Source organism: Arachis hypogaea, chromosome 1, assembly GCF_003086295.3.
Source record: "Arachis hypogaea cultivar Tifrunner chromosome 1, arahy.Tifrunner.gnm2.J5K5, whole genome shotgun sequence".
Lineage (NCBI taxonomy): Eukaryota > Viridiplantae > Streptophyta > Magnoliopsida > Fabales > Fabaceae > Arachis > Arachis hypogaea.
In genome coordinates this window covers 1172201-1294096 of record NC_092036.1, presented here as the reverse complement: position 1 = coordinate 1294096, position 121896 = coordinate 1172201, and the positions used below count along the sequence as shown (strand labels likewise).

At 29.9% G+C, this 121896-nt stretch overlaps 14 protein-coding genes and 1 pseudogene across 54 annotated transcripts in view; 11 read left to right on the top strand and 4 right to left on the bottom strand.

Moving 5' to 3' along the window:
• The first annotated feature begins 316 nt into the window (after nucleotides 1-316).
• On the top strand, nucleotides 317-8039 carry LOC112789394 (folate transporter 1, chloroplastic). Of its 17 annotated transcripts, none has more exons than XM_072234782.1 (12): nucleotides 317-562; nucleotides 1510-1770; nucleotides 1882-1958; nucleotides 2677-2753; nucleotides 3084-3177; nucleotides 3547-3640; nucleotides 4520-4593; nucleotides 5872-5982; nucleotides 7299-7370; nucleotides 7488-7508; nucleotides 7605-7672; nucleotides 7885-8039. In XM_072234782.1, exons 2-12 carry the CDS (start codon nucleotides 1647-1649, stop codon nucleotides 8015-8017), a joined length of 945 nt encoding a protein of 314 aa, XP_072090883.1. In that variant the 5' UTR covers nucleotides 317-562; nucleotides 1510-1646; the 3' UTR covers nucleotides 8018-8039. The 17 variants fall into 17 exon arrangements, with proteins under 17 accessions (XP_072090883.1, XP_025687058.1, XP_072090903.1 ...); XM_025831273.3 differs by having other exon boundaries at nucleotides 5869-5982; XM_025831282.3 differs by having other exon boundaries at nucleotides 322-562; nucleotides 1491-1770.
• A 3009-nt stretch (nucleotides 8040-11048) lies between these two features.
• On the top strand, nucleotides 11049-13680 carry LOC112789382 (biogenesis of lysosome-related organelles complex 1 subunit 2). 2 transcript variants are annotated; one of them, XM_025831248.2, is made up of 3 exons: nucleotides 11049-11318; nucleotides 12904-13121; nucleotides 13231-13680. In XM_025831248.2, the coding sequence occupies exons 2-3, from the start codon at nucleotides 13011-13013 to the stop codon at nucleotides 13510-13512; spliced, it is 393 nt and encodes a 130-aa protein (XP_025687033.1). In that variant the 5' UTR covers nucleotides 11049-11318; nucleotides 12904-13010; the 3' UTR covers nucleotides 13513-13680. The 2 variants fall into 2 exon arrangements, with proteins under 2 accessions (XP_025687033.1, XP_025687040.1); XM_025831255.3 differs by having other exon boundaries at nucleotides 11053-11318; nucleotides 12988-13121.
• Nucleotides 13681-14027: 347 nt separating this feature from the next.
• LOC112789373 (pentatricopeptide repeat-containing protein At1g73400, mitochondrial) lies at nucleotides 14028-18822 on the top strand. 17 transcript variants are annotated; one of them, XM_072234717.1, is made up of 5 exons: nucleotides 14065-14561; nucleotides 15251-15340; nucleotides 15488-15627; nucleotides 16188-16359; nucleotides 16608-18822. In XM_072234717.1, the coding sequence occupies exons 4-5, from the start codon at nucleotides 16282-16284 to the stop codon at nucleotides 17937-17939; spliced, it is 1410 nt and encodes a 469-aa protein (XP_072090818.1). In that variant the 5' UTR covers nucleotides 14065-14561; nucleotides 15251-15340; nucleotides 15488-15627; nucleotides 16188-16281; the 3' UTR covers nucleotides 17940-18822. The 17 variants fall into 17 exon arrangements, 16 of the variants coding, with proteins under 16 accessions (XP_072090822.1, XP_072090802.1, XP_072090803.1 ...); XM_072234708.1 differs by having other exon boundaries at nucleotides 15245-15340; XM_072234735.1 differs by having other exon boundaries at nucleotides 14066-14561; nucleotides 15245-15340; nucleotides 16305-16359.
• A 4964-nt stretch (nucleotides 18823-23786) lies between these two features.
• On the top strand, nucleotides 23787-27246 carry LOC112710882 (ATP sulfurylase 2-like). Its single transcript, XM_025763330.3, has 5 exons — nucleotides 23787-23971; nucleotides 24132-24537; nucleotides 24781-25041; nucleotides 25824-25910; nucleotides 27130-27246. The coding sequence occupies exons 1-5, from the start codon at nucleotides 23787-23789 to the stop codon at nucleotides 27244-27246; spliced, it is 1056 nt and encodes a 351-aa protein (XP_025619115.3).
• Nucleotides 27247-29438: 2192 nt separating this feature from the next.
• Nucleotides 29439-32488, top strand: LOC112789364 (AAA-ATPase At3g50940). The gene is made up of 2 exons (XM_025831224.2): nucleotides 29439-30648; nucleotides 31792-32488. Exons 1-2 carry the CDS (start codon nucleotides 29620-29622, stop codon nucleotides 32260-32262), a joined length of 1500 nt encoding a protein of 499 aa, XP_025687009.1. The 5' UTR covers nucleotides 29439-29619; the 3' UTR covers nucleotides 32263-32488.
• Nucleotides 32489-36679: 4191 nt separating this feature from the next.
• Nucleotides 36680-43585, bottom strand: LOC112789353 (phosphatidylinositol/phosphatidylcholine transfer protein SFH12-like). Of its 2 annotated transcripts, XM_025831214.2 has the most exons (15): nucleotides 43492-43585; nucleotides 43311-43411; nucleotides 43013-43226; nucleotides 42190-42289; nucleotides 41833-42099; nucleotides 41012-41089; nucleotides 40780-40881; nucleotides 40642-40691; nucleotides 40456-40555; nucleotides 40091-40159; nucleotides 39742-39804; nucleotides 39319-39448; nucleotides 37688-38091; nucleotides 37351-37428; nucleotides 36680-36909 (listed from the first exon to the last, which is right to left on the bottom strand). In XM_025831214.2, the coding sequence occupies exons 2-15, from the start codon at nucleotides 43336-43338 to the stop codon at nucleotides 36898-36900; spliced, it is 1695 nt and encodes a 564-aa protein (XP_025686999.1). In that variant the 5' UTR covers nucleotides 43339-43411; nucleotides 43492-43585; the 3' UTR covers nucleotides 36680-36897. The 2 variants fall into 2 exon arrangements, with proteins under 2 accessions (XP_025686999.1, XP_025686990.1); XM_025831205.3 differs by lacking the exon at nucleotides 36680-36909 and having other exon boundaries at nucleotides 36999-37428.
• Nucleotides 43586-50086: 6501 nt separating this feature from the next.
• Nucleotides 50087-50458, top strand: LOC112789344 (uncharacterized). Its single transcript, XM_072203516.1, has one exon. The coding sequence runs from the start codon at nucleotides 50087-50089 to the stop codon at nucleotides 50456-50458; it is 372 nt and encodes a 123-aa protein (XP_072059617.1).
• A 1005-nt stretch (nucleotides 50459-51463) lies between these two features.
• Nucleotides 51464-56289, bottom strand: LOC112712634 (lipid phosphate phosphatase epsilon 1, chloroplastic-like; annotated as a pseudogene).
• Nucleotides 56290-59476: 3187 nt separating this feature from the next.
• On the bottom strand, nucleotides 59477-62023 carry LOC112789330 (uncharacterized). 2 transcript variants are annotated; one of them, XM_072234840.1, is made up of 4 exons: nucleotides 61150-62023; nucleotides 60057-60986; nucleotides 59938-59967; nucleotides 59477-59697 (listed from the first exon to the last, which is right to left on the bottom strand). In XM_072234840.1, the coding sequence occupies exons 1-2, from the start codon at nucleotides 61849-61851 to the stop codon at nucleotides 60237-60239; spliced, it is 1452 nt and encodes a 483-aa protein (XP_072090941.1). In that variant the 5' UTR covers nucleotides 61852-62023; the 3' UTR covers nucleotides 59477-59697; nucleotides 59938-59967; nucleotides 60057-60236. The 2 variants fall into 2 exon arrangements, with proteins under 2 accessions (XP_072090941.1, XP_072090934.1); XM_072234833.1 differs by lacking the exon at nucleotides 59477-59697 and having other exon boundaries at nucleotides 59777-59967.
• Nucleotides 62024-65068: 3045 nt separating this feature from the next.
• On the top strand, nucleotides 65069-76601 carry LOC112789307 (suppressor of mec-8 and unc-52 protein homolog 1). 5 transcript variants are annotated; one of them, XM_025831168.3, is made up of 18 exons: nucleotides 65102-65543; nucleotides 66673-66720; nucleotides 67432-67500; nucleotides 67637-67847; nucleotides 68037-68189; nucleotides 69203-69251; nucleotides 70316-70399; nucleotides 70557-70660; nucleotides 71542-71628; nucleotides 71743-71796; nucleotides 72643-72738; nucleotides 73082-73209; nucleotides 73515-73641; nucleotides 73723-73782; nucleotides 73891-73998; nucleotides 75405-75505; nucleotides 75793-75844; nucleotides 76277-76601. In XM_025831168.3, the coding sequence occupies exons 3-18, from the start codon at nucleotides 67472-67474 to the stop codon at nucleotides 76373-76375; spliced, it is 1542 nt and encodes a 513-aa protein (XP_025686953.1). In that variant the 5' UTR covers nucleotides 65102-65543; nucleotides 66673-66720; nucleotides 67432-67471; the 3' UTR covers nucleotides 76376-76601. The 5 variants fall into 5 exon arrangements, with proteins under 5 accessions (XP_025686939.1, XP_072090798.1, XP_025686953.1 ...); XM_072234695.1 differs by having other exon boundaries at nucleotides 66673-66740; XM_072234696.1 differs by lacking the exon at nucleotides 66673-66720 and adding an exon at nucleotides 67199-67305 and having other exon boundaries at nucleotides 65135-65543.
• Nucleotides 76602-80983: 4382 nt separating this feature from the next.
• LOC112789298 (uncharacterized) lies at nucleotides 80984-86411 on the top strand. Its single transcript, XM_025831146.3, has 7 exons — nucleotides 80984-81338; nucleotides 81437-81544; nucleotides 81984-82122; nucleotides 83660-83830; nucleotides 84255-84495; nucleotides 84724-84815; nucleotides 85785-86411. The coding sequence occupies exons 1-7, from the start codon at nucleotides 81251-81253 to the stop codon at nucleotides 86059-86061; spliced, it is 1116 nt and encodes a 371-aa protein (XP_025686931.1). The 5' UTR covers nucleotides 80984-81250; the 3' UTR covers nucleotides 86062-86411.
• A 1664-nt stretch (nucleotides 86412-88075) lies between these two features.
• On the top strand, nucleotides 88076-89767 carry LOC112704573 (uncharacterized). Its single transcript, XM_072203512.1, has 3 exons — nucleotides 88076-88341; nucleotides 89448-89614; nucleotides 89739-89767. The coding sequence occupies exons 1-3, from the start codon at nucleotides 88139-88141 to the stop codon at nucleotides 89765-89767; spliced, it is 399 nt and encodes a 132-aa protein (XP_072059613.1). The 5' UTR covers nucleotides 88076-88138.
• A 2936-nt stretch (nucleotides 89768-92703) lies between these two features.
• Nucleotides 92704-98802, top strand: LOC112789277 (sugar transporter ERD6-like 6). 2 transcript variants are annotated; one of them, XM_025831120.3, is made up of 18 exons: nucleotides 92704-93403; nucleotides 93506-93568; nucleotides 93658-93747; nucleotides 94214-94273; nucleotides 94396-94461; nucleotides 94543-94608; nucleotides 94826-94901; nucleotides 95409-95473; nucleotides 95641-95733; nucleotides 95870-95950; nucleotides 96065-96149; nucleotides 97323-97369; nucleotides 97458-97520; nucleotides 97617-97676; nucleotides 97757-97822; nucleotides 97925-97984; nucleotides 98350-98464; nucleotides 98550-98802. In XM_025831120.3, exons 1-18 carry the CDS (start codon nucleotides 93209-93211, stop codon nucleotides 98660-98662), a joined length of 1464 nt encoding a protein of 487 aa, XP_025686905.1. In that variant the 5' UTR covers nucleotides 92704-93208; the 3' UTR covers nucleotides 98663-98802. The 2 variants fall into 2 exon arrangements, with proteins under 2 accessions (XP_025686905.1, XP_025686912.1); XM_025831127.3 differs by lacking the exon at nucleotides 94396-94461.
• Nucleotides 98803-105998: 7196 nt separating this feature from the next.
• On the top strand, nucleotides 105999-117375 carry LOC112710874 (sugar transporter ERD6-like 6). Its single transcript, XM_025763320.2, has 18 exons — nucleotides 105999-106133; nucleotides 107104-107166; nucleotides 107280-107369; nucleotides 108280-108339; nucleotides 108594-108659; nucleotides 110101-110166; nucleotides 110275-110350; nucleotides 111380-111444; nucleotides 111534-111626; nucleotides 112003-112083; nucleotides 112219-112303; nucleotides 113099-113145; nucleotides 113498-113560; nucleotides 113666-113725; nucleotides 114312-114377; nucleotides 114483-114542; nucleotides 116686-116800; nucleotides 117192-117375. Exons 1-18 carry the CDS (start codon nucleotides 105999-106001, stop codon nucleotides 117305-117307), a joined length of 1407 nt encoding a protein of 468 aa, XP_025619105.1. The 3' UTR covers nucleotides 117308-117375.
• A 1388-nt stretch (nucleotides 117376-118763) lies between these two features.
• LOC112789286 (uncharacterized) overlaps nucleotides 118764-121896 on the bottom strand; it is a 5250-nt gene continuing 2117 nt past the window's right edge. Inside the window, exons 2-4 of the mRNA XM_025831135.3 lie at nucleotides 120382-120471; nucleotides 120231-120298; nucleotides 118764-118998 (exon numbers count right to left, since the gene is read on the bottom strand). Coding sequence (XP_025686920.1) covers nucleotides 118878-118998; nucleotides 120231-120298; nucleotides 120382-120471 — 279 coding nt within the window. The 3' untranslated portion in view covers nucleotides 118764-118877. The remainder of the gene's footprint in view (nucleotides 118999-120230; nucleotides 120299-120381; nucleotides 120472-121896) is intronic.

Here is a 121896-nt window from a genome sequence, read left to right as displayed (position 1 = left end):
AATTTATTTTAGAATATATTATTTAAAGTTTAATTATCTTATAATAAAATTTTTTAAATTTTTTTTCTTTACAGTCATTAAATATTACTTAAAATCAATAAAAAACTCTATTAAATAAAAATAATTTTCATAAAAAACTGAAAATAAAAATTTATATATAATTATTTTCGTATAAAATTAATAATTTAAATTTATTAAATAATAATTTAATTAAATTTATCAAATTAACTAATAATATTTAAAAAAAAGTATTTTGTCTAAAATTCTTTGGACTAACACGTGATATTTAGTATTTACTCCAAGTCTAAAATAAAATTAAACAATCCGTGAATATTACTACTTACTACTTACTGGTGGAATGAACACGAAGAACGCATCCTTCCCCATCACTGCTGTGCCGCAGCCGCCGGAACACACTGCGATGCCAGGGATTCGCCGCCTCCTTGCCTGGTATCCTTGCTGCTTCGCCACCTCTTAGCCGAGCTGTCTGCCTCGCAGACAGATCCCTCAGCGGCCGTGCAAGGTCGTCGCAAGAGCCCTCAGCCTCACAGCCACCATCCAGGTACGCCCTGCCTCGTTGCTTATCTCTCTCTTTCTCTCTCTCTCATGTCTTAGTTCCGTTATCTGATCTAGGTATGAGTTTGATTGAGGATTTGAGTTTTGTTGACTGCGGATACTTGCCATTCTTGTAGATTTTTGTATGCGATGAAGTTGAATGCTTTGAGCTCTTAGCATATGTAGTCATGAACTGAGCACAATATAATTTTCGTGATAAATTAAACACTATACTTTTCTGTGGTGGCCTTAATGAACTTTCTCTTTCACTGTAGTCCTGGTATATTGACATAATGGCAGAGAAGAATTTTGTACATTGAACAATTGTTGCCAATTGTAGAATTGTTAGTACTTGCTCTGTTTCTTAATAGATGTGATCATATATAAAGCTCTAACTTTTTTTTCGCTGTGGCATTTTGCTAACAGTTTTGGCTTTATAGGCTACTATATTATCTTCGATCACACTTATTTTATCTGCTATGTTTGTGCTGTTTGTTGAATAAAAACCTGTGTCATGGAAGCTTCAGATCATATAGTTTGCTTTTGTGCTAACTCTCCCCTTTATTCAATAATGTGATATTAAATAATTGCAAAATACATCAGTTACTTTAATAGTGTAGTTCTAAGAATATCCAACTTCAGGTCTGTTTTCTTCACATGTATAATTATTAATAATTTATCCATATTTGTTGACTGCCATTTTGTAAACTGTTTAGATCTGGATTTTATCATTGAAACAGGGCGTGTTTCATGAATTGTGGTTTGATGGGTCTGAAGAATAGATTTTATTCTTTAAACTTTCTTTTTGTCCTTTGTCTTCAAAATCGGAACTTAGTCAACTTACAGATATTAATTTGGAGATGAAGTTGAATGTGTGGATTTGATTTGATTGGAAGAGTTGTTTTCAAAAGATAATGATTCAAAATTTCAAATAGATTCTCTTCTCCTTTGAAGGCCAAACCATTCGACGAAAGAGAAAACAAAATCTGTGCCTTAATACACTGTCACTGAGGAAGCCCCTCAGATAAACCCATTGCGTCTCCTTTTAGTTCAATGACATTCAACCCAGAGTGAGACATAACTTACCAAACATGTCAGCCACAGCACCTGAGGCCCGTCAATGGCACTGGGAGAATGCTGCTGCCGGTGGCACAGCTGGGTTTGCCACTGTCGCTGTCATGCATCCCCTCGATGTTGTCCGCACTAGGTTCCAAGGTCTTTGTTTTTCTTTTTTTGCATTTTTTAATTTTCTTTTTGCTCAAATAAATGGATATTTAATATTTGTCTTGTGTTCAGTGTTTTATGGGATTATTATTTGATTTGCAGTTAATGATGGCAGAGTCTCTCATGTTCCCAATTATAAGAATACTGTTCATGCAATTTTCACCATTGCTCGATCTGAGGTTTGTTTGTTTACTCATTCCACCCAATGCTAGCCATTTTTATCAATCAAGGATACAATTTTCGACAGTTACTTTACTTCATAATATTTCATTATTTTCTGCAATGCAATATTTAGAGTGTCCCTAATAATTAGTTTTTCTAGGACCACGGCTATAAATTGTTACAATATAGCATTTAAGACATATTGGCATTTGAAGAATTCTGCTTGTTAGGAGTTTCATGTTTTTAAGAAAGGAATTCACTGTAGATTGTGCAACTGGGCTTGTGTAAATTATTGACAGCTTTACCTATATATGGTTAAGACATATAGCTGGTGGTTAGGATAAGTCTTGCAAATTTGAAGAAAATAGATAAAATCATTATAGGCTTGGTCTACGCTAGCACCTAGGAAACTTGGTGGTTTATCATGTCATGTGCTAGTCGCACCCAGATTTTATTTTATTTTATTGTATTGTTTTGTTTTGCTTTCTATTTTGATTTTTTTTTCCCTGATTGGGTTATTTGTCCCTGTTGTTTGTTGATTAATGGTTGCTGATCCAAACACTCCTCATTTTTTCACCTTGTTCATAGTCTTACTTTTATTTTTATTAAGATGTATGCAGCTAAGATAACTGACGTATGGTTCAATACCCTTGGCTTTTACTTATCGTTCAGGAGTTGTCATTGAATATGTAAATAGCAGTTTGTTGTATTTATATTCCCTGCTTTATCTTGCAGGGATTAAGAGGATTATATGCAGGTTTTCTTCCTGGGGTTATTGGGTCGACTATTTCATGGGGCCTATATTTCTTTTTGTGAGTTTCAATTCTGAACGTTAAATAATTAATCGTATTAAGTTAACTAGAATGATATTATATGTTATGATACACTGTGGAGTTTGTATCCTTAATTTTATTCTTGTAGTAGGCATCCATAGATTCCAAATATGTATAATGTGATCTTGATTTATTCAGTCTGAACTCTTAAAAGTCTCCCTCACGCACACATGCGCGAGTCCGCGTGCACACATACACACATGCACACACCTACAGAGGAATGGATTCTTTTGTGAATTTTCCATCCCCTAACTTCTTGATCAGCTATTAATATTTACATGTGACTAAGTTAAAATTTCTTAATTACAGTTATGATAAAGCCAAACAAAGATATGCTAGGAATAGGGAGGATACACTGAGCCCAGGTCTTCATCTTGCCTCAGCTGCTGAAGCAGGAGGTTTGGTGAGTGTTCACAATTCCATTATCATGAATGGATTGCCACATGCGTGTGCTCTATGTGTATGCACATGTTTTTGTATATTCTTGGTTAGGGCTTTGCATAATTTCCATGTTCAATTCAAAATTTTTTCTTACATCGATCCCAAGGAGTGGCGAAGGGTGGTAAGTAAAGTGTATTAGAGATTTGCCAATGAACTTTATTATGATAAGAGTGTGAGAATGGATTAATGGAACTATATTTAAGTTTACAGCTTTGTTATCTTTGTGAAAATTTTTAATATATTGTTAAGCTTTTATAGTTGAATGATTACTGATTAGGATTCCAAAGCCTGCTAAATTTACTATCATTTGATTTCCATTGTCTTCTGTCAGGTGTGCTTGTGCACAAATCCTGTTTGGCTGGTAAAAACAAGATTGCAGCTTCAGACTCCTCTTCATCAAACACGACCATACTATGGGATTTTTGGTCTCATCTCCATCTTAATTTAACTTCATTCTCAACTGTTCACTTTAAAGATTTTTTTTCTTCTCAAAATATTCATGTCATTAGAATACATTTCTTGAAGTTATAAATTTAGCTGAATTATTATTTTAACACGCAGGACTTTCTTAATTGTAGTAATCTTCTGCCCACTTCTGTTTACAGTTACTACCTGTGTCAACTTTTAAGTGGCTTTTACAGCTTTGGTCTTTTAGACAAGAATCGAGAAATTGTTACATTCTCTTGAGTATAGAGCAAAAATGGTTTGCTTTGGTTAAATTATCCTGTCTCTTCTCATTAATTTATTATTACTTTATTAAGTTGATGTAATACTTTATACTTATGAAGTTAAACATTGCAAAAGATAATTAATGCTTTGTATGTATTTATAAATTATAAATAATTTTTGAAAAAAATAATTTCGCAAAATCAAACTTAAAAGCAGATAGATGGAGTACTATCAAAAGTTGCATAATGGCTCTCTTTCACCACCTGTTTAGACGATAATATTTGATTCAGTATTTATCTTTATCATCCAAAAATGTTGTAGCAATTCGTTAGTCACTACTATTAATCATCAATGTTTGGTCCTTAATTTGCTAAGTAATGTATGGCATAACTATTCATTGTATTTGTTTCACAGCGTTTTGTTCTATGATGTTTATTTTTAGTTTTTAAAATTAGGACGAAAAAGGAAACTTGTTTTCAACTTTACTTGTATATATTTTAAGGGAATCACTTTGTTTCAGCATGGGAATGATCAATTAGAATGTAATAGTCAGGGTTTGGGTATTTTACTTATTGTGGTTGTATTAATTTTGCTAACCTGTCATACAATTTTTGTTTCTTGTCTGAAAATATCAGATGCATTTAGGACCATAATGAGGGAAGAAGGTTTTAGAGCACTCTACAGAGGAATTGTTCCTGGTCTATTTCTGGTATGTTGATGTTTGTTATTTTCCAACTCTGTCTTGGCTCTTGTAAATTTAATTATTGATTGTTGATTGATTTTCTCCATCTAGTGGGATAAGGCTTTGTTATTATTGTTGTTGATACTTGTGAAATCGTGTCTGAAAAAAGATAACGTTGTTATTCACCCAATGTAACATATGATAAAGATCTCTCTTTTCGATTGATCCAGTCTGTGACGAGCATTGCCTCTGTAGCAGGTAGCCACTATGAACTTACAGAATTTGCCAATTAAAGCCATAGACTATCCAAAACTTTACAAATAGATCCTGTCCTCCCTTTTCTGTTTACTGCTATATTGCTAACGTAATGCGTTTGACATCTTATTGTCATCCGAGCAATGGCAGGTGACATAAGATTTGGTCATATGACTGAGGTTCACGTTTATTCCAGGTTAGGGAAAAGTTTTTCTAACATTTTTCCCTATATATTTATTATTTTTTCTTTATATCGTGTAAAATACTAAAGTCATATCATCATGAACCATGATATTTGTCATTCTCAAACTTCTTGTTAGAGATAGAAACCCATTCATAAACTTCCACCTAGAAATTTAAACATTTAGGAGAGTTGAATTGTGACGTAGCATGAGAACCATTGAACAAGAGCTTAAGAATTTGATCCTTGTCTTGCTCATTCTTATAAGAAAACAAAGAAGTTGAACTTCAAGAGGACCTTTCATCAGAGCTTACTTGCTCTTCCATTGAGGCTCAGATACATTACACTATTGTCATCCTTGTTCCATGTTCCTAACAATGGTGGCATTGAACCTGCAAGGACTTCAGTGCTCGTATTAGGCATGTGTCTCAGGAGGTACTAGGTTAGAAAGTGTAGCTGATAAGTGTTATGTGTTATCTCTTCCTAACCTGAGTATTTAGTTATTTTAGAGTTATATTGGATCCATGAGTCAGATGAGTGGGGAATGGTTAGTGCTCCACTATCTAGGAGTTATGCTAATCAGAGCTTGTGCATAACTACCTGTATAAGATAGGATCAAATAGTGGGCCAAGTCTTTCAGAGATGATTTACTATCGGGCCGGTAGTCCATAACACCAGTTATGATAAATTTTCTGAAATGTTTAAGCCGAGTTGCTTTTCAATATACTATTGTTATTATGAGGGTTCTGTTTTCTCTTGTGTGTGGAAGGAGCAACCTAGAACTCATGGCTATACTAATTATTAATACATGCAACTTTTTGTCTTTGTAAGATTTATAGAAGGCTCAATTGTTTCTTGTTCTTCAGCAGGTCTCTCATGGGGCTGTTCAGTTCACAGCATATGAGGAGCTTCGTAAAGTTATTGTAGACATAAAGCACAGGGGAAGTAAAAGGCATCTTCAAAACCCGGATGATCTGTTGGTAAGTAAATAATGGTTGGATTAGAATTACAGAGCATTGGACCATTTACATTTATTAACCCATTGTTTGATCATTGAAATTGAATTGAATGTCACTTATATAGGTCTGAGTTCTTGTTCCTATGTCATTGCTCAACTCGAGATCAAGTGACATTCCAAGAGTGATGAGTGATGACTCTTAAGGTTGTATCGTGTGCACAGATAATATTGACCTGAGTGTTTAATATGTGGTATTAGATATGATAGGATAAGTAAACACTACGCTAGATGTTAAGATATTATTCATTGTCTGTTGTATTCAGTATGTTGTTTCAACATATCTACAATGACTGTTATACATCATATTGTTGCAGTCTGGTGTATTAAATAAATATTTTTAAAATGTTTAATGCAAAAGAACTTTTTACAGTCCTCAGTTTATCGTGTTCCAGTGCTTTGAAATGGGTTTTAGACATTTTAATGTTCAATATCAACTATGGACACAGCTTGGGTTAAGTTTATTAATTTTTCTTTTCTTTGGTATTCTGCTTATGGTGTATGTGTGAGATATATGTATTTAGCATATAAGATTGGCATATTTTGTGTGCTTTATCTTCTGGGATTTAGCCTCTTGTATGTTTTTTTCTTTTGCTTTTTGTGAGGATATTTCTGCTATTTACCTGGGAAGCATGACACGGGGAGAACCTTCAGAAGGAAAAGAATTAGGAAGTCCCTACTGTTGTAACAGAATTGTCACCTGGCAAGCCTAGTGGGGAGGGTTTGAGATCCAATGGTTATTCTTTTATGGGTGTGAGAGGACAGAAGGGATATAAGGGAGTGAGTGGGAATGAGGGAAATCATGGACGGCCTTTTGAATAAAATCAAGCTTTAAGGAGAGACGGCAAGACTCTTGAAATTCTCTGGCGATGTCATCTTTCTCTATGAATTCTATCAAAACCCTGAGCTTACTTTATTTCCCCCTTTTTCTCACTGTTACATTCTTGTCTCTCTGGGTTTATCTTGGCGCCAGTTGTTATTATGGTTTCTTGCCCTTTTGTACTTTTTCTTGCTTTTCTAATTAACATATTTCCTTTTTTCTATTGCTCTGCCTACATTACCCCCTTTGGATTCGGCCCTTCTCTTGTCCCTTTGTTAATGCAGAATGCTTGTGCATCGAGTTGTCATTTTTTCCAAAATTTATTTAAGCCTGGTATTTAATACGTTGTTTAGCTTCTGGCTATATGATGCTTATAAATGATTGATTGAAGTTGTTTGATGTTCAACTTTGCAAGCTTTCTTCGATACTCGAGACTTTAGTGTTTTTATAACTTTTCACAGAATTCTGCTGATTATGCTGTTCTTGGGGCAACATCAAAAATTGCTGCAATACTTCTAACCTATCCATTTCAGGTACAGTTTCTTGTATCCTCCTCTTTGAAAGAGGGTTCTATATTTTTGTGTCCTTGTCTCGTCGAACATGATGGATCAATCTTTGACAGCATGCTTGCTTGCTCCTTTTTTTTCCAGGTTATGAGATCTCGATTGCAGGTACAAGAGTTGATTAAAAGATATGGATAATAGATAGCACTTTTGGTTTAATAGTACAAATTTCTCATAGGCAAATCGAAATTTCTTTCTCTGCAGCAACGGCCTAGTGCGGATGGGGTTCCAAGATATGTGGATAGTTGGCATGTTGTGAAGGAAACTGCAAGGTACATACCACATTATAAGTTATAACCCATTTCTTTGGTTTTGCATGTTTCATTGAAAACCAAAATGTATGCATTTAGTCTTTTTTCAGGGATTAAAATGTTGAAACAAAATTCTCTTAAGGACCTCTCTCTCTCTCTCTCTCTCTCTCTCTCTCTCTCTCTCTCTCTCTCTCTCTCATTTTTACATTATAGATCCTGTTCTGTTCTTGCAGATATGAAGGTGTCCGAGGATTTTACAGGGGAATAACCCCAAGCCTTTTGAAAAATGTTCCTGCTTCTTCAGTAACATTTATTGTTTATGAAAATGTTCTTAAATTGCTTAAACTAGCAAGGAGGAATGACTAAATATTTTCCTTTTTCATCTTAATTCAATCTCTCTCTCTCTCTCTCTCTCTCTCTCTCTCTCTCTCTCTCTCTCTCTCTGGGTGCCAATCTCCTCTCTTATTTGACATTTATATTTTGAGTACATTCCTGATTCCTCTCTCTCTCTCTCTCTCCCCCCTCCCGCTCTCTGTCTCTGATATTTGTAACATTGGAAAATTGGTTATTCCATCGCATTTTAATGATGAAATTCTACAGAGGTTTAATAATGTGTACACAGTATCCGGAGATTAGGAAGACATTAAGCATGGTTCCCTTCTGTTCATGTTTCTTTGACCTAGCGTGGATGTACAAGTTGATGTTGATCTATGGATAATCTATTTTACATTTTAATTTTAATTTTAATTATATATATTTTATTTTATTTTATTTTTGCCTACTAACATGCACCTCCACGCCTCCACCCCCGTCGCGTCAACTATGTCTATAGTTGACTTGTCTGGAGTCTTCTTCCAGCGCTTCATAGTCTTTGCCGTACACCAGTAGAGCTGCTCATAAAAAAGGTTTCCAAGTGATATGTGTACAAGAGTACTTATCAGGAAATGGATTCTCTCCATTTTTTTAACATTTGAGAGAATAAAATGTGATATCTCACATTTAATTTTATAAGTGGGACCAAAATTAAATAGGAGAGAGAGAGCAATGAAAGATAAGATCCTACACTGGACACTATCTAATTTATTTTTTACTAGAGATGATCCATTTCCGAACTTACCACCTATGGCTTAAAGCTCGTAGGTTATCTCTATGCAGCTACATTATACTTTAGGAATATTTCAAATGTTTCATGGTGATCAGTCATCTTAGTCATTGATTTTTATTATAAAACATAAATTTAATTTTTATGCACTATAATTATAAAATAATTTTACATGTATTTTTAATTATATAATATTATATTCATAAAAATATATTTTTTTATTTTGACAACATAAATAGTTATTTAAAAAAATTAATGTGATTAGTTACAAAAAAAAAATTTAACGTGATTTAACGAATGCATTGTACACTTTAGGCTGTCGGTCCAATTAAATTAAACTCTTTAAGATATATATAATTGATCAATGACTAAAATGATTGGAACACTAGTATTTTTAAAGTATTTAAGAATTTTTATGTACTTTATTTTTTTATTAATTACTTACATTAGTCATTGAGATTTTTAATATTGGACATTTTCTTACAAATTTTAAAATGATGAACCATACAAAACAATTCCAAATGTTTGCTTCTATTAGACAATAGAATCTGTTTTAATTTAATATGTTTTAATCAAAATTTCAATGATTCTTGAGATTTTTTAAATTCTAGACACTAGTTATTACTTTATTTTTGGGATCAAATTGGAGGAGGATAAAATTATTTAATAGAAAAATATTAAAATGATTTAATTTTGATGTGCTAATAGTGTAAAATGTTTTACATAATTGTGCAATCATAACCGTGTTTTTGGATGATTATTTATGTGGTTAATGTAAAAGTAATTATATTTGTTAATATGGTATTATGTGATTAAATACACATGTAAAATTTGAGTTATGTTAGATAGACTCTGGAATGCGAATAATATGAACAATGGGATGCACTCTGGCCAACTAAAACAAAAAATATTCTATCTTATTTATCCATCACAACCCTAGCTTCTCACCTTCCATCATTTTCTCCTTTTACTGGAGCCGCTTTACTCTCCCTTTTCTGTTGTGCTGTCACCAACGCACCTCACCACGGCCGCACCTTTTTCTTTCCTGCGTTGCGCCCCTTGCACCTGTGTCCTTGCTTCCATGCTACTATGTCATGTCTTCGCCACTTCCATCGCGTGCCGCTTTGTTTTGTTCACCCAAATGGTATGACCCAAATAAACATCCACATCTTAATAAAAAGAACCATCTGCATACATAATAAAATGAACATCATGTGGAGCATGTGTATGCAAAATCAAGCAAATCAAGTAAAATACTAATGGTATACTCAAATAAACATCCACTTTAAATTGAAAAGAACCATCCGCATACGTAGTAAAATGAACATCTGACTTAATTGATAAGAGTCGTGAATAGCAACGGTGGCGAGAACATGGAATCTTGAAACAGCAGTGGCTGCGGCTGCACAGCTATCGCGGGATAGCGGCACTCTCGGATGGACAAATACCTCGCGTCAAAGCTCTCACCGGTGGCGCCGTCAAACTATGGATGCGGACCGGCAGGGCATTGTGGAGGCAGCGGCCCTGGAGTCGTGAATAGCAGCATAAGCGGGAGTACGGGATCATGAAACAGTAATGGCTGCGGCTGCACAGGTATCACCGGTCAGCAGCTGCACAGGTATCACCGGTCAGCGGCACTCTTGGACAGATAAGCACTTAGCGTCAAAGCTGCCTTCGGCAGTGACGGCAAAATGTGAATGTGGACCGGCGGAGCACTGTGGAGGCCGGAAATGCTATTATGGTGGGATGGTAGGAACTCTAGGTAGTGTGAATGTATTTAGGGGTGCTAATCTTAAATTTTCAAATTTTAAAATCTGATAATATTTAATTAATTAAAGGTTTAATTACTCTATTGGTTCCTATAGTTTCACAAAATTTTTAATTAGGTCCCTATACATTTTTTTAATTAAATCCTTGCACCAAATTCTTTTTTAATTGAGTTTTTACACTTTTTTTTCTTTTATTTAAGTTTTTGTACCAATTTTTTTTTAGTTAGGTCCCTATTAAGCCAATTACTAACAAGAGGGACATAATTGAAAAAAATTTGTTGCGGAGACTCAATTAAAAGAAAAAAAGTATAGAGAACTAATTGAAAATTTTACAAAACTATAAGAACTAACAGAATAATTAAACTTTAATTAAAAGTCTGAATTTTAAAATTAATTTTACATTTCTTTTTTAATTTGTTGTTCGCGTTATTGAGTATATGTATTATTTTTTTATACTTTCTCAAACAATTTTACATTACCGTCAAAATTAAATTCTTATAAGAATCAATTTTAAAAACCTCAACTTATTTGGATTACTTCTATCTTGTGTTTTTTTTAACCTTTTGATGTTCCTAAAAATGGACAGGACGGGTATTTTCTCAGGAAAAAAAAAATCTAACCCCACCAGCCCAATTCATGCTCCTCTTCAGCTCTTCTTCTCCCTTGTCCCTCATACCAGCGCCTCTCTCCTCTGTCTTTCTGAGCCGGCGACTCCTTCCCTCCACCGACGCCTTGCTATCTCCTGTCGCCACCTCCCGTCGCGCCGTCTTGACCGTTGCTTCGCTGTGTCGTTCCGGTAGGTCCTCTACCCTCTGATCCCTTGCTGTCTTGTTGAGTTGTTATTTTTTTGTAATTTGCTGTGTCTTTGTTGCTGTTTTGTTGAATTTGTTGCTATGTTGTTGAGTTTTTGTTGTTATTGATGATAAACTTTGATGTTGGGCAAAGTATTACATTGCATTGGATGCCTCTCCCAAAAGCAATATAATTCAAACCTGAAACCTGCCTGCAAGATGTGTATATTCAACAATGACACCTGAAAAAAGTGCAATTTATTATTTTTACCACCACATCCAAGATGCAACTCTTGCTTCCTTAAGTAGCAAAATGCATAGAACTCTCTGCAACTCCATGGCATCAATCAACCCTTCTTTGTTCTCATCATAGACATCAAAATCTTGTTTCGCCTCATCATTGCTTTGTTATCTTTATCCTGTCAAATTAAAATTGTTATCTTACTAGTATATGTGCCTGCGCATAGCGCTATGCGCGGGGAAGTGCTAAATCAAACAATTTTATATGAAATTCTTTTATATACCATTTAGAAAAACATTGGACCATGGACTATGCAGACTATATATTGGTAGACTAGATTGACCATATAGCAGTAGAAACTTTGGACTATGCAGGCTATATGTTAGTAGAATTGACATTCTATAGCTGTTTAATAGTACTCTAACTATATATCTACCAAGGTCATTGGTTATCTTTTTTAAATACGAGGCACAGATTAGTTTAACAATTTATTAGGTGTTAACTTGTAAAGATTGAATCTATTAGATTGCTATTTTTTATAACAAGGGTACAAATATTTTCATGTAAAACTCTCCATGCTTCAAAGATGTTTGTGTAATATTTGCTAATTTACCACAAAAAGATTAGAATAAAACCACTAAATCAATATACATTCAAATGATTAAATTGGGGGAAGGATAGATATCACATAAACAGCCACAATGTCAATCTGTTATCCAGGATAGCATATAAAGGTCCCATACAAATGCTCTTATATTTATTGCACATCCACAAGTCTAGGAATTAAAAATTCTTTAACTGACTTACAGAGAAATTCTTTAATGGTAGATTGATGGTGATCTGTGCCTCTATGTCTGCATCACCTCTGTGCAGGTTAAAATTAAGTTGTGTTCATTCTGTTAAGGTGAAACTAAATTATACTTCCTCAAATATATTAGATTCTCCAAGTCCAGCAGTATATTTGGTATTTACCCATTAAGAATCACTGTTTCATTCACCTCAAAATAATAGAACACAAATAAGTTCCTCATTTAGTTAAAGGATAAAACCGAATCAGCCTTGTAGCTTTTCAGCTCCTGCAGATTCCAGTAGCACCTAACCTTGCATTGACAAATTCTAAGAGTAAGTGATCAAAGGACTAAATTAGAATATAGCTCAAAAGATAAGATTTATATTTTTTTTAGAAGTTAAAGGGAAAAATTTTAAATAATAAAAAAAGAGTAAAGAAAAATGAAAGACAAGAAACCAAAATAATCCATTTACAACTAATTAGAAGGTTTTATTCTTCTTTTTTCTTTTCTTGTTAAATTTTATTTTGATTATATATATACATATATATGAAACAACAGCGGTCTGGACCTCAAAAACAACAAGTGGTTAGATCACCATCTCCGGTTTCTCCATTACTACAACCCTTCCCTTGCAAATTGCAGAGTCTTAACTACCTGGTGTGGCCATGGATGGCGCAAACAATGGTGAACCACAAAATCAGAAGCGTGATGAACTTACAGAGTCACTCAATGATCTCTTTAGCAGCATTAGCACAATGATCAAATCGGAGCTTCAGGTAAAAACCCTTGTTCCAAACAATTCCAATGAATTACAAATCGTGTAAACTATCTGAGGATACAACATTATTTGGAATATCAATTTGACAATGGTTTTATGTGAGTTAGGGGACTAATAATCAACTTGAGTTATTAGAGAAGATGAATGTGAGGGTTGCGGAAGAGTACAAAGGTTACGGCGACTTAGCTTCAGGGTTGAGGGTTTTTGTGGAGCAGTTGAAATGCAAGAGTGGTAGCTTCAACGAATATGTTGAGCAGATTGATGCCATAGAGAAGCAAGTAACTGAATTTGAAGTTGTGGTCTCTATGCTTGACAAATATGTGTGTCTGTTGGAATCAAGAGTGCAGTCTGTGTACCAAACTAGGCTTCATCCTCCTCCTAATAATTAGATAATATACATATGTATAGATTTGATTTGGTAACTTGCTTACACAGTGATTTTGAGTCTTTTATCATGTGTTAACCAGTTAAAGACTGAGAGGTTGTATTGTATTAGTAATATACCGGTGCTAGTATATTTTCCATGAAGTAATTTTATTACAAATTAATTACTTTCATCTTGGCTTTCTTCCTGAGAGACATGTTTTATGCAGGTTATAATCATTGCTTTGTCCTCAAAATTGAATTTAGTAAGTGTCATTGATAAACAGCAAGAAGATAAAACGACCAGAGTTTAAATTTAACTCAAAGGAATAATTACACAACCAAACAAATAAGTTATCAAAACATATGAATTTGATTAGTTGTAAAAATATTTATAGTATTAGTGTATTAAAATTAAACTCATTGAAATGCTTAAATATTTATGTGTAAAATTCAAATTATATTTCTGTTATTTATGTTTTGGTTTCTTACAAAATATACTTTATTATTTATTATAATTAAATTGAAGTGAATAAATTTTAATAAATAAATTAGAATAATGTTAGCATGATGAACTATGATAGAGATCTATACTTAGAAGATTGCACGCGTTATCCACTTGTCCCCCACTTCTCCAACTCCTTCCTGCACAGCAAATGCCCTAGCCTCCACCAAAGAAAGCAAACCCTAGCAGCCTCCACCAATCGTCGTCGCCGTCTGTCGGAGTGGGAGATTGCTGCCGCCGTCCGTCGCACTCAAGAACTACCGTCTTCGTGCTCTCGGGCCTCTTGCCGGATCCTCCGCGTCGTGTGCTCGCATCTCGCCTCTCTCCTCTGTGCTCGGCTGCTCACGCCTCCCTCCGCCAGTGAGTGCTCGAGCTGTGCGCGTTGGTTGCTGCTCGTCGTCCGTGGTTGTCTCTGCTCGAATCTGCCTCCCAGTGTCACTCGAGTCTCGTCTCAGTCACTGGCATCTCGTGGTTCGCCTGTCTCGTCGCCGGCGGCAGAAGCAACTCGTGGGGTTGTCTCTTGCTTCGTCGCCTTCCGTGGGGTGGTCGCTGACTCGCCGTCGACCGTTGGTGAGTCCCTGCACCATCGCTTCCCTGTTCTCTCTTCTCCAGATTTTCCTTCTCCCTGTATTTTTGCATGTTGCTGAAAAAATTGCTAATCAATAAATTTGCCTTGTTGCTGATCTAACTGTTGCTGTAAATCGGGACTTTACTGAGATTTGTTAAATTTGTTGCTGTAACTTGAATTTGTTGCTGAATTTGTTGCTTCCCAGTCACAGAATCATAACAGAATGCTCAGTCAGTGCTTGGTTGATTGGCTTTGCTCACTGATTGCATTTGATGATAGATTTTAAATTGATAACTTTTAAATTTTAAATTTGCACTGCCCATGTTACTGATTCACTGTTCCTTCAGTGCTTTTTTGTTGTTGTTAATCATTGTGATGAGCTTTGTTAAAATTGGGTTGAAAAATGTTAATCTTTCTTCATTTTTCATTGTTCTTAACTTCTGTTCTTATTAAAAAAATTGCAATTGGTGATCTCTTGATTTATTATATGCTTCATGTTTTTAATTTCACTCTGCTTCTAGGCTTTGAAATCAGTTTATGATAACTGTGATCCAATTATTTAGTTGGATAGCTGATGTAATTATTGAGTTTAAGAGATTGAGTTTTTCTGTTCTCATTATTAGTAAGACATAGATAGTTTAGAATTTCCTATTTCTTTCCCTTCTGAAGTTCGTTATTTCAAAAGGTTCAGTGTTGGCTTCAACTTTCAAATGGGAATTAGGAGCTGGTGAAGATAACATCTTCTGGAATTGAGTCTGTTGTTTCACTGCCTGATGAGAAAGTAAGATATGATCTAGAATTGCGATAGTACACAGTGATGTTTTTTCCATTTGGCTGGACTCAGTGAGACAACTGGGAAATATTCTTGTTTGGTCTGATTAACTAACTTCAATATTTAACCTTGTTAATCATATCTTGTACAATTCAGATAAAAGCAGGGCCTATTTTGGTTGCCATAAATTCCTTCAAGAAAGTTCCTCTGTATGATAATGATTATATTAAAGCCTACAAGTATAAAAGAATTAAAAGAGCCTGTTTTGTTTTCCTTTTTGACTCAATTACGTTAAGGTAATATTATCTATCTTTAACTTGTGCACTGCAATTATTTTGCATATTTTGATGATTAATTACATTTAGTTGGTGATAGTTTGTGTAGGGTTTTAAATTTGAAAGATATTTTATGATGTTTATTTATAATTTACTTATTATTTTATCATGGAACGGTTTTTCCGGTTGAACCACGGTTAAACCGGTTAGACCAGTAAACCAGTGAACCAGTGATTAGAGCAGTTTGATGACTGGTCCGGTTTTCAAAACCTTGGTGTGATTATAATTAGATAATAGGCTATGTTAGAATTGACTGTTAATTGCCTAATTGATTAATTGTTAATAGGCTCTGTTGCTGCAGTGTGATTGTTAATTTCTTAATTGGAATTGATTGCTAATTGCTTAATTGATTCTCACTATTATTGTGTCAAATTAAGATATTATTGTAGTATTGACTAATATGTCTATTTTCGTATTAGTTATTTTAGAAATTGAGACTTGATTGTTGTTAAAGTGTAGGTGAAGATATATATTTCAAAATTTAATTTTAAGTTTTTGACTATTTCATATTTTTATTTAAGTTGGATCGGGTCAGTCGGTTCAACCTGTAATCCACTGGTTGAATTAGTGACCTGATAGTCTCGATCACCGGTTTGGTTCTGACAACTATGCCTTATGCTACTCTTTGGCCCCTCCAGTCTTCGCTATCAAAAACGACACCGAATTTGGAACGAAGCTGCATCATCAGTCACTGTAAGCTCTTCCCTCCCATTCCTCTGTTTCTAAGTACTTTGCATAAAACCTACACATACCCACAATCCAAATTTGTATTGCTATAATCTATTTCATCAATGCCTTCGATTTCAAGAAGCAAAACGATGGTGGGTATGTTTCATAGGTACCTAAACTATCTGAAAAGTCCTTCCTTTTCGACATTAACCCTTCAAGCTCCACCTCAAACTGAAGCCACGCTTCAATTGCCAGTTTTTTCTTCTTTTCAGCACTCCCCTTGCCATATTTCAAGATCACATGCTTCTTGTGTTTACTTAATTCAGTCTTCATCACTGCATATTCACTCTTTTGGTAAACATGTTGTTCCAATGCGGAATTATTGTTCAGAAACTGTCTCAGTGATCCAAAATTCTAGCTTTAGTGTGAATGTTGAAGAAGTTAATGGTTTAGAGAGCTATGTTGATAAAGTTTACAACTCTCTGATGGATAGTTCACTAGGTTTTAACAATTTGGAAAATGCCCTTGATCAATTGGGTGTTCCATTGTCTACCCCATTGGTCACCGGGGTGTTGTATAGGCTTCGTTATGATGAAAAGATTGCATTTCGGTTCTTCACTTGGGCTGGCTGTCAACAGAATTATTCACATGAGCCTTGTGCTTATAATGATATGATGGACATCTTATCTTGTACTAAGTACAAGACTAAGCAGTTCCGGATAGTTTGCGACATGCTGGAGTATATGAAGAGGCATAACAAGAACACGGTGCCAGTTGAAGTCCTCTTGACGATTTTGAGGAGGTATACAGAGAAGTATCTGACTCGTGTGCAGAAGCTTGCGAAGAAGAAGAGGATAAGAGTGAAGACGCAGCCAGAAATAAATGCATTTAACTTGCTCTTGGATGCCCTGTGCAAGTGTTGCTTAGTTGAGGATGCTGAAGGTCTGTATAAGAAAGTTAGGAAAAGGATCAAGCCGAATGCAGATACACACAATATATTGGTTTTCGGCTGGTGTAGGGTTAGAAACCCGACTAGGGCAATGAAATTCCTGGAAGAGATGATTGAATTGGGTCATAAGCCTGACAATTTCACTTACAACGCCGCCCTTGATACCTTTTTCAAGGCAGGCATGATAACCGAGGCACTAAATCTTTTCGAATTCATGAGAACGAAAGGTTCAACCATATCTTCTCCCACTGCAAAGACTTATGCAATTGTAATTGTGGCGCTTGTGCAAAATGATAGAATGGAGGAGTGTTTTGAACTTACGGGGCATATGATTAGCAATGGTTGCCTTCCTGATGTTTCAACATACAAGGATATAATTGAAGGGATGTGTTTGAATGGAAAGATAGATGAAGCTTACAAGTTCTTGGATGAGATGGGAAATAAAGGTTACCCTCCAGATATTGTTACTTATAATTGTTTCCTCAAGGTCCTTTGTGACAATAAGAAGTCTGAGGAAGCCCTTAAACTATATGGAAGAATGATTGAATTCGGTTGCCTTCCTAGTGTTCAGACTTATAATATGCTGATTTCAATGTTTTTTGATATGGATGATCCTGATGGAGCATTTGAGACTTGGCACGAAATGGAGGAGTGAGTTTGCAGACCGGACACACACACTTACTGTGTGATGGTTGAGGGGCTATTTCGCTGCAATAGAATTGACGACGCTTTTATTCTTTTGGAAGAAGTGATAAACAAGGGAATAAAGTTGCCATATAGGAAGTTCGATTCCTTTTTGATGCAACTCTCGACAATTGGTGATCTCCATGCCATTCACAGGCTTTCAGATCACATGAGGAAGTTCTATAATCATGCTATGGCAAGACGTTATGCACTAAGCCAGAAGCGTAAGAGCATGAGTTTGAGAGGAAAGTAATAAGTTCTTGATTGGTTTTGTGCTACTAATTGTCAAGTTAGGACAGCTCTTTTCATGATAGGTTCAATGAATATTACCTGCAACCATGGCAGGTTTTTCATGATTTCATACGCCTTAAAGTTCATCACTGCACCATTTATTGGACTATTTCATGACAACAACTAGTTGCGGTTTTTGTAGTTCAAATTCTGGTTCAAAGCTACACTGCAAGTCTTACCTCTCTTAACAGTTGAACGACTACGCCCAGCATTTACATATGTTCATCAACTCTTAAAGAATTGGTTGAATGTTGGTTATTTGGAAGGTTCTTTTGTTCATGAAATCTTGAAGGATTTGGGGTTCCATGAAAACCAGCTTAAGATATATAAATCTGCAGAAGAATGCAATGATCTCTTCACAAAAGGAAGTGCTAATGATGGTATCGATGCGGCTTTTGACGAAGTCCCTTTCGTGATGCACCTTCTTGGAACTTATTGCTCCAAGTATGTCATGGTTGAGCCAAGATTTAAAACTGGTGGTTTTGGCTTTGTAAGTTCCATCTATCCATTGCACCACTTTTTATATATATAAAATGATAGTTAAAGATTTTCAGACGATTTAATATTTTTTTTTGGTGACAGACGATTTAATATGATTTACCAAATTAATATCTAATAATTTCTAATTATCATCTTCACATAAAAACAACTGAATCTGAATCTGAGATTTTTACTAATTTTTTTATTTTTCACATGTAATTGTCTTCACATGAAAATGAAAATGACTAATGAGAATCAAGAATTTTTAGATGAGAGAATATCATGTCTTGAATTTTTACTAATTTAATGGCTACTCATGTGCAATTATATCTTCATATAAAGATAATAGTTTCGAACCTTCACATAATTTATGTGTTCTCATATATAATCAATAATTTGATAAACTTGTTTCAATAAAAAAAATTTATCGTAAAAAAATTACAATTTAAAAATGTAAAATTTTAAAATACATATGATAAAATAATTTTATAATAATTTAATTATTTTTATTATTTTATGTAAAGAGAATTTTATTTATTAAAGTTTAAAAAATAATATTAAAATTAATAAATATTTCAAATTTAATATTATAAAAAAATAAAAAATTCATATAAAGACTAATTTGATTCATTTTTTAAATTTTAGGAATAAAAATGTCTTAGGTCTAGATTTTTAGAAATTATTTTTTATTATAAATAACTTTTTTACATGTCAAGTGACACGTGATGTGTTAGGTGTTACTGATCTGACACGTCAACCAATCATCTTGTGACACGTGACATTAACTTACCATATCATCATGCCACATGACACATTATCATCTAACTAATGGAAGGATCAATTTGATTTACATTTTATCTTTTAAGAACCAATATGACTAAAAAAATTTTTTGAAGACTAATTTGAAGAATGAATAATCTTTCAGAGACGAATTTGACTATTAACTCAATTAACTATTAAAAATAACAAATACACAAATTGACCTCAAAATCCAGTACTCCAGCTATATGTTAGGCCGCATTTTGGTTGTTAATGTTTTCTGATCAAATGTAATCCTTTCGTTCAGCCATGTATACTTTTAAAACCATTCAAAACTCAAAAATTTAGAATGAAGGCAAGGATCTCGGCTACACGCTTTATATAGCATTTCAACACATCTTATGTACTTTGTCCGTTTTTTTTATTATGCATATATCTCGAATATATAGTATCCAATTACCGCATTTTAGATATATTTGGGTAGTAAAAATTTAGAATGAAGGCAAGGATCTCGGCTACACGCTTTATATAGCATTCCAACACATCTTATGTACTTTGTCCGTTTTTTTTATTATGCATATATCTCGAATATATAGTATCCAATTACCGCATTTTAGATATATTTGGGTAGTACATTTAACTTAATTTAGGACATTGTATTCAGGATATGTAAATACACTTCATATTACACATTTTTGTTAATATTATATTTAAATAATTTAAATAAAAAAATCCGGCCAACAAAATCGATAAATATATAGAAAAAAACTAATATTTTAATATAATTTTTTTAAATAAATGGGACAAAAATTACAGAATAACATTCTAAAATAATATATCTACTATATTTAACCGTAGTTATGACATAGTATATTATAGTAATAAGATTTTCTTTTACCACAATTTATAAAATTTAGTGAGTATTAAAAGGTATAACAATTCTAGTTTATATTAAGATTATAACACTCAAAATTTCACTATACACTACAAGAGAATTCAATTAGAAAACACACGAAACTTTGAACTTGCTTCGTTGTTTCTTGCCATATGTATAGTAGTTTTCTTGGTGTATTGAGACTTCAGACCATCTCATATATATATAGATTATAGGCAATGAGTTCTCACATCTAAAGTAGGGCATTAAAATTTCAAGAAGACATTGATGGTGGAGTGGTTGTTGGAGATATTATTAATTAAAAATATAAGTTATGACATCATAATTTTCTAATAAATGGTATCGAAGTTTTTTGTTGCCTATAAATAAGAGATGATCTAAAGTTTTAATACACCAAAAAAAAAAAAATACTAAACACATAGCAAGAAACAACGAAGCAAGTTCGAAGTTTCGAATATTTTTTAAGTAATAAGTTCTCTTCTAATGTAGTGATGTAATATTGTAGTGAATGTGCCAATGAATTATAATTTAAATAATAGTCTTTTCATACTCAATTAAAAGGTTACAGGTTCGAGTCTCTTATCTCTGGTAAAATATATATATATATATATATATATATATATATATATATATATATATATATTGTAGTGAATGTATAGTAAAATTCTGAGTGTTGTAACATATATATACTAGAATTTTTTTGGTTTCCCACGGTATCCCCCAACCCGACAGGTCGGGGACTAATCCGCCGCGGTACTGAGCTCCATTTAAGGGTTTGTCGCTGGCCAATGGGTTGCTGCATGCACAAGGCGAGATTCGAACCCCCGACACTTGCTTATACCCTCCACTGAATATTTAAATGTATACAATCTTTTTTTTTTGGTATATCTTGTTAGACAAAGCCTTGATAAACATTTTTTTTATTCAAGTTTTTCACAATAAATCAGCAGTTTTTTTATCAATTACTTCTCTTAATATGTTGTTTGCCAAACATAATTGAATTGTACTTTTTGCTTTTGCCACATTGTCTCTATTATTCCATTCATAGTCCAAGTTATGTCTTGCTGATCTAACAACGTTTGTACCTTTAATTTTTATAATTGAAAGTCATTAAATCTTTAAATTTTATCATTTTAAATTTAAATTTTTTGATCGACATCTTATATTAAGGTAAATTTTTTTCTAATATAGAAAATTAGACAAACCTACAACTACGCAAAGTATACGAAGAATTGAACTTTTACTCTAAAATAAAGTGACTTTGCTACCATTTATTAGGGATAAGATAGAGTTGGAACAAAAGCAAACTAAATAATTTACGTAGAGAGTGATAAAATTAATATATCAGCAAAATAGGTAAAAAGAAAAAGAACTGAGTAACACCAATTTTTAATATGAAAAATTACCAAAATAAACGGAACAAAAAATAATCACCGGCTAATATTTTCAAAAATATCTACTATATTTAATAGTAGGTAAATTTTATTTAATCTCCTCTAAAATAATATATAAGTTATCCTTTATGATGTGTCATATTTTAATTGGTTATTATCTTAGTCATAGTTGGATTAGTAAGAGAACAGGAGCGAGATAGCGATGACGTCGTTAAGAGATGATAAAAAGAGAAATTACCTGAGAGGACAGTATGGCGATACTTGGAAAGACCACGTGAAGAAAGAATAGAGAAGTGGAAAGGTACTTCAACTAACGAGACTAGAGTTTTGATATTTTAAGAAATTATATCATTACCCATCTCAAATAATAAATTACAAAATAATCTATCTATGATTAAGATAATGACCAGTTAAAATGTGGCACATACATCATAAAAAATAACTTATATGTTATTTTAAAAAGAATTGAGTAGAATTCATCTTAATAGTAATTATAATATTATAGTTTATTATAACTTTTTTTATAATCTCTTTCTTCATTGCATGTGGATAAAATTAATTATAAAATAATCAAACTATTTTTATAATCATAAAAAATAAGTTATATTTGACAAAATACTCAATTATTGAATGTTGTTGATTTCGCTAACAAAAAACGTTAAATTCTTAAATTAATCATCCATCATCATCTTCATTCTCTTAAAGCCCTCAACCAAATACATTAACAATAATCAAAATCATCGTCACCATATTTTCCAACCCTAAAGTTTTATAACCCTTTTTATAATTATTTAAAAAAATTATTATTCATATCTTAACTCAAATAATAAAGTCAAGCCCAAATTAAGTTAAAAGATCCAATCCTAAATTTCTGTAAATCTCTCTCTCACTTTTAGAAGAGATATCTGAACAATCCTAAGATAAAGAGACAGTTAGTCACATCAGAAGTAGAACTATTTCAACAGTAATTATTGGCTCACTTTCTATAAATACTTTGACACACTCAAATACAAAAAAATTCCAATATTCTAAACTTATTTTAATCTCTTACTGATTTAAATATCGAAGTGTCTTACAGGTCTTGCAGATACTACTCCCATTTTTTCAAATACACAACTCAGAGACAACGACTTTCAGAATGTAGTACAAGTCAAAGACCACTTCCATTTAAATTTAGAGTCCAATTCACCACGGTTTCAAATAAAACTCCAAAATTATTATTAATATAAAAAATTAGACAACAAATTATTTATTTTTATAGAATATATATTAAAAATAAATTAAATAATATATATTTATATAAAAATACATAATAATTCATTCACGGCTGATTTTTTTTGTAGTATCCACATGACATTTTTATAAAAATGAAAAAAATATATGTTGGTGGCTGCATGCATGTTTGGTGCATCGATGGCCTACATTTTCTTTTCTCTACAAGCGCTAATAAAAAGTCAAAATAAAAGCACTAGAGAGCCACTTGTGTTTCATGGTCCTCTACTGTTACAACATTTTCGCCATGATCATAGACACCATTTTAGTTTCTCGTTAAACTCTCTACACATAGTATTTTCTTGTGTTGTACTATAACATTAGTTACTAGTTAATTTCTTTCTCAAGAAAACATAATATAATTTCCCCCTATAGAATAGTAATGTCTCTAACAATCAAACTACATCTAACATCCCAACTCAACAACCTCAGACACAAGAGCAAACACAATCTTACCAAATCTATTTACAACATTAACCCATTGATCACTATCAAGAAGTGCAAGGTGAAAAAAAGAATAAAGTGTAATAATAGTAATAAGAATATGATAAAGAGCTCATTGATAGAGCCTGATGGAGGTACATTGGTGGATCTGATAGTGCCGGAAAGCCAAAGATATTCGAAGATGACGGAGATAGAGTCGATGGCGAAGGTGAATCTCACGAGAATTGATATGGAGTGGGTGCATGTGATAAGTGAAGGGTGGGCTAGCCCATTGAGAGGGTTCATGAGGGAGAGTGAATACCTTCAGAGTTTGCATTTTAATTGTTTGAGGATGGAAGATGGTTCTGTTGTGAACATGTCCCTTCCGATTGTGTTGGCAATTGACGATGAAACAAAAGGGAGAATTGGCTCATCTTTGCATGTTGCTTTGGTTGGGCCTCTTGGAGATTGTGTTGCTATTCTTCGAAGGTTAGTCTTTCTTTTTCACCACATTAAATTAAACCCTTCTTGTTTTTAGGTTAGTTTATTGTTCAATACTTGAATTGTTATGAACATTTATTTTAACGATGAAAACTCTGCGTATCTTGTATCGTATCTCGTGTCTGTATCAATGGAACATTTTTTGCAGTATTGAAATATACAAGCATAACAAAGAAGAAAGAATTGCCAGAACATGGGGAACAACTGCTCCAGGATTGCCTTATGTTGATGAAGTGATTACTCCATCAGGGGATTGGTTAATTGGAGGAGATTTGGAAGTTCTAAAACCAATCAAATATAGTGATGGACTTGATAACTATAGACTCTCCCCTAAACAACTTCGGAAAGAATTTGAATCGCGTAAAGCTGATGCAGTTTTTGCATTCCAGTTAAGAAACCCAGTGCATAATGGTCATGCCTTGTTGATGAATGATACTCGGAAGCGACTGTTGGAAATGGGATACAAGAATCCAATTTTGTTGCTTCATCCTCTTGGAGGTTTCACAAAGGCTGATGATGTACCCTTGGATGTTAGGATGGAACAACATAGCAAGGTGATTATACTCCAAAAATAATATAACTGTTGTTGTTGGCCTAGTGAAAATGGTAGAAATTCAGATTCAGATGCAGTTAACTTTCTATAAAGTTGATAATTAAAATCTGTTAAATGACAATTTAGTTAAACATGTTAAATTATTTAACGATTTTTAATTATTAACTTCACGTGAAGTTAACGACACTTCAATTTTTACCAGTAGAAATTGCTCGATCTAAGTATTCATTAATTGTCAAATTAGGTCCTAGAAGATGGTGTTCTTGATCCAGAGACTACCATAGTGGCCATATTTCCATCACCGATGCATTATGCAGGACCAACGGAAGTGCAGTGGCATGCCAAGGCACGAATAAATGCCGGTGCCAACTTCTATATTGTTGGTCGGGATCCTGCCGGCATGGCTCATCCAACTGAGAAAAGGGATCTCTATGATCCTGATCATGGCAAAAAGGTTCTCACCATGGCTCCTGGCCTTCACAAGCTTAACATTTTGCCTTTCAAGGTAACAAGTCTTCGATGATAATATAACTTCTTCAACAACTTGTCCTCTATTTTAAGTTAAAAATATTAGAGGCAATCAAAATTTATTATTATTTATCATCACTTAATTATTAATTTATTTCTTGTAGTTTATTAGTTTTTTTAGTCTAATTAATAACATATTTTATTTTATATTATTAAATATTAATGACTAATTAATTATAAAAAATAATAAATTTTAATAATTTTTTAATTTTTCTCTTTTTAAGTTTTCTTTGTTACTTTCTATAACCTCTGGTATATTTTTTAGGTGAAAACTCAGGTGCAGTCAATTTCACGTGAAGTTAATAGTTAAGAGTCGTTAGATGAAAATTTAATCAAATCAGTCAAATTTTTATCTATTAACTCTCAGCTATCAACTTCATGTAAAATCGATTGTACTTGAGTTTCTATTTTTTTAATTACCGAGAAATTTTAGCTGGACAATACTTTTTCTTTGTTTTTGTCTTATTTTTTAGGAAAATTCCACTCCCCTCCCCTGTGAGATGTTAAAATGACACTCCCCTCCCCTCTATTTTTTAGGGAAAATTCCACTCCCCTCCCCTCTATTTTAAAAGTTAGAAGGGAGGGGAATGTACATTTATAAAATAGATGGGAGAAGAGTGTCATTTTAACATCTCACAGAGGAGAGTGGAATTTTCCCTATTTTTTATCTAACACTAGTCAATTCTTATATTTACACTATAATTATTGGCCTTTTCTATGATGACGATTGTTGCTTTTCTTTCCATATTTGAATTATAGGTGGCAGCTTATGATAATAGGGAAAACAAGATGGCATTTTTTGATCCCAGCCGTGCTAAAGATTTCCTTTTTATATCTGGAACCAAGGTATGTATCTGATTCTCATTATTCCAAGATCTATTTACTATCACGAGTAGCTAGCTAATTCTTCATTTCTTATTGAATTATGATATAGACAATGTATCACATATAGGGGGTGAAAATGGGATGAATCCAGCTAAATTTTGGTTTAAACCAACTTCACTCATATTGTATATATATATGGCTTAAATTTAGACTTGTTATTTTCTATAAGTTTTTTTTTCCAGGTTTGAGTTTGGCCGATAAACCCATAAAATTATTTAAAAAGATTGTTCGTAAATTATAACTCAAAATAAAAAAATTTAAAATATCGAATAAACATTAAATATATTCTATCATTTATAATTCATATTGTAAATCACAATTTATTTATATATCAATCGTAAATTACATATTATAACTATATTTATTTAAAATTTACAAATATAAATTTTTTTTAACAAAAAAATTACCATCTTAATTAATTAGTCTTGACTATTGATTTTTTTTTAGTTTTGTTTGTTGAATTTATTATAAATCTATAGTTGAAACTTAAAAATTCTAATTAAAAATAATTTATTTTTACAAAAAAATATTTTAATAAGTCGATCCAACAAATTTTATAACTGTTTTAAAAGTCTATAACCTAATCTTTTTAACTAATAAACTTAAAAAAAAGCTTAAATTTAACCTCTTTAATGAAACAAATCAAGCCTAAAACGAGTCGAGCATAAGCCTCTATTAGTAGCTTAGCACACTGTCATCCCTAATCACATAAGGTTAAGGTTAGTGTCAAATCATTGCTCTTGCTCTTGCTTGTGTTTCTTGGTTAGAGTTAGCTTCCAAAAAATGTGTGTTCAAAGTAAGTAGTTATAAAATTTTAGTAATAAATATAGGATCTTGGTAACACGCCTTAAATTCTTAAAAAGATAAAAAAAAATTATATTTTAATGCATTAAATGCGTCAAAATTGAAAAAATATACATTATTAATTTCTTAAAATGTGCTCTGATTAGAGTACATAAAATAGCTAAATCCGTAAATATATGATCCATAATATGATTATCTATATTTAAGAGAGGGAAGTGAACACTGAATTGTGAGCTACCCCCTTAAAATGATGTTAATTCTTTAAACTTATTCATTTACATGCATGTATGACTGTGTTTGTTCAAAATAAGAACTCTCTGTCAACGAGAACTGATCACAAGATTTTATTAATATATTTGGATGATTTATTTTGTAGATGAGGGCTTATGCAAAAAATGGTGAAAATCCACCAAATGGTTTTATGTGCCCATCTGGATGGAAGGTTCTTGTCGAGTATTATCAAAGTTCGCAAGCCCAAGAGGCATCACAATAGCCAAAGGTGTTATCTACCTAGATATTAATTAATACATGTTCAATTTTTCGAGTAAATATTTAAATTTCTTGAAGTTTAAAATGAATTAATTTAATTATTGAAATTTAAGATGTGAGTCACTTTGATTCTTTAACATTATTTGCATATGACAAATGTCAAGTGATTCCAAAGGAGGAGTGCCAAAGTTGCGGATCTGGATCTGGGAGTGCCAATTTTTATGCATGGTCTTCCAAAACACAAGCATACATATTCTATTCTTTTTTTAATGTTGTAATATATTGATATTTTCTTATAAAATCATCCTCAAAACTCAAAAGTTAATTGTAGACTTGTAGCTTCACGCAAAATTATTTCATATGAAATCACATCTAGTCCGAAAATCTTTACAAATTACAAAGGCCATTTGAATCTTATAGGTTACCAATGAATCAATTACTTAGGAATTATTAAATTTTATTAAGTTAAAATTCAAAAATTACATAAAACAAAATATAGTGGACTTTAAAATTAAACCTGTAGGACATAATATTACAATAAATAAACTTCTTTAGAAGTGTTGTCTAATCAATTTTTTTAGTAATTAAGTTAAACTGAATTTTGCTATACATGATTTTTAACAGTTTATGTACCTTTTTTTTTCTTCTTCTTTTGAATCTTCTATCTTTTTTTCTTTTATTTTTTGTGTTATTTTAAAAATTTTATAAAAAAAGGAATTAAAAAAAATGTTCAAAACGAAATGGCTAAAAATACACAAAAATGATATTTGAATCGTGTTTAGCAAACTTTTTTCTAAACACAAATATAAGTTCAGAAAGTTTTTCAGGTTTTTTAGGTTTTTGAGTAACAGAAGATGTTTGTTAGTGATTTTATGAAAATTTTAAGAGAGATCAGATCTTTAAAACTACTTTTAATGAAATGAATAAAAAAATTAGTGATGTTACGTGACTAAATTATATATTTTAGTAATTAAATTCAATTAAGGTAGTCCAATAATTTATTAGTAAAATAAAAATGAATTGAAAAAAAAAGAAAAGCATAAAAAAAAGAAAAAAATTGATTAATTTAGTTAAAAATATAATTTATTCACCTAACATTTCTTAAAATAAATTATGAGTTTTGTTAGATAAACAATAATTTTTGTAAACAATGTGAATAATGGATTTTAGAATCCATTCAATAAAGTAAAAAAAACACTCTACTCCAAATTACCTCTTAAACTTTAATATTAGGATAATCATCTGCACACCAAGTGAATTGAACATTTAGCTATTGTTAACTATGCAAGAGTAAATCGAATCAAAAAAAATAATCATCCAATTAAAAATAATGAACATAATCATCTGCGTACCTATTAAATTGAACATTCGACATATCTATTGTTCATATTATTTAGTATTCTTATTGTCTATTTATACTTTTCCATAAATTACATACTATATATAATTAACAAAGAGAGAAGAGTTAGAAACAAATATACAACAATATAAGAACATTTTAAAACGAATTTAGTCGCCAAAAAAAAGATTAAAAAATTACTTAACATAAAATTATTAAATTTTAAAAATTAAAATATTTAATTTTTTACATAATTTTTATAAAAAATCACATCAAAACCTTATTTTTAAAGGTACTTATGAAATCTAATTAATCTATGTCTAATAAGAAATAATTACGTGCAATTATTTTTACGTAAATTTAATCATCGAGAGCAATTAAATAATATTTTAGTTAAACATATCAAATTATTTAACAATTTTTAATTAATAATTTTACATAAAAATAACTATATATAAGTTTTCACTATATTTAATATCCAATCATTTTTTTACATTGCTTATTTATCATTTATATTTTCTAAAATTTTATTTTTTTTGTTACCATATTATTAATTATACTTAATTAAATGAATTAAAATTAGAGGAGTGTTCAAAAACTAACAAATTTGTGATTTATAATTCATCAATTAATTATTATTAGAATTTTTAATAGTATAAAATTAAATCTAAGAGTATAAAATTATTTATGGTTTTTTAATAATTAAATATTAACTAAATTTTAATAAAAATGTTGTTTCCTAATTAAAATTATTCTAAGAAGAAAAGACACTTGTCTAGCAGGGGTGAATGTTTAGCAAGTCAACGGGGTCAACATTCAAACTAAGAAGAAGGACCTTGGTTGCTTCCCTTCATCTTCCCCGTTTGACATTTTCATTCCCAACATACACTCATTTACATTCAAAAACCAAAGTTTTCCAACCACACTACCAACCCAATTACCCAAGAATTATAAATAATCATATTACAATACAATAGAAAGGGAATACAGGGTGCAGACCAACACTCAAGAAAGAAAAGAAAGAAAAGAAAAAATACAATGGCAATGCCATTTTTTTCTTCCTCCTCCGCCGAGTCCAACCTCACCACAGCAAAGACCTTCCTCTCGGCGGCCGCCTCCTTCGCCGCCACAGTAATGATCATCCGGTCAGTAGCCAACGACCTCGTCCCCGGCGAGCTTCGCGACTACGCCTTATCCGGAATCCACCGCGTCCTCTCCCGGTTCTCCTCCACCGTCACCATGGTCATCGACGAATTCGACGGCCTCTCCAACAACGAAATCTACGAGGCAGCGGAAACCTACCTCGGCGCCAAAATCTCCCCCTCAGCGCAGCGCTTAAAGGTCGCCAAGCATGACACAGAGAACGACTTCACACTCACCATGGAACGCGGCGGCTCCGTAACCGACACCTTCAACGGCGTGAGCTTCGAGTGGATCCTAATCTGCCGCCAAGTCGAGTCTTCTAGAAGCTTCCACAGCGCTAGGGACATCAACTCCACCCTCCGCTCGGAGCTCCGTTCCATGGAACTCACGTTCCACAAGAAGCACAGGGCAATGGTGCTGAACACCTACCTTCCACATGTGTTGAAAGAAGCGAAATCGATGAAGCAAGAAGCAAAATCTCTTCGGATCTTCACGGTGGATTACCAGAACATGTACGGAAACGCGAGCGATGCGTGGGTGGGGACCAACCTGGACCATCCGGCGACGTTCGAGACGGTGTCGTTGGACGAAGGCATGAAAGAATTAGTGATGAAGGATTTGGAGAGGTTTGTGAGGAGGAAAGAGTTTTATAGAAAGGTTGGGAAGGCGTGGAAGAGAGGGTACTTGCTTTATGGTCCTCCTGGGACTGGGAAATCGAGCTTAATTGCAGCCATGGCTAATTACTTGCATTTCGATGTTTATGATTTGGAGTTGACGGAGCTGCAGTATAACTCTGAGCTCAGGAGGTTGCTCATTGGGATGGCCAATAGATCCATTCTTGTTGTGGAGGATATTGATTGCACCATTGAATTCAAGGATCGCATGGCAGAATCTACTGCTGCCACAGGAAGAAATGACAAGCAGGTTAGTAACGCTTTTCTATTTCAGGGAATTAATTTCCTTGTGCAAATTCTAATTCAATATCATTCCTCGTGTCCTAATCAAGGTTAGTTAACATGGCGAATCAATATGATCCCATTGAAATTTAAAAACCAACTTGTCTCAGGTAGATTTTGACCATTTACTCTTTCGAATTTCAACTCTTTTTTTTTTCTGTCCACTTCTAACTAAACTGAGTATATTAATTAAAGGAGTACTAAGACTAGTAATTTTTATGATTTGTAGTCATTAATTAGTCATTATTAATGTTTTTAATGGTATAAAATTAGTCACTTTTTTTTAGTAGTTAAGTGTTGGTTAAATTTTAATAAAAATGATGGTCTTTTAGACTTTTTCTATTAAGTATTAACCGAGTTTTTTTGTAGTAAAAAATTTCTTTAGATAATTTGTGAATAAATTTAAGATAAGGGAAAATATGAAGGGCCAATGGAATATTTATACAATGTGTAAAATGGAGGTTTATGAAATATTAGAGATATAACCATTAGTGTTACATTTTTCCATCAACTGAAGTTTTTGGGATGAGTGATATCATGACATAGTATTAAAACTTTAGATCCGAAAGGTGAGTTCGATTCTTGGCTCCTTGGTGAATCCGAAAATCAGTTTAAGCTTTTGGGAAGATGTTTACTATCCCATTGTACCGTACAAATCGTCCATTTTGGTTCAGTTTTTCTTTTCTTTGTTTGCTACTTTAAGTCTTCAAAAGAAAGTAGGAAAGAAAAACAGAGGTTGAGACAAGCGAAATAAAAAGTCTAGAAGACCAAGATGTATGGCCAAGGGTGTTTGTTTTCTCTTGCCATTGGTTTTGCATACCTTTTTGTTTGTTGTCAAACATTTGGCCCATTTCTGTGTGCAATATAGACTTGGGGATGAGTTAAGGAGAATGTATATTACTTGTAAAATTAAACCAATCTAAAATACGTATAGGTCTTTATTTGATAATATTATTCAGTAGGTCAAAACACTACAAATATTTACCTTGTTTGAAATATCATCAGAAAATTCATCACGATCACTACAAATACTTATTTTATATTATTAGAACATTCAATGGATACATTGTTCTGACACTAATAATTTCTGTAACACACATCACATTCACAGGTGACTCTGTCTGGACTACTGAATTTCATTGACGGATTATGGTCAAGTTGCGGCGATGAGAGGATCATAATTTTCACAACAAACCACAAAGACAAGCTTGACCCAGCCTTGCTGCGACCCGGTCGCATGGACGTTCACATCCACATGTCTTATTGCACTCCATATGGGTTTAGGCAGCTAGCCTCCACGTACCTCGGAATTACAGAACACACCCTTTTTGGAGAGATTGAGGATGCAATTCACACAACCAAGGTAACTCCAGCTGAAGTGGCAGAGCAACTCCTCAAGAGCAGCGACATTGAAACCACTCTTAAAGAGCTCATAGACTTTCTTAGAAAGAAGAAAGAAGATCAGGCACTGGAGGATGAGAAGAAGGAACGAGATGCCAAAGACGAGGAAGAACAGCAGAAGCAACGGCAACATGATGGTGGTAATGGAAAAGAAGTAACCGACAAGGAAGATGATAGTTAATTGAGTTACACATACACAAGCCCTAAGCTAAAATGTTAGATTCTGCATTCATATATGTTTTACTGATTTTTCTGTGTTAGTTCTTGTTGAAATCATTTTCGACTGCTAATCTTTATTATATTTAGGGTCTAATATGGGAGTAGCACAACTACTCCTCCTATAGGTACCAAAAGAAGTACATAAAGGAAAAATGAGAAGAAGGAAACAATCCAAGATTTATGATTAAGTTTGTGTGAAGTTAAACTTGCCGAAATTATACATACTTATATAGCAATGATCAATTTGTTTGGATTGGAAACAATATGTATAACAATAATATTATTATTATATGAAAAGAAATTATGTACAATTTATAGAATTGCAAGGTAAAAACTACTATAATACATGCCATAAAGAATAAAGGGACACGATTGGATGAATGAATTATAATGTATTTAAAAGGGCAGAAACTCACCTGCAGTCGACTGCAGGTAAAGTTGCTTCTGAATGACTGACACGTGTTACTATATGGTTTAAAAAAAATCGGTTTATCTTATATAAATAATTTATTTAAAAAAACCGGTTTGAATTGGACCAAGCAGTTACTTTTATTCTCTTCTTCTTCGTTTCGCACGTAAAATTCGTTCTCTTTCAATCTCTTTTTCAGAACTAATATGAAACTTTCAATTAGGTATGTTCCTTTTATTTATATTTCTTAATCAAATTTATTATTTCAAATGTATTTCTTAATTTATGTTTTTATTCATTCCTCTGTGAATGATGAAAATTATTTAATAAATACGTACATATTTATGTCATCACACCATTTTGATGTTCAGGATCATAAATACCAAGATAATTCATGGCAATTTCATGTGATGGAAGATAAAAATGTAATTATGGTATAACGTAGACTAGTTGATAGCATGAGCAATGTTGAAATTTTGGCATGATCTCTTTCATATTTGTTATATGTCTCTTTAGTTAGTGATGTTATAGTTTATTGTGATGATATGATGGTAGTTTAATGGTATGAGTTAGGTCCTTTTTATTTGGTTGAATTTTTCTATGGCTATCCTATTCTTGATGGCAATGTCAAAATAAATATTTTCCTTAGTTGTTCTTTTTTTTCTCTATTTTTGAATCAATTTTACTTTTGAAAAAATTTATTAAAAATTTTTGTTGTAAACAAAATTAATAATATTATGTTCAATTATTTAAGGAGACCAAATTAATATTTTGATTAGATACTTTTGTTTTATTGAAAATAAATTATAATTTCATTAAAAAATAAATTCTAGTTGATAAGTAAAAACACAAAAACGTGCATGACAGTGAAATCATAATTTCTAGACAAAGTAAATTATAGTCTTATTATCTTAAAAAATAATTTATTTATAGAATAATATTGAAAAATCAACAATAATTTACATGAAAATAGTTTATTAGTAAAATAAAAGTTAATTCATTGATTACCATAAAATTTAATTTAACGATAAATTTGCAATTGAACATATTTTTACAGTTTAATTTAAAATATGTTTACAGTTTAATTTAAAAGCAACTGAAAATATATAAGTTATGGGAAATAAAACAAAACTCATCAAGAAAATAGAAACAGAGACACAAAAAAAAGGACAGATGATATCATTTATGCCATACCTATAAAAAAACCGTGAATTTTGTTTCTTTTTCAGAATACTAAATTTTACTTTTTCAAACAATTTGTATACATATATTTGACAAAAATTAAATAAAAAAAAGTTTCAGATAAATTTAAAGAAAAATTGGTCAATATGAATGAAGAAAAAGAACATATCAAATTCATCTATTAGGAATTTAGGAGTAACAAGTAGAAATAATTTAAATTATTTTAAAAGTAATTATTTGATCTATTCAAACCGATTTTTTTAAATAAACCATTTGTATAAAATAAATCGATTTTTTTTAAACCATACAATAACACGTCGATCCAGAAGCAACTTCACCTGCAGTCGACTGCAGGTGAGTTTCCACCATTTAAAAGATAAAAGAAAGTAAGTTTGACAATAGTAAAAATGTAATCAAAGTAAATTTCAGTGGCGGATCTACGGGGCTAAGGTGGCCATGGTCCTCCTAAAATAAAAAAAAATAGTAAATAGTAATAATTAATAATATTAAATTTATTTTTATATATAATATTGAAAAAAATATAAGTTACAACAAATATATATTCTTTAATTGATAGATTAATTCATCTTGTTTTGACTCTTCCTGTGACAACAGCAACAACTAAACATTCCTTTTCAGCTATGAAAATTATTAAAACAAGGCTTTGAAACAAGATGGAAGATGAATTTTTAGCAGATTGTATGATTGTATATATTGAAAAGAAAATTGCTTCAAAATTTACTTCAGAGATGATAATTGATGATTTTAGTTCCATGAAGCATCGTCGAGCAAGTTTAAAAATATCAAAATCTTAAAGTATGTAGTTGAACATTGACTTTTATATAATATAATTACTTTTTTGATATATATGCTACAAATCATATTTTGTTAATTTTTTGTTATATTTTATATTTAATTGCCCCCCTCTTATGAAATTTCTGGTTCCGCCACTCGTAAATTTGTAAATGAGTTACATTTTAAAGTGATTCCTAAATTTGCAATCAAGTCTCAAACTCGCCTCTAAATTTAAAATTGTCCTAAATTTGTCCTTAAACTTAACAACGATTTTTCTTGAAGTATTTTTCAGTGACAGATTGACGATGTGGTTGGACAGAGATCAGGCTAGACTTGTAAACATCATTGTTTTCTTTCTGAAGTTGCAACTGAAGGTGAATTTGGAGAAATCCTTCGGCTTTTGCCCTCTTTTCTTCGGCTTGACAATAAATTTGTCAGGTAAAAAAGTTATCGTCGAATTGGATTTTCTCACAGTAAATCATTCAATGATATTTGGAGAAAAAAATTGGCACAAGTATTACCGTCGAAATTATCTGCTGATAAAACTCAAGTAATAGAACGTTGCGTTTTGGTCATACGCAATGTATTACCATCAGATTTATTCGCCGATAAATCCAACAGTAGACTTGATCTAAATTTAAAATGCGTGGCCCTCTTCCTTCACTTTCGAAAACACTCTTTTCTCTCCCATTTTCCTCTCTCTTCTTTCTTCCCTGCAACTACCTCTCCGACAGACCCTCCGGCCACTCTCCGCCAGTGTTGCCTAACTTTATTCTCCTCCAAAATCTGCATCAAATCGCCTGTATCGTGTTTTGTTGCCTCAAGTAGAATTGCTCCCTCAGTCTCTATCACCGTTAAAAAAAATTGAAGTACTATTTAAATAACTATATTTATATATAAATACATATATTAAAATTTTGGATAAATTATTTAAATCTAAATTTAAAATATTTTAAAATTTAAAATTAAATTAAATTAAAAAAATAAAAAGCAAACTAATATAATTCAAATATTAACAAGTTATATTGATTTTTATCTTTTAGATTGATTCAAATTCTATTATAAAATATGATTTATCTCATGTCAACGAGATAATTATAACGTATTTTGTTTGCATTATTATGAGATATGTGTAAAAAATTTTAGATTCTTATCTTTTGAGCAACTTAGATTAACATGTTGTTACTTATATGCAGGGACGGATATAAGGGGCCGAGTGGCGGCTTCGGCCCCCCAACTTTTTTTAAGAGTAATAAGTTATTATGTATAATTTATTTTTTTTTTTAAATATTTAGTATTTAGTCTAGTATAAATAAAAATTCAGTCTAATTTAAATATTAATAATTTTTAATATCTAAAAAGTAAGTAACAATATTAAAGAAATTTGAAAAAGATATTATTATTAATATTTTTAATTAAATAAAAAATTTCAAATATTATAAAGTGAATTCTTTTTCTTCTTATAGCCGTCTTTTTTTATTCATTTGGTATTAATTTTCTCTATTTCAACTGTTACAAGTAAGAGATCTTTTTCAACTATGAATATTGTGAAAAATAACTTAGAAATAAAATAAAAGATGAATTTCTTGATAATTTTCTTTTAATTATATTGAAAAGAAAATTACTGAAAAATTTTACACAAATTCTATTATCAGTGAATTTTATGATATGAAGAATCGACCATTTCGTTAGTAAAAAGTATACACATATTTCTTTTTACTTTAAAATATATTCTTTGTCAATATATTTTTGTAATACATCTTATATTATATAATTTTTTATATAATTTTTAATATTATATGTGTTATTGGCCCCCCATAATATCATTTCTGGATCCGTCCCTGCTTATATGGTTGGCATAACTATCCGTTACCAATATTGAATTATTTCTTTGAAATAAAAATCCCAGTATATGATATGATTTACGAGCGTGTTAATGTTTACGCGCGACGGGCCACTTACTCGTGCTTTGTATAAGATATTCATAGCGGTATATCCAGAATAGGAGATGCTTTTACTTGCAATGTCCATGGCTGTCTATATACACATAAATAGAACAAGCAAGTCCTTTTCTAGAATATAGTATTGGACCATATTATGCATGATTGGTACATCTAGTATAAGTATTCATATGTTTAATATTTAACATATATATAGCAAGTGGGCATTTAACAAGTCTTCGAAAAGCCAGAAATTGAATCCTTAGAGAGTTCACCACCCGAACTGCATTGCAAAAGAAAAAAAAAATAAGTAAAGACCACTTCCATGTACGTATACGTATACGTATACATACATTATTGTACGCGGGAAAGTCATTTCAAAGAATTAATTTAATTATTACTTGTCAAAAATACAAAATTCTTTTTTGATAATTAATTAATAACCATCAAATAATACTTTATCCGCAGCTGCCAAATTTACTCGTTTTTCTTGTATTGTATAAAGGAAAAGTTTAGGGATCAGCAACTTTTGTGTTTTTTGGCCAGCACTTAACCATCAAAACAAAAGTGAGTGATCTTCCACCATTAGATGTAATCTCACATCATTAAAAATACTATTGATGGCCAATTAATAATTATAAAACATCAAAATTGCTGACTCCTTAACATTCCTTTTATATAAATGTATAGACTATAAGGCAGTAGTGCACAGTAGTGCACGTACCATCTTCTTCTTCTTTTTCTTCTTTTTCTCGATATAAGCAGTCATTTCTTGTTGACGAGCAAGTGAATCCTCCAAAGCCTGGTATAGCAGAACCATAGAACCAGAAATTCATAAGGATAGTTAGAGAAGCAAGCCAAGGTTCATAAATTATTTGAACATAATTCTAGTACTGGATTCAATAGATTTGACTAAATTGTTATCAATCTCGTTATGTTATCAACATTTCTGTCGACTTCTGTCAACTCTTATTTATCTTATTTATGACTGTGTTTAATAAAAGTGTCTTTATGGATGTGTGTAATAAAAATATCTTTTTTATAAGTGTCTTTACGCATACCTTCCTGGTTGCCATGAGTTCCCTCTCCAAAGCATCGGCACGGCTGACAGCAATGTTGAGCATCTCCTCCTTGTCAGGAGGCATAACGAAGGGGGTATTGTTGAGATTTCCCATCTTCTCTTCGAGCTCAGCCATGCGCTTCATGACAGTCATGAACTCCTGAACAGAAATGGTAGGACACGTCATCTCATCGGAAGAGCTGGATTGGCCTTTGCTGTAGGCGGAGTAGCTGGCGGTGTTGGAGTAGAAGTTGGCATCGGTGAGCTTCTTGGGCATGTTCCTTGTCATCCTAACCATAGTCACAATGCCCATCAGGAACGTCATCAAACCAGTGAAAATCTGTGAATTCACCCTTTCGTGAATCTTGCAGGAGTCAATCATACTACTGAATGTGTCTACTTGTGCTGTCATCAATTCACCCTTCATAAGTTATTAATAACAAAATGGAATCAACCCTAACTCTTTCTCATTTTCTACAACCATATTATTGCCTTTTCTTTTAAACGCACCCTCCAGTCACTTCTAAAATTACACTAACGAAACCCAAAACTTTTTTCTTCAAAACACCTCTGAAACATTATATAGTAAACGATTTTTTTCTTTTTTTTGGTTTGGTTGGGGGTGGGGAGAAGCAGGAATCAAAATCATATATTTTGTATGGTAATATCAGTTATATATTAAAATTAGCTATTAGTATAAAATATATATTAAAATATAAATATATATTAAAAATAAATTAAATTATATATTTTATATATAATAATTAATTTTAATAATTAATTTTAATATATAAATAATATTTTTTATTTTAGATTCCAACAATAGAATACAAAAAATTAGCTTTCAAATAAGTTATTTTTATAAAATATATAATGGATAATTTAATAGTTTTATATATATATATTTGTGTATGTGTACATATCGTATTTTCTTTAACTATATATTAGATATACATAAAAACTTAATCATTAAATTAGCCATTCATATAAAATAAAAATCAAAATATAAAATATATATAAAAAATAAGTTAAATAAAATATGTATTTATACACAAATAAATAATAACTAATTTAATAATTAATTTTTAATATAATATTTTTATTTTTGTTTTTATCACGGGCCACTAATCCTAAGTCATCTAATTTCTTTTTTATAATATTCTTTACTCATTCATATCCCTTATCTCCTTACATCTTTTCTTCTAATCATTTTCGTGCACAATTCTCATATGTACTACTATTATGTTTTCTTGGAGTAATTATTCAAATAGATTATCAAAAATTTTCAAGACAGATATTTTAGTCTCTAATTAAACTTTTAACTATAACACGTGTACATCAAATTCTTAATATTATGTTAGATATACAAATATTTAATAAATTTTATTATAAAGTAATTAAATTCTAAAAAATACCATGTGTACGAGAGAGGTAATAACTTTTGACTACTCACAGAAAATAAAAATTTATGCAGCAAAGCGATATAGAGTTTCTTAAGGAGGTGTTTAACTGATTATTCATTTCTTGTAAATAAAACTTACAAATCCAGAAATAATCAAATGGTTATTTGTAGATGGTAAAATTTTAAGAAGCATTCCACCATGATGATGACTTGGTATCACTCATCATTACCTTTTGTGATTGCAAACTTGTTATTCTCTTCTACTTTTTTCCAGGGAGCAGATTTGTTAGTTGCAGGGACAAAGGCACCGTAGTTATTGTAAGCTTTCTTAGGAGTAGAGACCTTTTTAGGAGTACACACCTGTCATATTTATTTTCTCAGAAAACAAAAACTTTAGTAAAAACAATGCTTTTTGTATAAACAAGACAAGAAATAATTGTCAAAATATACGTATAAACTTAGGTGCAGTCGACTTCACGTGGAGTTGATAGCTAAGAGTCGTTAGATGATTTGATTGAGTTGACTAAATTTTCATTTAATGACTTTCAACTATCAACTTTATATGAAGTCGACTACATCTAAGTTTTCACCAAAAATATATTAATCAAACAAAAATGATACGAATGGAAATTACAAATTAGTACGTAGCATACCTCAGCTGAAATGGTAGACACTTGTGAGGTGGCAGCCCCCCCAAGCTTTGGAGTCTCAGGTTCCTAAACAAGCTAATCGGTTACGGTTACTTTCGTAATTCAGTAATAACAAAATGAAAATAAAGATAACAAAGAAATGATTTTAAAAAGGTGAAAATTCAGGTAAAGTCGACTTCGTGTGAAGTTGATATCTGAGAGTCGTTAGCTAAAAATTTAATCAAATCAGTTAAATCATCTAACGGCCCTCAGATATTAACTTTACGTGAAGTCGACTACACTTGAGTTTTCACCTTTTTTAAAATATAACAGATGCAGAAAGATACTTGAAAAACAGAAAAAGCTATCATACCTCATTTTTGCTCTCTGGAATTGTCTCAATTTTATGGTTTGATCTTTTATGGAACCCATTCTGAACCATCTGTAAATCCATATATAAATTAGATATTTAATATTATATATAAAAACTAATAATATGCCGTAAATTTATAGATTAATTTTTTTTAAAATAATTTTATAATAATAAATATATGGATTCAAAAATGAACAGAAACTTAAATTTTTACTAAATGTATTTGGTTTGAGTTTTTAATAACTTTTAGTTTTTATTTTACATCATATTTTTTGTTTTTCTATTCACAAAATTTTATAAACAGAAAATACTAAAAATGAAAATCAAACCAAAGAAACAATTAACAATGGTTTGGACGAAGCTACCATCATTATATCTGGATCCTTCCATGGACCCTTATCAGAATGCATGCAGCCTCCATGATCAGCACAGGTACAAGTACCTCCTAAAAACTCTGGTAACTCACTATGAATGCAAAAGTAATGGATAAGAACAATGTAGAGTGTAAAAATTAAAAAGGGATTAAAAGTAATTAGAGTTATATGGCTCACCTAGCATCAATCACTTCTAGCAATTTGCTTTGATACTTGTTGCCAAGTACCTGTAAATGTAGAATTAATTTTAGTTTAAATCCTACTTTCCTTGAGAAAACTAAAGAGAATTAATTAGCATACAATCTTTGTTCTTACATGGATCTTAGATGTGGTTTTTGGGTCAAGGAAGGATTTGACAGTGCTCCATAACATTCTGAATCCAGAACCAGCATTGATGATGTACATTTGGCTCAAGGTCTACAATAAAAGACCCAATTTAATGATATTAAAATTAAATTCTCTACTTCGACATAATTAAACATTTAATCGAGACATAAACTCTTTTATAATCCATATTTACTATAACAAAAGCAGGGGAAGGACTTACTTCAGGATAGTTGTCGCCATCAATCTTCTGAAGGGCAGTGATGAGCTCTCTGGCATGTTTGCTGAAGTTCTTAAGCCCCTGCGACATGCGTCAAAACAAAAATTAATAAGTATTATGTAGATTAAATGTCATACTTGATCACTTAATCCTTTTCTTTCTCATATAGTTATCAAGGTTCATTTTCTTTTAACAATAACACACTATCCAAGCCATGCTGCCTAAATTGTAGGTTTTGAAAGTTTGACCATCCATATTTGGAACTTTAAAACTTTCATTGAAATTCAATTAGAGTTCAAATAATATTGCAAAATAACATATTGATACACAATATATAATTTTATTTAAAGAAACTTTTTATTTTTATTTTTATCAAGTTTTTTGAACATATTAACTCTGTAAATTTTCACTAATTCAAATATTTTGATAGTTAAGTTTAACTAAAAAGTCAATTTTTTCCAATAGTTTTTTTAAAATGATATTTTTATTTTAAAACTTAAATATTTTAAAAAAATGAGAATTAAAAAAATTTAATATTGATTAATTAAAAATTAATTATTTATACACATTCTTATTAGTATTTTAACTAATGCTTGAACAATCAATTTTTAATCAATACACATACAAAATAAATAAATCACCAAAATTATTAGATGATTTGATATATTTAATTAAATTATTATCTAAAAATTCTCGACTATTATTTTTGCATAAAACAACTTCATGTAATGAATGATTATTTTCTAATTAATCAGTCTTGATTGACTAGTGCAGTCCAATTCTGACACACCAATTTAGAATTATAAGTATTTGTAAGAGCATACCACTCCCTGCACATCAAGGATGGTTGTACTTTGATCAATGTGTTTCTTTGCAGCAATGGAACAAGCTGCAAACTTGATATCAAAGGTTTTCTCAAACTCCTTGACATGGTATTTGATGTAACGATCCATGGTTGTGACTTGCAAAAGCTTGGTGACATCTACTTGCCCTATTCTCTCGATATACACTGGTCGTCCTTCTTTGTCTACACCATGGTGTCCATGAGGATAATATTTCAACACTTCATCGATTTCCTTGAATTCAAAGTCCTAGTACCAAAAATATATAATTATATTAAATAAAAGAAAAAGGAATAATGTTAAACAAGGAGAGTGCATGCAAGCTTTCAAACTAAATACCTCAACGATTGTGTCAGCACCGAATTCCTTCCTCCACTTAAGCATGTCTGCCCACATTTGCTTTGATTTCTCTAAGTCAAATTTCCTAGCCTTCAGGAACCTATTACACAAATACAACAACATGAAATCAATTTTTAATTTGGGGTAAGTTCTATTTGTGTTCCTAACGTTTAAATCGTCCTATTTATATCCCTAAGGTTTATAAAAGTGATTCAATGTTATCCTACTATCAATTATACTAACAAATCAGATTATATTTTTCAATTATTCTCACTTGGATGTATTCATTCTCAATTAGGTTTCACTTGAATGTGTTCGATTTTAATATTATACCCACTATTTGTGTTTGGATTCAATTATGTCCTTAGAAAAGTAAATTATGTAAATGTTGTAGGAATTAGTTTCAACTTTTGATGAGCTATTTTTCAGAGTGGATTATTGATTTTATCCGAAACATTTGTATTCTAATTTCGAGAAGAAATTTTTAAAGTTCAAACTAAAACGTTCGTGATGTGTAATTAACGGCAGGATAATATTGAGTCACTTTTACAAACGTTAGGGATACAAATAGGACGATTTAAATGTTAAGGACATAAATAGAATTTGAGAACAAAAATGATACTTTACTCTTTTAGAAAATACTTATTGATCTTAACTAATATTGACAAGAAGTTCTTAAAAAGTGTGTATTGACGAGTTACCAATTGATTTTTAATTGATGGCTAAAAATAATAAATTCTCATAGTCCTGTAATATATTTTTTGTTAACAATTATCTTTTCAATTATGATGAAGCTTTGTAGCATGCATTACTAAGAATGAACCTGAGCAACATGTGATAGTCATCGTGCTTGGAAGGGAGAAGCTCATCCAAAATGAGAGCTTGGCGAAACTCATCAACAATTTTAGCCTCACCAGCATCACGAAAATCCTCTATTTCAAGGGACATAACCTTGCTACTACTTCGCCTCCCCTTCCTCTTGAAAGAATTTCTCAGTTTCTTTTTCAACGAACCCACCCGGTCAGTCTTTTCTAAGACTGCAACATAAACAATCATAATAATAAGTGAATATTTCATAAATCATCTTCGTTCATAAGGTAATGGCTGGTTTAAATTCAAACCTGCCGGGGGAGAAAGAGGTGCAGACATATTGTTGCTTTTGTTGAATGCTTGTGCTTGGTATTCAGGATAATCAAGCACTCATCATACAAATGTCTCCAACCTGCAAAACCCAGCAACAAATTATTATTCATCATGAAGATGCAATAAAAGATGTGCAGAAATTTGGGGAAAGAAAATGACCTCTTGAGATTGAAGGGGGAAGGGGAAAGGAAAGAGAGAGAGAGAGGTTATAAGAAGAGAGGGTAATCCTGAAAATAGGTTTGTAGTTTCTGATGAGACAGTGAGGCTCCGCGATGTCCACAACATTGACCAAGTCAGATATAAGATATAGAATGAAGGACCGTTAATATTGTTTCTATAATATATGTTTTCTATTTGGAGATACAAACACATTAACAAGGGTTTTACTTGGCCGAAACTTTAGCCTAATAACTCTCTTCCTTAGCTTGCTTCCTAGCTAGTACTAATAATCTTACATCATGCATGGTTCAATTAAATAAATCACGCTTTTTCTATTTTGTGGAATTCAAAACCATGGGATTATTGCATCATTGTCCTCTGCGTCTTGTGTATGCAGGTATTTGCGATTCTTATAACTAAACATGTTGATGATGCTTGGTTTAATTTGTGGCATCCCATTTCTGTTTATAATGGGGTAAGACCAAAATTTTAGGAATCAAAACATTTTAAAGTAATACTAGGGAATGAAGTTTGCGACGATGTGATGTATCCCTGGAGAAGAAGCTTTGCTTAGGTAATTAGTAATAGGCTTTTTGTGTCAATATTCTGTCTTGTTTATGCCTTTTAGTTAATAACAAAAATTTAATTTTTTTCATGGCAATGTCTTAGAAATAGTTAAATTTTTGTCTTGTTATGGTTGGTTAGGGCGGTGTCTTTGTTTTTGTTTTATGTACCAGACGGTTTGTTTTTAGGATTATGCTAGGTAACCAATAACTTTTTTTGAATAATATGAACAACCACCAATCAAATCAAAATACACTACACCTCTAAATTATCCACCTAAAATCTTAATATTAGAATAACCATCTGCACACATAATCATCTTTGTAGTACTAAGGGTTCCTGAACATGTTAGATGAGATAGAGAGAGAGAGCAGGAAGAATTTATGGGTTAATTCTGTTATTGATGCAGAATTGAATTATTTACTTATATAAGTTCACTTATTTATAGGTGTATTGTATGTAAGGAATAAAGCCTATTACTATATCAAATATAAGTAAATGAAACTAACTTAATTATACAATTGAGTAAGCTAACAACGCATCCTCTCTCAAGTTGAAATAAACAAAACTGAGGTGCTGAGAGCGCCTTGGTGAAAATATTTATGACTTATTGGTGCTTCCTGGGAATATACACTAGCTTCACAATGCGAGCTTCTACTTTCTTCCTGATAATAAAGTGATAGTAGATCTCTCATAAAGTGCTGGATTAGTTGCCATGTGAATGTTAGAAATGTTGTGGTAGAAAAGGTGTATTTTCTTTGGGTTAAAGAGATGCACTACTTAAATTCATGCTGCATTAGTGTGGCACAAAACTTTCTAAACCATTGACGTGAAGCTTGTCGAAGGCCATATAGAGACTTTTATATAACCTTATCCACTAAGAGGTCATCTGGCAACTTTTCCTTTTGTTCTGTGCGTGCTTCTAAAGAAAGTTTGTCAAAATTTTAGAAAGGAGCATCAGCTTTCCGAGAAAGAAAAGAATATCTTTAGGGTGGGAATCTCACTAGTGTTCAAGTTAAGACTGCAAGTCGCATGCTCATTATCGATCACTGTGAGGGGAGCAATAAAAACCAAAATCAATCAGAAGCATCCTGCCCAGTGACATGTAGTTGGTTCTGTAAGAGAGATGGAGTCTGCTAATTGAAACGAAATTGTGGGAGTGAAGTTTGAAAATGACAAGAGTGCAACAGGTGGAAGGTCTCCTTTCACGTTCATACAAGCCATGCCAATTTTAACAACAATCTTACTTACTAGCAAATATTATTATTTTGAATTAATATTTGACTAATAATAGTTTATATCTATATTTATAGATATTTATACATAAAAATATATAATTTATATTTATATTTAGTAGCAAAATTTTAATTTGACAATAAAGTCATAATCTTCCAAATTTTTTACAAAAAAATTTGTAGTTTTTGTATATTAAAAAAATTTAGTTCAAGTGACATACTTCTTTTTTTTTCTCTCATTAGAGCTAGTATGTTCAATACTCACTACTTGCATTTACTTACTTATTTTTAGTTCCATTACTGAAAGAAAAAAACTCCTATGATTCTATAACCAAATAAAAATAGAATCAAATTGCCTCTCAATTGAAAAATAAAAAACGCTAATAGTAATATCTAATAAGAATAACACCGTAGCAAGTTAAACAATTGACACGATATTTTTAGAATTGAATAGTAAAGTCAGTGATGAAAATAATAAAAATAAGATTAAGAAATAAAATGAAGGATAATTTTTTTATAGATAGTTTGGTTAGTTATCTTGAGAAATTTTTTTAAAAAAATTTAGTTCTAATTTAATAATTATTGAAGATTTTAAGTCACTCAATATTAAAAAAGTACCATTATAAATTATTTTATATTTTTATCTATTTATTATCATATTAATAACAAACTTAAAGAATAGTTATATTTATGAATTTTATTTTAATATAAATACTATTACGTAATTTTTATGTTAAATTTTTTCCTATATTCAATTTTTCTTCAAACTTTGCCAATATTTATATTTATCAAAATTTACATCCATGAGTCAATACAATTTATATCCACATTTTTCAAAATTTATACATATAAATTAATAAAATTTATTTATTAAAAATAATTTAATATTTATACTAATCAAATAATAACCAAAATTATTAAAAACTACTGATCTCCTAAAATTTTTGTAGTTTTAAATTATCTCAATACCATGAAACATGATACTTGACATCTTCACTAGTATCAAGACACGAGTTGGACAAATATTACTAAAGAAAGTATGAGAAAATAATTATATGTATGAACAATGTGAATAATGGTTTAAAATTAGAAGGTGAATTATAATTAAAATTTAGATTTTTTTATTAATTATCTAATTAAAAAATTTTGAATTTTAAAAAATTAGGATTTGCAGTTAAAAAAGAATGGATCCTTTCAATTCTTTTAACAATTAAGAGAGTAAAGTGTGATCTCTCACCATTAGTTTTATAAATGAGACAAAAAATAAATATGAGAAAGAGCAATGAAGGGTTAAAGATCACACTTTACACTCTCAATTTTTTTTTTAACAATTGAGAGAATTCATTATTCTCACAGTTAAACCCATTCCCACTACAGACAGTTACTCCTAATATCATCGTTTTCTCCCCGTCTCTTATATACCCTCTCGCAGCGCGGCCTCACTTGAGCCGTTCAAACCAAGGGCTCTCGGCTAAAAGTTCCAACGCGGTCATTATCTTCGACCGACGCCGCCGCTACCACCACTCACACCACTGCCACCTCAAGTTGTCCCCCTTGGTCCTCCGTCTCTCGGTGATCTCCGGTCCCCTTCTTCTCGACGCGTTCCCTTTGGCGCTGTTGCAACCCCCCGGCAGACCTTGCAAACGCCACCCTAGGTTCCAACCGACGCTATTGCGTTCTCCTGCAAACACCACCGCAACATCAAATAAGTGTCGCTCGTCATCCGTAACCACGCGACACTCTTCGGCAGCCCAACCGCAACTTCTCCGCGACACTCTTCGGCAACCCAACCGTGACTTCTCCTTGGCGCTGCACCTCCCACCAGTCGTGCCACTAGGGACACAGCCAAGAGCCGTCACCATCGTAGCCTCACCATAAATAGCAAGCCCCTCGTTCTCCTCATGGCGCGCCGCACCAGTCCCGAACAGCCTCCTTTGCGCGCTGCCAACCCGCCGCGTCCAGCCTCTCCGCGAATATTCGATCACGCCGCACCAGCTCCAAACAGTCTCTTTCGCGCTGCCCACCCGCCGGCGGCTGTGCAACCTCCCCTGCAGCCCACTGCGTTCACCATCCCAGTGTCACCATCCGCGACAAATCTGATCAACATACAGGGACGTTCTTCTTCTATTTCGATTGTCAGTTTAAGATGGTCATTTTAATAAGTATGCGGATCGTTATTTTAATTCTTACGTGAATAATTATTTTGATTGGATTATGTTTGGTTATATATAATTAAAATATATGGATGTTCAATTCATTAGGTATTCGGATGATTATTTTTATCTTTAAGTGGATGGTTATTTTTACTAGGAGTGAGTGGTGCCAGTAGCGTCGTGTGGCAAGCCAAACAGTAACGGTAAAGTGGAATGATTATTAATGAAGGTGAGAGTGACAGTCGATTGAAAAGAAAAAGAATATTAAAGTGAAATGTTTTTATAAATTAGAATTTGAAATGATATTTTTTTTAATAACTAAGTAAATTTTTTTTATTTAGATAATTTATAAAGTATTTTTTATTTTTTACATGTATTAAACTAAATTTGCAGTTTATTATTTACGTTGTTTAGATTTTTCTTGGTCTTCCTAACAGAATTGTACTTACTATCCAATATTCAAACTAGGCCATAAGTACCTTTCAGCCGGAACACTTGTTTTTGGAGAGAGAGATATTGGACGGTGAGATGAAGGACGACGGATAGAAAAAAACAACATAGACGGCGGACAAAGAGAGAGACGACGCAGATAGCGGCGCGAAGAGATGAGAGTGGTGTGATCAGGTTGTGTTGCAATCGGATCCCCGCCCTAAATATGATTTTGTATTGTAATAAATTTTATCTTTTGTTATAAAAATTTTTGTAACAGAATCTATCCCAATAATACTGTAACGATTTTATAGATTCATTTATTAATAAAATTAATAACTTTTATAATAATTTTTTTATTATAATTTTTTTTAATAATTCGACCGATCTAAATTAATTTATACTAATTTATACTAATTCTTAATAAGAATTAAATTGATCTTTTTAATAATTTTTGCTCACGTGTCTTATCAGATAATAATGTGACACACGTTAATATTTACATGACACGTACATCAACAAAAAATTAACAAAATGATCAATTTAATTCATATTAGATATCTTTCAAACACTAAATTGAGTTATTAAAATTTTAAAGGAGTAAATAAATGTATACATAATATTTTAAAGAACATTTTCTTTTCTTTTCCTTTCTTTCTTCTGCTATTTCTTTTTCAAATTCAACTTGAGGCCAGGTGTGACCAGGTCATTAATTATTTTAATTTGAGGTCCAAACAGACTTTGTCTAACCTTATCGGCAAGTAATCTGAATTTTTCACGGTATACCATAGAATAATTTATATATTCTATCATTTTTTTTCGTTTTTGACATTTGTATTTTAGTTTCTTTTCTTTCCTTTTTCATCACTTCTTTTGCTTCTATATTTCACAATATTTTCCTCATTTTTATTTTTATTTTTAATGTGCTCTATCTTTAATTATTTTTCCTTTCTTTTCATATAGTTATCAATTATTTTAGAATTCTACATTTTTTTAACTCATTATTTTTTTTCCTTCTGAATTATTATATATATATATACTTCCCATACAATATATGTATGCAACGGAAATTATTTTAAAGTCACATTCTCTAATGTGTACCGTCAGGCGTAGTTTTCCCCTGCAAAAAAGGAAATAAAACAAGAGTTTAATGTAGAAATATTTTTTAATTAAAAAATTTAAATTTTCTTAATAGTTTTGGAATATACTTATTGATTTTTTTTTCAAAAAAGTCTACCATAAATAAAATAAGCTTAACAGGTGCCTGTTAACGAAGTCGTAAAACAAAATTAAAAACGTAACCTAACGTCTTAAGAAGTTTTGACTGGAAAAATCAATGTTGGTGTACTATAATTAAAACTAATTAAAATGTCAATTGTTTCACAAATACTATTAGTTTTAGATGGATATATATGTAGGGACGGCACAAAAGCAAGGTCAACAATTGCATATCTAATAATAGTGTTCAAATGACACTCTTGACGAACATTTAAAACATGTAAAAGACAAAAGAATAAAAACTTAAATGGATTCCTATTAATTTTTGTTTCTCGCCAGTCACCATTTATTTCTTTTTTTTTCAAGAATAATTTAGTCTATAATTAATTTTTTACATTATTAGATAAAATAATTTTAAATAAGTAAAAACTCAAGGTAAAGTCGACTTCATGTAAAGTTGATACCTGAAAATCGTTGGATGAAAATTTAGTCAAATCAATCAAATCAGTCAAATCATCTAACGACTCTCAGATATTAACTTCACGTGAAGTCGACTTCACTTGAGTTTTTACTTTTTTAATAAGTTAAAATTTAGGACTTTAATTTGATGAATACATTGATTATGTAAAAAATTTTATACGATTATTTAATCATATTTATTTTTTTAATGACTATTCATACGATTAATATAAAAAATAATTATTTTTATTGATATAATATATATAATTAAATACACATATAAAACTATTTTGTATTACTAATTGCACATCAAAATTAAATTCCAATATAATATATCTACCCACTATTTATATTTTAAAGAAAATTAGAAGTATAGCAATCCAAGTTTGACCCGACTGAAAGATCCCTATATAAACCTCTCCTTTATGTTTGTGCTGCCAAACACACACATCCATTTCCATTCTCTTCATTTTACACTGAAAGATATAAGAGAAATCCAAAAAGTGCTAGTAGAATTCAGCAACGATGTTGAGATCAATGACGACGAGGAGAGGCCCTGGGAGATATGAGAAATTAGGTAAAGAATCTTCTACCACTGCGCTGCTTCATGAGGAATTCAAGAGGAGCACAAGTTTGCCTGCTCATAGAACATTATCATCTTCTTCGAGAAAAATGGGTAGTTCAGCATTATTTGGGAACATAAATTTGCAAAGAAACCCGACAAAGAGGGGTAATGGTAACAACAACAATAATGGTAGCAAGAAGAGCCACCCACTGCTGAGTTTCTTGGATCTTCGTAAGAAGAGTAAAACAACGGCTAGGCCTGAATTCGCCAGGTATGTTGAGTATCTGAAGGAAGGAGGCATGTGGGATTTCAAAACCAACAAGCCTGTCATTCATTACACTTGATTCTGTGTGTAACAACAAGATTGTATTGGATTTTATTCATTTAATTCCCTTCAAGAAGATGTAGAGTAATATTAATACTTATCTGTTTGTTTGATTAGTTTTGTAGTTAGGGTGGGTTTATCCTTTTGGAAAAGTACGAGGAGCCAATGAAATATTTATACAATGTGTACAATGAAGATTTATGGAGTATTAGAGATAAATTATTAGTGTTACATTTTTCCATCAGCTAAATCTTTTGGGATGAGTGGTATCATGACATGGTATTAAAGCGCTAGATCTGAAAGGTCAAGAGTTCACATTGTACAAATAGTCTATTGTCTCTCTAGCTGGATCCTTATCCTTTTGAAAACGGAAATGTTTGGTAACAAAAAAAACAACCAAAATTTACATTATTTAACATTCATTAATTGTGTGATAATTAATAAATGTTAAATAAAACAAATTTTTGCTAATTTTTTTTGTCTTTAAAAATTGATTTGGATGGTTCAATTGTACACATATACAAAAAGTTAATCAGCTTCCTTCAAATAATTAGTTCTTTTTTTCTTTCTCTACGCAGAAAAAAAAAATAGTTAGCGACATCAATTATCCTGTACAAATGTGGTGTCTCGTGTATTATCAGGGTGAATTTTATGATGATTATCATTAGCTTAGTTATATGGTATTGGTACGTATTATAATTAAAATTAATAAGATGATTTTTTTAATTATTTAGTAATATTTTAAATTTGATTACGGATTTTATAATAATTTCTCTTTTTTATTTTTAAATTACAAACTTTTTGCTAAATAATTAAAAATATAATTCTAATTTTAATTATATTTTTAAATATTATCAAAATTTCATAGTCACTATATCTACTATAATAATAACTAGCGTAAAATTCACCATTATTGTGTTTATATATGTATTTATATATCGTACACCAAACAAACACGAATAATATATAAAAAATAATTGACAAAATTCTCTTTAAAGTAAGTATTAAAAAAAATAATTATTTATACTTATAAATTTTATGAATGCGGATAAAAATATCTGTAAAAAGAACTAATTAAAATTGTACTTATTAAAGATGGTGTGATACAATAATTTTTTAATAAAATTCTTAAATTATTCCATTTTCTATTTTCAATCTCAACTCCCTGCTATCATCCTATTAGAACCCAGTTTCTGAGTCGCAATTGCCGTCTATTTTATGTTCTTCATCTTCTTTTTCTAAGTGGCAGTTTGTAAAAAGGTGTGACAAACAAAAAGCGTGACAATAGGCTGTAAAAAGCGTGGTGATAGAGTAACTGCCACCCTTTAATAGGCCATCCTTTCGAAAGCGTAGCGATAGCTCAAAAAGCGTTATAAAAAGCTATTCTCATGCTTTTTTTTACTTTTTACCACACTTTAAAAGTGTGGCAAAAGACGTATTTTCTTGTAGTGAAAACTATAGAAAAGTTGAGAATAGATTAGAAAAGGTGATTAAGATGGTGGTAATCAAAGAATGTGAAAATTTAATATTTGAAAAAAAAAAGATAGTGATAAAGTTGAAGTTGAAGATAAATGGAATAATTTAAAAATTATTTTATTAAAAAATTAATAAAATTTTAAATTAAAGTTTAAACTACTAATATAGTACTATTTTTTCTTGGTTTTACTATATCTACAAATAAGAGAAAAAAAAATAATAGTTACTTTAAATTTAATAAAAATAAAATAAAAAATAAATATTTTATTAAAAATTTTAAAAAATTAAAATAATTAATTACTATAAATACAATAAAAATTAACTCTTATTATGAAATAATTATCGTTCATCGTTGTTTACGGTAGATACAACATACAACAAAAAAAATAATTAAAAAAATATTATTCTTTAAGCCATTATTGGCGAATAACATGGAAAAGAAAATTGAGACAAATTCCAGTAGACAACAAAGCAATGGTGATCCTGACCCACAAAGAGGATCTAAATGCTTCTAAGACGAAAGAATTCCATAGCCAATACCACGAGATAGATAAAATGGATCCGAGTATAGCTCCAACAATCACCTGCTTCACTGTGTGAAGCTTTTGCGACACCCGTAGATATGACTGCTTACATAGCATACAAAATAGCCATAAGCAATGTATTTACTTTTAAATCAGCATACTGTAAACTTCAAATAGTAGTGATAATGTTTTTTTAAAGGTTTAATTATGTTCCCTATAGTTTCACAAAATTTTTAATTAGATCTCTATACTTTTTTCTTTTTAATTGAGTCCTTGCACTAATTTTTTTTTTATTGGGTCCCTACATTTTTTTTTCCTTTTATTTAGGTACGTATACCAATTCTTTTTTTTAGTTGGTCCCTATAAAATTAAACCAATTACTACTATGAAGGACTTAATTGAAAAAAAAATTAGTATAGGGACTCAATTAAAAAGAAAAAAAGTATAGGGACCTAATTAAAAATTTCACGAAACTATAGGGACCAACAGAGTAATTAAATCTTTTTTAAACTCAGGTGTAATTAATTTTATGTGAAATTGATAGTTAAAAGTCGTTAAATAATTTAACAGATTTTACTAAATTGTCATTTAACGATTTTTAATTATTAAGTTCACGTAAAGTTAACTGCAACTAAATTTTCACTTTTAATAATATATATTGAGAGATATCAGAGATAAAATTAATTATATTTAATGATGACAAAAATTGGTTGGATTATGAATTAATCCAAATTAAATTGTTAGTTTAGTTCGATGTGAGTGTTACTTTTAGTATTGGGCATATCCAAAATCAACAAGTGAACATCCCAAAATAAAGTCGAGCTAGAATAATCTCACACGGCCAAAGCATAAGACATAGTGCTGAAATTAGAAAGAAAAAAAGCTGCAAATTTGGGGGCCAAACTTCAAAATAAGGGAAAATGACAACATTAATTTGTACTAATGATTGGATAATAATGAAGGATAAAGGGCAGCATCATGATATGCAGTAAGCACAGCCTACAAATATTTAGATTTGGAGGTGCAGAAATTATCATTTATATTGTTTGCATTTTTTAAAAAAAATTGAAGACAAGAAAAGAGAGCATTCCTTATATAAATTTTTTTGGTTATGTTTATTAGATAAAATACAAAAAAATATCTAGAATAATATAATAGATTTTTGGACTAAAAATCAAAAGAGATGAAAAGAACAGAGTGTACTTGATTCAACTCCATTCTCAAAGTATAGAAAAATCATCAATATATATATATATATATATATATATATATATATATATATATAATGCAATGAGTTGATACTACTATTAGATGGAATGAGATATATAAAGCAATTTGTTTTTCGACTATATCTATAAGTAAAATAAAATAATTTAAAACATAGTATTTTATCTATTTTATCATATCTGTGTTAAAATAATAAAAAAATATACAAAGAAAATAAAAATATATCTTGATAATAATAAAAAACGTTGTGTCAAATAAAAAGATAAAATTCAAGTAATATTGCTTGTATTTTTCTTTTTAAAATGGCATCATTCTTTAGGATAAATTTAATTAAAGAAAAAAAATAAAAAATATTTAAATATTATATATGAGACAAATAGTTTAAACAAGTGCAAATAAGATAGGATATATATCTCATGAAATTGTGGGACTATCATGTTGAGTTAGCCGGACTATTTGAATAAAAATTCAGCAAATATTATTATTTTTTTTGTCAATACTTAGTGAATAATAATTTATAATTATATTTATATATATTTTATATACAAAAAATATATAATTTATATTTATATTTATCAGAATTTTATATACATAAATTAATACCTTTTTATTTATATTTTTTAAAATTTACACACAAATTAATAAAATTGATTTGTTAAAAATAATTTAATATTTATACTGATTAAATAACAGTAAAAAATACTAAAAATTAATGACTTTCAAAAGTTTCTTTTTGAATAATTAAAATAAGTATAAGAAATTAAGTTTTGATTGATTAATGTTAATTAATTTTTTTATCATAAAATTATTTTATTAATCCTATTTTTTTGGAGATTTTAGAATTAAGAGTTTAAAATTTAGAACTAAAACTTAATGTTTTATTATTTAAGATTTAAAATTTATTAAAATTTAAGTTTTATTTTAATGCATTGACAGTGTAAAACATTTTACACAGTCATTTAACTGTATATATTTTTTTAGATGATCATTTATACGGTTAATGTAAAAAAAAGTACTAATGTAGTATTATGTAATTGAATGCACATATAGAATTATTTTAAATTTATAGTATGTCAAAATTAAATTTTTAGAATTTAAGATAAAAAGATCATTTAAAAAATTAGTTGATATTAATTAAAAAATGAAAACTTGAATAATTATGAGGTTATCTAACACGATGTATCTAATGACAAAGAAGTGAAATTATATTTTCCTTGCAAATGAAGCGATTTGAAGATGTACCAATTAATTAACAGGAAATACATACAAAATAAGAACCAAACCCCAAGGCCATCCCACTGCAGGTAATGGTGTATGCATTTACCCCTAGGCATCCGAAACCTGCAGCAACATGGAAAATTGATCAGCAGTCAACGGCTTGTTTGGTAAACTTTAAAAAAAAAAATTAATTTTAAAAAAATAAAAATAACTTTATGTTTAAATATTTCATACAAATTTTTTTATTTATTAATTATATTTGAGTATAATAATATAAAAATAATTTTTTATTTATTTATAATGTAAAACTTATTTTTTTTAAAGAAAAAAAAAGATTTTAAAATATATATATATTTTTTTTTAATATTTTTTATTATTATTAAAAATTTACCAAACATGTAAAAGAAAAAGGGAGAAATTACTTGACAAAATTACGAAGAGGACGGTAAAGGAGATGGATTGTGCATGTGAAGAGGGCATGCCAGGGTCAGATTTGAGTGTTGAAGGTCGTTTCTGGTTCAATATTTTCTTAAGAGAAACAGAAAACATTGCATTTGAAATAGATCCTCCTGCAAACCATATGGCTTCTCCGTCGTGTCTCCACAGAATGAAAGCCACAAATAAGGTCGTTACTATCCACTTGCTCTGTAAATCAACACACACCATCCATCAACATTATTTTATTATTTCGCAACAACAATAATGTCGTTGATCTTTCGGAGAATATAATAATTTGTGAGGAAGTATAGAGAGCCAATGGAGTATCTATACAATGTGTACAATGGAGGTATAGGGATGTTTGAATGTTTGATTCAATAGGATATCAGATGTTTATTATCCTTAATACTTGGATGGTTATTCTGGATAGCATGGGTGTATTGTGTTTAAGAAATTAGTAGTATTTTATCTTGAATGTTCATTTCTTAACTCATATTAGGCCAAATAAATAGTCTATTATACACATTGTACAAATACTCTATTGGCTCCCTAGCGGATTCATGATCATTAGGTACATCTCTCTATAGCAATGTTACAGCAGTATGGTTATGGATTGTAATTTGGGAAGTTAAGAGATTACTGAGTTACTAACCAGCTGATTGAGAGTTGACTCCACATCATGAAACCAATCATGAATGAAGGCTTCTTGTTCAAGCACTTGAACTTGAACTTGGTCATTATTATGATTATTTCCTTCTACGAATCCACGCTCTCTTATTGTCTGAATTGCTTCAGAATTTTTGTTTCTTCGCAAACAAGGAATGAAGCCTCCACCAGGCAAGACAGATCTTGAGGCAGAGGAACCAGCACGAAACGACATAGTTTTCAAGTATCTCAGTTTTGCCAATTTCATCCCCAGAAATTCAGAAGATGGGCTGAAGCAAATGGAGGTTGTTGCTACTGTCATTGTAATGTTATATATACTACTATATTTATATACCAAAAGTTGTTATCAAATTTTGATAGTTTAGAAGTTTTTAACTAAGTCTTTCACTATATTATACCATTTTATCTTTTTCTTTATTTATTAAAAACAACGTGAAAACTCACGTGCAGTCGACTTTACGTGAAGTTGATATCTGAGAGCCGTTAGATGATTTAACTGATTTGACTAAATTTTCATCTAACGACTCTCAGATGTCAACTTCACGTGAAGTCGACTTCACCTGAATTTTCACCTAAAAACAATAATCAAACACTTATTTTAGAAGATAAATTATTCCTTTTTTCTCAAGATGGTTTAGTATAGGGATTTCATCACAATTTTTAAACTATTAAAACTTTCTTTGTAGAGATTTAACTAGAAATACTTGAGTAAAATAATTTTGTATTATATAAAAACATAATTATATATTTTTAAAATGCAAGAATCTAATTAAATATTGAGTACATTTATAAAAGCTCTAAAATTGTTAAACAAACCAAGGTTATTAAAGTACAGAACATGCTATTTGTAGCATAAGACAAAGTAACTTCTTCCACATTTCCAAGTCTTTGCATCCAAAAGTCCAAAACTAGTGGAAAGGGAATATTTCCTCTGGAAACTGATAGAGATCCTTCTGCAGGTGGTTGGCTAACAAGTATCCAAACAAGGTTATTAATTGAATATATACTTTTGATATAACAAGTTTATTGTATATTTCATTACTCCATATTTATATAATAAACATTAACCAATAATCGGTCCAGACTAATTCAGTTCAAGATAAAAATTATTTAATGGTGAATCGAATAAAATAAAAAATATTAAATAATCGATTAATCAATCGATACGAATTTTAATGATTAATTAATTTAAAATAATAAATTATAAAAAGTCAATTTTTTTAAAAAAATTATATATTTTTATACCTAAATATATTGTTGTTATATCTGGTTTAATTTCAATGAAATTTCGATTAAATTTTTAAATTATTAAATTTTTAATTCTACTGTTGGCCGGAATCGTGTAAGGTACTTAGGTTTAATTATTTTCATTAAAAAATATCAAAAACATAGCTGGTTATTAAGGGTTTGTTTGAGTGAGTTTTTAAAAAATATTTTTTTAGTTATTTTTTTAAAAGATCTTATAAAAAAATAAAAGAAATTTTATGTTTGAGTATCTCATGTAAAAAAAATTTTATTTATCAATTATATTTAAGTATAACAATATAAAAGTATTTTTTTATTTATTTAATATATGAAAAATATATTTTTTTAAGAAAAAAATCTTTTAAAAAAAGATATAAATTACAATTTTTCAAAAAAGTATTTTTTTTATTTTTTTAGTACTTTTACTTTTATTATTAAAAATTTGCCAAATATACTAAAAAATAAAAAAATATTTTTTCATTAAAAAAAATATTTTTTATTAAAATAATAACACTCAAACAAGACTATGTCTTCCTTTTGTCTCATTCCCTGTTGATGATAAGTAGTTATTTCTTTTAAGATTAAGACAAGACAATCTTTGAATTATTCGACTATAACCAGCATAGTGGCAATCATGTGATAATTGGATATTTATATATCTCTGTGTGTGGTCGTCGGTGCGATCCATTAGAAAGAGTGGCATGCTCGTTTATGAATATTCTTTAATTATAATATACAATACACAAGAAATTTCAATAAACCCTTACTTCCATTTACCAATGAAAAGACATTACAAGATAAAATATTCCATGGATGATTTCTACTAGAAGAATCAAGGGATTGATCTATGAATTCCGTTCACTATTGCCAAGTTGGAGTTGCCTTTAGAAAAGAGATTGAGGTTGAGAGACAAAAATAAGAAGGTATAAATTTTGTTAAATTAAATTAAATTTTTATATTATATTTAATATAAAATATATAATATTAAATTATATCTCAATATTATATTTGGTTTAAGATAAATATAAATATAAAATAATAATATTTATTAAAATATTTTTAATTATTAAAAAGTATTGTTAAGTTTTATGTCTTTATTTTTTGATAGTTTATTTAAAAATTTTTAATAGTATAAAATTGAATTGAATTTTAGGATTTGAAATGAATTAGTAAAACTATAAAATTGAATTGAATTTTAGTATTTAACATGTTTATTAAATGAATTAAAATTTTATAATAGACAACTTGATCATTTATTAATATAATATTATATTTAAATAATTCATATACTTATTTATTAAATTATATGAAATAATTAAAAAATATATTTTTTAATTGCAATTTTTTTAACTGAAATTTATTCACCTCCTTAAAAAATAAATAAAAATTAGATTAATTTAAAATATTAAATTTAAAAAATATTGTTATTAATTAAAAAAGTTAAATGGTTCTCTATAGTTTATTTCAACGACAAACCAACAATAAAAAATAAATATGACGTATCAAAAACTAACTTGTTGAGTGATCTAAATCTAATGACATAGTAAGTAAAAAAAAATCAGTTATTAACATTAAATTATAGCAATTAGTTAATGTCATTAAAATTGGACAAACTCATTATTTAAATTTGTATCATTCCAGGAGACTTTTCTAAAATCGATAAAGAAAATTTGTAACATTAAGAAAATACTATCGCCCAAGAGTCCAAAATTTGCTATATTATTTTATTGAAAACTTTTCTATTTCGTTTATTTTAGTCTGTATATTAAAAGATTTAATTGAATAACATTGAATTGGATTTGTCAAAGTTGAATGTGTTCGAATTAAGTTTGATTTGATATAATTTAGTTATATTGTATAAAATTTTATCATAATTGTGATTTTTTTATTTTTTAAAATTTAATATCTACAAAAATGGGACGAGGACAAGAGGCATTTTCCTAATCAGTAACGGATGACGGGAAAGGATCTCCACCCCTATAAATATCAATTGCCATCCCTAGTAGCAAACAGGAGTGGCAGTGGACCGAGTAGTGGCAGATTTTTCTTTAACACGTATAAAACCCCCATACCGATAGCTATTCGAATCTAGCAAACAAGATTAATTTTTAAAATTTGTAAAACTATGATCACGTCTGAACATAAACTAAAAACACAAGAAACATACAATGTCAAACAACATAAAAAAGAGAAGAAAAAAAAACCCAATGTCTAGTCACTAAAGAAATTTAACACAATTAATCTTGGTCGCTTTCCAACTCCCCATCATCATTAATATTTTGGAGGTCAAGATTGAAATCCGAAAATCAAGAGTACAATAGCAATTAACAAATTAATTTGCATTCCTTCCTTCTACAGGAGCATGAGTGCCACCAACAAGAAGAACCCTCAAACATAATGGAATATTGGAACCAAGTGCAAAAATATACGGATCAGTAAAACCATTAAGCGAAGATGAGCAGACCTATCATTAAATTTAAGCACATTTTCAATAAAATTGGATAGCATTAATTTTGTTGAATATACATTTATTTGTTGCTAGATTCTGACAATTTTATGGTGAGTATATTCATTAGTTAAAATATTAAAAAATAATGGCCATACAAGGTGTAATTTTTCTTTCAGGATTTGGGAGTTTACAATTTTAGGATACTGTGCAAATATTCTTCTTTAATTTCAACGTCTTAAACAAAGAATTTCTTACAATTATTGGTCTTCATCTCCAACAGCAAACCTGTCCAGTGTCCATAGATAAAGAAGTAAATATCAACGCTCAATGAACACGGTCAAGAAGTTTAAAGAGAGAAAGATGGGCATACTCACATATAAAGATTTACATAATCACCAAGGTTAAGATTACCCTTGGATTCAATCTTGGCAGAAAAAGTTTTGAGTTGGAGCTTGACTCTGGCATAAGAAACAACCCCAGAACCAGTGTAAGTAGATGGCTCTCCCTCGAAAACATTTCCAGGTTCCATGAACATATAAATCAAACTTTCATCGCTAGTGTTGTGGCAACAAAAAATATACGTTATTTCTGCGGTCTTGTCCAAACCATCCACCCTCACCGTTTCCACAATTGTTAGCCTTGACGTCATATGACATGAGCCCTTGATGTTTATCACCACAAGAATACAATACAATGTGGGTCTTCTTGTGAGGCTTGGTGCTGTCCTCCCACAGAAAGTAAGAGTCAGGGTATGACAAGAGAGCACTTTCGGGCACTTCCCTTGTTTCCCATAGACCTGATTTTAGGCTGTAAATATCAACCCAGCAATTTGCAGTTCCAGTACCCCCAAAGATGTACAATTTGCCATCATAGGGGACTACTAAGGGTCCATATCTGCGGCAGAACATGCTTCCACAGAACTTCCAACTCCAATTAGAACCCTCATACTTGAGGCACCACATCCTTGAGGGGTAATGATCATCCCAATCCAAACACAATTCTGGGTCAAAAATATTCAGGTCACCACCACCAGCAAAGAAGAAGCTGTGACCGACAGAACAAACTCCTTGCATAAATGGTAATGGAAAATCGACCAATAGACCATCTCTAAGAGGCCATTTGGCAGTTACATGACCTCCATCTTCAAGATCAACAGTGCCATTCTTAATAAAGTTGGCCTCAGTTATAGTTAACATCCTTCGCGTGATGGCTGGCCCAACATGATCTCTTTCAAGATTTATATTTTCCACAAACAGGTATAAGCGCTGCGTCATGGATAGCTTTGGATCAGAAGAACCAACATCCTGGAATTAGGGAAACAATCATATTATCTACGACAGAATCAAATCACCATAAGTTTACAGCAATTAACTATTAAATAGAAAGCTTTGCAGTGTGTTGATGATAAATTGAAACGTCATACTTATCCAGTTAAGTTTATAAGGATAAGAGGATGCAGAAACCGACCTCAGGATCATATTCCCCGCACATGGCATCAGCAGCACCTCCCGAAACAGCACCTTGCAAAACCCCAACAACACTTCCCCACCAGCTGTCAAAATCCGCGTTCAATTCAGCAGTGTCCCCCAAATCCCTAATATGATTGGCAGCCTTAGCCATCAAATTCGTGTCATCTCCAGAAGCCCCTTTGCCGGCGACAAACGCACTGAAACCGTAAGCATTCACAACTAACGATCCAAACTTATAGCCCTCCGCGTAATTGACGATCCCACCGACGAACATATGTGCTCCGAGAGAACGGTTGTCAGTGGAGATGAAATCTTGTCCGAGAAATTGGTTCCAAACTTCCGAAGTTGAAGCAACGAGGACGACAAGGTTCTCCTTGGGTAGGGCTTCGGGCACGTAATCCCTGGCATCTACGAGCTCCGTAACGACGCCCAACGGCTCGAGCAAATCGCAGAGGCACGAAGCTAGGGCTTTTGAGGTTCCGATTTGGGAAACAAATAGAATCTTGCCAGTTGGATTGCTTTTAGGTTTTTCATGATGGAGTCTAATGAGGTTCTTTTCGTGGGAGTAGAGGCGCATGCGGCGAGACTTGCAGATTAAGAACAAGGTTGTGGCAGTGGCCGAGACGACGGTCACGGTGGACAAGAGCACGGGTACAGAAATATCTGCTTCTAACGACGACGACAACGAACGTATTGCCATATTTCTTTTCTGTTTCAGAGGGTTTCCACCACCCCTCTTCTTTTTTTCCAGCTGCTGAAGAGAGGTGGTGTGTGAAGCATGCACCAGTAATACGCCTTATATCTATATCCAAGGCGGTGTTCGTTAATATGCCTTTATATATATATCCGAAGCCGATTATCTAAATCTAAACATTATAAAAAAATATTTATTTTGTAATATATAAATGGTTGAGAATTGATCTTAATATTTTTGAGAATAAATTAAAAATATGTTTTATCATTATGCATATTTTTTGGAATAAGTTCTTAATTTTTAAAATAATATTTGCTCATTGTTATAGTGTTTAAAAGTTATTATTTAATTATTAAAAAAATTACTTTTAAATTTAAAGATTACTATAAAAAATAAATTAAACACCAAATGAAAGATATTATAAAATTGACTTTTCAAAATATTCTTAATATTAATAAAGAAAAGAATTTTTTTATAATCAATATAATAATTAAATAATAATTTAAAAATTTTGGATAATTTTGTGAACGAAAATCTATTATTTATAACTATAAAGTTAATTTTCCTTAATAAATTTATCAATATTTTAAATATTTTTAATAAAAATGGTAATTTAATCTAAAAATATTGTAATGAAGATTTAAATTTGTATCTTTTATGATATTTAAATATTTTTTGACTAAACTACTTTTTTTAATTACATATATCTTTTTTATTTTTTAACATCTTTAATTTTATTTGTTTATTTTTTTAAAATATCAGACCATTTAACAATTTATGTTTGATCAAATGAGTTAATAGTTAAGTTCGTCTTTGAAAAATTACCCATTCTTCGAGTTAGTCCTCAAAACGCAAGTTAAATTGGTCCTTCCATTAGTTAGATGATAACGGCTGATAACATGTTACATTAAGTGTCACGTGGCATGATGACGTGGTAGGCCACGTGTCACAATATCATTGGTTGATGTGTGAGGTCAGTGACACCTAACATTCCACGTGTCATTTGACGTGTAAAAAAATTATTTATAATCAAAATAGTCTTTAAAAATTTAGACGTAAGTCATTTTCATTTTTAAAATTTTAAAAGTTAATCAAATTAGTCCTCATATATTTTTTTATTTTTTCATAATATTAAATTTAAAGTATTTTTAATAGTACTAACTTTAATATTATTCCTTAATAAATAAACTTTTATTTACATAAAATAATAAAAATAATTTAAATTATTATAAAGTTATTTTGTCATTTTTATTTTAAATTTTATATTTTTAAATTATAATTTTTATAGCAAATTTTTTTATTTAAACAAATTTATCAAATTATTGTTGATTCTATATTTAAAAATTTAATATTTTAAATCTTATTATATAATATAATATTTATTTTAAAATTATAATTTTTATTATTATTTAATATATATGGTAGAACTTAATAATTGAAAAATCGAATTGTGGGATCATTTGTTGAATCTTAATATTTTAATATATTTTTTTAAAATAACTACTATATTTATAGAGTGAGATATAAAAGATTAAAATATTTAAAATAACTACTATATTTATTTAGTGAAATCCAAAATATAGTTTTAATATTTTGAATTTCACTAAATAAATATAGTTGTTATTTTAAATGTTCTAATCTTTTATATTTCACTAAATAAATATAGTAATTATTTTAAAATATTAAAAAACTAGAATTTTTATATTTTAAATTTCAGTAAATAAATATAGTAGTTATTTTAAATGTTTTAATCTTTTATATGGCACTAAATAAATATAGTAGTTATTTTAAAAAATTGTAAACTTAAAATATTAAATTTTTAAATATATAATCAATAATAATTTGATAAACTCGTTTAAATGAAAAAAAGCCACTATAAAAAATTACAATTTAAAAATATAAAATTTAAAATACAAATAACAAAATAACTTTATAATAATTTAATTATTTTTATTATTTTATGTAAAATAATTTATTTATTAAGGTCTAAAAAATAATATTAAAATTATTACTATAAAAAAATACTTCAAATTTAATATTATGAAGAAAAAATAAAAAAAATTATATAAGGACTAATTTGATTAATTTTTAAAATTATAAGGATAAAAATAATTTACATCTAAACTTTCAGTGATTATTTTGATTATAAATAAATTTTTTATACGTCAAGTGACACATGACATGTTAGATGTATTGACTTCCCAATTACCACAATTTGGTCCTCCAAATTTAAGAAAGTGCACCTTTAGGTAGCGTTTGTTTTTAGAGACAGGACACGGAGACATGGACAGTACATGTTTAAAATATGTTTGGAAGCAGAGACATGGACACGGAACACATTGTTTCCGAGACAGTTTTTTATATTTTTGTGTCCATTCTTTTACGAAGGACAATGATGGACACGGGATTTGGAAGAGTGGACACGGACTCCTTTATAAATTTTGTTTTCCTTTTTATCTATAGATATTTTTTATTATTCCAGTATTATCCCTTCTTATTTTTTCTATAATTAGTCTTAAAACTTTTGAAAAATAAATATTATTAAAGGTAAAATTGATCTTTTAAAATGTTAAAAAATAATTTATAAGTTGTAATTGATTTTATATAATTAAAAAAATCAGTTTTTAGATATAAAAAATTGATTTTTTAAATAAAAATAGATTTTTATGTACAAAAACTAATTTTTTTCATGTAAAAACGGATTTTTTTTAAAATTGATTATTTATTTATAATTAATTTGGCTTATTAATCTAAACAAAATTTTTTATTAATTAAATTCAAATTTATTTTTTATTAATTTTAACCATATGTATGCGTACATATTAATAATAAATTTAAAAATAGAATAAATATATTTATAATTTTAATTTTAATATAAATATTATTATATATTTTTTATTAAAATTTTTGGCCTCTTCAAATATTTTTTCAAGTTTCGTCTGTACTCTTACGTACTCTCATTCTCTATTAAATTAGTTTGTAATTGATGTAGAAAATTTGAAATTATATGGTTATTTTAGTCTTTTTATATAATATTTTAGTCTTGTCCATGTGTATCCAAACATAATACTGAACATTACATTAGTGTCCTGTACATCGTATCCAAACACAATATGCAGCCTTAAAACCGGAGGAGAACCATCGAACCGGCCGGTTTCCAGTCAGTTGAATCGGACAGAGAACCGACCGGTTTAAAAGAAACGGCGTCGTTTTTGCTAAATTTGCTTACTTTCGCTGTTGGTTCTAAAGCTCCTCCGTTTCTTTCTCCCTTTCTCCCTCCGTTTCTTTCATTCACATTTCACAGAAACTCAGCCAAAAAACCCTAGCACTATAAGCCTACACCACCGCCGCCGCAAGGAGTGGCATACTGCCGCCGTCCGTCCGTCTATCTAGCTTCCCTCGTGCTCCGAGTCTTCAACCCCCGTTCGTTGTCACCGATCGCAGCTGCTTCCTCGAGCTCGGCGTCCGTCGTCTTTGTATGCTCAGCGCGCTCAAGTTTGCGCTCAAGTTTGAGCTCGGCATACTTCCTTCGTTCGCGTTCTTCGCCGTTCAAGTTTGCTCGGCGTTCACCGTTCGCGTTCACTCGCGTTCACCGTTCGGGTTCGCGTTCGTCTGGAAGCCACGTTGCCCTGCTTCAAACTCTGCGACCAACCCGCGCGCTCCACCTAGCCGTCGAACTGCTCTCTTTTGTCGCCGCAGTGAGTTCCCTAAACCCACCACCAGACAATACACTCACACAACACCAATACTCTGCTTGAAACTCTGCAACTTCTTATTTCTATTACAATAAGTAACTACTTGATTTGGCAGTGGTTTGGATTTTTTTCATAGACTGAATTAAAGTATACAATAGTTATGTTCTCTTCTCTATCAGATTGATACTAAGCTTTGAATTCTCTTATTTCGTTTCAAGTTTACCGCACTCAACATGTTTGATGAAATGCCTTAACCATGTTTCGGGTTGGTTTTATCATTTCTAGCTTTTAGAAACTTAGTTGATTGCATGTGAAATTAGAATAATTGGATCTTAGTAATTAGGAAATTTTAGCTGCACAAATAGCATCTTTGTATAAAACATATTAGCATGATGATTCCACTTGTATTAGTGTTCTTCTGGTAAATTTTAACGGTTAGTGTGAACTTGTTAATTTGCTAATTGTTCTTGTGTTGTTGTTCTGTTGTTCTTCTGTTATTTTTATTTTATTTTTTGTTGTTGTGATTTTCTGTTCTTGAACCTGTTAAGTTGATAATTTGCTAAATTGTTAGGTTTCTGTGATTTAATTTGTTGGATTTTCTATTTAGGTCTTGTTCTTGTTTATTTGCTAAATTGTTGTTGTGTATTTATTCTTGTCTTTGAGATTCTTGCTGGATATTGGTGATTATTGATTTATTATATTCTTCATGTTTTCATTGTTTTCTTCTTCTGAAGGAAAAAAAATTCTGTTTTCATTGTTTTGTTGATTGTTTTTTTTGTTTCAGAAATTAATTTTTTGTGATCAATGCTCAAACTCTAAATGCTGTTCTGTTGGTTTTGCAGTGTTTGTTTTGTTTCAGAAATCAATTTTTTGTTATCAATGCTCAAACTCTGAATGTTGTTCTTCTGTTTTTGTTTTGTTTCATAAATCAATATTTTGTGATCAATGCTCAAACTCTGAATGTTGTTCTGCTGTTTTTGTTGTTTCAGAAATCAATTTTTTGTGATTAATGCTCATACTCTGAATGTTGTTCTGTTTTGTTTTAAGGCTGAGTTTAGAAGAGGTGATTGATTTCTTAGTGTTGTTTTGTTTTTGTTTTAAAGTTGTGTTGTGTTCAATTTTCATTTTGTAGGAAATTCTTTGAGGTATATAAGAATTAAGAAGGAAGACTATTTTAACGGTATTATTCTGTTGATTCTGGTATGCTACAAGCTTGAACATAGAATTGAAGAGAGAAACCCTTTATTATTTTATCATTGGCCTATTTTTGGCATTGAATATCATTGTAGTTTGTTTATTCATAGAACTAGTTGTTTATGATCCCCTTTTGAAGTAAAAAAATGCAGTAGAAGAGTGTTTAGAACCAGTTGCTTTATTCATTGAATTTTTATAGAATCAGGTGTTTATTATAAAACGGTTTTTCTGGTTGAATCACGGTTGAACCAATGAATTAATGAATCACTAACTAGAGCGGTTCGATGACCGGTCCGGTTTTCTGAACCTTGACTATAACACTCTTTCACTATGGCGGTTGACACAAACCCTATTTAATTGTTTCAAATTTTAATTGATGATGGTTACTTGGTTAGGGATAGAAGCGTATTTTACCGTTTAATCTTTAGTTCTTTACAATGGCCCTTTGTGAACCCTAAACTCAGTAAACTCGGTGAACTCAACTACACTACGTACCTCTCCTTCAGTCAGTCTCGCTCGCTTCGCCGCACTCTCGCCGGACGGAGCAGGCGAGTACCCCCTCGCCGGAAAGGTCCAAACCTTTTGAGTTCAATGCGGCACCAAACTTACTTCTTCGTTTATTATTCTCCCGTTTAACCGTTTTTCGCATGTATATCAATTAAGAACACTAAAACCCTAAGCTCCTTCTATCTTTCAGTGCAAACTCTAATTATCCAAGTCCAATAGAATAAGAAGCGATGTCTACGCTAGAAATTGAAGCTCGAGAGTAAGTTCCCTTATTTCTCGTTTATTCCTTAAATTTAAAAAAAAATTAAAGTTTAAATTTTTTAATCTGTACATATGTACTGTCTAGTTGTAATATACTTTATCCTTTGATGATTGATTTTTGTTGTCATTTTCAGTGTCATCAAAATTGTGCTTCAGTTTTGCAAAGAAAATTCCTTGCATCAGACATTTCAGACACTTCAGAACGAGTGCCAGGTTTCGTTGAACACTGTGGATAGCATTGAAACCTTTGTTGCTGATATTAATAGTGGAAGATGGGATGCAATATTGCCTCAAGTTTCTCAATTGAAGCTTCCAAGGAATAAATTAGAGGATCTGTATGAGCAGGTATTTCTCTTTAATCACTTCCATTCATGGTATGCATTCTATATAGAAATATTTTTTTAATATTAAAATTTTGCCTTCTACTCTACATTTTTGTGATGCTCAAAACATCAACACTCTAAAAATGTTATTTATGTTAGTCATGTTACTAGTATTTTGAATTCATTTGAAGCTTCATTCAAATGGTTGCAGATTGTATTAGAAATGATTGAACTTCGAGAATTGGATACTGCACGTGCAATTTTAAGGCAAACACAGGTGATGGGTGTCATGAAACAGGAGCAACCTGAAAGATATTTGCGTCTTGAACATCTCTTGGTCAGAACTTATTTTGACCCAAATGAGGTACTGATCGCTATTTACATTTTTGCAATTGCCTGCTCTCCAATCAATCAATGTTTTGCTAATTTCTTTTTCTACTTTTTTTAATTTTCTGCTTAGACTGTGTCATGGTCAATTGTGAGTTTGTGACTTTTTATGCATGATAAGTTCCTAGATTTTTTTGTTTGTTTTATGTTGGTAGTATATAGTGTTCCTATGTCGGGGAAAGTGGATTGCTCTTAAATGAGGTATGTGTGCATTCGAAGTTTGGATAGACAAACCTGAAAATAATCGACATTTAGTGATGTTTGATGATGTTAAGGTATAGAACTATTCACATGTTTCTACGCAACTCTAGCATTTGGAGGTACTAGTTACTATGATCAAGATTGGATCCCTATTTGACCCCATTCGTCTAACTAGAAGCTAAAACTTAGCCCAACGTAGGGTGGTTTTTTGTAGTCTAACCGTCAAATCTATAGAGACTCTTATGTGCGGGGGAGTGTGTTCAATGTCATTGGGATTTGGCAAACATTTATGTTGGTTATTGAGGGCCTAACATAAACCACTTCTTTTGTCTACACTTGAGATTGGCTATGTAAAAAGTTTTCAACAAGCTTGACATAATTAAGCTATAGTTAAGCTTATTTATGACTATTACATTATGTAGAGATAAGAGAGGAAGAGGTTTTTAATATTTTGATAATAATTTGCTAGAGGAGTGCAGCTTTTTTTATTTTTTATTTTTTAAGAAAAAAATAGAATATATTTCTCATAGACATTATTATGTCTTCTTTATTGTAATTACTATGTAAATAAAAAAGCTATTAAAAAATATTATTAAAATTATAATAAATATATTGTTCGATTCGATATATTATAAATTCTATGAAAAATATTAATAATTAAAAAAAAAGAGGCTCAGTAGTGACTATTAAGCAACTAGTGAAGTGCTAAAATAAATACCACAATCTTCATGTATTATTGTCATGTTTTCTTGAAAAATGAATAGGTCTGAATTGTGATCTATCTGACAGGCTTATCAAGACTCAACAAAAGAGAAGCGGCGTGCGCTAATTGCCCAAGGTTTTTCCCTTCTACTTTACTGGTAGTTGCTGTATCTGACTGTAATGAATATTTCTGTCTTGGTTGGAATTTTAAAATGAACCCTCCTCTGATTGATAGAGAACCAGTTTGTTGCTAGAGTTTTGTTTTCTGTTTTCGTTTTGTTTTGTTAAAAGTGATGATGTGAAAAATTTGTGGTCTGTTAGGTTTGAGGAAACCAATTCCATTTTTATACCCTGTTATCAATTTTGTTTAGTTGGAATTCTTTCATTTGTAAGATCCCTTATAGGATAATTCTAGGATTGTTTCTTTTAAGGATGTAATGGTTTGGAGAATTCCTTATCATTTGAACTGGTGGACTCCTTTCCTTTTTCTCTTTTGGTGACGGGCTGTCCAGCTTCCCTTTTCATTTTTTCTTGTTGAATGAATTGTGTTTTTTCTAGCATTTTGATATGGGTTCCTGTGAGGATTGAGAAACTTTGCAAAAGATAATAGAAGAGATAAAATACTGTTTGTTGTATAATATGTTTACACTCAAATATGTGCCCTGGAGATAATTTTCTTATGGTATTGTGTATACAAACGTTGCTTATACTCCTACCTTTTCCACAGCTATATAATACTGTAGTAGAATACTAGCATTCTAATTATGCTATACACTATAATAATCATTAATTAAATAAAATTCAATATTCTTGCTATAAGTGTGTTGTAAGATTGTGGGCATGGCAGCATTCAGTGAACGTTCAACTGTTCAAGTTCTTAACTCAAACTCGAGTCTCAAATTTAGTTTACTAATTCTGTAAAAAAATGTAGAAGGTATTGAGATTTTAGTCTAAACATGACTGAAATCAGGATTGTTTTAATTACTCTAATATTAATCTGCCCCAGGTAAATTGTATACAAGCATCGAACCATACACAAAAGAAAAGTTCATTCTAATATAATTCAATGGCTCAAGTTCATAACCACCAAGGTGGTTCTTATTATTGTGGGTTTATTTTTTCCATTTATGATTGTATAAGTACATTGTGCCATTTTATATTGCTTGAAAACTGGAACTAACTTGCATTTTGCATTTTCAGCTCTTGCTGCTGAAGTTACTGTAGTCCCTCCGTCTCGACTAATGGCTCTAATTGGTCAGGCTTTGAAGTGGCAGCAGCATCAAGGTAATCACCCAGTAATATGTTGATGTCACTTTGAAGTGTGCATTTGTATCCGATTCACTATTTGCAATTTTGTTTTTGTTTCAGTTCAGTGCAGGACATCAACTATTCTACTTTTCTTCAACTCATTGATGCGGTGTTTTCCTTTGGGATCTTTCAGGGTTACTACCTCCTGGAACACAATTTGATTTGTTCCGTGGAACAGCTGCTATGAAACAAGATGTAGATGACATGTACCCGACAAATCTCTCACACACAATAAAGGCATGATTAATATATGTTTTAATCAATTGTTTTAGTTATATTCTTAAATGGATGTGAACATCATTAGAGATATAAAGAAACAAATCTGCAAGGCCACATGATTTCCTGCAAATTTGTGCCAAGGAAGTTTTCATGTAATGCTGCAAAGATAGGACTGATGGCACAAACAAGGGTTATGTTTTTTTTTTTTTGGGTTTGTTTAAAGTATTATCTATATAACATTTTTTCTTCCTTTTAGTTTCAAGAATGAATATTCTGTTATAAACATGAGTAACACACTAACCTTGTTTGAGGTTAGGTATTTTTATTTATTATACAGGAACTGTAGAAACATACATTAACCTCTATTGAGCTATAGGTTATATGACACTTGGTAGGAGATTAGTTTTAGGAAGGTGAGGTGATGGGGAAGAAGGAGGAGCTGTTTTGTTTTCTGGTGTTCAAGCTTTAACATCACTTGTTTATGCACCTGTTGCTGTGGTCGCTAAGGGGTATTGTCCAAAGATGTATATGGGTCCTGATAATCTGGCACTGATTATCTAATTTGGCAGGTTTCTAGTAGATGTTGGTTTTGTAGTTATTAGGGTAGTTATGCCATCCTTAAAGCCTTTCAACTACAATCTGTTTTAGTATTGCTAATTGGTATACGATGGTCATTCCTACTTCATCATTATTTATCTCTTGAAAAGTCACGGTTGTTTGACCTTGTATTTATGTCGCATTTTAGAGGTTGCCTTGTGCTTCTAGTTTGTTTCTCTATTTGTCATCCATACTTCCATAGTAAAAGTCGTTATTCCTTACTAGCTCCTTTTTGTATAATGATGGTGGACGGTGCAGAATCTGACCCTTATAGCTTGTGTTTTTCCTGTATGCTTGTTTAGTTTGGGACAAAAAGTCATGCAGAATGCGCTTGCTTTTCACCAGATGGGCAGTTTCTTGTATCTTGCTCGGTTGATGGGTTTATCGAGGTATGCAAGATTAGAATATTTAATGTTTTTGGGATAGGAAAACAAATATTGAAATATTTTAATTTCTTTAGAATTTTTATGAGCTTCTTTCTTAATTTGCGGACAAATTTCCAGGTCTGGGATTACTTAAGTGGAAAACTAAAGAAAGATCTTCAGTACCAGGCAGATGTAAGTGAGTTTGTATTTGAAACTTTTTGAGACTAAGTATAATGTAATTTGATGAATTTTGAAATAGCAATTTGGCTAATACGTTTCCTTAGGTTGTGTTTGGATGAAGTATTCTAAAATTTCAGGGAATACATGGAAATTCAAAGGGTTCGATTAAATTCCCTTCAATTGCACAATTTCTTATTTGGATGAAATAAATATATTACTTGCATTTAATATGACTGACTTTCCTCTTTGTTACTTTTAGGTACTTCAATTTCCTTCTTAAAATCCCTTGAAATTTGTATATCCCTTCATATATATCTGCAAGTACAATATTTTACCATGAGATTTCAAATTCTCTCTAAAATTACTTAGCCCTCTTTAATTACTCCATCCAAAAGAAAAGGTGGAATTTTCTGAGCCTCAAATATCTCTCAAACCTTTAGTGTCCCTTGCACCTTTGCATTTATTGATTCACTGGAAGCTGTGGAAAAAATAATGCATTAGTCTTGGTTGCCAGTTTGGAACTACTGCCATAAATGCAGAAATGATTTATTTATTTATTTATTTTTGCCATTTCCTTGTAACTTTAGTATGCATGGGGGTTGTTTTGTGATGTAGTACACGGATTAGACCTTCATCAGAGCTTTCCTGTTGAGTTGTTCTGCATGAAAACATCGTGATTCACGTAGCCGAGTTTTAAAACTATCAATACTAACAAGACATGCTTACCTTCTGGAACAAAGTAGTTGCACATTGAAATAATATGTTTGTGCTTTATGGAAGGGAATTTCGTATAGTATTGTGTACAGTAAGTCTAGTCATTTTTTGCATTGCACCTTGTCTGATTCTATGAACTTACAGGAAGTGTTCATGATGCATGAGGATGCCGTGCTTTGTGTAGACTTTAGCAGAGATTCAGAGATGCTTGCATCTGGATCACAAGATGGAAAGATCAAAGTGAGTGTTAATTGTCTGCCTTTTATGGTTGTTTGAACTATCCCTTTGATGAAATTCTAAAATGAAAATAAGAGGAATTAAATAGCAACTGATCATAATACTATTGCAAATTTTTACTATCTTTATCTTTATGCTTTGTTTCTAAATGAAGCTTTTTGTTCATTACCATATCTAGTCCTCCTAGTTAATTGTATGCCACTCTATATGGTTTATGGTTATTCCAATATGTTTCATCATCTTTTATCTGTGCCGCAATTGCTGTAAATTCATAGTGTGATAACATTGTTCACCTGATCTGTTAATAAGTGGAACTTTAATCTGTATAATTGGTCGTTCATTTCAGGTCTGGCGTATAAGGACTGGTCAATGCTTGCGGCGTCTTGAACGTGCACATTCCCAAGGTGTGACAAGCCTTTCCTTCTCTCGTGATGGAAGCCAATTATTGAGTACATCATTTGACAGCACAGCAAGGTTTTTTCTCAATTAACTTGTTTGATGTCCATATTTCAATAACCATTTATGAGCCTAGAGCCTTCATGGAATATGTTAGGGACTTGGTAAGGAAGGGAAATGCTTATTAGGGAGTAAGAGCTTTAGATGGTACTATTATTTACACTGCAGGGATTGCTAGTAAAATTTGCTAAATTGGGTGCAACTATTTATATTTTACACAACTTATTATAATCTGACTCTAGAGCTATTTGATATTTTATTATAATTTCTTTAATAAAATGTTAGTAATTGCTAATGCAATTGTTTCTCGTGATGTAATATAGAATCCATGGTCTCAAATCTGGAAAGATGTTGAAAGAATTCCGTGGGCATACATCTTATGTGAACGATGCAATTTTCACAACTGATGGTAGTCGTATCATTACTGCATCTAGTGATTGTACAGTGAAGGTCAGTTATTCAGCAACATATATGTGTCGCATAATAATTCTTGGATATTCATAATAATTCTTTTCCCTCTACTAATTGTAGGTCTGGGATGTGAAGACAACAGACTGCATACAAACTTTTAAGCCGCCACCTCCTTTAAGAGTGTGTATTTAATAACTTTACATTATTACTGCATAGAAACTTCAATCTACTATCGCATCTCTCTAAATTTGTTGTTCTGCCTAATTTTTGGTTCTTTTGAATTTTTAGGGAGGTGATGCTTCTGTCAACTCTGTTCATATTTTCCCCAAGACTACTGACCACATTATTGTTTGTAATAAAACATCATCAATATACATCATGACACTACAAGGACAGGTAAATATTATATAGTGGATGACTTGTCATTTTTTATACTTGATTTAGGGGGATATTGCTATGAAGATTAATGTGGCTGCAAAAGTATTTTCCTTAATGTTCATGGTTTCTGTTGAAAATATCTATTTCTGCATATACATGGGGTGAAATTGGGGAATTTACTGAGATACACAAATTCTCTATAGTCTTGTTGTATTTGTTTCTCTGCCTTTTAATTATTTTGAAATTTTTCATATTTAAGAATTAATAGTCATTACATTACTATATTGGAGTCAGAAGGTACTTGCTTCATATGATGTCTTACCTCTCCACTTTTTATTAGTTCTAATAACAACTAAGCATTGTCATATCATATGGGGTCATGGATAGTGCTCTATAATATCCATGTTTAAGCTATTAATATTTGACAATGTACTGAGTGTTCCAATACATTTCTTGGCAATAACCTAAAATCACCATCCTGTCCATGATCCATGTCATAAAGATTTGACAAATTTTTAATGTTAGCTGTTGATGGCCAACCACAATCCTCTTTATCGGGGCTTGGGATTGACCAACCAGCTTTAGTTTAGGATTGGTTCTAAATGTCATAGTATGAAACTCATAGGTTTGGAGTGATAAAGGTTTCTTATACTTTCTAGTATAAATATATCAATCTACTACATTTATGTAGTTTTCCTTGTAACAGTTTGATGGTGCAATTGTGCAACCATTTTATTCATCATCTTGTTGATAGATTATCACCATATTTCTTTTCTCCCTCTCCTTTTCTATACTAATGAAATTCAGTTTTCATGTAATTTAAATATAATAATGCTGCAAGTTTTGGAAATTGTAACTTAATTTTTTTTACCAAGGTAATTGAATTTTGAAGCTTTGTTTTGTTTTATTTTCTAAATGATATGTATTTTTAAGATTCAGTTATTATTGTATGTTGTTGAAGATGACACTATATTACATGTTTACAATATTTAAAGATTGAGACTAAAATGCATGTAATGGATGTTGCAGGCATTGTGATTGTGGTTTTATTCAATTCTCAATGGGATATAAAAGCATATTGTCATAAATTGTGATGTTGTGATGGGATTAGAAAATCTAACTGTACAATTGAATGGTTGAAGTGGATTTTGATTTTTGTTGAAAATCAACAATAATACATATGTACTTGTAGTAGGTGCTATTAAGATAAAAAATGAGATTCCCATACTGCATGAGTTATGAAATTGAATCATTATTCTTCAAACTATGATAAGAGAGCGCGTGTTAACTACTGGATTTTAGGCAAGTTGGTGCCCAAGTATGTTAGAACATTTCTGTGAATGCTATCTGATATAAGTGGTCCTATTCTGTGAACATTTCTGGTTCTATATTCTAAGCGTGTTTTTCTTTGTCAAACGTGTTAGGTTGTTAAGAGCTTCTCATCTGGTAAAAGAGAGGGTGGCGACTTCATTGCTGCTTGTGTTTCACCTAAAGGAGAATGGATTTATTGCGTCGGTGAAGACAGGTATATAGATTTATACTTCTTATTTTTTTCTATAATATTGTCTCTTCATGCAAGATGGAAGACAAAGATGTTATACCATGCCTTAGCCTTATTACTCAGACTTTTGTGCTTGCTATATTTTCGGTTTTTGAAAATAAAGAGCTTAGCTTAATCCTTAATAAACTTCAGAAAATGATTTTCACGAGATTTTCCAATTTGTAATTAAATTCTTATTTGAATTAATCCTCCTTAGTTTTACTTCCAAATTGTTATGTTAATTCTTTGGGAGATTTGAAAATTAAATGCAGGAATATGTACTGCTTCAGTCACCAATCTGGCAAATTAGAGCATCTGATGAAGGTATGTTGCTTGAGATAGCCTGACATTAGATTTATAAATTTCTCTCAAATTAATTTCATTTTCCAGAAACAATATAACATTGTGATATTGTTTATATAAGGTACCATTGTGTTAGTTGATCTATAAGCTAGCATATTTTTTATACTTGTATCTTCCAGCTGTATCTTGGAGTCGAGCCAATCCAAGCACTCGATAAAATAAAAACTTTTTTTTTTTAAAATTGTATACAAATATCTTTATTCTTTAGAATTTTATAGAATACTTTTTTTTTAATAATAATATGGTACTTTTTCCATTAAAATAACCAATCCAAATGATATTCAAGGTACTTATTCTATATGTTGTGTTTTCTCCACCACTAACACAACTTATGTTTATCTCTTGATATACAACATATTCACGGTTAATGATATTCTCTCTGGTTAATGATAGGTCCATGAGAAGGAAGTTATAGGCGTCACCCATCATCCCCATAGGAATCTTGTTGCAACTTATAGTGAAGACTGCACAATGAAGTTATGGAAGCCTTGATCTTCGTCTTCCCTCTATTGTGACCTCCATAAGCACAAATGAAAATCATATGAATACATGTTTCTCGTTTGTAGCTGTACAATGTTTTTCCTTTCTCTTATTTCCATTTTGTAGCTTCTTAATTCGTACGCTGCCAGTGGGAATTGTAGGTGAGATTGTACTTTTATTTATGATTTATGGTTTATCGTCTTGTTAAAATTAAAGGAAAAAGAAATTGAAATTAAAATCCCTGGAACTTTTTATTTAGAGATTACACATCAAACAAAAAACAACTCATTACAAATATATGTTTCCAATTATCCAAAACATTGGCCATGATAGAATGGCGAAAAGGACGGGGCAGGAGGTTATTGACAAGGTTCAAGGGAGGTTAGTTAGCTGGAAAGGTAGGATGCTTAACAATGCAAGGTTATGTTTGGTTAAGTCGGTGTTGACTTCCATTTCATTGTATAATATGCAAGTAGCCTTCTTTCCGTCTTATGTTTGTGAAAAAAATTGATTCGATGACGTGGGAACTAACCCTTGTGAATTGGACTAAGTTGTGGCTCTGAGAAAACACGGAGGCCTAAGGGTGAGAGACTCTAGGTGTGTTAACATTGTTTTTTGGGAAAAGTTTGTTTGGCAATTTTTTCACTGCAAAGAGAAATTAGGCCTAATTCTTAACTAAAGTATTTGTTCGTTGGGAAAGGTTTTGTTGATGTTGGTAAAGGTTTTGTAGATGTTGCGCTTTGGCCGTTGCTAGGGTGCTGAAAAGGTTTTTTTTCTTCTGGTGCTGAAAGTATGTGGCACTTTGAAGTGGAGGACACATGCTTTTGTTGCCTCCAAAGTGCCGACATTTGCTGCGCCAAAGCTGATGGTGATCAGTTGATGATGTTTGCCCAAAATTTAGTTAAATGATAATAATGTCATGTAAACGATGGGAGTTAAATAATGGGGCCTATTTTTGAGGACCCAGCAAGTATTGGAGGTTACCTTATTGAAGCCAAAAAAGCGTGAACATAATATTTGACATTGAAATCCGTTTTTTGTTTAACGTTTTGGACCATGAAAAATTTTTTTGGGAATACAAATGAAATTGGATAGTGAAAATACTGTTACGGTAATAATAAACAATTAAAATATAAAACCCAAGAAAATAGATAATAACAATAATAATAGTTATAATATTTAAAAAAAAAGAGAAGACATGTCCGAAGTTAAAGATTTAGGGTACAAAGGGAAAAGGTGCTTCTTACTGTTCTATAGTGTTCAAAACCCATGTTATTTTGTTTTAAAATTTTGTTCTATGCATTAAAGGAAATTAATAACTTTTATTTTTCTGAAAAAAGAATATTTATTTAGATATTTAATTTTTCAAGTTTAATAAATTTTAATTTTAAATTAAATAAATTAAAATTTTTAAATAGTAGTATTTTGAGTTTAAACATAACTGTTGAAAGTCTATGTTAAATTAAAAAATTATGTTTAAATTAAAAATTTTTTGAAAATAAATTTTGTATGAATTTATTTAAATAGATATAATTCAAGTTATCAAATTTTAAATTTTGATATTTGCATTAAAGTATTTGTTTAATAATTTAAATGGGATATTATTTAATTTTCAGTTCGGTAATAAATTTGTAGCTTTTTTATTTAAATAGGATATTAAATTTTTGGTTGAAAATGTTTTGTCCAAGTAAATAAAAAGCTTGTTTGAATGAGTTTTTATGATATATTTTGTTTTCAAACGATATTTTTTTAAAGAGTTTTGCTAACTTGTACTCTAATAAGCATACTATAAAAAAATGTTTTATAAAAGTTAATATAAAAATTAATTTTTTTACGTTTTCAATACATTACATATATTAAAAGTATTAAAAAATTTCTATTATTATATTTTAAAATATGTCTTTAGGACAGAAGTTAGTTAATTTTTTTAAAAAGATTTTATTAAAGAGTAAAAGTAATTTTATATTTGGTTATCTCATGTAAAAATATTTTTTATCTAATAATTATATTTAGGTACAATAAAATAAAAATATTATTTATTTATTTATTATGTTAAAAATATTATTTTTAAGTAAAAAATAAAAATATATATAAATTATAACTTCTAAAATTTTTTATTTTTTTAATACCTTTATTTTATTATTAAACATTTTTCTGACACACTAAAAAATAAACTCAATAGCTTTTACACACACAAAATCGAAGGCCCAATTGACCAAAAGAGATAAATAGCTTGTTCTTACATACTACCCTAACTATTTTATTTTGAATTTATTATTAATTTATTATTACAATTATTCTTCGATTTTTGTTTTTGTTTCTATTTTTATTCTTATCATATTATGTGGCCCATAATTATTTTCTGACCAAACTTTGTATTCCCAACCCATACCCAATAACAACAAAAACCAACAAAAACATGTGTCACATTAACAAATAATAACTTCTTAATGCTTTCATATTACGGGATTCCATACCATAATTAATCCATTCAAATTCCTGCCACCACTGCTATTTTCCAGTCTATGTCTACTACTGCACCAACAACTATAACACGTGTCGAGATAACTTCCTTTCAGCAAGTGCTGAAAAAAATTTGCTTCAGCACCGTAGTCTAACCCGTTGGGCTTTTTATGTTTGGAAAAGTGTGATCAAAGTGTTCAATAGTTTGAAAGAGGGTTTTTTTTGTGTGTAGTGCTGTGGTACTTTGGATTAATCCTTGTGTTTATGATCAATGGTGTCTTTTAGATAAGTTTGTGGACTTAATTGTTTCTGATTTGTTAACGATGTTGCTGATTGGTTGACTAAATCTGGAGCAAGAAGTGATTCAGCTCATATTTTCTGGATCAAGCTTGGTGTACACTTGGAGCAAATCCTAGTGTAGGATGCTATCGGTTCTAGCTAGTTTAGCTTGACTTGTGTTTTATTTTTTTGTCTTTTGATCTTTTCTGTCACAAAAAAAAAATGGTGAAACTTATAATGTAAAATCATCTCGAGTGGATAATTTATTCCAATTTCTATTTATGATTTATTTGTCATAAAAAATAATTTCACATTAGTTTTTTTTATTACAAATAATAAATAAAAATTCAAAATATTTATCTCTTCTCCATTAGAAAGAATTAAGTTTAGTTTTTATTGTGGTCTCAATTAAATAAAATTACTAAAATTAATATAGTTATAATTTTTTTATAATAATATTATTAAAATTTGTAAATTAAAAAAATTACTATTATAAAAAATTAATATTCAAAAAAATTTTATAATTTCATAAATAATAATAATACATAATATATAATTCGAGTTTAAACTAATTTACAACATTATTTAATAAAAAACGGTTTATAGTTAATGACACGTATCGTGAAGTTACCATATATATATTCAAAAAAAAAATTCATTTCTCCATTTTATCTTTGCCTTTTTATTTTTGTAAAATTGGTATATGTGTTTAATAAAAAAAAAAAAATCATTTCTCCACTTAATCTTTGCCCTTGTTTTTTTCTTTACCTTTTGAATGCATTAACCAAAAAGGTTCAATATAGTGCAAGATAAGGGGATACATGGCCAATAAACTTTAACTTACATAGTATATCTTTCTCTCCCCATTTCAAAGGTCACGGGTTTAAATCCTGAAAATTGCAATCAAAAAAAATATCTAATAAGTTCTTTTATCTTTCTTTTGATCCTTTGAATTACTCATCTATATGTTACATATGATTTTCATTTTTCAATTCGCATCGGAAACTATTTAGAAGTTCGAATCCGGGTCTCAACGTTAGGTTTCAACTTATTCTGGAGTTTTATTATTTTTTTTAATTCAACTTATTCTGGAGTTATTAATGCCTGAAGGGGAAGACTCTTCCAGCTTGTTAATTCTAAATACTTTCAAATTTTCTTGTCCAAAAAAAAAAATGCCTTAGTATGGTGCGAAATTTAGGATGTTTTAGTGTATGTTTTTATTTTTTATTTTTTTATTAGATTATTTATTTTTTAAATTTTATAAAAAAGTAAAAACAAGAAGTAAAAATAAAAAATAAAAAATAAATTTTATCATTTTTATTTAAAAAAATATATATTAAAAATAAAAACGTAAATCAAACACAGTTATATCTCAGTTTTATTATGTCTTTTTTGTAGATGTAGAATATCTGTTTGTATTTAAAATATATGTAGTTATATTTTAAGTGATTTATTATGTCTTTCTCTAGCTAGATGTAGAATATTTGTTTGTATTTAAAATATAGTATTTGTATTTTAAGTGAAAATATCTAGTAGAATAAAAAATGTGACTATAAAAAAGTATTGAATAAATTTTTGAAATAAATTACGAGATGTTAGGGGAATAGATTCTTTAATTTTTTTTCTTTCAATTATGTTGTCAAATTTTTATCATATATTTTTTTAAATAAACTAAAAATAAATATATAAAAATATTAAATGACAAAAATAAATAAAATAATTAAAAAATTTTTGAAAAAATTTAAAAATTTAAATACAGTCAATTTCATATAAATTTGATAATTAAAAATTATTAGTTAAAAATTTAGTCAAATTATTTAAATTATTTAACTACTTTCAACTATCAACTATTAAATACATGTAAAGTTGCTTGTAGTTGAGTTTTCACCCTTATTTTTACTAGCTTGAGGCTTCTTGTAATTTATGATTTGTCTTTATTCTTTTTCCTTCTCCGTCGAAACACACGAAATGAGAAGGGGAAATGATGCTAGTCTTTGGAGTCTCTGGCTCGGAGTCCGCCACAACACTCAAACAGATACCCACCACAAACATGCAAACGTCGTCGTTCATTTTATTCTATCTATTTTCTTCAAACTCCTTAAGGCTCTCGATTTTTCTCGAACCTCTGTGTACTGCTCCGTTTAAATGGCTTCTTCTATATCCCTTCTTTCCCCTTCTCTCCGATTACACCTCACTAACACTACTCTCCTTGCTCCGTTCCCTTACTATCACCGTGAGTCTCAATCTCTTTAATGCCTGCGTTCTTATTATTTTGTAGCAAAATTAGTTGCTGATTTTGTGGGATGCGTGTTTTCTTTTTTATATTTGAAGGAAGCAAATGTGAAATGAGCAGGGGGAGTTTTGCGCTGAAAGGGATTGTGGCTTCCGGTGTTTCATCCATGGCTTCCACTTTGACTGCAGAAGCACAGCCATCTCAAGGTTAGTACTTAGTAGCCAGTACTTCCAGAAAACAATTTGAGGATTAGGGATAGAAAAGAGAAAATCAAAGAGAAATAAATGTCTTAAGACATTTCACAATTTGCATATTCACTCCCCTATTACAATTTCTGATACTCCTGTTTATATTACTTCTAGTTGTATTTAATATTCAAACCTATTTCTATTGGCCCAATTGTACTCAACATAGCCTGATTGTATTCATTACATAATTCAGCAAAGAAAGGGCAAGTAGTTCCTTGACCATTCGCAAGGAGAGACATGTTTTCAATTGTGAAAGAGCTATATGCAATTTTGGGTCCTTGCCAGAAAAATGATCAGTGGCCTATTTGTCCTTTATTTGTACTTCGGCTAAGATAGTTAATTCTTGGTTGTGCTAGTTTCTCTTGAATGTATTTTTGAGACAGGAATTTTGAGTCAGGTGTTGGAAGATTGCCGTACAAACCTGAAGGGTACAATTATTGGACTTGGAGGGGTCATAAGATACACTACGTAGTGCAAGGGGAAGGCTCTCCTATTGTCCTAATCCATGGTTTTGGGGCTTCTGCATTTCATTGGAGGTCTTTATTTTATTTTTATCCCTTTATTTACAGGGTTTTCTTAAAATAATAATAATAAAAGCTAATCAAGTAGGCCCTTGCAAATGGCATAATGCATTGTGTGAGAGCTGTTATCTAGTGAAGATAAGAAGTCCTTAAAACCATAGCAGAAATTGAGGCGGGAGTAGTCTATGAAGCATGTATACATTAGCTAAGTGAGGTGTTTGTGTATCTAAAAAGACACTCGTACAACACAAGCTAAATGCAAACGTCTTGTTAATATTGATAGTAGTAAATACTGATAGTTTGATAATGATCTACTATGGTATGGAAATGGAAACTACACACAAGTATATTCTGTCATGTCTTGTCATTTTAAAAATTTGATGTGTCCATGTCGTATGAAGTGACACGTTGGTATCATGTTTTCCCTTCTCTCGGGTGTTTGGTATTTTTTCTGAAATAAAAAACAAAACAGTGATAGTACCAAGCTTTTCGAGAGGGTTGATTCTCTCCCAAGTCCCAAGTCTGATTCCCAACAAGTCTGAAATAGTCCCCTCGCAGCGTCTCCCACCTCCCTCAATACCCATTCATCTCTCCATGTAACACATTCCTCTTCATTCCATTACTCTGCTTTGTCGGCAGAGTTAGTTACAAACCTCCTAACCTAGTGGTGCAGTAACTTTTATTTCAGTCCCTAGTTTCTAATTGGTTGGGATGTTTCTTTCTTTGGTGGTTCACCCATCCATTTTACTACTTTCTTGCTTCCTTGTTCTTTGCTTAAATTGTACTTGCCAAAAGTTAGTCTCCTTGTGTTGGTAAAGTATTCACATATACGATTTCTGATACTGCCAACTTATTGATGCCATCACTTTAATGCTTTGTTTTAGGTTTAATTACTTTGTTAGTCCCTATAGTTTCACCAAATTTTTAATTAGGTTCCTATACTTTTTTTCTTTTCAATTGGATCCCTACAATACTTTTAATTTTGTAAGTAAGTTCTTTTCATGTTACTAGAATATTTTTCCCAAAATACAGACAGTCAAAGATCTAGTTAGGTTTTTAATTATGAATAGCTTCAATTTGCGAAGAAATATTTAGTTAATTACTTAATTCTAACATTTTTTACACTAAGAAGAACCTAATTATAAAATTAAAAGCAGTGTAAGGATCCAATTGAAAGAAAAAATAGTATAGGGACCTAATTGAAAATTTGGTAAAACTATAGGGTCCAACGGAGTAATTAAACCTTATTTTTATATAGAAGCCTTAGTGATCTTTTTTGTCCTTGTGAGTATGCATTGTAGGTTAGGTTACATTTTTTGTTGCAGTGGCTCCAAGTCAAATGAAAACAAAATTCTCCTTATTTGCACATCGGTTATTTAGGCACCATCTTTTTCATCGATAGATTAAATTGTGAACTTTACTCATATTATTTGTGCACTTTCTCAACCATTGGATTTAAGAGGTGACTAAAGTATACATTTGATTGCGTGTGTAAATAATAATTTTGTTTCTTATGTAGATAATCATATATTTGCTTTCAACATTTCTTTAGGTACAACATACCAGAATTGGCGAAAAGACACAAGGTTTACGCCTTAGACTTGCTTGGATTTGGCTGGAGTGACAAAGCACTTATCGAGTATGATGCTATGGTATGGAGGGATCAAGTGGTAGACTTCGTGAAGGAAATAGTTAAAGAACCATCCGTTTTAGTTGGAAATAGGTAAATGACTATAATACCTATATCTATTTTCTTTTGGTGGATTACGTCTAATTTTAAGAAGACATTTTGTTAATCATGTACTAGGTACCTCACTTTGAGAGATGCCCTCAAAAATTGAGTTTTTTTTCCCTCTTCAACACGGATAGTGCATGTCATTAATGAAAAACAAATTTGCATGATTATCATTAAAAACTTAGTTGTCAAGTACTATGTTATCAAATTAAGCTGCTCCTACATTTAACATTCTTTTCCTTCTGAATTGTCAAATTATTTGATGAGCTGTCCAGCATCTTAATTTACATGTTAATATGTTATGTTGTAGCTCATTATAAATTTTGTTTATCGAGGCAATATAATTTTTCTTCATACTTACTAAAAATAGAATGTACTGTAATTCTTATTTCAACTTTGATAAAATTTTCAGCCTTGGAGGATTCACTGCTTTGGTTTCAGCAGCTGCGTTACAGGAGCTTGTCAGTGGAGTTGTTCTACTAAACTCTGCCGGACAATTCGGGGACGGAAATAAGCAAAGTGAAAGTTCTAAAGAAACACCTCTAGCAAAGTTCGTCTTAAAACCCTTGAAGGAGGCTTTCCAGCGAGTAGTTCTTGGATTTCTTTTCTGGCAGGCAAAGCAACCTGCTCGAATTGTGTCAGTCTTGAAAAGTGTACGTTTATGAACTGGAGTTCTCTAACCCAATAAATAACCACTAACTGAAAACATTGAAACAATTGATGAAACTATTAAAAGAGATTAAGATTTTAATAGTCTGAATGCAGACATAATTCATATTAGGAGGTTACTATGTCTATTGATCCATGCAAATGACATCATCTAGTCTGAACCGCTTACGTGTTGTAAATATTGTTTTTGAGAGAATGGTTTGTCAATGCAGGTTTATGTAAATTCTTCAAATGTTGACGACTATCTAGTGGAATCTATTACAAGACCAGCTGCAGATCCCAATGCAGGAGAAGTTTATTATAGGTACATGATATTTGCAATTTATTCAATCTTTCTTTGTTATGAAATTTTAAGTTTAATTTACATCTTGGTATATATGGTAAGAACAAGCTGTCTCTGAGGTGTAACATGTATATTAGTATTGGTTTAACATCTTAATAGTGCTTATTAAGTAGTTATTTATATCTTAATTATTAATATATAAAATAAATATACTTTTGTAATGTTTTTATTATTGGTGAATGCTATCGTACTTAAAGTTATAGTGGCTATGGTAGCTATACAACTTTAGCAACGCTTAAAAAATGTTATTAAAATTAAAACAACACTTTCCATTTGAAAAACAAATGTAAAAAGTGTTAGGAATATGTAAAAAAAAAAAGTGTGATTTACTGATTTTAATTTTAGCAACACTTTCTAAGCAATGCTAAAGTTGTATAGCCATGATAGCCACTATAACCATAGACACCAGGCTCTATCTTTTTGGTTTGCATAATGGTTATAGAATAGAAAAATAATGAGATCACTGAAAACAGTTTTTTTTTTTTTAAGGGTAAAGCTGAAGAGAAAAAAAAGTCCGCATAGATAGTTTGTTAGTGGGAAAGTTAAGAGGGTAAAATTGAAGAGAAAAAAAAAAATTAGACATCAAGTACCTCCAATGTAGATTTTGTACAAAAGCTATACAACATTGCAGAAGAAAGGAATTTTTGGTGACTAAACCAAATAAATCAGTCTCTAGATGGAGTTATGATAGTTAGTTTATTCTCCTAGTTATTCCTCTTTATTTGTCTCTTCCCATAATGTGTTGATCAAAAGAGATCTAAGCATGAATGTGCCAAGGTAAAGCATGATTAACAACAAGGCGCAATGGTGTTGTTTGATCCATTTAGCTGATCTCACTTAGTGGGACGATACTTTGTTATTGTATTCGTATTTACTGCACCATCCGATTCGGTCATCCGCGTATTAATTCAAATCAATTGTTATCTACAGGTTAATGACACGCTTCATGACGAATCAGAGCAAGTATACACTAGATGCTGTCTTGAGCGAACTCTCTTGCCCCTTACTTCTGCTCTGGGGTGATCTTGATCCATGGGTTGGTCCCGCCAAAGCTAACCGAATCAAAGAGTTCTATCCGAAAACAACTCTCGTAAACTTGCAGGCTGGGCACTGCCCACATGACGAGATTCCGGAGCTCGTGAACAAGGCCTTACTAGATTGGTTGTCGACTCTCTATCCTGAAGAAGCATCCCTCCAGACAGTTTGAACATGTGAAAAGAAATTCACGAAGTTAATCAATCTTGACCAAGCTGAGGTTCAAGGTTCTCAGTGTCATTACATTTGTTGTATATAGTAAAAGCTGGTCAGGGGATAGGAGGGATAAAAATGAGAGAAAGAATTGAAATTTTTATCACCGGTTTTGCATATAGTTAGTAATAGTCACACATTTTTAAACATGTATGCAGTCATTTCTCTCAACTGCATTTTTCATTTCTTAATCAATATTGTTTTTGTATTATGTTGCCCCCTTCAATCACTAGCCAACAGATTTTTATGCTGGTTATTATTTCCTTCAATCCCCTTCTCATTGGATAATACAACTCATTTCTCCTTCAATTAGTTTGTTTTGTGTTGTATTTTGTATTTTTAAAAGTAATTTTAAATCACTTATTTTGTTAAATGTCTTAGAAATATAGGACCATTTGAGAGGATGAGTAGAACACTCTTAAAATTGGCATATTACAAAAAATAAAAAAATAAAAATATAATTGGCATATACTTAAATAAAGTTGATATATTTTGAAGAATAAAAATCAAAATTGGTCTCCACTAATATAAATTATATATCAAACGTTTGATCTCTAATAAATTTTTACCTTTTTATAAGTCTTTAAACAATACTCACATTGAACAGATTAGTTTTTACGTCATTTTAAAAAGGGGTTAATTTGTCTTAAAAGTATTATTTTTTAGAATTTGGTTGTCTTATAATAAACTTATTAGGAATTTATTTTTCCAACATGCATTGTTAAAAACTTGTTTGAAAGCTACAAAGGATTCAATGTGTCCAACCAAAATAATTCTCAAAGATTTTTAGTGAATAAAATTTTGTTTGAAACTAAAGTATCTTGTATCAAATTTTTTTGAGACCTCTTTAAGGTTTATTGTATTTTAAGAAAAAGAATACAGTAAAAGAAATTAAGAATTTATCTTGAATATTTCTAGTATCTTTACCTAAAATAAGAATGTAATTTTTTTGATAAATTATAATTTGGCTCCTTAGTTTGTAAAAACTAATTTTGATATTCACAGATGTTTATTTTGACGGTACTTAAGATTAATTATAATTAATTACTTATTACTTGCATTGTGTGTTTATTATAAGAAATTTTTTAAGTTATTCCCATGAAGAATTTATTCCTACAAATTAAATATGAAATTTATATTCCCATCTCAAAGAATGGATATTTAATGTTCCTATGTCAAGGAAATAAAAATTAAAATATAAAACTATTACATATAATATATCTCTCAATTATTATATTTCTTAACTTAAAGCTTTTTCTTTTATTGATGTTGGAAATATTTTTAAAATTGATCAGAATTCTCGCAAAATACAAACTACATGATAAAAAGGGAGCCACTCAAATAAAGACGTCTCAAACGTCTTTTTAAAGATGTTTTTTAATACTTAAAATATAATATATATAATCGATTAAATTGTGTTATTTTTATCAAAATTAGACTAAAAAAATTAATTTAACTGAAAAAATAGCAAATCAAATCTTGAACTGGTCTAAATTAATATTATTTTTATAGAAAATAACTACAATATTCTTATTATAAAAAGTGACTAAAATATTTCTATTATATATATTGAGAATCCTAAATTTTAGCCTTTTACTTTTCTTTTCTGCTGTCATAGGATTAGAATTTAGAGTTTTCAAAATATATATATATATATATATATATATATATAAAATAGGGTGAGAATTTCTCTCCACAAATTGATGAGAAAATTCTCTATATACTAAAGGGTCTTGCATGCATCACCATATTTGCGTAGGATGGCTAGGTATCCCACACATGAATCAACATTGGTCTTCAACTCTTCATGCACATGATTCGCTATATTTCATGTCTATCCAAACACATGGCCAAACCTTGAAGCCTTATCTTCCTTAAAACACTCTATATTCACAAAACACCGTCCATTTATAGTCACAATGTTTTCTCCCGGAGCTAATTAATGTGTGCATATATATATATACCTCTAAGACGAATTATTTTCATTTCAAACAAAACAGCAAGGAATATATATAAATAGTAAAGAGAAGTTAAAGATGGCAGCCGCAACCACAAAGCTTTTCGTGTTGGTGTTGTTTCTAGCAATGTGTGTGGGCATGTGTAGACCATGGGGTGAGAAAGTGGCTGAAGGTACCAAAGAAACCGCCGTGGAAGCCAAGGATAGTGCCGCCGCCGCCGCCGAAAAGGCCAAGGAAAAGACTGAATCGGCTGCTACTTGGGCTTATGACAAAATCAAAAGGTACAACTACATTTGTTTCAAGAGCAGTTCCAAGCATACATTATTTTTATTTATAAGAGTTCAAAACTATATTGAAAAATAAGATTCAGTGGATATTGTTTTTCTAAAAAGTAAAACATGCATACAAGTCTTTCTGTTAGATTGTTTTTCGTTGAAAACGTTATAAGCTAGCACATGCCAAAGAAATTAGGGAGCCACTTAAATAAAGATGTTAAAAACGTCTTTTTCTAAAGATGTTTTTTAAAAATTAAAATTTAACACATATAATCAGTTAAATTATATTATTTTTATTAAAATTAGAGTGGACAAATCAGTTTAGCACAAAAATTAATAAATTAAATTTTGAATTGGTGTAAATTAATATTTTTTATAAAAAATTACTATAATATCCCTATTATAAAACACAACTAAAATATCTCTATTATATATATATATATATATATATATATATATATATATTAATTTTAAAAACTTTAAATTCTAACCTTATAACAATAGAGAAAAAGGTCTAGAATTTAGGATTTTCAAAATTAATATATATAATAAGAGTATTTTAATCATTTTATATAATAGGGGTATTGTAGTAATTTTTTATAAAAAATAATATTAATTTAGACATATTCAAAATTTGATTCACTATTCATTTATCAAATTAATTTTTCTGACCTAATTTTGATAAAAATAACATAATTTAAATTATTATATGTGTTAAATTTTAATTATTAAAAAATATCTTTAAAAAAAGACGTTTTCTGCGTCTTTATGGAAGCATCCCCCAAGAAATTATGATGTCATAATCTCAATTATCAACGCCAGTGTATGATATTAATTTAACAACGAGTTATAACTCAAATGGTACAGTCTCTCCATATCCATTCAAAAGTTGCGGGTTCGAGTATATAATTAAATGCACATCTAAAATTATTTTACACTGTTATTATATCAAAATTAATTTTTTAAAAATACTAATATTCCAACAATTTTAGTCGATGATCTCAATTATAATCAACGACTAAAATTACTGAAATATCGGTATTCCTACTATACCTGAAAATTTTCTAATTTGTATCATTATATTGTTGAATTATTTACAACTTTTGGGGCAGTGGTTTGAGAATGAAGAGTAATGAGGCACAAAAACAGCAGAACATACATGATGATCAAGTGCAGAAAAGGTTAAGCAGTGAAAAAGCCAAAATAGCACAGAACTCAAAGATTGAAGCTAAAGAAGCAGCCTCCAATGCCACGGAAAAAGTTAAATCTGCAGCATCGGGTGAGTGTCTTTAAGATCAAACAAGAAATTATGCCAAGAATTAATTATTATATATAAAACATCAAAGCCCTAATTAGAAGTTCAGTATTATTTATGGAAAAATTGATGAGTGTGTGTTGTGTAGATGCATCCCAGTACGAATTAAAAAATTAGGGCATAAGAAATTTTGGAACTCAAATTAGGGAAAGAAAGAAAATAAAGATAGCCTTAGTAATTAGGGCATCGCTGTAGTGTTGGATATTTTAGGACCGAATTTGGATTCTCTAAATTTTAGATTTTCACTTTAAAAGATAAAGTGGGATTTCTCACCATCGAATATTTTTTTTTATATTTTTTTTTGTTCCACTTATGAAATAAATGGTGATAGATCATATTTTACCTTCTAAAGTAAAATTAAAAATTTAGAGAATCCAAATCCTTTAGGACCCTATTATGTATTAAGTGTACATGTACAATCAATTTTATGTAAAGTTAATAATTAAAAAATTTAAATAATTTGATTAATTTAACTAATTTTATTTAATGGCTTTTAACTATCAATTTTACATAAAGTTAACTGTATCTGAATTTTTAACTAAGTGTATATGCAAAAAAATAAAAATCAATAACTTTAAAAAAATTATGGCAATTAGGACTGGTTGTAGCTTCAAAACAAGTACTTTAAATTTATAAATTTTTACATAATTGACTGATTTGGTCAATATTATTTGCACTTTTTTTGTAAGAGTAATGATCAATTATAAAATACTCAAGCAATTGAAATTATAAACATGATTGTTTTTTATGAACTTGAGACAAGTAAAAGAGCAAAGTAAATGGACATTTTGTAAAGAGTTGCATATATTAGATGGAGCTATTATTTTAATAACTCTAATTGCAGCTTGATAAAAATGTTTTTGTTGTAAGTACTATTCTTAAAATATTATTGGAGATGGAGCAACTTATTTATAAAAAGACATTGTTTATAGTGTTAGTAAAGTATTATTCTGATTTGAATTTATTTTGATCTTACATCTGATGGAAATTGTGGAAATGGCTAATATTCCTTTTTAAGCATCACATACAACAATGATTTTAAGAAGTTTTGAATTCAATGACATCTCATTTTGACACATCAAAGTTACTTTTTTGGCAGTTAATGATAATTGATGGTGCAATTTGATTTGTAATGTTAAACAATTTCAATAAAATGTTATCATTGTTAGTCTGTTAATTATGCGCTTAAAGACACCAACGCACGTCCACATGTCAGCTTTTCATTCGTTGGTCAACGTAACAATAGTTACAGCTAGCCATTAAAATTGTAGCCACCAAAGATACAACCAACTTGGTTATTAATGTTAAGAACAAAAAAAATTGCCGCTATTTTTAGTCAGATTTTATAATAAATTATCTTAAATCCTCAAAGAAGTGCCGATCACAATTTTAGGATCTTGAATCATTAAAGAAGTGCCGATCACAATTTCAGCAAAATTAATTGTAAGTTATAATTTTTAAAAATCATTTAAATTTTGTCATGAGTCCTTATAAATTTTTCTTTTCTTGAACATGAATTACTTCTTTTGAAGTTCTAACTACAAGATTATGAGATTGATGTGCCAAATTTTGTCAAAGATGTTGCAACATTTTTGAGTTATAGATGATATTAAAAGAAACATGAAAATAAAAATCTTATCACTTAGTTGACAGATAGATATACATTATTTTGATTATGAATTTTATGGTGTCTATAATAAATTTGAATATTTAATAATTATTTATTTTTATACTTTTAAAAGTAAATATTAATTTTTAATTTTTTTTAGTAAATTAGATAAATATTTTTAGATACCATAACAATTACCTATTTTGATTCTTTTAATATCAACAACAACAATAACAACAAGAGCTTTCTCATAATAAAAATGATCAAAACAAAACAATAAAATAAAGTGAGTTCCTTGCAGATAACTTAGTTATTTATACTGAGAAAGAGTTTGCTGCTATTTTTAGTTAGATTCTATAATTAATGACCTTGAGTTACTAAAAACGTGTGGATCACATTTTCGACAAAACCAATTGTAAAGTCTTTAAAAATCATTCAAGTTTTGCCATGAGTCCTTATAATTTTTTCTCTTTTACTTTCATAGGCTATGATATGTCTTAATGCAAATTATTTATCTTGCCAAAAAAAAAAAATTAAATGCTATATTACAAACTACAATGTTAATATTTGAAGTTAGTTAGTCACCAAAAATATTTGAAGTTAGTTGTTATAAAATTTTTACAAAATTAAATGCATTTATTATGCTTAGTTAGATATTTTGATAACTAAATATTTATTTTATTTTTATGAATTTAATTTTAATATATTTACAGCATAAAACATTTTATACCGTCATTCACTTATATTCGTTTTTTTAATGATTATATAAATAATAAATATAAAAAGTAACTATTTTTATTGATATAATGCTATTTAGTTGAATATATGTGTAAAATTATTTTATATTGATATTATATTAAAATTAAATCTATTTTTATATATTGTTAATTTTGTTTTAATAACCGTATATTATTGTTTATATTATATTAATAATAAGAATAAATGACCATTTGTATTCATAAAAGATGAAAACACTGATATATATATTCCATATTAAATCAAAATTAAATTTAAACCGGTACAAGATGCCTTCTATATGACAAAAATACTCTATCTTTAGAGAGTTGAAATGCTACGTAGAGTACTTTTCTCACACAGAAAACATGTTACAGGATACAAGTTTAATTTCAATCTAACGGTGAATATATATGTCATTGTTTTCATCTTTTATAAGCATAAATGGTCATTTATTATTAATAGTAATTATTATCCCTAAGGAGTCTAGCTCCGCCCCCTGATTACTAGTTCTTAATATTGAAATATGTTAATCCTATATTTACGTGTGAGAATATAAAATTCATGACCGAAACTGAAGAGTGTTATAATAATTAAAAATAATTGAGAAATAAGTGAAAACAATGGTCCATAATTGGACGTGACATCCACCAGTTAATTAATCACGTAACTTAATCTATTAATGCATTATTATTACATTATTTCCCTTGATGCGTGCGAATAGCAGAACAGGTGCCATATCCCTCGTGAGGCTTTCAGGTTTGATTACCAAATGTAGCATCAAACACGCGACAATTATTGAAGCTTCAGAATTGAGATTCAGACCCCCACACAAAATAACTAACAACAATAATTATAATAATAATAATCCACCACTTGAGAGTGAGATAAGCATGATTGAATGAGTAGTGCACGCACTTCACTCCCTCACCACATCAACAACGCAAAATCTAAACCAATCCAAACATTTTATATTTTCCCAACAAATTCCTAGCTTCGATTCCCAAAGCAGACAAAATTCACTTGAAACATCTTGTCCTCTTGTTCAAATCTGACGAACAACAACAACAATTTCTGACTTGTCAATTAATCACAGCTCAGCAGTGAGCTGCTACCAGTCAAGACTGACATCCCTTTTCTGTGTGACATTTTCACGAACACGTAGAACGCAAGAGGAAGAGGAGGGGGTTCTGTTCTGAACCAGCAGCGAAAAGATGAGTTTCAGGGATGAGGAAGCGGTTGGGAGGGACCTTCAGAAACCGTTCCTCCACACGGGGAGCTGGTACAAGATGGGTTCAAGGACGTCCAGCACCATGGGCTCATCTGCACAGGTCATGCGCGACGGTGCCGTTTCGGTCCTTTTCTGCGTTCTCGTCGCCGCCTTGGGTCCCATCCAATTCGGTTTCACGGTTTGCCTCCGTTCTCTTTGTTTCGATCTTTACCCAACGCTCGTTTATTATCTTGATTATCGTTATTTTGATGAATTGGGTTTGTTTCTTTATTGGGCATAGTGTGGGTATTCTTCGCCAACGCAGGAAGCCATAATCAAAGATCTAAAGCTCTCACTTTCCGAGGTTTAGTTTTTTATTTTTTATTTATTTATGGTTGGATTTGGTTGAGTTACTCTTTTTCTTGGAGTTTACGTTGGATCTTTTGGGTGCAGTTCTCAGTGTTTGGATCTCTGTCCAACGTGGGTGCCATGGTTGGAGCTATTGCAAGTGGTCAGATAGCAGAGTATATTGGTCGCAAAGGGGTAATTACTTTTAGAATTTAATTTTGATTCTCTCTCAATTTAAAAATAATTTTATGCATGCATAGGTAACGCCAGTTGAACAAAAATAACTATTTTTTACATAGATTCTGTGAATGATTATTCAAAAAAACAAATGTGGCTATACGATTGGGTAAATTTTAAACCACCATTTTGATGCCCACAAGATTTTAGTTTCAACAAAATATCCTCAGAATGAAATAAAGGTACCCATGACCCCTTAAAAATCATAAAAGTTTGATAAGCTTTACCAATGGGGCCACAGGCAGGATTACCTTTGCCTCATTTATCTAGCTATTTTGTGGGAATTAGAATCTTTTGGATGCCAAATATTAGTTTGCCCTTTTTCGCCCTTTCCTTTTTGGTCTAATCTGAGCTGCTTTGAAGGAATAACTATGAATGTGATCGGAGTGGTGATGGTTTTTGCATGTTTTGAATGATGTTTCAGTCATTGATGATTGCTGCAATACCGAATATAATCGGGTGGCTCGCCATTTCTTTTGCCAAAGTAGGTGCTATCAAGTACTAGTATGTTGCCTTTTGAGTACTAATATTCACACTTCCTCATCTGTTATTTGTAACCCATTTGTTGCCTGATGCATTGTATTTCTATTTTGTTGCTTCCAATAGGATTCCTCGTTTTTATTTATGGGGAGATTATTGGAAGGTTTTGGCGTTGGGATTATATCTTATGTGGTAAAATTAGTTTCTCCCTTATGTCACTCATTTGTTGGGTTGGACTTACAGAGTTAACCTAGTCTATCTGATACTATTTAGGTGCCTGTTTATATAGCTGAGATAGCACCTCAAAACATGCGAGGCAGCCTTGGATCAGTTAACCAGGTACTAAGCCTACACTCACTTTTGGTTTCTGCTTTAATTTCCTAATTTTAGTTTATAATAGTGCCACAATTTTTTCTAATCTCCAATTTCTTCTCAAGAATTGGTAAAAAGTAGTAGTGATTAGGAAATCAAAACAAAGCTACATACATACTTTGTTTCCTTTTCATTGTATTTGAAATTAAGATTTCTCATTCATGTAATATATTTTTTGGCATAGCTATCTGTTACGATTGGAATAATGCTGGCATATCTGCTTGGCCTTTTTGTCAACTGGAGAGTGCTTGCAATTTTAGGTAAAATCCTAATTATTTATTGATTCGATGTTTGTCGATGGAGATATGGAACTCTTAATAACCTTAGTTAACTACGTATCACATTTAAGTTTTACTGAAAGGAACACAAGGAACATGTTTGGTGTTTGTGCGTACATAGGTCAAATTTGTATGACAATAGAATATTATGTCTATCTGTACTAAAAAAATGTGTGTATTTTACCTATAGCTGCTCTTAAAAAGTGGAAAGTTATTTCATATTGAAGTTAAGCAAGAGGTTCTGAACATTTGAAAGAGCATCCATGCGATGGCCTAATCATACACATCAAACTTAAGGCTCATAAAACAGAATGCTCTAATGACAATATTATAATCACGATTTTGAGTAACTTTCCTGCTTAACATCAAACAATTGACAGAACAATACATACTTAGGACTTGGTTTGAAATATTAGTCTGCAGATCAAACCATTACATAGTTTCTGCAACTGATATAATAACAATATACCTTGTTCTATCCTATTTCAGGAATTTTGCCTTGTACAGTATTAATTCCCGGATTATTTTTCATACCAGAATCTCCCCGATGGTTGGTATGATCATATGTTTACAAGATATCTTGAACCTTCAACTTCGTTAATATGCTCATATCTTAAGTAAAATGTTTGTAAGACATTCTGCTATTTGCTGATTTTCTCTCTTCGTTTCTCCCTTTCTTTCAATTATCCTTCCTTTGTTGGTTGGACTTGGGGAAGTATAGGCCAAGATGGGGATGACAGATGAGTTTGAAACTTCTTTGCAAGTACTTCGAGGATTTGATACTGATATATCTCTTGAAGTACAAGAAATTAAGGTATTTCACTCATGTTGTTTTGTGACTTTTGCTAACCAAGTCACTTGCATGAGAATAAGCATCAAAGTTCTGTTATAGAATAGTTTAATAACATGTGTTAACAACCATAAACTGATTATCAATATGCTTTCTATAGAGATCTGTGGCATCATCAGGAAAAAGAGTAACAATACGGTTTGCAGATCTCAAGAGGAAAAGATATTGGTTCCCTTTAACGGTACACTTTTATCTCTTTCTAGTTTCAAGCTTATACACTGTATCATAACTAGCATTTCCTTTGTTATTTATATGAAAACTCACCTGCAAACTTTTGCTAACCTGGCAACTCCAGATTGGAATTGGATTACTTGCACTTCAGCAATTGAGCGGTATCAATGGAGTTTTGTTTTATGCAACGATCATCTTTCAGAATGCAGGTAACTTATCAATTGTTAAGTTAACTTTCATCATCATTATTATTATTATTATTATTTGGGGGCAGGGTGATGCTGGTCGGAGTTTAGGAAAGAGAGAATAACGAAGATTTGAATAAGTTTTATCACGGATATTTCAAATAAGTTTTAATCTTCATCCATGTGGAGATGTTAACGTGACAATACTAGGATCAAAATTGAAATATATTTGAAATGTTATGAATGAAATTGAGACAAATAAAACATAAAAAACATACTTATCACTACAAATTATTTTATTATAAATAAGAGTTTTCCTAAGGATATACTACAAATAAAATTTTTTGATGGAATAAAAATGTAAATTTTTCTCTTTCGTACTCTTGATCAATGTCTTTAGCGCACTCTTTAGCTAAATCCTATAAATAGGTATTTGTAAAATGATTTTTTAAGAAAGAATATTTAGTTATTAATAATTATCAAAAATAAAATATGTAACTATATTATTACTAATTTAATATCAAGAAAGAGAATATTTAACTTTAATTAATGAGTGTTGCATTTAATTACTAAAGTAGACATTATTGTTAAGTTCAAACACCAAGTACAATAAGGCGAGAGACATTTCATAAGTCTTGGAATTGGTAATTCTTATGTTGTCTTTAAGAATTGAGGAAACTCATCGTTTGCATAAAATTGATATGTGGACTATGGAATCATAATTACAACCCTATACGAAACTGGAAACATGAAAGTTGGAATTGAAGAGCCCAATGCCAATTCTAAACTCTAATCCAATGCTTAATTTGAGATAAAAAACAAGATGTTATTGTGGGGGTCACCAATTGCGATTCCAATTCTAAACTCTAATCCCATTCTAAACTCTGAGCTATGGTTTGAATGGATTGAGATTTGAGATGGTAGATATAGGATGGAAATGGTACCCCTACAAGGCAGTAATCTCCAGTTATTTGTATTATATTTCATAATCATGTGAGCTTTTTGATTGTGATAATAGTCATTAAATGAAAAGGAATATGAAGGTAGTTGTCCTGTTCTATAATTTACAGTAATTATATATTTTTCATTAGTTTGCATTTCCGCACATGGTAATAGTAATTATTTTGAGGTCCTAAACAAGCTTTGGATTTATCAAGGTAGCACTTGTGTTGGTATTTGACCTCAGTATTGTAACAGGAATTCAATCCAGCAGTGCTGCTACAGTTGGACTTGGAGCTATTCAGGTTTGGACAATAAAGCATCGAGTACATAACGGATTTCATGCTAATATAATATAGAGTTCCGTTCTCATAATCATCTTTTCTTTTCCAGGTCATAGCAACTGGAATCACTACATGGCTGGTGGACAAAAGTGGAAGAAGACTACTTCTAATTGTGAGTATTAAGCAAAATTGATTTTCTGTAAGACTTATCTTACTAAATAATGTATATGGAGTTCTATAATATTGAGATTGGTCTTCTCTTCTGCAGATATCGTCATCTCTAATGACAGTTAGTCTTCTCGTTGTTTCTGTAGCGTTCTATCTGGAGGTAGGTAATGGTAATTAACAGCTTGATTCAATTTCCATGCCTTAGCTATGCTTCTAACTGGTATATTTCAATGATACCAGGGAGTTGTATCTGCAGATTCTCATCTGCAAAACATTTTGGCAACTGTTTCTGTTGTTGGACTTGTGGTACGATATTGGATCTTGTTGGCTGAACAAGTTATTTATTTATTTATTTCCGTGATCTATGAAATTTAGCATTCAACACTTTGAGCAACTGCTTCTTTGTAGGTTATGGTAATTGGGTTCTCCCTAGGGCTGGGACCAATCCCATGGCTTATAATGTCAGAGGTATTTACTTTAATTACTCAAAACAAAAAGTACTCTACAAGGTCACGGGTTTGATACCACATAAATCCCTCACACTCTATCCTGGGGTGCATGTGTGTGATATAGACCAAAAAATTAAGGCCAATACATAGGATACTGAGAGTAGGCATATTTGGTGGTGAGACCATACTTTATTTAAACAAAAAGTGGTGCGACTCGCATAACTTGTCATTCATTCTTATCCTCTCTGTATTCGCTACACATTTTTTTTCTGTACAAGAGTAGGCTCCAAAAATTAAAAATACTTGAAAGTATTCCTACTTCTTGACATGGAATTAATGGTCGCTGACCTGCAGTCAATGCATAATCTGTTTCTTGTTTTTCAGATACTTCCAGTGAATATAAAGAGCCTTGCTGGTAGTGTAGCCACCATGACAAACTGGTTGACTGCATGGGGGATCACAATGACGGCGAACTTGCTTTTGAGTTGGAGTAGCGGAGGTGTGTTACGCTCACACGTGTGCATGTTTCCATGTTTAATGTCTACTCTCCCATGTCTTGCTTGCTGACTGTTGACTTTTTACAGGAACATTCGCAATTTACATGGTGGTAACTGCCTTCACCGTTTTCTTTACGGCATTGTGGGTACCCGAGACCAAGGGAAGAACATTAGAAGAAATTCAGTCTTCCTTTAGATAGATGTGTACTGTGGAGAGAACATGGGGCGGTAGTGTGTATTCATTGAAAATTATATTTTGTTGAGCATAATGTATTTCTGTAGCCCTGTGGAATCATCGTCATGTATTATGTTAGTTGTTTCAAAGGGAAAGATTTGCTCATCCATTTGTCTCTTTTGTGAAATAAGTGTACTAGCTGCTTTTACACATACACTATAACTTGAAGTCCTTCCACATAACGATGGTCGTCAAGGTGCTTGTCCGAAAGCAAACAATCATATCTAATGAAGGTGCCACGAGTGAGTAGGTTCTTATTGGCCTTCCTAAGGGATGTCATGTTTGTAATGAGAGGCCAGTTTGGGTGCCAAGTGTTGGGGACTTAGGTTATGTAGGGTAGTTAGGTCCTCATGATATGTTGTGTTTTCTTTTTTTTAAGATCGGATAGATTTGACAGCTTTCAATCCCAGGCATTATACGCTCTCACACCATACTCACCCATACAATATTAATAATTCTATCCACTACTTAATATCAGCCAAATTTTGAACTCGGATGATGCACAGAAGATGACTACGAGATCAAGACTTTGCGAGCGATATGTAGTGTTCTTTCTCTTGTGATCCCATTAGGTTACTAGTTTTGATGGATTTTAGTATTGGTAAGGAAAAAAAAGTGCTGATGGTTCGGATTAGAGAAAAGAAAAAGAGCAAAGAGAAAAAAAAGTTGAAATGCAATGAAATTTATGCGGTTTTTCCTTGTAATAGTAAATTTATGAGTTTGTTTGGATGCAAGAGCTAAATAAAATAATAGTAGTAGTATTATTTATCAAATATATTATACAACTGTTTTACAAATTTGTTATACAAGCAGTTTTAATTTGCCATCATAACTGAAGGCATTTTCATCTCCATCATTCTCCCTCAAGTTGAAAGCACTTGAATCCTGTTCAGATTTTTCCTCAAGTTGGAAGCATTTGAAACCTGTCCAGAGATGAAAACACTATCATCTTCATTATCCTCCCTTAAACTATAGTTGACCATAGCTACATTTAAAATCTGTTCAGATCCTCCCTCAAGTGGGGTCTGCAAATCCACATACCTAGCTTGAAAGTGAGTGCTTGAAAAGGACCGGATGCCAAGATTGTGGTGAGAAGATCAGCTGTTTGATTAGCTGAGTTAATGGGCAGCAATTTCAATATGCCAACTTGCGCCTTTTCTCTTATAAGGTAACAGTCCACTTCAATATGCTTGGTGCGCTCATAAAACACTGGATTGGCAGCAATGTATATGGCTGATTGATTATCACAATAAAAATTAATAGGCCACAGATGAGGAAGTTGATAATCATGCAGCAAATACAATAACCATTGAACCTCTTTTGTTGCTTGAGCCATGGCTCGATACTCTGCTTTTGAAGAAGAACAAGCCACAGTCGTCTGCTTCTTACTCTTCCAAGAAACGAGAGAAGATCCCAAGAAAAAAAATAATAACATGACAGTGATTTCCTAGAATCAGCACAGGTTGCCCAATCCGAATCAACAAAACTAGAGAGGCGAAGAACATTTTGGCATGAGAAAAACAACCCTTTCGCAGGAGCTTGCTTGATGTAACAAAGGATTAGAATAGCCTTGTAGTGTTCATAAGTAGAACAATCAAGAAATTGACTAAGCTTTCCCACAACAAATGCAATATCTGACTGTGTATTAATCAAATATAGTAAACTTCCAAGTAACTTTTGAAAACATGTCAGGTCCTCAAGTCTCGTGCCATTGTCTTTAGGAATTTTACCATTATAAAGCATAGGAACGCTGGCTGGTTTCGTCTCTAACATCCCATACTCTTCAAGTAAGTCAAGTGTGTACTTACGTTGATATAAGCCAATGCCTTGGAAATTACGTGCCACTTCTATACCAAGAAAAAATTTTAGCTTTTTCAAATTTTTTATGCTAAACTCAGCATCCAATGCTTTCTTGATAGCCTCAATTTCAACCAAATTGTCTCCAAATAAAACTAAATCATCCATATATACAAAAATTATAGCTAGGCCATTATTAGTGTGTTTGGTGAAGAAAGAATGATCATGGCTTGATTTGATGAAGCCATGTTGCTGAAGAAAACCACTGAGACGCAAATTTCATTGCCAATTAGCCTGTTTGAGATCATACAAAGACTTGTCAAGCCGATAAACTGTACTATTTGGGACAACAAGGCCTTGTGGAGGAAGCATGTACACTTCTTGTACTCACCATGCAAAAAAGTGGTATTCAATGTAGTAAGTTTTACAACCAGACTAAATGTATTAAAGTAATTATAGCCAGCTTGTTGACTAAAACCTCGAGCCACAAGCCGAGCTTTATGCCTTTCAACACTTCCATCGGTATTGAATTTAACCTTGAAGATCCACTTGCAACCAATGGCACGTTTTTCTAGAAACAAAGAAGTAATTGTCCAAATTTTGATCTTTTCAAGAGCGAGTAGTTCCGCACTAATTGTATTTTTCCAACACTCATGCACAACAGCTTGTTCATAAGTCTTCGAATCAACTCTAGTAATTATAGCAAGGGAAAAAACTCTATGGATAGGGATAGCCACCCATAATCCACCATTTGAGGTAGTCTATATTTCCTTGAACATGATTGAACATTAGAGCAACCTGTGTTAACCAACATGCAATGATAGTCTTGTAGGTAATTAGGTGGCTTTCTAATGCGGGTGAATTTTCTAGGACCCTGAACATAATGGAATGAATTAGGTTGAAATACATGAGGATGAAAAGTTGGTGTATGTAAAACTGGTGTATTATGAGATGCATTTGTAAACTCATAATGTATATGTTGAGACCTTAAGTCATGTAATTGTGGCGGATGTGATGTATAAAAATATGATGGGGATGAATGATATTGCAAATTCAATGAATTATCAATAAAAGGATCAATGTCATTAAAATGATAAGTAAGTTATGCATGGGAGCAAATTCAGATTGATTTTCTTTAGGAAATGTCTAAGTGGATTTATATAAAAAAACAATGTTCATAAAATTCTACATTTCTGGACAAATATGTTTTCCTAGTGTAAAGATCAAATAAAACATACCCTTTAGTGTTGGTTTGATGACCAAAAAATACACTTTTTTGTGTCCTTAAGTCAATTTTTTTTTGTGAAATAGTGGATGCATAAGTCAGACAATAAAAAATTTTAAAATAATTTATGCTAGCATTTTTGTTAAATAAAACAACAAATGGAGTTTATTTTTTAAAATTGGACTTGGTAATCTGTTTATTAAATGTACAGTTTTACCAATGCCATAATTTCAAAAATACTTTGATAAACTAGATTGAGAAAACAAGGTTCTTGCAATATTTAGTATGTGTTGATGCTTTTTTTCAATAATACTATTTTATTAGGGCATTTCAACACAAAAAATTTGATGAATGATGCCACGTGAATTGTAAAAAGAAGTGATTTTAAACTCAGGACCATTATCCGAGCAAATGGTCTTAACTTGGGTTTGAAATTGAGTTTTAACAAAGGTTATAAAATTATATTTTTCCTTTCCACAACATCATTTTATTGTGGTGTTCTAGAACATGAGAAATTATGTGATATGCCATGTTCATTACAAAAAGATTTAAAATATTGATTTTGAAATTTTTAACAATGATCACTTTAAATTGAGACAATTTTTAGATTCTTTTTCATTTTGAATCTTCTTGTTGAATTTTTTAAAAAAAAAAATACTTCATGCTTATGAGCTAATAAGAACACCTAACTAAATTTAGTGTAGTCATCCACAATAACCATTCCATAACTTTTTTCTCCAAGACTTTGAGTTCTAGTTGGTCCAAATAAGTCAAGATATAACAATTTCAATGGTTTCTTAGTAGAAATATCTTCCTTGGATTTGAAAGAAGTGTTTTTTTTTTGTTACTCATTTGACAAGCATCACAAGTGATGTCTTTATCAAACTTAATGTTAGGAATACCTCCTATTAAACCTCTTTTAATAAGTTTAGAGATTTGCAACATGCTAGCATATCCTAATCTCTTATGCCATATCCATTTTTCAGATTCCATTGAAAAAAACAAGTTATATTTTGAACCTTAAGATCATCTAGAGTAAAATCATAGACATTGTCACATTTTTTTTTACAATAAACAAAACAGCTATTTTTTTATTTATGACTCTACAATCTAATTTTCTAAAGGTTACTGTATATCCAATGTCACATAATTGACTTATGCTCAATAGATTATACCTTAATCTGTCTACAAGAAAGACACTACTTGTACAAATAAAAAAATCTTTGCCAACCTTATCAATGACAATTATTTTATCTTTACCATTATCTTCGAAAGTGACAAATCCTCCATCATACTTGTTGAGTTTGATGAAAAATGTAGCATTTCCGGTCATATGATTTGAACATTCACTATCAAGATATCACATGTCCTTTTTCTTCTTGGATGTAAGACAAACCTGCATATTCTTCAACTAACCTTAAGTATCCAAATCTATTTGGATTTTCTTATGTGAAATTTTTTATTGTTCAAGAACATTATAATCATGAACAACTTTATACAATTTGTTATCATCACTAAAAGATTTTAGAAAAATAAAGCATTGTTAAAAAATATGACCATTTCTATTGCATTTATAGTAATGGTTCCTATTTGATGAATTTTGAGGCTTGCTAAAAATTTTGGGCTTAAGATTCTTGAAAGAGGAAACTTCAGATTTTTTAAAAGTTTGTTTGAAAACAGAATTACTTTTTTCTTTGAATCCAAGTCCAAATTTTTTAAAATTGGATCTTTGACAAGCAAGTAATTTGTTAAGATTTTGTGAATTTCGAACAAATTTTGCTAGGTCTCCAATAAGATTCTTAATTTTTCATTTAGCCTTTTATTTTTAGCAATTAAATTAGTAGAGGCTAAAACTGAATGTTTGAGTTTGAATTTGTTTAATTCAGCTCTTAAAGCATTATTTTCTTCTTTCAAAGATTCCTCATCACAAGTTTCGGTTACCTTTACCTTTTCTAATAAAAAATTATTTTCAACTTTCAATACCTCATTTTTTTTTCACTTAACATATTATCAAAAAGATTTTTTGAGTTCACAGTAAAATCTTTGATAATAATATAGTGCAATTCATCAATAGATAAATAAAAAAGATCTACCTCATCTATGTCCGTGTGATCAGCCATCAAACACATTTGAGCCTTTTGATAAGAATCTTCATTTTCAAAATCAGTGTCATTTTTAAAGTCTTCCTATGTTGCCACCGGCACCTTTTTTTGTCCTTCTTTGATTTTTCATCTTTCTTCAATTGAGGACAGTCGGACTTGAAGTGACCTGATTTCTTGCAGTGATAACAAGTAAACTTGGATTGATCCTTCTTGAAATCTTTGGATGAAGTAGTTCCTTTGCATTTGTTTTTGAATCTCATTAATCTTCTCATTTTTCTTGCAAAGAACACCATTTCTTCATCTGAGATGCTGTCATCAAATTTCTCTTCTTTGGCTATCATTTTTTATTTCAATGCTACATTTTTCTTTTTGTCATTTCTGTGTTGAGACATGTGAGTAGTTTTATAGGTCAGTAGCTTGCCTCCTAACTCATCATAGATGATTTTTATCAAATCATTTCTTTTAGAGATGGTTGTGCTTTTTACTTCCCACTTCTTAGTAAGACTCCTCAAGATCTTCCTCTATCCACTCGTTGTCTTCCTTTGGCACTATATCTCGGTAAGCATTTTGCTTTGTTGGAATGCCAAGTCCATTGACAATAATCTTCCATATGTTTTAGTTGATTAATTGCACGAAGATTCTCATTCTCTCTTTTCAGTATGAGTAGTTGATGTCGTTGAAGTAGGAAGGTCTATTGTTAGACTGCCCTTCAGTGAGTGTGTACGTCATGATATTAGCACCCATATTATTGGCCGTGGATCTTTACTCTAAGTTGTGAAGCTTGACTCATTGAGACATTGCTCTTGATACCAATTGATGGAACTGCTAGAACTTGAGAAGGGGATTAAATCAAGTTGAATTTAGAAGTGAACTTCTTTTGCTCTGTTTTTTGCGAAACCTGATTATGCAGGAGATTTTTTTCTATTTGTCTCTAAAACCAGAAAGAAACAAAAAAGGGAAGAAGAGAATGAAGCCAGCATGTATCCTGATTCGGTTTTCTAGTGCCATAAAACTTACATCTAGTCTCCACCACAACCATGGTGAAATTTTCACTATAATCAACCAGATTACATACACCAATATTAATGAATTACAATCCTAATTCATCTAGTATCAAATTCTAAGTTTATACCCAAACCTAGCTACCACCAAGTACTATCCTAACTTGGCAAAGGAGAATCCACTGGTTCAATTAGCCACCAAGTGCTATCTCAACTTGATTTTTAAATTTTTTTTATTAAATAATTTAATTAATTTTACTTTCGGACAATGCGCCGCTAATTATTTTTGATATGCTAATTACAGTTGTGTAATACGTATAAATGAAATTTTGGGTGTGTAATACCTAACTATGAGACTCATAATTGGTTTCAAAGAAATCGTTAGTGTCGATTTGTTAAAAATCGTTACCAACGATTTTAGTGAAGAGGAAGAATAATTAAAAAGTTTTGGATCAATCATCAATGGCTAGAATCAACTTAAAAAATGAGAGTAACGATTTTATGGTTGTAGAAATTTTGAAAAAAAAAATTATCTTACTTAAAATCGTTAATCTCATTTTCATAATTTTTTTTGTCTCTTTCTAAAATCATAAGTCACGATATTTTTTATGACATTAAAAACCCCATATCAGAGTATTACACTAAATTAGTATAATACCAATGTATTACACCATTCCGATTGTAATATTCAACAAAATTAGCCACAATGCGCGAGTTAAAATCTAGTCTTAACAAAATCTCGTCAACAAATTCCTTTTTAATAATAAATTAAGGACAACTCTTCTCACTTCCCATTCAATATAGCACTGTCATGCATATTTAATTATAAAATTTTAATTAATCTCATCCACAAGAATATGCATCCAGCTTCATTTGCATCGTAATAAACAATTATGGTGTGAAGATATAAATTTATGCTGAAAAAATATTCATTTTAAGTCAAAAAAATTATTATCTAACACTAACAGTACTAACGATTGTGGTGACACTACACATGTATCTATTTAGAATCACAAAAAGAAATACATGTATCACATTTTTCGCATACCCAATTGAACCGGACAAGCTAAGAAGCAATACGGATCTTGTATGTTGTTAGCTTCTCATATTCTTAACCTTCTTGACATGCATTTCTCAAACTAAGAGAACAGATTAGAGTAACCTTCAACATAATTAATGGCTCATGCGGAGGATTCCGAGGATGCTAGAAACCTTAGGCAGCCACTCGTCAACGCCAATAATGGCTCCTCCATGTTTGTTATATTGTGTGTCTTGGTCGTTTGTTTGGGTCCTATTCAATTTGGTTTCACGGTGATACTTTCACTCTCTACAATTATATTAGTCACAATATGAGATCAACTCTTCTAAATCCAAACAAATAAGAGTATAATCATTCTTAAATTAAAATTGTGATACTTACCCATGATAGAAGTTATAATTTTAATGGTAATTTTATTTACTTTATTACCTTACAAATCTTTACTCTTTCTAGGAATTTTCTCCCACAATATGCATTGTGCTCTTTCTTGTGTAATTTTTTAAATTTTTTTAAGAGTATATATTAAATAGGTTCTTCAGAAATTTTGCATTTTTAGACATTTTTGTTCTAAAAAAAATTATGTTGAGGTTCTTGAACTTTATAAAAAAAAGATATATATATATATATATATATATAGGTTTTTTCGTTACACTTTTAAGACTTAATGTCCAAGTAAAAACAATAAATTTAACTAAGATAGAGACTTATATATCTTATTTTTATAAAATTTATTGACCTTAATGTAATAATAAATTTTTCTTAGAAACGAAAAGCCTAAAATTTTTTAAGGACCTATATATATTTGAGTATATACTATTTTTTGTAATATTAAAGTTTAGTTCAAATTAAGTGATTTAGAAAAGTATCAAATTAAGGCCTAAATAACTTTTAAAATTGGGTGCATGTTTTAAAATAGTTACCAAATTTACTGCGCCAGTTATATCCAAAAGTTTAGTAAAATTACACCACATTAGTCTCTATCAATGTGATGAGTCAATTGATAATTTTTTGTCGACATAAAAAATATAATTAGTATAATTAAGATCTCAGATGATTATTTTAGTGCATCCGGCAAGATCACAATGTTGTGGCCGAATCGTGAAGAGTGACCTGGCCAGAAATTTAAATCCTTGCACAGACCATTTTTTTTTTCACATTCGTTTTCATCTTGCACATGAATTTTTCTTTTTATTTATTTATAATGATTAAAATTGTACTTCTTTTCTATTACATTATTGACAGATAGGGTATTCGTCTCCTACACAATCTGATATGATTCGAGATCTTGACCTCTCAATTTCAAAGGTATTTTGGGCGAGTGAGTTCTCAATAATTATTTGAAATACTTAAATCTAAAATGGGTGAGCAAGTACACATGCCATTTATTTTCTGATTTGTTGGATATATTGTTGAAACAGTTTTCACTTTTTGGATCTTTATGCAACGTTGGTGCAATGATAGGAGCAACGGCTAGTGGTCACATAGCAGAATACCTTGGCCGTAAAGGGGTATTTTTTTTCATTTTCTCTTTAGTTTGTTACAAATGTAAATTAAGCATTCATTTTAATCTTCTATTTTATCAACTTACCTATTTTAATTAAGATAGTATCAATATACTACTATTTTCTAACAATGAAATATTTGAATGCAAATGTTGAAAACGCTTTCTTCTTCTTTCACTATCACTAGGTTCCTCAAAGTGGATTGAAAGTACAAATCAATTTTGGATGATAGAATTTGTTTCCTTTAACCATGTGCATAGTAGAGAAATAAAAAAACCATTTTAAATGACTAACTTGTGGAACATACTTATTAATATTATAGCCAAAATATTACCAATTTGATTCTTAAAGGACTATTATGTTGATAATTACTTTATAACAATTATTTTGAACGAAAATTAGTCTCCAAAAAATCTTGTGATACCAAAAAGGTCAATAAAACTAAGTAGTAAAAACAGAATCTATCATTTAAGAACAATTAACTTTCAAGGAGTCATTTGTCAATACTAATATTGAAGGTTTTAAATTATATATTTTTAACTATTACATCTTTTCTTTACTACATATTTTGTAAATGTTTCAAAAAAAAGTATAGAATAAAGTTCTATTCGAAACAACAAACACAATATCTATAAGATTACTAACATCCAATATTACTTTTTAATTAGAAGAATGTTTGAGAATTATCAAAATTTATTATTTTTTACCATCAGTTAATTATCTGTTTAAAAATATAGGCGAAAGTATGTTATTGAATTATTAGACTAAATGAATTGAGTTGATAACTAAAAATAATAAATTCTGATGATCTTTTAGTATTTTTTTTAATTATTTAATTTCAATGTTTAAAATGAGATTAACTACTTGTTTTGAAAATTTAATTGCAATTTTATTGTTGGTGCATTTTAAATTGCAGGCTCTAATAGTGGCAGCGGTCCCAAATATAATTGGATGGCTCACCATTTCAGTAGCCAATGTATGTAGTAATTATTTATACGGTAATATTAGAAAAATAAAAAAAAAACTAAAATTTATTTTATTTAATATTCATTAATTGTTGTAATAATTAATAAATGTTAAATAAAACAAATTCCGATTAATTTTGGCTAATTTTCTTTTGTTACAAAACATTTCTGTTACTTATAATTATGTCTAGTTTGTTGTCATGAATACTACTACAAAATTTTACATCTAACATTACCATTTATGTTATTACTCCATATATTGTAGGACTCATCTCTTCTATTTATAGGAAGATTGTTGACAGGGTTTGGCGTCGGAATAATATCCTATGTGGTAATTTCACTTTCTAATACTTCATTTATACATATCAACAATATCTAACTAGTTTAAGTGACGGAACACTTATTTTTCTTAAAGTTATTCCACACAACTTTAAAAATTAGTTGTAATGGCAAAATAACCTATTTCTTAGCTAAGAAGTTTTAGGTTCAAGTATTGAAAATAACACAAAAGTATTTCTTATGCCTTATATACAATGAAGAATATTTTAGGGGGAAAAAAAATAAACACCAGTCCTTTTTTATTATATTTCCATTATATATATTATAGAAGTATAGAAGTATAGATTATGTTTGAAGATCATTATAGAAAACGACCTTACTCTATTTGATTTTTGCCTTCTAGTTTTTCTTTTCTTTGCGCTTTAACCCCTTTCAATATATATAGAAAAAACAATAACGTTAAATATACCTTCCAAATGTATAATGAGAGTTATTTGAATTTTGAACTCATTCTCATTGCTTATAAATGTTATTAAGAATTGAGTAAAGTATTATTTTTGTCCATAACGTTTGGAGTAAGTCATATTTGTGTCTCTAACATTTAAATCGTTCTATTTGTATTCTTAATGTTTGTGAAAGTTATTCAATATTACCTCGTTCTCAATTAAACATCATGAGCTTTAGTTGGAATTTTGAAAATCTCTTATTGAAATTAGAATACAAATGTTTGTAATAGAACCGATGATCTACTCTAGATAATGACTCATCAAAAATTAAAATTAATTCCTACAACATTTATATAATTCACATTTTTAGGAACATAATTGAACTTGAACATAAAGAGTGGGTACAATATTGAAATCGAAAACATTAAAGTGAGATTTAATTGAAAATGAATACATCTAAGCGAGAATAATAATTCATGACAGGATAACATTGAATCACTTTTATAAAAGTTAGGGATACAAATAGAACAATTTAAATATTACACAAATAAAATTTACCCCAAATATTAGAAACAAAAATAATATTTTACTCTTAAGAATTTTTTATAACCAATCCACACTATAATCAACTTCGCTCAAACTACCAACTAAATGAATAAAAATTATATTTTATATATAGCTATGAAATATTGTAATTATCTCTTATTCCTAAAATCACACCAATGTAAGCTTAAAATAATTTGGGAAATAATATATGAAAATTCAATGTAATTGTGACTTTTCTAAAACTTTGAAGTCAGGGACATAAAAATTCATGTTCAATATTATTGTGACGTAAGTTCTATATGCACGAATAATAATTTGATTTATTCAATTAGCTTAGGTGGCAAATTAATTAGCTTTCCTTTCAAGTGTCTTTTTTTGTGGCCATACAATATGATAAGATATACCTTTTGCTATTCTCTCATAATGCTCTTTAATTCATTTCCTTATTATCTTTTTCTATTTCATTTTTTCATCATAATAATTTTCTTAATATACATATAGGTGCCCGTTTACATAGCAGAAGTATCACCTCGAGATATGAGAGGTAGTCTTGGATCAGTGAACCAAGTTAGTGTTGTTATTACTTAACATCTTTAATTTACATCTGTTATTTGGTTTTTTCAATTTTCTATATACATAAACTAACATGTAAAGTTATTTCACTATTTTTTTTAGCTCACAATCACCATTGGAATCATGTTGGCTTATTTGGCCGCACTTTTTGTTAAATGGAGAATGCTAGCAATTTTAGGTAAAGTCTTAACTACATCTATCTCATAGTTTTTCTCTTAACAATTGAAAACTTTTGTCTAAATATATACATAATCAGTAATGCTAGAAAAACAAAAAAAATCAAAAAAACTTGTCTTATATAACATTTATTGATTATTACGATAATTAATAAATATTAAATAAGACAATTATTCTGTAGTGTAAATTATGACTATTTTTATCTATTTTTTTTTAATTACTAAATATTTTCGTACATAACTGGCATTTAAAATTCTCATTAGTTTAGAAGCATGACGAGTTTGCAACATAAACTCAAACAATTATACGGCATATATATAATCACACTTATTTCATTCTCATTATAGTTTTATCAAAACAAGTTAACAATGAATATCAACATATAGTAACACACGTACAATCTTAATTAAATTCATTATTTATATATTTACATAAACTTATAGTCCAACAAAACAAAACAAAAAAAGATATCTATCCATCATTCAATCCAATTAGTCTAACATGATACAGAATAATATACAATTAATAAAGTTTAATTATAAGATAGATAAAAAAAATTTTGATTCTGTATTTTATTGTCAATATTCTTTTCTTTTAGAACTAATGAGTCACTATTTTTTCTAATATTCTAAATTAGTGAGTCATCATTTTCTGATATATCTATCTTGTAATTAGACTTTATTTATTTGTTCTGTATCATGTTAAACTAATTGGGTTGAATGATTCGATAGTATTTTCCATCAAGAGTCACAAAAAATGCAGAATGTTTGCTGTAAAATTTGTTGTTTTACACACTGTGAATTACAATAAGGAAAAGTCTAGGAGACCAGCAGTTTTATTAAAATCTGGCCAGTACTTAACCAGCAAAAACAAAATGAGTAATCTCATACATTTAGATGAAATCTCACACCATTAAAATCACCAATAATGATTAATTGATAACTACAAATCACAAAACTTACTGTCTCCTAGTACTCCTCTTAAAATAAATTTATTAGATACTAAAAAATATGTTTTGGTTTCTTTATAGGAGTTATTCCTTGTGCAATGTTAATACCAGGACTATTTTTCATTCCAGAATCCCCAAGATGGTTGGTATGTATCATATGAGTTGTTTAATATCAATAACATGCTTTTTAAATGTGCTATTTTATATGATTCATTTTATTTTTAATTTTGTTTAGGCTGAAATGGGGATGATAGGAAAATTCGAAACTTCCTTACAAGCTTTACGAGGACCCAACACCGATATAACATTGGAAGCCCAAGAAATACAAGTATTTCATTTTATGGATATATGCAAGTTTTATAATCATAACAAGTTCTAGCTAGGTTTGAATTTCCACCTTTGCATAACAAAAAAAAAAAGAAGAAAAAACATTTGATCAACGTGTAGATTATTATGTAGCTAATAGTAGTTTATGTTTTCTATTTTAAATTTAAAGATATCAAACATTGATTTACATGCTGAAATTTTAAATTTAGTAAATAAGAATTTTTCACTTACCTAATTCTATTTGAATAATGTTACACAACCAAATTTTTTTGTTAACCAAATCTAATCAAGTTCGTTTAACATAATAAAAATCAGTTATAATTAGTATTATTCTAAGTCTTATTATTTAATTTAGTTGGACTTGATTCATAATGTAGGGTTCTTTGATGTCAAACAACAAATCAGATAGTATACAATTTGCAGATTTGAAGAGGAGAAGATATTGGTTCCCTTTAGGGGTATGTTTCTCCTTTAATTAATAAAATAAATTCATCTAATCATTATTTATTCAACTTTCATTTATTTAATTGGATACTAGTTTGAGTTAAATTCTAATTATTTCTATTAAATAATCTTGTGTATGCATCATGAAGATAGGAATTGGATTACTTGTCCTTCAACAACTTTCTGGTATCAATGGAGTTCTTTTCTATTCTAGTGAGATCTTTAATAAGGCAGGTAGGTGATCAAATAATTTTGCATTAGTTTTCTTTCCGTAAGTAATAACAATTAACAAATAAACCTTCAAACTACAGAAATAAAATCTGCGAAGTTCGATGAGTTTTCGTATCTGTATGTTGGACACATTTTGGATACGACGATCTCCTCGACATTCGTTTGACACGCTTGTTTTCTTTAACTATATTTTAATAAAAAATAAAAAATTATTCTTCAAATACCTTTAGATATACTTAAATACCATGTGTCCTTGTGTCCAATCTTATGATTCTTAATATATATCTTAAACTATATAATAAAAAATACATTAAAAATAGTTAAAAGATAAATGTATATTTTTAATATCAATAAGATATCAAAATATCATTATAATTTATCTAAAAAATATTTTACATTTTATATATATGTTGTGTATCTGTGTCTTATAAAAATTTAAATTTACGTGTCCACGTATTTAGTATCATATCGTATTCCGTATTTGTGTCGATATTTATGCATCGTAGAATAAAATTATATGAAAGTTCCAAATCCAATCTTAAAACTATACCAAAGATTGAGACCTTTTTTAGATAATCTTCTCAGCTTTTCAAACTAAGGAAAAAACAGGGAAAAAAAAAATAGAAACCATGCAAACTTGCTATACCTCTAGCTTTGAAAGCTCGAAAATCTTCGTTATTTTGCATTAATTAACAATTAATTTTTGAGTCATTATGTCCATATAAACTATTTATTACTTATTATCATCAACCTTGTTTGAGTTACAAAGTTATACACTTTTGTATCTAAATTTAATAGGAATCTCTTCCAGTAATGCAGCTACATTTGGTCTTGGAGCTATCCAGGTTAGAAAACTATCTTGTTCATTCTAAAGTTATATATATAAATAAAGAAATTCTTTTACATTAAGTATAGATTGTTATGAACTAGTTGTCTCAAAAGTTTAAGTTATAAAAAATTACATAAATATTTATATATTTAATCAGAGTAAATAGTCAAATTCGTTCATAAAAAATTACTCACTTTCCAATTATTTTTTTAAAATTTTTTTTAATCAAATTGAAAAGAGAGAAAATAAATGGATGTAAAGTGTACTTGTAAATTAGCTGTGTACAAATAATAGTTCTGAATATATTCATTTTTTATAAACATTAAAATATTAAATTTCATCTCACTGATAACTGTGTTACTTTAAAGGTTTCAATGACTGGAATCACAGTGTGGTTGTTGGATAGAAGTGGCCGCAAATTACTTTTGATAGTAAGCACCAATTGAATATGTTTTTTTTTTCTAATATCCCTAATGTAATCCTTTTAGAAATATCTAACATTTGAGGTTGAATTTTCCTTGATTTTATTTCTCTAGGTATCAACCTCTATCATGACAATTAGCCTACTCCTTATTGCAACAACATTTTATTTAGAGGTTAGTCAGATAACTTTATTTATTATAACAACTAAGTTTGTTATTAGTATCCAATTTTTGCTTTATTTTTGAGTAAAAGAAAGAAAACTCCAATTAATTTAAGAGTATATATTTAAATAGGTCCTTAAAAAATTTTGCGTCAAATATTTTTGTTCCTAAATTAAAAAATAAATTATTATATTAGTTGAGGTTTCTAAACTTTATAAAATTAAAATATATAAATTATTTCGTCACACTTTTAAATACCTATTTATTAAAGTAAAAACAACATATCTCTAATTAAGATAGAAATTTATATGTCTTACTTTTATAAAGTTTAGAAACCTTAATATAATAAAGTTTTTTGGAAACAAAAATATTCAACGTGAAATTTCTTAAAGACATATTCACTTAATTCAAAGTAGTGACATTACTAGAATATTATTTTTTATTTATTTAATTTATTAATTCTTTATTTATAAAGTAATTATTCAAATTAATTCCTGAAATTTTTAAAATGAGATATTTTAATCTGAAGATTTTATTTATATCATTATATGCATAACTAATATATATGGAAATTTTTTGTTGGTTTGAATCCATGTAGGAAGTAGTATCATATGATTCAAATCTTCATACAACCTTGGAACTGCTATCAATTGCTAGTATTGTGGTATCATTTTATTTACTTTTCATTTTTCTTGATGCTTGTTTATGACTTAAATTTATTTATTTAGTTGGTACATATATTAGCTTAGTTATCAACTTTTTTGTTTAGGCTATGATCATCGGTTTCTCACTAGGCACTGGACCAATTCCTTGGATCATAATGTCTGAGGTATGCACAAAGAATGATTGAGTACATTTGATCTTAAGTCATAGCGCCTATTTTTGAAGTAAATATAGTTTACTCTAACAAAAAAGCCCAAAAATTAAAACCCCGAAAAATGCACAAATAAGCCCAATAAAAATAATAAAAAGATGCAAAAAAATAGTATTAATTTGGGAAAAACAACCAAAAAAACCATCTGTTTTTTTTCACAAATGAAAACCACTTATGCATATGATCTAACATTTTGTGAAACAATCATTCAAAATAATTAATAATGCCATGTAACTATGAAGTTAACCAAGTCAATAATTCTGTTAGTCACATAAGAAATTTTTTGTTAACAGGGACATGATCAATTAGTGTTTGGATGTTTTTGTCAAATTTTTATATCTTTTAAGAGCTAATTTATTTTTTTACGTTTTTCAAGAGTGTTTTTATCGGTCATAAAATTTCGTATACAAATTTGATAGTTTACTCTTTTAAAAAGAAATATTAATAAAATTTCAGTTTTTATCTTCAAAAAATTTAATTTCTGTGTCCTCACTTTTTTAAAATATTAAATGAATTAAAATTGTGTTCTAAAATTGAAATTTTAGTTTTAACCTTTGGTTATTAGATACAATACTCGGTTTCAATTTTTCAGTCACAATATCTCAAAACATATACAACCTAATTGCTATGGACAATGATATTTTAGATAATATTTATTTTGGCAAATATGTCTATGATCATTTGAGAGTTTTTAGACACTAAATATTTGTTCATGTTTTAAAAGATATATGATCAAAGTTAAATGTAAAGAATAGGTAGTATATTTTTATGGAGTAAACCTACCTATGTTAAGTTTGACTATAGATTTTATGATCTAATTAAAAAGAAGCTTGTAAGAAGTTATGATGTGAAATTATTTAAAAACTTAACCGTTCAAAACATGATAAATCAAACTTGAGAAGAGTCAATAATTACAAGAGCATAAAATCAAGTTTAGGGTTATATGTAACAAAATGAACATTTAGTTCTTGACGATCCACACGATGGAGAACAGTTTGATGCTCTTGAATTACTTAAAGATCTATTGGGTTTTCATTCTGGGAGATTTATTAGAGAAGGATGACTTTCAACTAAGTATCCACTTAATGAATATGTAACTATAACTGATGAGGGATAATTAGAGTGTTATGTAGATTTAAAAAATAATTAAAACAAAAAATAATTTGATGCAATACAAGATAAAATGCAATCCTTGTATAATGATAATCAAACAATAATTAAGCTTGGGATGTCACCAAAAGGGGACAATATAATAATGCTTTGTAGGATAAGTGGGTATATAGGTCAAAAGTTAAAACATGAAATATATTTATTTCCAAGATATAAGATTAGGTTGGCGATCAAGGGCTATATGCAAGTAAAGGGATATATATCAATTATAATGAAATCTTTTCACCAATTATGAAAAAGTAGGACTATCTTGAATCTAATCACAAGTTTTATTTTAGAGATAGAGCATATGAAAATAAAAATTATATTTTTTTATAATAATCTTAAAGATAAAATTTATATGAAAAAATCTAAAAAGTTTTATGAAAAATGCAAAAAGATCATATGTGCTAATTGAAGAAGAGTTTATGGGGCTTGAGGGAAAGATACAAAAAGTTTGAATTTGTTACGGAGTAATATTAAATTTTTTAGAGACAATCTACAAAATATATAAAATGGCTTAAAAATGCATGAGAAAAAAAAATATTAGTCTTTAACTTGTTTAGTTGGAAAATATCGTAAATAATAAAAAAAAAATTGGCCTCAAAAACATCATATTTCATCAAGTTTTTCGGTAAAATATAAATCTATAAAATAAATTGATCAAAATATAAGGTTAAATTTGGACTAAAACAAACTGAGTCCTATTGAAGAACATGCAGATTAGCCCTTAACCTATTTAGTTGGAAGATGTCGTAGATAATAAAAAAAATGGCCTCAAGATCATCATATTTCATCAAGTTTTTCGGTGAAATACAAATCTATAAAATAAATTGATCAAAATATAGGGTCAAATCTAGGCTAAAACAAACTGAGTCCTATTGACGAAGATGCATCATTAGTTTGTATTATAAAAAAGAAGTAATATAACAAATTAAGTACTTTTCAGATACTACCAAATAATATTAAAGGGCTTGCTGGAAGTGTAGCCACGTTTATGAATTGGTTCACTGCCTCACTAGTAACCTTGACTGCTAACATGCTTCTAGAATGGAGTAATCCAGGTATTTTCTCTCTTTCCTCCCTAGGCCACTATATAATATTTATTTTTAACATTTGTTCTTCGTTTATTATTTTGTCTTTATTTACAAAAATGAAAATTCATGTGCAGTCGATTTTACGTGAAGTTAATAGTCGAGAACCGTTAGATGAAAATTTAATCAAATCATCTAATGGCTCTCAGTTATCAACTTCACGTAAAGTCAACTGCATCTGAGTTTCCACTATTTGCAAATCACTTTTTAATCATGCACGTTTTAATTGATGGCCATTTCTTTTTAAGTTGCCTTCGTAATCTAAAAGTTATATTTATAGGATTAATTTTTTTTTTTTTTTTAATGAAGAGGCTACAACTTTTTATTTTGACTTAATTTAATAGAATCTTATTTTAACCAGGAACATTCACAATTTATGCAACCTTTTCTGCCATCACCCTTGCTTTTGCAATACTATGGGTTCCTGAGACCAGGGGCAAAACATTGGAAGAAATTCAGGCATCATTTAATATATAATTATGTTGATGACTACAAAATACATATACATGGTGTTTTAATTGTTTATTGTATAGTAAGCTTCAATTTTGTATGCACGGGAGATTATACACAGAATAGTAAAATTTCTATGCTTTGTGACATAAAAAAAAAAAAAAAAAACGTTATACTTGCTAGTGGTAAGCCTTTCTATTTTGTTTCCAAAAAAAATTCGAGGTTTTAACTTTTAACATAACATGTGGATTTTGAGATGCTAGCTTAATTTAACTTAGCTTTATCACAATATGGTAACAAAGCAAAAATAAATACTTAACATACTAAGCAAATATGATACACCCCTTATTAAATGTGTAATGTGAGGAGATTCCTACGATCTAATCATATGACTCATCAATCTTTTACTAATATTCAAAAAAGTACTTCGTTAAATTTTATAAATTTTTAGCTTGATCAATTTTTTTTTTGGTATACTTGGAAAAAATATAATAACATATATTTCAATATGTTTTAGTAATTTATAATTTTTTAATCAAAATTTTTTTATATTAATTTTGATGCAAAATATAATTTTAGTAGAGTGATTGTTATGTTTTAGAAATTTATAACTTTTTTAATAAAAAAATTATATTGATTTTGGTGAAAAATGTAATTTTACTCGAGTAAAGGGCCGGCATTAGAATTTTTTAGATTTTTGCCTTACTAAACAAATATTTTGATATGAATTTTTGTTGGAAAAATTCATTTCAAGAAAGTGATGGAGATATTTTAAAAATTTATAATATTTTATTTTTGTCAAAAATAGGAAGACTTGAACTCGTAATCTCTTAGGTGAATATAGAGAGACTATGCCATTTGAGTTATAACTCATTTGGGTATACATTAGAAATATTTACATTTTTGCTTTAATAAAAAATATATTTATATTAATTTTGTTGTAAAATATAATTTTTAGAAGAGTGATGGGTATACTTTATAAATTTTTACTTGACCAATTATTTTTTTATATATTTGTATCAAATTATAATTTTCATAGATTCATTGGTATGTTTTAGAAATTTTTAAATTTTTCTTAATAAAAACTTATTTTTATATTAATTTTGGAGCAAAATATAATTTCAGGAGTGTGACGTACATATTTTAAAAAAATTTTAACTTTTTCATTTAATAAAAAATTATTTATTATATTGATTTTAAAACAAAATGAAATTTTAATTTAGTGAGAGGTGTGTATTAGAAATATTTAAATTTTTTTAATAAAAAATATTTTTAATAAGAACTTTGATGTAGAATATAATTTGAAGAGAGTGATAGATGGGTATATTTTATAAAACTTTAGCTTGATCAATTTTGTTTTGGATATATATATTTGTAGTAAAATGTAATATCAATAGATTGAATTGATGGATATATTTTAGTAATTTAAAAAATTTTTCTTTCATAAAAAGCTCTTTTATATAAATTTTGGTGAAAAATATAATTTTAAGAGAATGATGAACTAACATTAGAACATTTAGAGAATTATAATACAATAATTTAATATCAGTTACAAATTTGTTTATGTTATCAAGCATCTCCTCAATCTTAGGGTAAATCAGACCAAGATGGAATCAATGAACTTCTTGAGGCATCTATTGTAAACACATGGGCGCTCTAGATGAACTAAGTGACCAGCTTTCTTTATTCCTTCTAATGTGCTTTTCTCTCCCAGTTGCCTGTATGTCATTAACAATTAATCTTATTATACCATTCTGTATAAATTCAGTTGTAATCTTAGTAATAAAGGGTATACAAAAAAGTGAGTAGTGTTTATTAACTAAATTATAAAATACATATAAAAAAATCTTATCACTATTAATATGTATAACAATTAATATATATTAATATTAAAAAATAATTTTGTTAAGATTTTTTTATTTAATATTAAAATAATATATATTGGCATCAAAAAATTAATAATAAAATATAAAAATAATTATCAATAAAAATTTTAGTAAAATTACAAGTTAATAATTAAAAAATTATTAAAAATATCTTTAAAAAATAATTTAATTATTAAATATGTTAAGTAAAATTTAATGATAAAAAATAAAATTTTTGTTAAAAGATATTTTTGTAAAAAATTATTTATTTTTTCTTAAAAAATAGATAAAATTAACATTAGTTAATACAAAAAAATTAAAATGGATTAAAGAATAAGTTTTTTTAAAAGTTACAAGAGAGAAGAATGTATATTTTACAAATAAAGAGGAAGAAAGTGTCATTTTAGTATTTCTTAGAAGAGAAGATTGAAATTTTCTCTAAAATTTAATTTGTGCATTAATATAAAGAAGTTATGTATTAAAATATTTAATTATGAATTAATTAACATATTATTAAATTAAAATGTTGATTTCATTACTAATGATATATATTTTTAAAGAGAAACACTAGGGAATTAAAATTTATTATTTTTTGTCATTATTATTTAGCCATTAACTCAATTCTTTTAGTTTAATTTTTATTCCATACTTTTAATATTGATAGCTAACTGATTACTAAAATCAATAAAATTTAATAGCCTTCTAACATTCTTCATTTTTAAAATTTAGAAATCATAAATATTTAGGGCTTGTTTAGAAAGTTTTAAAAGTAACTTTTTTGAGTTTTTTATTTATGAAAAGTAGTAATTGTAATGTCTGGTATAATTTTCAAAACCAAATTGCAACTTTCTAAGAAGCTATTTAGAAGTTTATAGAAAAGTTAAAAAAATAACTTCTTTGATAATACTACTATTTTTTATCACATTTTTATAAAATAAATATTTTTAGAACTAAAAACCCAAATATAAAATAACTTATTTATAAACTACTTTTAATATAATAATTTATTGATTAAGTAATTTTTTTAAAAAAATTAATTAAACAATTTCCTCAATCAAATGAAACAAAGAGAGAAGTAGTCTTACTCTTTCATATTCTGCGCGAGTTCTAATTTGAAAATTTGATCCTTTTCGCCCCATAGAAGATGTATTCTCTGAACAATTATTATAAGTTAATTAGTAACACGAATTGAATGATGAGTTGCAGTTATGAGGATTATGGTGTAAATTAAAGTACCTGTGGAAAGTTTGGGATGGTGATGTCTCTGTTGCTAATTACTAAGCCCTCTAGTAACTCTCCTCGCTCCTTCCTATTCGAGAACATCACCTATACTCATTCATTCATCAAATTAAACACATAAACTTACTCTACATCGTATAATCACTCAAATTCATCTCCTCATATAGTTATATCACATTTCAATTCAATCAAATCAATTTATTAAATTAACTAATATACATTAGTATTTTTTTGTCTCTAATGTTTATGTTTTTTTTTTAAATATGTTTAACATTTAATTTTATTTTTAACGTTTTCAATTTATGTTAAAACTAACTCTGAAGTTTTTAATTTTGTCCTTCAAATTTTACATGAAATTAATATTTGGGGATAATTTTAACTTAAAGATAAAATTGAATAAAACTAAACGTCGAGAACAAAAAACATACTTTACCCAATAATTTAAGAGACCAATTTAACTCACGCATAAAATTTGATGGATTAAATTGAGCATTTATATTAAAAGATTAAAAAAAAGAATATTTTGGTAAATGCTGATTCCGCATTTTAGATAAAATTTAAACGTTTTATGATGATATATAGGAGAGTCGAAATTCAATTAGGTTAACAAATTGTTGACTTTAACAAAAAAAAAACGTCTAGGGAACAAAATTTTATTTTGAGGTTAGAAAAGAATAAGAAATCGTAATATATATATATATATATATATATATATATATATATATATATATATATATTAAAATAAAAAATATGTTTTAAAACTAAACTAAACAACATGTATAAATACATAAAAGCTTATTTTTAATTTGTTGTATAAATGTTGAATAGTATAAGGAATATTGCTATTTGGGGAACCAAATATGAAAATAGATTAGTTTATCAACCACCAAATTAAAATCCCTATATACATATACAACCACTTTCCTATGCTGTTAGGTAATGTTAGTTGAACTATAAGTAACACTCCTGCCATTTTTAATTTCTAGCCGGCATTATGGTCCACTAGCTAGTTGTAGCGTATTTTCTTAAAATATCATTTATTTACCTATATCTTATTCAATTCTTGTGTTGCACCTTTCAATAACATTAACTATATATAAAATATATAGAATATTAAAAATATTATTGATATATTAAAATTAACTATTATATATTTATATATAAATATATATTATTTAATTTATTTTTAATATATTTAAAATAGTTGATATAATATAAACAATTTGAGTTGCCGTGCTATTTAGTCATTAACTCAATAAATTTGTTACGATTAAATTAAGGAAGCCACTTAAATAAAGATATCAAAAATATTTTTTTAAAAGATATTTTTTTTAAAATTAAAATTTAACATATATAATCAATTAAATGGTGTTATTTTTATTAAAATTAGACCGGACAAATTAGTTTAGTCAAAAAATTAATAAATTAAATAATTTTAAACCGACAGAAAAAAAAGAGCTAAAATTTAAGATTCTCAAAATTAATATACATAATAAGAGTATTTTAGTTATT

What these genes read in the sequence shown, in the direction of transcription:
- LOC112789394 (XM_072234760.1), top strand. Translation starts at nt 1,647, where the DNA reads ATGTCAGCCACAGCACCTGAGGCCCGTCAATGGCACTGGGAGAATGCT. An exon ending in ACCATACTATGGGATTTTTG is followed by an intron (nt 3,641 to 4,519) that starts GTCTCATCTCCA and finishes TGAAAATATCAG; the next exon opens with ATGCATTTAGGACCATAATG. An exon ending in TTGTTCCTGGTCTATTTCTG is followed by an intron (nt 4,594 to 5,868) that starts GTATGTTGATGT and finishes CTTGTTCTTCAG; the next exon opens with CAGGTCTCTCATGGGGCTGT.
- LOC112789382 (XM_025831248.2), top strand. Translation starts at nt 13,011, where the DNA reads ATGGATGGCGCAAACAATGGTGAACCACAAAATCAGAAGCGTGATGAA. An exon ending in TGATCAAATCGGAGCTTCAG is followed by an intron (nt 13,122 to 13,230) that starts GTAAAAACCCTT and finishes TATGTGAGTTAG; the next exon opens with GGGACTAATAATCAACTTGA.
- LOC112789373 (XM_072234701.1), top strand. Translation starts at nt 16,458, where the DNA reads ATGCCTTCGATTTCAAGAAGCAAAACGATGGTGGGTATGTTTCATAGG.
- LOC112710882 (XM_025763330.3), top strand. Translation starts at nt 23,787, where the DNA reads ATGAGGGAGAGTGAATACCTTCAGAGTTTGCATTTTAATTGTTTGAGG. An exon ending in TGTGTTGCTATTCTTCGAAG is followed by an intron (nt 23,972 to 24,131) that starts GTTAGTCTTTCT and finishes CATTTTTTGCAG; the next exon opens with TATTGAAATATACAAGCATA. An exon ending in TTAACATTTTGCCTTTCAAG is followed by an intron (nt 25,042 to 25,823) that starts GTAACAAGTCTT and finishes TTTGAATTATAG; the next exon opens with GTGGCAGCTTATGATAATAG.
- LOC112789364 (XM_025831224.2), top strand. Translation starts at nt 29,620, where the DNA reads ATGGCAATGCCATTTTTTTCTTCCTCCTCCGCCGAGTCCAACCTCACC. An exon ending in CAGGAAGAAATGACAAGCAG is followed by an intron (nt 30,649 to 31,791) that starts GTTAGTAACGCT and finishes TCACATTCACAG; the next exon opens with GTGACTCTGTCTGGACTACT.
- LOC112789353 (XM_025831205.3), bottom strand. Translation starts at nt 43,338, where the DNA reads ATGTCTGCACCTCTTTCTCCCCCGGCAG. An exon ending in GTGCTGACACAATCGTTGAG is followed by an intron (nt 42,100 to 42,189) that starts GTATTTAGTTTG and finishes TTTTGGTACTAG; the next exon opens with GACTTTGAATTCAAGGAAAT. An exon ending in AACTCATGGCAACCAGGAAG is followed by an intron (nt 37,429 to 37,687) that starts GTATGCGTAAAG and finishes CTGCTATACCAG; the next exon opens with GCTTTGGAGGATTCACTTGC.
- LOC112789344 (XM_072203516.1), top strand. Translation starts at nt 50,087, where the DNA reads ATGACGACGAGGAGAGGCCCTGGGAGATATGAGAAATTAGGTAAAGAA.
- LOC112789330 (XM_072234840.1), bottom strand. Translation starts at nt 61,851, where the DNA reads ATGGCAATACGTTCGTTGTCGTCGTCGTTAGAAGCAGATATTTCTGTA. An exon ending in GCGGGGAATATGATCCTGAG is followed by an intron (nt 60,987 to 61,149) that starts GTCGGTTTCTGC and finishes CCCTAATTCCAG; the next exon opens with GATGTTGGTTCTTCTGATCC.
- LOC112789307 (XM_025831154.3), top strand. Translation starts at nt 67,472, where the DNA reads ATGTCTACGCTAGAAATTGAAGCTCGAGA. An exon ending in CGGTTGATGGGTTTATCGAG is followed by an intron (nt 71,629 to 71,742) that starts GTATGCAAGATT and finishes ACAAATTTCCAG; the next exon opens with GTCTGGGATTACTTAAGTGG. An exon ending in TCATGACACTACAAGGACAG is followed by an intron (nt 73,999 to 75,404) that starts GTAAATATTATA and finishes CAAACGTGTTAG; the next exon opens with GTTGTTAAGAGCTTCTCATC.
- LOC112789298 (XM_025831146.3), top strand. Translation starts at nt 81,251, where the DNA reads ATGGCTTCTTCTATATCCCTTCTTTCCCCTTCTCTCCGATTACACCTC. An exon ending in TCCGTTCCCTTACTATCACC is followed by an intron (nt 81,339 to 81,436) that starts GTGAGTCTCAAT and finishes TTATATTTGAAG; the next exon opens with GAAGCAAATGTGAAATGAGC. An exon ending in TTGTGTCAGTCTTGAAAAGT is followed by an intron (nt 84,496 to 84,723) that starts GTACGTTTATGA and finishes TTGTCAATGCAG; the next exon opens with GTTTATGTAAATTCTTCAAA.
- LOC112704573 (XM_072203512.1), top strand. Translation starts at nt 88,139, where the DNA reads ATGGCAGCCGCAACCACAAAGCTTTTCGTGTTGGTGTTGTTTCTAGCA. An exon ending in GCTTATGACAAAATCAAAAG is followed by an intron (nt 88,342 to 89,447) that starts GTACAACTACAT and finishes CTTTTGGGGCAG; the next exon opens with TGGTTTGAGAATGAAGAGTA. An exon ending in AGTTAAATCTGCAGCATCGG is followed by an intron (nt 89,615 to 89,738) that starts GTGAGTGTCTTT and finishes TGTGTTGTGTAG; the next exon opens with ATGCATCCCAGTACGAATTA.
- LOC112789277 (XM_025831120.3), top strand. Translation starts at nt 93,209, where the DNA reads ATGAGTTTCAGGGATGAGGAAGCGGTTGGGAGGGACCTTCAGAAACCG. An exon ending in AGTATATTGGTCGCAAAGGG is followed by an intron (nt 93,748 to 94,213) that starts GTAATTACTTTT and finishes ATGATGTTTCAG; the next exon opens with TCATTGATGATTGCTGCAAT. An exon ending in TTGGGATTATATCTTATGTG is followed by an intron (nt 94,462 to 94,542) that starts GTAAAATTAGTT and finishes GATACTATTTAG; the next exon opens with GTGCCTGTTTATATAGCTGA.
- LOC112710874 (XM_025763320.2), top strand. Translation starts at nt 105,999, where the DNA reads ATGGCTCATGCGGAGGATTCCGAGGATGCTAGAAACCTTAGGCAGCCA. An exon ending in GATATTGGTTCCCTTTAGGG is followed by an intron (nt 112,084 to 112,218) that starts GTATGTTTCTCC and finishes TGCATCATGAAG; the next exon opens with ATAGGAATTGGATTACTTGT. An exon ending in TGAGATCTTTAATAAGGCAG is followed by an intron (nt 112,304 to 113,098) that starts GTAGGTGATCAA and finishes TAAATTTAATAG; the next exon opens with GAATCTCTTCCAGTAATGCA.